Genomic DNA, 115,567 nt, shown 5'->3' with positions numbered 1-115,567 from the left:
CTTTCTGGTGTGAGCTTTCTGGCTTTCAGGTGTGATGTGATCCCCGGCCAGAAGCCTTGCCCCCGGGTGCTGGACCTCGCCAAATTTCCAACTGTGGGCGAGCCTGGTCGGGCCATGTTTACCACACCCCTCGTGGGTGTGGTAAACATGTCGGCTGGCCCCTGCCTTGCTTCTTTCTGGACCAACCGTGGGCCGGGTGGGTGGCTGCCTGGAGCGCGGAGGAGGTCTCCCTTGGGGGGTCCTACCTGGGGCTCGTACCTGGGGTTGGGGCGGGGGGATGCCCAGACCTCCTGGGTGGTGATGAGGTGCTCGTCTGGGGCTGTGGGCACCTTTCTCGGGTGGGGCCCGGTGTTGGGTCTTCCTGGCGCAGCAGGGGGGCTGCTCTCCTGGTTGGGCTGGGGCAGCACTCTCTTTCCCACTATGCCTCCCTGCTCTCTGGCTCTGGGGGCCCCACGGCGCCCCTGCTGGCCTGGCCTGGGTGGCGGATGTGATCGCCCCCGGGGGCAGTTGTCCTCTGCCTGCTGCCGTGTGGCGTTGGGGGGTTCTAGCTGCCGCAGCTGCTGCGGCGGGGGTCTTGGTGTGGGGATGGCTGGACACTCTCCCTCCTTCTTTTCACATTCCACCATCCATTTTAGAAGAACATTAACACTTAATTGAGCACAGGTGTTAGCTCACCCTTGCACTAATATTTTGCTTGATCGATTGAATGAAATAATTCACACTAGTTGGTTTGAAGGCATAAGTATGCATGTGTGAACATGAACACAAACTTTGTGTACATGTTGACATGTGGACATTTTTGCAGCTAGCAGGTGTGTTTATAAGATTTAAGTGTGTGTGTGGACAGGCCCCACCCTTTGAGAGTTGTATTACATCTGAACCTTACCGCAATGATAAACATCTGGTAGCTTGTTGTTTTATGCTGCTTCATGGTTTTATCCCCCCCCCCTCCTATGATCATCCTCCTACCCCCCCCCCCCCCCCCGCTCTCTAACATCCCTCTCTCTTCTTCCCTTCTTTCCTCTTCCGTCCGGTCCAACACAAAAGATTTTCAAATATGATTAAAATGAATAAAGTTTGGCCTCAATTATAAAAGGGGTTTATTCAGACATACCTCTGGTTTGTCTGACGATTAATAACCCCTGTTGTTAAAGTAAAATATGTCCAACACAAGAGGCCTTCAGCTCTCATCTGTCTGCCCAGCTGTTGGACAGGAATCTGAAGGGATCTGCTGTTTCTCTGAACGCCCATCTGACCAGAAAGAATGCTGAAATCGCCAAACATGCCAGGCTTCTCAGGAAGCGTAAGCAGATTGAAAAACACTTGGGTGAAAGGCTGCAGGATTTACGTCAAACCACTTGGTCCACCGGACCAAGTGGTTTGACGTGGTTATTAACACCATGAAGGAGAAGTGGTTCTGGTTATTAACACCATGAAGGAGAAGTGTTTGATCAGGACGTCCTAACCAACATGCAGTAATAAATCAAAGAGCCAAATATCTTCAAGAAATATGACGCCTGGATTCATAGCTTTCTCCAAAAGTCTGAAGTGACCCTGATTTTCAGCAAAGTTCTGACCTGCAGACAACTTGACCTCAACTTTCAGCGGCGCTGATATCAGCTGAAGAAGGATATGGACCTGAATCTAATGTCTGCAGACATAACATCGAAGAGAACTATAAACTCTGTTTAAACTTAGAAGAACAGCTGTTAATCAGCAGAAGAAGGAATACCAACCTTGGACATTCTACAGAATATGGACATGTTTTTTTACTTCACAGCATTACCTTATTATAAAAAATACATAAAAAATACAAAAAATTAATAAAACAAATGATTAATCAATTATTGAAAATGGTAACATTGATAGACTTTTGATATGACTTCACTTGCCCCAAAAATTGAAAAATTGATTCATGATTTTTTCTAATGTAACATAATTTTGCACATATTTATGGCCCGCAGCAGTCATAGACTGCAAGGACCATATTGTAACTGCTACGAGGGTCGAACACTCAAAAAGTCCAAAACGTCAAAAAAACGCGTCAAAACGCCAAAAAATGGGGTCAAAAGTCGCCCAAAGCACAAAACAACACGACAATTGTGTAACGCAACAAAAATACACACACACACGCACAACACCAACGCAAAAACGTAAAAATTGTAGTCGCAAAAATGACGACAAAAGCACAAAAAAGCCCAAAAAAGCCCTCAAAAGACGGGTTTAAAGCCAAAAAGACATGCCCAGCCTATAGTAAAAGACAGGCCGCATTGAAATACATAGGCCACCTGACTGCAAAAACTTCTATATTGTTTCTGCTTCGTTTCATTATTATGGCCCGCAGCAGTCATAGACTGCAAGGACCATATTGTAACTGCTACGAGGGTCGAACACTCAAAAAGTCCAAAACGTCAAAAAAACGCGTCAAAACGCCAAAAAATGGGGTCAAAAGTCGCCCAAAGCACACAACGACACGACAATTGTGTAACGCAACAAAAATACACACACACACGCACAACACCAACGCAAAAACGTAAAAATTGTAGTCGCAAAAATGACGACAAAAACACAAAAATGCCCAAAAAAGCCCTCAAAAGACGGGTTTAAAGCCAAAAAGACATGCCCAGCCTATAGTAAAAGACAGGCCGCATTGAAATACATGGGAAATCCTAACCGCAAAAACTTCTATATTGTTTCTGCTTCGTTTCATTATTATTATTATTATTATTCTTCTCGTTTCTAACGGCGTCTTTGAGCTCAAATTTGACCCCCGCCACATACCCGAAAACTCACCAAAATTGGCACACATCTGGGATAAATTGAAAATGAATTTTCGGCAAAGAAAACGTCAACCCCCCCACGACGATGACATCACGGCGAGCGTTCTCGTAAAAAAAATGAATGGGCCGAAAATCGCTTATGGGGCCAAAAAAATTTTTTTTGAAATACAGTTACGAAACCAAAACACGTGTGTTGGAGATATCCCAAAGAAGTTATGAAATCATTATGGGATGGCCACACGACCTACGGCTTGGCGGCCATTTTTTGGCGAACTCAGAGAAATGGCGATTTTTGTGTTTTTTCACAATATGGGAAAACGACACTTTTGTTCAAGCGATTTTCACGAAATTGCATACACATGCCAAAAACACGATTCTACAGCTGCCAACAAAGTTTCGTTGACCTTTGACCTTGGCAAGGGGCGGCCATCTTGGATTTTCAAAAAAAAGCACCTTTAGTAACGGATACAAACGAAAACTCGTCCTAGGGATTTTTATCGATCTTTTTGAAACTTCTCAGGCATCAATGGCAAGCTACTGTGGACAAAATGTTGGAATTAGAAGTTGTAGATTTTGAAACGCGTGCGCGTGGCGAATTCGCAACCGTCGCCATTTTAGCTAGCTCGCACATATTTTATCGGAATAGCCTGAAACTGAAATATGCGATACCCTGGCCCACACTGAACAAAACGATGTCACATACGACAAAATCGATGAAGGAATGTGGCCGTGGTAAACAAAAAACGATCGCAAAAAAAAGTGCTGACTCGGCAAAAAAACTTTTTTTCGGATTTTATTTTTAAGAATCGGCTAGAGAAACTCAGATACCTTTGTCGGGTATATCCAAAGAAAGTTTTGAAATCATTACGTGATGGCGACACGACCTACGGTTCGGCGGCCATTTTGTGCCAAAATCTGCCATTTTGAGTTTTTCGCGTTTTTACACAATATGGAAAAATGAACTTTTTTTCGAGCGATTTTCACGAAATTTGACGCACATGTCCCTAGCGTAAGCCTACAATCACCTCTGGAGTTTCGTCGACCTTTGACCTCGGGAAAAGGCGGCCATCTTGAATTTTTTATAAAAAACACCTTTACCACCAGATTCAAACGTAAACTTGTCGTTGGAATTTTCATCGATTGGGTCGAAACTTTTTGGGCATCAATGGTAAGCTACTGTGGAAAAAATGTTGGAATTAAAAGTTGTAGATTTTGAACGGCGTGCGCGTGGCGAGCTAGCAAAGTGGCGCACTGTTATAACTCCCATGCATTTCAATACAATACAGTGAAAATTGAATGCATGCATTAATGCCTGAAACAGAATACATTGAAAAACACTGGATATGGACATATAAGGAATGTGGGCGTGGTTAGCATAAAACCACTGTTGCTAAGGACAACAAAAAGTTTACTTTTACCGATTTGTCCGAAACTGACGTCAATCTGTTCGTCCTCCAGAGGGGACCAAAACATAAAATGGTTGCTATGGAGATAAAATCAACAGAAAAGCCGCCATTTTGGAAAAAGTGGGTTTTTTATCAACTTATGACATGTAGCTCTCGCCAATGGAGGAATGTGTTTTTCTGAGTCAGTTGATGATGCTAATCGCTATGCTAGCACTTTAAGCTATGTTAGCATAACTAGCATAGTTAGCATAATTAGCATTTCAGGTATTGTGTTTTTCTGAGTCAGTTGATGATGCTGATCGCTATGCTAGCAATTTTAGCGACATTAACATAGCTAGCATAGTTAGCATAATTAGCATTTTAGGTAATGTGTTTTTCTGAGTCAGTTGATGATGCTGATCACTATGCTAGCACTTTTAGCCACATTAGCATAGCTAGCATAGTTAGCATAATTAGCTTGTTAGGTAATGTGTTTTTCTGAGTCAGTTGATGATGCTGATCGCTATGCTAGCACTTTTAGCCACATTAGCATAGCTAGCATAGTTAGCATAATTAGCATTTTAGATAATGTGTTTTTCTGAGTCAGTTGATGATGCTGATCGCAATGCTAGCACTTTTAGCCACATTAGCATAGTTAGCATTGTTAGCATAATTAGCAAATCCAGCCTTGACTAGCTTTTAATTTGCGGGCTGTGAGGGCGGTGAGGTCAGCGGTGGTGCGTAGAGTTGGGCGTGGAGGCGGGTTGCGTCTGCGGGCCATACAACGCCGCTTGCGGCTTTAATTTTTTTTTTTTTTTTTTACGTTTCTTCTTTCTTACGGATCCGTTGAGCTCAAATTTGACCCCCGCCACATACCCGAAAACTCACCAAATTTGGCACACACCTAGGATAAATTGAAAATGAATTTTCGGCAAAGAGAACGTCACCCCCCCCATGACGATGACATCACGGCGAGCGTTCCCGTAAAAAAAATGAATGGGCCGAAAATCACTTATGGGGCCAAAAAAAAAAATTTCAAATTAAAGCAACGAAACCAAAACACGCGTGTTGGAGATATCCCAAAGAAGTTCTGAAATCATTATGGGATGGCCACACGACTTACGGCTTGGCAGCCATTTTGTGGCGAACTCAGAGAAATGGCGAATTTCGTGTTTTTTGACAATATGGGTAAACGAGACTTTTGTTTAAGCGATTTTTACGAAATTGCACACACATGCCAAGACCATGATTCTACAACTGCCAAAGAAGTTTTGTTGACCTTTGACCTTGGCAAGGGGCGGCCATCTTGAATTTTCAAAAAAAATCACCTATAGTAACGGATAAAAACGAAAACTCGTCCTAGGGATTTTTATCGATCTTTTTGAAATTTCTCGGGCATCAATGGCAAGCTACTGTGGACAAAATGTTGGAATTAGAAGTTGTAGAATTTGAAACGCGTGCGCGTGGCGAATTCGCAACCGTCGCCATTTTAGCTAGCTCGCACATATTTTATCGGAATAGGCTGAAACTGAAATATGCGATACCCTGGCCCACACTGAACAAAACGATGTCACATACGACTAAATCGATAAAGGAATGTGGCCGTGGTAAACAAAAAACGGTCGCAAAAAAAAGTGCTGACTCGGCAAAAAAAAAAAAATTCGGATTTTATTTTTAAGAATCGGCTAACGAAACCCAGATAACTTTGTCGGGTATATCCAAAGAAAGTTTTGAAATCATTACGTGATGGCGACACGACCTACGGTTTGGCGGCCATTTTGTGCCAAAATATGCCATTTTGAGTTTTTCGCGTTTTTACACAATATGGAAAAATGAACTTTTTTTCAAGCGATTTTCACGAAATTTGACGCGCATGTCCCTAGCATGAGTCTACAATCACCTCTGGAGTTTCGTTGACCTTTGACCTCGGGAAAAGGCGGCCATCTTGAATTTTCTATAAAAAACAGCTATACCACCAGATTCAAACGTAAACTTGTCGTTGGAATTTTCAGCGATCGTCTCAAAACTTTTTGGGCATCAATGGCAAGCTACTGTGGAAAAAATGTTGGAATTAGAAGTTGTAGATTTTAAACGGCGTGCGCGTGGCGAGCTAGCAAAGTGGCGCACTGTTATGACTCCTATGTTTTTCAATGGACTACTGTGAAATATGAATGCATGCAATAATGCCTGAAACTGCATACATTGAAAAACACTGGATATGGACATATAAGGAATGTGGGCGTGGTTAGCATAAAACCACTGTTGTTAGGGACGACAAAAAGTTTACTTTTACCGATTTGTCCAAAACTGACGTCAATCTGTTCGTCCTCCCAAGGGGACCAAAACATAAAATGGTTGCTATGGAGATAAAATCAACAGAAAAGCCGCCATTTTGAAAAAAGTGTTTTTTTTTTTACTAACTTATGACGTATAGCTCTCACCAATGGAGAAATGTGTTTTTCTGAGTCAGTTGATGATGCTGCTTGCTATGTTAGCACTTTTAGCCACATTAGCATAGCTAGCATTGTTAGCATAATTAGGATTTTAGGTAATGTGTTTTTCTGAATCAGTTGATGATGCTGATCGCTATGCTAGCCCTTTTAGCCACATTAGCATAGTTAGAATTGTTAGCATTATTTGCAAATCCAGCCTTGACTAGCTTTTAATTTGCGGGCTGTAAGGGGCGGTGAGGTCAGCGCTGGTGCGTAGAGTTGGGCGTGGAAGGCGGGTTGCGTCTGCGGGCCATACAACGCCGCTTGCGGCTTTAATTATTATTCTTCCCGTTTCTAACGGATCCGTAGATCGCAAATTTGACCCCCGCCACATACCCGAAAACTCACCAAAATTGGCACACACCTAGGATAAATTGAAAATGAATTTTCGGCAAAGAGAACATCACCCCCCCCACGATGATGACATCACGGCGAGCGTTCCCGTCAAAAAAATGAATGGGCCTAAAATCGCTTATGGGGCCAAAAAAAAATATTTTGAAATACAGTTACGAAACCGAAACACGTGTGTTGGAGATATCCCAAAGAAGTTATGAAATCATTATGGGATGGCCACACGACCTACGGCTTGGCGGCCATTTTGTGGCGAACACAGAGAAATGGCGATTTTCGTGTTTTTTGACAATATGGGAAAACGATACTTTTGTTTGAGCGATTTTCACGAAATTGCAAACACATGCCACTAGCACGATTCTACAACTACCAAAGAAGTTTCGTTGACCTTTGACCTTGGCAAGGGGCGGCCATCTTGAATTTTCATAAAAAAGCACCTTTAGTAACGGCTACAAATGAAAACTCGTCCTAGGGATTTTTTTCGATCTTTTTGAAACTTTTCGGCCATCAATGGCAAGATACTGTGGACAAAATGTTGGAATTAGAAGTTGTAGAATTTGAAACGCGTGCGCGTGGCGAATTCGCAACCGTCGCCGTTTTAGCTAGCTCGCACATATTTTATCGGAATAGCCTGAAACTGAAATATGCGATTCCCTGGCCCACACTGAAAAAAATGTTGTCACATACGACAAAATCGATAAAGGAATGTGGCCGTGGTAAACAAAAAACCGTCGCAAAAAAAAGTGCTGACTCGGCAAAAAAAAAAATTTCGGATTTTTTTTTTAAGAATCGGCTAACGAAACCCAGATAACTTTGTCGGGTATATCCAAACAAAGTTTGGAAATCATTACGTGATGGCCACACGACCTACGGTTTGGCGGCCATTTTGTGCCAAAATCTGCCATTTTGAGTTTTTCGCGTTTTTACACGATATGGAAAAATGAACTTTTTTTCGAGCGATTTTCACGAAATTTGACTGGCATGTCCCTAGCGTAAGTCTACAATCACCTTTGGAGTTTCGTCGACCTTTGACCTCGGGAAAAGGCGGCCATCTTGAATTTTATATAAAAAACACCTTAACCACCAGATTCAAACTTAAACTTGTCGTTGGAATTTTCTTCGATCGTCTCAAAACCTTTTGGGCATCAATGGCAAGCTACTGTGTAAAAAATGTTGGAATTAGAAGTTGTAGATTTTGAACGGCGTGCGCGTGGCAAGCTAGCAAAGTGGCGCACTGTTATAACTCCCATGCATTTCAATACAATACAGTGAAAATTGAATGCATGCATTAATGCCTGAAACTGAATACATTGAAAAACACTGGATATGGACATATAAGGAATGTGGGCGTGGTTAGCATAAAACCACTGTTGCTAAGGACGACAAAAAGTTTACTTTTACCGATTTGTCCGAAACTGACGTCAATCTGTTCGTCCTCCCGAGGGGACCAAAACATAAAATGGTTGCTATGGAGATAAAATCAACAGAAAAGCCGCCATTTTGGAAAAAGTGGGCTTTTTAGCAACTTATGACATATAACTCTCACCAATGGAGGAATGTGTTTTTCTGAGTCAGTTGATGATGCTGATCGCTATGCTAGCAATTTTAGCCACATTAGCATAGCTAGCATAGTTAGCATAATTAGCATTTTAGGAAATGTGTTTTTTTGAGTCAGTTGATGATGCTGATCGCTATGCTAGCACTTTTAGCTATGTTAGCATAGCTAGCATAGTTAGCATAATTAGCATTTTAGGTAATGTGTTTTTCTGAGTCAGTTGAAGATGCTGATTGCTATGCTAGCACTTTTAGCCACATAAGCATAGTTAGCATAGTTAGCATAATTAGCATTATGAGCAAAGCCAGCCTTGATTAGCTTTTAATTTGTGGGCGGTGAGGGCGGAGAGGGCCGCGGTAGTGCGTAGAGTTGGGCGTGGAAGGCGGGTTGCGTCTGCGGGCCATACAACGCCGCTTGCGGCTTTAATTTAACTTTTGATACTTGATCAAATTTTGCCATGAAAATTTCTGAAACAGTGTTATGTCTATTTTACTGATATAGTATTTTTTAATCATATAATCAATGACTTTTCTAAGTAACATAATCTGCATCCCACAGGATTCACCCCTGTGAAAGCCCCAAGTAATTCTTTGTACACACAGTGGAATCCACCAGTCAATGTTGACCACCTCACTAGTCAACAGCAAATAAAAGTAAAGAAAATGCTGAGAGACGAGTCAGATGCTTTTGCTAGGTCTAAAGATGAAATTGGGCAAATTAAAAATTTGGAAATGAAGATTAACTTAAGTGACAATGCTCCAGTGGCCAAAACATATAATGCTGTACCTCGACCGTTATACGATGAGGTAAAAAGTCACATACAGGACTTGTTAAATAAAGGGTTTATTCGCAAGTCTAGGTCACCATATGCATCTCCAATAGTTTGCGTGAGAAAAAAAGATGGGAGTTTGAGACTGTGCATTGACTACAGGGGATTGAATAAAAAAAACTGTTCCAGACAGGCACCCCATACTTAGAATCCAGGAGATTCTTGAGGGGCTAAGTGGAAATGAATGGTTTAGTGTGTTAGACCAAGGAAAAGCTTACTATCAAGGAAGCATGAGCGAAGACTCAAAAGCATTCACAGCCTTTACAACTCCATGGGGGTTGTATGAATGGAATAGAATTCCTTTTGGCCTCACAAATGGACCTGAAGCTTTTCAGCGAAGTATGGAGGAAAGTTTAGAGGGCCTGAGAGACAAAATCTGTATTCCATACTTAGATGATGTTTTGGTCTACAGTAAAACATTCTTGGAACACGTTGAAAATATCCGATCGGTCCTGCAACGCCAGAAAGCCTGGGGAATCAAACTCAGACCAGACAAGTGTGATCTGTTAAAAAATGAGGTGCGTTATGTTGGGAAATTGATTTCATCTGAGGGGTACAAGATGGATGACAAGGAAGTGTCAGCGATGAGGGAACTAAAAACAACACCCCCCACCAACATCAAAGAGCTGCGTAAACTTTTAGGATTTTGGGGGTATTATAGAAGCTATGTGCAAGACTTCTCACGACATGCAAAATGTTTATTTGATCTTTTGTCCACAAATGCAGCTCAAAATTCCAACCAGGTCCAACCAGGGAAGACAACCTCATCCACATCAGAAAATTGTTTGGACTGAAACGCATCAGAATGCCCTGAATCATTTGGTAGATGTCCTAACTAATCCCCCGGTGATGGCTTACCCAAGGTTTGAGGAATAATTTATCATGCACATAGATGCTTCAGAAGAGGGACTTGGAGCTGTTTTTTACCAGAGACAGGAGGGAAAACTCAGAGTCATTGCATATGGTTCACGAACATTGACACCAACAGAAAAGAAATACAGGCTGCATTCAGGGAAACTAGAATTTTTGGCACTCAAGTGGGCTGTTACTGACCGATTCAGAGACTATTTGTTTTATGCTCCTTCCGTAATAGTGGACAGTGATAATAACCCTGTCACGTATGTCTTGAGCACAGCGAAACTGAATGCAACGGGTCATCGCTGGGTGAATTAGCCGACTTCAACATAACACTGAAGCATCGCCCTGGAAAAAGCAACAGCGATGCAGATTTCCTGTCACTGAGTGCACTGAGCAGTGTCTCCCTGAAGTGCTAGCTGCAATATTCAATGCCACTGAAAAACAAGATTACTACAACTTAGACTGGATCTCTGCTATCACCTGTAGCCCACATGTCCAGGAACTAAATGCAGACAGTCATCCAGATATTACAGTTACTGAGCGAGACTTGTTGTAAGCACAACGATATGATGCAGCCATAGGCCAAGTACTGAAAAATGAAGAAATTAGGAAAAAAACCTAACCAGAGAGAAAGCAATACGACAACTAAGGTCAATCAGCTGCTTCGCGAATGGAAAAGACTGTACATTTCTCAAGAAGGGTTGTTGAAGCGCAAAACAGCAACATGCTCCCAAATTGTACTTCCAGAGCAGTACAAAGGACTGGTTTATAAATACCTTCACGCTGAAATGGGTCACCTGGGCGTAGACCGAGTTTTACACCTTGCCAGACAACTATTTTATTGGCCTAGAATGCAAATTTTGAATGTTTTTTGAAAACATTGAGTTTTTCATAACACAAGTTTGTAAATGTAACATTCAGAAGAAACCGGCAGCCCAATGTGTCACGTGACTGCAACTGCCCCATTTGAAATAATATCGATAGATTATCTACATCTGGAAAAAAGCAGGGGAGGGCATGAGTACATTTTAGTAATTTTGGACAATTTTACAAAATTTGCACAAGCCTACCTAACCTGAAACAAATCTGGCAAAACTGCAGCTGACAAGATCTTTAATGATTTTGCTTTAAAATTTGGATTTCCTGCAAAAATACATCATGATCAAGGCAAAGAATTTGAAAACCAGCTCTTCAAAAAACTTCAAAAGTACACAGGCGTCAAAAACTCAAAAACAACTCCTTACCACCCTCAGGGGAACCCAGCAGAAAGATTTAACCGAACCTTATATTATAAAAAGGTGAACTGGAATGACTATGTAAATAAAGTCGTACATGCCTACAACTGTACTATCAGCGAAGCAACAGGGTACACATCTTTTTCCTTGCTTTTTAGAAGAGACCCACGATTACAAATTGATTTAACCTTTGGGTTTAAAGGTGAAGAAGGACATGTCTCACCACAAGAATATGCTCAGAAATGGCAACAACAAATGCAAGAAGCATATGATATTGCATCCAAAATGATTCAAAGAACTACAACCAGAGGCAAAACATATTACGACCAAAAGAGACAAAGTGCAGTCCTTTCACCGGGTGACAGGGTTCTTGTGAGGAACATGTCGGAGCGCGGAGGACCAGGAAAATTACGTTCATACTGGGAAAAACAAATACATGTAGTTGTGTCCCGAAAAGGAGAAAACAGCCCAGTGTATGAAGTAAAACCCGAATGTGGCACAGGAAGAGGCAGAATTCTCCACAGAAACATTCTAATGCCCTGTAATACCTTACCTCCACAAGAACAAAGGCAAAACGTGAGAAAAGAAGCACAGTCAAAGAATAGAAAAATACATTCAACCATTGAAGAAAAAGAAGAGGAAACAAGCTCAGATGAGGATGAGCTTCAAGAACAGTGTGTTGCACATAGACTAAAAAAATATTTCACAAGGTCTGGGAAACAGGGTGAGCCCAATCCCAGCGCTCCAGCAATGTAGCAGCAGCCCAGGTTGGGTGCTGCAGAAACGGAACACAGATGCATGCTGGGGCCGATGCCACCTGCTGCACTCTCAGCCCCCGCCGCTGATACAAAGCACAGGGTCGAGACTCTGGCAGAGGAGCCTGTGGACAGTAACAGGGCTCAGATTGATGTTCCAGATGTAGCACAAGAGACTCTGTGGACTGATCCCGCTTGTGCTCAAGAAGGAGACTGGACTGATTTGCAGCCACGCAGATCTCAGCAGGAGCGACATCCCAGAGAAACTCTAACCTATGACACAGTGGGTCAGCCGACCAGTCGTGTGGCAGGTCTTCAGGGTCAGCAAGTCTATCCACTATATGTTGATGCAGCTATGCTGCCGTATGGACACTGCTGTGTGCCATGGTTACCACTGCTCACACTTTGACGCTGTGCTGTGTATCCTAGACATGTTCATAGCGGATAGCATACAGATGAACTGTAAAATGGACTGTTATCATTCTATTTATACTACTACATGGGAGTAATGGGGGGCATGTGTGCATTTGCATTAGAGTGAAAATATGGTTATTTATTTATGTTGTTTTTTTTGTATTGTGCCATGTTGTGGAAAACATTTAATTAGCAGGGGCTAATATTTCATTTAAGCTAGGCTCTGATAAATGGAGAACTCTGTGTTTTTCTTCGTTAATCAATGACTTTTTTTCTCTTAAATTTACAAAGTTTTAAGTCGTAAATGTATGACTTTTGTTGAACCTTTCCTGCGTGATGACTTCTCTTTTCTTTTCTCTCTTTCCGACCGTGGTCAGAAGTGCAGGGGAGATTTCCTCCGCCGAAGGCGATTCTCCCTCGGGGTTCCCTTTCCCGTTCGGACCCTCAGCCTCCAGAGCGGATTAAGAACGACTCCAAAACAGTTATTCTCGGGGGGGCGGGGCTTCTCTTTATTACGTTGCTCCGTCCTCTGAACACACAGTGTCAACGCACACACCTCCGTTCCGTGCTCACCCCCATCTCCACCTGCACGCGCTCCTCTCAGCACACACACACACACTGCACAACACTTTTATCTCCTAAATTTACGAGATAAAAGTCGCAATTAAAAAAACAAACAAACCTTTTTTTGTAAACTGGCCCTAAAACTCTGTCGTACTGCTCCGACATGGTGCTAATCCGTGCTAATTACAAGTTAGCTGGTGCGATTTGAATGATTGGAACAACACGCTCTGCTCCTCCCCTAAAGTGCGATGCAGACCTAATTTGCATACAGATATCTGCAACGTCATTTCACCTAGTCAAAACTCTAATTCAAGTTATCTGTAAATACATTTTGACTAAGCTGAATGAAAACTACAAATACCTCAAATTTCAGATATCTCTAATCAAATTTCATTTCAAGATATCTATAACTTGATTATAGATATTATTCCAGTTACAGATATCTACAACCTCATTTCGCCTATTGGAAACTTAATTTAAGATATCTGAAAAGGAACATGTAGATATCTTGAATTGACTTGAATTCAAGATATCTTGAACTGGAGTTTTGACTAGTCAGAATGAAATTGTAGATATCTGAAACTGGAAATACAGATATCTACAATTCAGTTACAGATATCCGTAATTCATGAAGTGGATATCTGCAACTGAATTGTAGATATCTGTAATTATAAACCCCATACAAATGAATGGTGAAAGTGATGTCATTTGTCCCAGGAGTAATATCTTTGAGGATATCTGAAATTACGATTATGGATAGGAAGAATGTAGTTGTGGATATCTGAAATGTTCTTTTTGACCAGGCAAAACTGAAATACAGATATCTGCAACACACATCCAGTTTAGCTTTTTTAATGTTAAAATGGCTTTCCATAGTTTGTGAGGTTCTGGATTAAACATCAGAGAATAAATGGAAGAAACGTCAGAGCTGGAGCATGTGACCGTGATCTAAACCAATAGAAACGATCTCTGAAAGCAAAAGTCACTAATATCTGGGTAAAACTGACAGACAGGGGTTAACAACGAAAGTGAAAATGGCAGAAGAGCACAGCACGGATACATTATTCAAATTTTTATTTTTTCGTTGTTTGAATTTTTGTTCTTGCAATCTCAAAGCTGCTAAAAGTCATTTAAAAAGTAAAAAAAAAAAAAATTATCAGTAGTGTTTTCAGGCCTGCTTGGTGTTTTTCTGTGGTCAGCAGCGCCCTCTGGTGGTTAAAAACTCAATGCTCTATATATTCAGCTTCTAAATTCACTCCTGCAAAAATAAAGCAGAATATTTTCCCTAAATTCTCAGAAACTCACAGTTTTGAAATCACTTTATCACATTTTTTTAATTTGTCCCGCCTTTTCTTTTACCAGAAGAGAAAAACATAAACTCAGTAAATTTGCTGTGTTTCAAAAAAGTGTTGTTTTTGAAATTAATCTTTGTTAAATATTTTAGTATATACAAACTTGCTAAGTTAAATTAAATACAGAAAACACCACTCAACCTAGAATCTATGGTTTCATCCCTAGTCTTGCAAATTACATTTTTTACAGCTTTGCTCCACATTGAAAATTAATTATTTTTTGTGGTCCCTGAATAAAAATAATCGTGAGAAACTGGAAGATTTTGTAATAAGGTAATGTCCTATGGAGTGATATTTCTGCCACCAGGTTGCACACAAAACTTTCTAAGTTGAACACAAAACTTTCTAAGTTTTTTGCTCAAAATTTTTTTTTTGCTTTCAAAAACTTTTTTTTGCTTTCAAAAACCTTTTTTGCGTTTGCAAAACACATTTTTTTCGCATGCGTTGTGTCAAATCTCGCTTTTGTCCTATCTTTGATTTTGCTGACTACTTTGAGCGCGTCTTAGCGTGATATGTACAGTGGCCCAGAAGGTACGAGGCTTCGTAAACGAAGATTATGTAGAGGGCTGTCCACATCTTCTACAAGCTCGCTCGTGGAATTTCTTAAGAGAGTCTTTGTATCTCTTTTTTGGTGCCCCTCTATCTCGCTGGCCAGATGCAAGTTAGCCATACAGAGTCATCTTTGGCAGTCGGTGGTCCTCCATCCTGTGTACATGTCCAACCCACCGCAGTTGCGACTTAAGAAGCATGGCCTCTATGGTTTGGATGTCTGCCCTCTTGAGGACTTCGACATTGGTGACAAAGTCGCTCCAATGGATGCCAAGAAATGTGCTCCTGTTGCTTCTGAAGCCACACTGGGATTCTGGAAGATGGTCTTTGGCAATGGTGGGCACAAGTCTGTTGAGTATGATTCTTGCGAGGATTTTCCCTGCGATGGAGAGTAGGGTAATCTGTAGTCTCTGTAGTTTGAGCAATCAGACTTTACTCCCTTGTTCTTTTAGAGGGGGATGACGACTGCATCACGGAGATCTTGCGGTAATTTTCCCTGCTCCCAACAGCAGATAAACGGTTCATGGAGTTTGGAGTGTAGCGCTGGGCCACCATGCTTCCATAACTCTGGTGGGATGCCGTCAACTCCTGCTGCCTTACCACTTTTCAGTTGCTTAATGGCTTTTAAGGTCTCTTCCATAGAAGGCGCCTCATCCAGTTCCTCCTTAAGTGGTTGCTGGGGAATACGAAGAATTGCTGACACGCCGACCACACGATCACCGCTGTAGAGAGCTCGAAAGTGTTCAGTCCAGCGGTCCAAGATGGAAGTCTTGTCTGCTAGAAGCTTCCGTTCGTCTGAGCTGCGCAAGGGACTCTGGATTTGGTGCGTGGGCAGTGTAGAACCCCCTGAAGTCGCCAGTGTCTGCACAGTGCTGAGTTCTTTCTGCAAGGATGGTCCACCACTCGTTCTTGATTTCTCTGAGTTTGCATTGGGTGTTGCTGCACGCATGTTTTATCCTGTAGATTCAGCCCCCTCCTCAGGAAAACAATCTGGCTGCTACACTCCTCCTCTGGACGCTCGGATTGGCTGACCGAAAGGTCTGCCCACTTCCTTCAGTCCATATTTGGAATCACAGCATCCAATTCCCGCTTCAGCCGTCCAGGGGTTTTCTTCACAGACGGACATCTGTCCGGCCACCAACTGTGTCCCCATGGGGTCTAGCACAGTCGCCCGGATGTCCCTTTTAAATTCATATGACGACGGAAACCACACACAGTAAACCTGAAAGAGAACTTTTAATGAAATAAAGATAAGAAAAAAAGCCTAAGAGAAATAAGGACCACAAAAATATAAATTCCTTCAAAAAGCACCACTTCAGATGAGCTTTCCACTGCCAGTACTGCTTAAACACAATGTGTAGCTCTTGCTACGGGATCTAATTTCGAAGAATAAAAAACCACAGTTCTGTTTATCTCCATATTTTTGTAACAAAACAGATGTCATAAGTCCATCTCTAAAGTCTACAGTTTAACTGAAAGGTTTGTTCTAGTCTGGAAGAGCTAACACTGTTTTTCTGGCTAACGCTTGTTTTAATTCACAAGATACTTTTACACCTTGTTCTGTCCATTGCATTTTATCATGAGCTGCCATAGGTTCTCCATACATTAATTCTTGCAGTATTAATTCTTGCAATAGGACTGCTATTTCAGCATAGTGTAAGGCCTGTAGGGTTGAAAGATGGGGTAAATAAAGTGAATAGGAATGTTAAGCAGCTAGGGAGATGATCTGGGGAGAGCACACGCACACCACCAAAGAGGACCCAAGTTCTTGGCCACAATGACAATTTATCTTGGCAATAAAAATATGAATCGCCACAGGGTTCCAGTTAAAAAGGCTTAAACGAGCATGGAATGCGTCTAAGAATTCAAGGGAAAGATAAAAAACAGTAAAACAAGATTTCCAGAAGCAGTTAAAACAGAATAAAAGACGGCTAAAAGTCCAAAGAACAGTTAAAACTGGTTTAGAAATGCAGCTCAAAGGACCAGGGACCACTGATCCCAAACCACGGGGCGTCCTCTCCACGCCAGACTTGGCTCTTGGGGTCGACTTCTCCCGACGCTGATCCGAGGATCCCTCCGGACATGCACACCTGGACCTGGGAGTTGGGGCTCCCCTCGCCTCTGGGATTGCGCGTTACGCAGACACTCCTCCGTGTCACTTCCAGCTGGCCCTCCGGACACGCTGGAATCCTGCGGAGACAGGTAGACGGCAGCACCAAGCAATCTACGATGCAGGCTGCCACCAGCCTTCCCGGCGACTTAGTTCTACCAGTCTGCAAAATCACGTCCGGCTACTTACAACACAGGCAGGGTCCCTGCCCTACCCCTGCGTGTTGATCGCGTTGCAGACTGGTGGTTCCAGCGCTCCAAGCTCTCCCGGTGCGTGTGCGGTCACGTTGGGTCCTCACTACGTCTGTCGCTCCTGTAGATCCAACTGCGCCCCGTGTGCGTGTGCCCTGCTGCCGGCATGCGACTTCCCTGCGTGCGTGCGCTCTCTCTGCCGGCGTGCGCCCCGCCGCCGGCGTGTGACGTCTCTGCCAAAGCGCGGACCTCCTGCGCTTTTCTCCTGAGGACTCTTATAGTTCTCTCATAATGAGGAGCAGGTGTTGAGGGTCGCGAGCTGTGTTTCAAGGGGCGTGTCCATAGCATGCAAAAACATGTACCACAAACATGCACAAAAGAAAGAACACACCAAAACATGCAATCCCCCACATGCTCACAATAGTGTAGCGACCTGGGGTTTAGCGCTGCCTTCAGCCCCAAAGCCTCATGGGAAGTGGGGAGCTTTGGGGTGAAACCTTGAGTCAGAGGGTTGTGTACTGAAGTGAGGTCCATGCTGCTTGAACTGTTTGTGACTGCTGGAGTAAATGGGCTTGACCGTGAAAAGGGTGCTTGACCTCTCTGCCTGTTTATTCTTGCTTTAGGCTGTCCGGGGTCGTGCTGTGTATGGGGCACGGATAGGTCTCCAAAGAAGCCATCAAAGTTAACAGTTGGCTTTAGCTACCCCATGAAAGTGATAGTCCGGCAGGCTCGTTACAAAAGTTCGGAATCCACATGCGACAATAATTACATAACCCTAAAAATAACATAATTTACTTCTTTGTTAATGGTTGGGGTGCCGTTAAAATTAACACTTTTTTGTCTTTGCTTACTTCCTTACACTTTAAAGTTTAAGTAAGGCCCAAATATTTTACCTGTGGGGTCCATAGCTGTAATTTGTCTTTGTTTCCAGTCTCTGCCAAATAAGTTAATATAGCTATGGTGCAGTGGCGGTTCTACACTAATTTACTCCCTGGGCGAGTAACCCCACCAGCGCCCCCCCCCCCCCCCCCCGCGCACACATACAAAATTTGACAACATCCTGTTGTGTTCCCTATCTTCTATTTAGCCATTTTACTCCAAAAATGCATGAATTTTCTAGACTCGTATTACAGGGGGGTCAAACTCAGTCACACAGGGGCCTAAGCTAAAAACACGCTTAAGGTTTTGAGCCGAAGAAGATAAAGATTTACTGAACTACACACTAAAGCTAAACTTTTAAACCTTTTACACTGAACTTTTTGAACATAAATATGAATAAAAACAGGAACACTAATCCAGAATAACTCAAGTTAAACCTTAAATAACTTGTAATATTTTGTTCTCCATTTAAATATATTCTGTCAACATTATACAAATATGAACATGCTGCAGGACAAAAAACAAAGAAAGCCTGGAAATATTAATAAGAAATTACATATCAAATAATTCCATTTTTTTTGCTCTTTCATCATTTTTTAGAGCATTTTTTTAGAGCCGGACTCCTGCTTCATTTTTAGCAATAATTTCTTAATGTGTGACGTCCTGTGTGTGTCTTTGTGAAACATATCAGAGGGATTAGATCTAAAAAATAAAACTTATTGTGATTAATATGTTTAGGTCTTATAAAACATTAAAGACTAAATCTTAGAACTCATCAGTGGGATTACTCCAAAAATATTTGGCATTTCCCTAAATTTGTGCAACACCAACAGTAGAAATCCTCCAAAAAACCTCAATCCATATAAAATGGTCTGCGCTCACCCCCCTCCCCCCCCTTCCCCTTCCCTCTCACACGCGGCTCCGTCTCTATAACGGGAGGCTCAGCTGCGGCTCAGAGTTGATTGTCAGATAGAAAAAGACTCCCCTCACACCTGTTAGTGTGATTCAGCCAGCCACCGGCGAGTTGCGCTCCCCTCTCGAGTTTTTTTTTACTTATGTTCCAAAGACTACCGCAAAGAGGTGTGGCCGCAAGCGTCTTGCAGCAGAGGGCGGTGGTCACGTGCGCATCGGGTCTGCTGTGTCGGAGCAAAGAATTGTGGGAAATAATCCCCATTGCCTGCTTTTGTCGAAATTGGGTTGAGCACGGATGTTTGTTCTGCCTAAATCCTTTTCATGTGCCTGTTTTACGTTGTTTCACTCTAAATTATTCTTTTTTTTTTTTTTTTGCACCATAAGTGTGAAGAGGAAACAGGAGGAAGACATTATTAAGAGTCTGATGTGTCAAAATAAAAGTATTAAGTGTCGGCTGCTGAAGTAATTTCAAATTAAAACTTCAAGCTACCTCTTTGAATGTTGTATGTAGCACATTACTCATCGGACACGGCCAATGCCGCCCCCTATGAAGTGCCGCCCTGGGCGACCGCCCACATCGCCCATATCAAAAACCGCCACTGCTATGGTGTCCATTTTACAAAACTTCTGTGAACATCATTTTCACCCATCTTGTTCTGTCAGCCAGATGCACATTAGGCTGTGTAATCACTACCTAGTGTAATGCAGTCCTTTAAAACTTAGTTTCGGGACTGGTAGAAATTCCAGTTTTGGATCAGTCTCATAGTGCAAGTCACTTTCTGTCCATATCCTTTCATTTCTTCCCATTTTTCTTGTGAACCTTTGGTACAAGGAATACAAGGAACTGCATCTGCCATTTGTTTCAAACTTGTCACTTCTTCTTTGTACATTAACTTTTTTTGCTTCTGGTGTAACTGTCAGTGCAGAAACTGGTTTCATCTTTCCAACAAAAATTATTTATTGTACATTTTCACGCCCTAGTTTACTTACTGCTTTGTCTTATCTCCTGTCAGGACCAGGAGACTTTTTATATCTTAACATGATATGCATTTTCTTTTGGAGACATCAAATCTGCATGTCGTGACACTCTGGTTTTTGCATTTTCCATTAGGTTTTTAGCAGTCTGTCCAAGATCAATGTTGGACAGATCTAAGGTCCAATAATAATGTGGTTCACCTCAGCCTTCTAGCACACAGATGTCCGTATCTGGACAACGTTCCTGCATCCCCCTTCTCTGGTGGGGTAAATTCCTAATTTCAACCTTATCATGACATTCACCCCAAAAGATTGAAAGGACAGTTTGGTGCTAGAACCACATCAATGCATGTTGTTTCTTTAGTATCAGAATTTTCAAAACCACCTGGTTTACTCATGTATTTAGTTTCAATTTGACTATCAAAATACTTTGAAAAGTGTCTCAGCTTTGTGAATCTGATCTGGTTTCTTCAGTCAGTAATGATCTGCTCTGTCTACGAGAAGATTCTCCAGTTCTCAGGTGCAGGTTGGAATTGTGATGGAATATAGATATATGTATATAGAATATACATACATATCAAAGAATAAAACAATGTCTAAGAGCCATTTTATGAGTTTGAAATGATGTAGGAAATGTTTTTAATTTTGTTCAATTCTATTCAGATAAAATTTCAGATTTGTATATTTGTTTTGGAAACGTGTTTTTAAAAACAGCTGTTTAGATCAAACCCCTTTTTTTTACTCTCAATACAAATGGACAGCGGAGCAACATTTTTTTAACCATGCGGCAAAACGTGTTCATGTTCATGTTGTTCATTCTTCAAAAAGAGGTTCAAATCAAGGAGAAGAATATCAGTGGATGGAACAGAAACAAAGATTACCCTTTACAAATGTCTTATAACAGAATAATCAACCTGACATGAAACAATGAAGTGAAATTAAAAAGATAATATTAAAATAGGAATCTACTAATTAGAACATTTAAAACTTTAAGAAGTCTAACTGTTTTTGCTAACTTCCAAATATAAATTTCACTTATTTTTCATAGAGGCCAAATATATTTTTAAATCTGTTTCTTTAAAGTATTTTTCCAAACTAATGATTAGGTTTCTTACAAATGTTTCATTTAAATGGAAAATTGAGTAAAAATAATAATGATTTCATGTTTTCCCATACATGCATCTGACATGTTTTTTTTAGATCATTCCAAAATATAAAGACAAGAGGATAATACACAAAAGATTTGTTAAATGCTCTCTCCATCTCCCTATATTGGTGCAGTAATCAACATTCAAACTCCAAGCAGCAATAAATGGCTATACATGTGAACGTCTGCACAACGAAAAAGCATAATGTGTATTCTCTGTATTTACCAATGTGCTTTACATCGATTAAACACCACACCCAACACTCAAAATACAAACGACCTGATATGCCGGTACTCAAAGTCCATAACATATACAAAACCCACAGTTCAAACCCAAGTTCTGCAGTCTTGTCAAAAAAAAAAAAGGAAAATGCTCTGGAAGAAAAGATAATGTCAGACAATCTCAATTGTTTGGTGCGAAGCCGTTCCGTCTCACTCGCTGGAATGGGATCCCCCCCATTCACGAGGCTGCTGCTAATCCTCGTATTGGTAAATCCGAGCTCTCTGGGGAAAAAAGCACTCCACCAAAAAAATGATCAGTGGGGAAATCCTAAAGTAGCAGAGAAAAGTAATCCACATATGCAGTTGCTTGCTCCTCCACGCTCCTGTCACCTTACAGTGGGTTCCGTTCATCCAGGGGGGTGACGATAAATACAACACATGACCACAAAGTCCATGAAAATAAAACCTGTTAAATACATACACAAGTTTGCAAGTTTCAGGTCGTGGTTGAAACTGATTTGTGGCGGCAACCATTACGAAGTCTACAAAAGAAAATCTTTTAAATCCATCAAAAACACACAAGTCAATACAAGAAAAAACACAAGACAAGAACAGAAACCCATAAAACTTAAGCTTAACTTTCATTTATATTCTTTAATAACCCGAGAGCTTTACAAGTCAAGCGATGTGTTGCATCTATATGTCTATAAGCTTCAAAATATACAAACATAATCAATAAAGACAGATAATATTTAGAACTGAAACAACATTTAAATGAGCAGAAACAAGTTGCCATCACAGAACACACAACTTTAGTTTCTACAGATAAAAAAAGGATATGAAAAAGCATAAGCATTTTAGTAAAACCAAGTCCAATGTATCTGTTTTATATGTTTTTATGCTTTTAAAGACCAAATGTGTCTGTTTGCAAGCTGGAATTTTCTCAAAGATTTAAAATAGCAAAGCATAACTGAGTCTCTTAGATATGGTAAATCTTATTAATTTGTATTAAGAAGATGTTTTTTTTTTTTTAATCATCATAAGAAAATTGCACTTCACAGGGAAAAAGGGCTTTTTCTTTGCTCCTTAATATTTTGCAGATTTATTTCCCAAACCTGTTAAGACAAAAAATGAAAGATTAGATTAAATCAATTTCTGTTTAGAAAGAACTTCACTGATAAAAGTTTTATGGAGGATGGGCTAGATCAGGGGTCGGCGGCCTGTTAAACAATTTAATCTGGAATAAATTATTGGATAAACCCTTATTGCTTTATTTATTCTTTACTTCAGATTTGTTGTAGGAATTGTTGTTTTTATTTATATTGCTTTTTTTCTTTTGTTAATGTTAAAAGATAAATTTTTAGGTATACTTACACAATTTTACATTAGTGTGTTTGTGTGGGGGGGTGTTAGGGGGGGCGCGAAACATTTTCTTTTTCCTGGGGGGGCCTTGCAAAAAATAATTGAAAAGCACTGGACTATACCATAATCACATAAACACACATGCACACTAACATTGCGTGTTAAGGAGAAATGAAGCAGATTTCTTTAACACAGAAAGAAACTCACTGTTCAGAGGAGAGTTCATCTCTCAGGCTGATGGATTTTCTGGTTGCAGCATCTGCTGCTGGATCTCCTTGTTGTCTACAGCTGTGAGATCAGAAACTGTTAGTCTGAATCCTCATCTGAACTGAAGCTCAAACAAACATGAAACTCTGATGGAAAAACTTCTAAACTAGTCACTATAAATACAGAGAAAACATCTGAAACTAGGAAGAAAACCTTTACTCACGAGATGGTGGAGGCTTGACCAAATTGAAAACTAAAAAGAGAAAACAAGTAAACATTTCAGGTTTCTTTTAGTAAATAATATTTTTACTCTTGTTAAACTGGATCTGAGCCAATGAAAACAACAATAACTTACAGTTCATCTTCTTGTAAAAAATGAATGCAGACACAGAGAGAACGACAGCGATAACAGCAACAAGGACACCAATGATGATCAACATCTGACTGGAAGAACCTGAAGAGAAAAAACACAAACATGAATTCAAAACATTCACCAGTCAAATGAAAAACTCTCTAGTGGAGGTAAGGTTTACATCCTATAAATGGATTAAATCCAGCAGCTTTAATCTCTTTAATCTGGTCAGATTATTGATTCAAACTTGAAGAGAACATTGTGAGCTGAAAACCCTCAAATCCATCACTTCAATCCTCTAGAAAACAGAGAGACACAGAGTTTAGTCTGAATTCCTCCACCTTGAATCAATCCTACCTTCATTGGTTCTGATCTTTGCTTTCTCCAGTTTAGTGATGACGTCTTCTTTGACTCCAGAGAGCTGAAACACACATTCATATCTCTGCATGTCTTCTCCTGATGGAGGTTGGAGATCAACGCTCATCTGGAAAGTTCCATCATTGTTGGGGAGGATCTGTCCTTTCTCCACTCCTTCATGGATCTCCTCTCCATCTCTCCTCCACAGCAGTTCAGCTCTGTCAGGATAGAAACCTGTAGCATGACAGCTGACTGCAGAGGAGGACGACTTCTGGAGGAGAGACACTGATGGAGGAACTGGAAGAAGGAGAAAGATGGACGGAAATGTTTCTGGAATGTGGACACCCCTGAGGTTTCTTCGTTTTTTCCGGAATCCGGTTTTTTTGGGAGTTTTTCCTTACCGCGAAGGGGGGTCTAAGGGCAGGGATGCCAGTGTAGCTTAGTCAGTTTGTTAGTTCATTTTAGTATTTTTCTATTGAAGTCTTTGTATTCGTGATCCTTTTGATTTCATGTTTTACTTCGAAGCCCATCGAGACAACTGTTGTTGTGATTTTGGGCTATACAAATAAAATTGAATTGAATTGAATTGAATTGAATTGGAATGTTTATATTTGATCAATATTTAACACGGTCACTTCTAAAAATGCTTCATGTTAATATTCTGTGTTCTGGACATTTTAATGACAAAAATGTACAATAATGTTAGTGTCATTATAAGATTACAAAGCAGAGAAAAGACAACCACGCCCACATTCCTGATTGGATGTTATATCATTTCTTTTAGCTTGAGTCAATGATTCATTTGTTTTATTTTCACGATATTCTGGTAAAAATGTGCGAGCATCAGGGAACCGCCACTTTTGTGAGCTCACCGCTCTAAAGCTGTTAGAAATCTACAACTTCTGAATCAAACATCAAGTAGATTCCAATGATGCTCAGGAATGTGACAATGGACTGAAATCACTTGGAACAGTTTCATGTGTAGTTGGGCTTAGAGGAAAAATTCAAGATTGCACCCTTTTCTAGAGGTCAAAGGTCAATAAAACTTCAGCTGTGATTGTAGACTTAAGCTGGGAACAGTTGTGTGAAATTTCGTGAAAATCACACTCAAACAAAAGTTTTTTTCTGTGTGGTATAAAAATGTGAACATTCCTACATTTCCCCCTTTGCCACAAAGTGGTCACCAGGTCGTAGGTCCTGTGGCCATCCCATAATAATTGCACAACTTTCTTTGGATCTCCCCGACACGTGTGTTCTGGTTTCGTTTGTGGATTTTTTAGGATTCCTTTACTATGTCAAATATTCAGCTGGTTCTTAGGGCTGTGACGATAACCGCATCACCGCGGTAATGATCCCATCACCGCACGTTTGTTGTTTTTTTTGTTAAGTTTTGCATATGGCGCGTGAATGGAGTTATAATAAACACATTAAACACATTCATCTTTCCTGATAATTGACTTTTTCTGCTAGTCCTGTGTTCAGACTTTCCTTCTTTCTTTCAGACTGTTTTCTCCTTCTCTCCCACCGCTCTCTCTCATAGGCGCGCGCTCTCAGTGCCTCCGCGCTGCACGTGCCACGCGGCTCCCTTTACACACAGGAGCGCGCTTTCAGAAGCACACAAACTCATTCTACAACAGAAGTTTTCGTCTCGCGAGGAAATATGACAAATTTACTGCGTTCTAATTGTTAATTTACATTGTAGTCATTTCCGTTTCAAGCTGCGCGCGTTCTTAAGGGCGCGCGACACGGCCGCCCGCCGGAGGATTTTGTGTGTGTAGGGAGGGGGGGGGTTATTAGGGTTCACCTTCACTCCAAACATGAACGCGCACTGTTAGATTTCCATGAATATCACTACATGTTTTGTTTGGGAACTATTTTTTGCAGCGTAACGTTACGTGTCTGTATAAACAAAGGCGGAGCTTCCTGCCCCATGTTCTTCATGGCTACCGGAAAAGTGACAAAGTGTCTGTTTATTACTGGGCAATATTTAATATTCTGAGAAGATGTGTGTACCAAAGAGCACAGGTGAAGGCTCGCGTGCAGCTAGAGAGCGGTCCGCTGCAGAGGTATCAACACGCACCCCCAACACACATATGCGCACCTTCCTCCTACATGCAGCGCTGACCCACACAGTCACAGTCAATCCACAACACCTATATGGGTTTTATATATAGTCAGTTCACTAGCTAGGTAGTAGTTAGTTGTTACTGTTATTTTATAATAAAGAATACTACGTTGTAATTGTATTTATTACTGATGCGCCGCCGGGGGATTTTCTTTTTTTTTTTTTTGGGGGGGGTGGGGGGGGGGGTGCGGTTAACCGCGACACCGCGCCCCCTGGTGGTTCATCACCGCGGTGATGAAAAATCCGACACCGTCACAGCTCTACTGGTTCTATGTATATGTAGATTTGATCATTCAGATGTAAATTGTCTAGAGATCAATCTATTCTCCAGTTTAAAAAACACTGAGAAGTTAATGAGAGTTTACCTTTTCTCATCAAAGAGCTGCTTCCATAATTGACGTATTTCTCCAGCCATTCAGGACAAATCTGGGTTAGGTAGTTCTTCCGTCCTACTGTGAAAGCTTTGTTATCGTCCCACTCGTCTTTGGTGATGACAGCCTGCTGTTTTGCAGCAATCCATGATTCTGACTTCAGGTCAAGAGCAATGAAGTCTTCTCCATCATAACCGTATTGATCATAACCTTTGACCTCTCCAGTCTCATCATCCCACTCACATCCGTACATGTTCTGAACCACATGAGCACCTGAGAGACAAGAACACAGAGAACCTCAGTCAATCTGAACACAGACAGAAAAATCTGATGATTTTTAATTAGAAACACAGAAACTCATGAAGAATGTTTGATCTAAAATAAATCAAATGTCTGTTTCAGACATGAAGACTCTGCAAGTCTCTGATCCAAACACTGATTGTTTTCTCCACAGCCTCCTCTGAAACAAAACACTTCATATTAGAGTCAAAGAGACATTAAAGAAATAAAAATTCTAACATTTCTTTTTTTCTGGTGTTTTAATCCTAAAACTACTTTAGAATTTTCTCATAGAGGTTCAGCTCCTAAAGTCCTGATCCAAACTAAACACTAACAGAAAAGTTTGTTCTAAAACTCTCCATCATCTGTTTCTAGACGGTCTCATGAATGCAGCGGAAATGAAGAAAATTCCACAAAAACATTTTTACCTGATTATTTCATCAGAGCTGACTCAGCAAAAAAACAAATGAAAGATTATGGCTGTAAGTGAGACAGAAATGTTAGAAATTGTTTCTATTTAAACTAAATGAGTGAGAGATTTCTATTAAAGCGATATTGAAAAGAATGAAACACATTATGACCCAAACATTTGAGTTTTTACAGGTTTTTATGTCTTTTTATAGAAAAATTATATCAAAAATGTTTTACATAAAAACATTACTAAACTTTTTTATAAAGACCCTAAAGATTTTGATTATGAAGATGATGATGAATGTTACTGATGAAGCCCAGAGAATAAAGAGTTTGAATCAAAGTGAAGCTTCTGTTTTCACAGCAGCTGACTGACTGAAATCTCCCATCATCCCCTGGAGCGTATAGAATCTGCTTTCTGCTCCATACGGCCCATCATGCATTGCGTCCTGAATCCAGCAGACAGACAGCAGAAGCTGTTCAGGACGTCTGTGAGCACAACTGAACTCCTCAAAATTTCAGAGGCTTATCTTCCTGATCTGCAGGATCAGTTATTAATAAAATGTCTTACAGCCTGATTTCCACGCGTGTTCAGTGTGAACACTAAACATGATCAGGACACTAAACATGATCAGGACACTAAACATGATCTGGACGTGTCCAAATGAAGCTCACTCTGAAATATTTACCAATAGGCTGTATATGGTGCTTCATGGCTGCCATTAATTGAACGAGCGCAAAAACAACAGAGCAAGTGTATTCAGAAACTGAGTGAGCGAACTTTACAACCACGTAAGCGTGATTCTAACCGAGCTTTTTACAACTGCACGGTTGCAATCTTAACTGAGTGGCGATCCTGCACGCACGCTGGGTTTGAGCGCAGTGTTCAGGGGTTGTGTTTGTCACTTGGGGGCAGTAACCCTTCTGGTTGATCTGATTGTCCAAATTTGCATGACAAATCCGGCCAGGCAGTGGGGCGGGACTTCATTTTTTTTAGAGCAGGGGTGGCCAACACGCGGCTCTTGGCCAATAAGCATGCAGCTCTCTGCCTCTTATCATATTTTCTATATACCGTACTTTCACAACCAAAAGGCGAACATAAAGGTCTTACATTTTCTCCAAAATGTACGGAGTGCCCTTTGGTGCGGCCCTAATGTGTTGTGTGACTTCGGTAATGAGGACCTAATAGATGACAGCATGAGAATGGTACGGAGGGAAGTGAGGACATGAAAGAAGACACCCCCCGCCACAATAGTAGAAAGGTGCAGATATGTGCATGATTCAGAACAACATTGTTTTGGAAACCCTGGAAATGCAAAGAGACACGATTATGAAGAGCAGTTTAAACTGCAAGCTATCAGCTACGTGGGTGTGAGCGTTTCGCACACAAGAGTGTGTGTGAGCGCATGTTCAGTTTGTGTAGCTCAGTTATGGAGAACGGCAATAACTCCAAACGGGAAAGTGAACCCCGAAGGAAGATCCGCCTTCCACGGTCAGAAAAGTCATTGCACTTCGGCTTCAACAGCTATCAGGTGATGGAGGTGACAGTGCACATGTCCACAGGATCAGCATGGCTAATGCTTAGCTTAAGCTCTCCTGTGTAGGGAATGCTGTTGTGTTGACATCGTTACACAAAGATAGTGTATGCCACAGAATAGATCTGTTAATGCTCTTACGACCGTAACAATCAGGTCTACAAGAAAATAAATGTGCAAGTTATTTTTTTCTTATTTTATTAAGCAGATCACCTACAGAGGTCAATTTTATTTATTGTTTTATAAAACCCGGTAAATGCATTTTGGCAAGTAATTATTTTCTGGCTTTTTGTACAGAAAAATACAGAAAGTAGATACATTAAAGCTTTATTAATCTCCCAATGGAGAAATTCAGGTGTCCGACAGCAAAACACACACAATAAATAACAATAATATAATAGTTCATAAAATAGCAGTTCATATCAGGCAGATTTGTTAAACAGCTGTACCGAACAGAAACGTAACGAACCGAGCTCTATGAAACTCTGTATCGAACCGAAATGAGATTTTAGCGTATCGTTACACCCCTAGTTTTAATCCACGTTACAGCCGCCGTTTTTTTATCTATTAAAGCTTCTAAAAAACATTAAAGTCCCACCCCGCTGCCTAGCCGGATTTGACATGCAAATTTCGTTAATGGCAGCCATGAAAGGCCATAGAAAAGTGAGGCGGCAGAGCAGCAAAGAGCTGCAGCAGATGAAACAGCAGGTCTGCTTCTCTGAGATCTTCATTGAGGATCTGATTCCTGAGAAAACTTCAGCTCCCGTCTCTAAACTGTCCTCTCTGTCTCATGATCAGCTCAAAAATGCACAACATCATCTAGAACATCGAGTTTGGAAAGAAAAACAAATACCAGAAGTTCAGCAAATTCAGGATATTTGAGTTTCTCCTTTAGGTTCCTCAGATGAAAATATTTCTCTGAGATCATCTTCAATAAAAAAGTCTTTTTGAAACTAATCTCTGATTTTCCTGTTCAGCTTTGAAGCCAAACTACTTTTCAGTTTCATATTTGTTCTCATGTTTCTGTGCAAACATGGAGTCAAATATTTTATGGTTTAAATGTTTCTAAATGTGCACATAAACACTAACACTGTTTCTACATTATAAAAGAATATGGGATCTTTTTCAGTTTAAAAACTGCCGTCCTCTGTTTAAATATAACAAGCCTGGCCGCTCTGCTCCTAGCATGTGTGTGTGTTAGCAGCCAGACAGACAGAAATAGCACTGACATCATTGCCATGCCTCCCCTCTGGAAATGCTGAGTGGGATTGAATTATGCGACACTATTCGCAGGGTGGATGTGAAAAGGAAAATGCAATCCCCTCTTTGCATTTTCATTTTAATTATGACACAGAATAAGCAGTTTTTAAGTAGAAAAGGAAAAAGGATTTTGAAGGATTAAATTTTTTATTTTGTTTTTGAGTAATTTGATGCAGTTACATTGGGAAAATGAAAAAGAATTTCTGGTTTTGACTTTTATTTTTAATTATACTATTTATTTTTAATTATACTACAGAAACCCTTCCATAATTTTCAGCAGAAAAGAAAAACAATCAAACAGCGATAATCCAGGTTGCATTTTTATACACTCTGTCAGAAAAGAAGCAAATCAGTATTATCGATAATGGATGTGAAATAAAGTTCTATTAATCAATAAATGTTGCAGTAAGTCATAAAAATGAAAGCTGTTTATTTCTGGTTTCAGATCCAGATTTTCCTCAGGCACTACTGATAAACTGTGGAATAAACAGAGCCCTACAGGGGCCAGTGGATAAAAAAAAAATCTGAAAAACCATGCGCATAGATTAATCAATTGTTGTTACTGTTGCGCAATCGTGCGTCTCGTAGCAGCCCGACTCGTAGCTTCTGTTTGCAGGCGGGGGGGCGGCTTTGTTACAGTGTGTATGCAAAGGAGGAGGCTTCGGACCGCAGTCTGTTCGCCTGTTCTGCGTAAGCGGGCTGCCGGACTCAGAGGAATCATGTCTCCCAGGAGATTTGTATCTCCAGACAGAGGGCGGGCTTTGGGATGGGCAGAGGCGGCTTTTGAATCAACAGTCCTAAGAGACCGTTCAAACAATCATGTGAATTTGTGTTACTAGTCGGGTCCAGACAAGATAAAGCCTGATGTTATTCCAGTGTAAGTTCTTCCACGGCTAAATGTTTTTAGCACGTACTAACCCCTTTTCTGGGTCAGTTCGGCCAAGTATGAAGCACTGGCCGCAAAGATTTAAAAAACTATAAGCGAACATGCACTTAGTAATAATCATAACAATAATAAAAGCATATTTAGAAGAACATCTCACTCTATGACAGACATTTGTTTACAACGGGACCTGCAATTTCTTCTTCTATGGTGTGACGTCATCATTAGTCAGAGGCCGTGTGGCCTGTGGATGAATTTAAACTGGAATAACCATCAACCACAATTTAAAAAATCTGTGCGCACAGTTCCCTGATCAGTGGGCATTGTTTAGTAAACCGTGCGCAGTTTATCAGATTTTTTCCTTCACAATCACTGGCCCCCAGGGGCTGTGTAGCAATACATGATAAACATGTTGTTATTTCCTTTAAGCAGGGCTCCAGACTGCGAGCAATTGGTCGCATTTTGCGACCAAAATTTGAGAGTGTGCGACTGAATTTTACATCCAGTCGCACATGCCCGACCAGTAAATTTGCCTCCCCCACCCTCCGTATTTTTTATACATTAAACATGGAAGGGCCCGTCAATGATCAATGAAATAATCAATGAGACGCGAGCGCACACGGACGCAGGCAGACACACACACTCGCGCACATACTCATGAAACGCGAGCACGTACACTCTCTCGTGATGCCTGTGTGTGAGGCGGCCACTGCGTGTGAGAAGAATAGGGAAAGCCACTGTGAGTGGCTAAAATGCGTGTAGGGGGCGGGGCCTAGAGATAATCGAGTGCGCGTAAACATCTGTGGGAAGGAAACGGAGACAAATATCACAACCTGATATGTGCGTCTGAACTATGGGTAAGCGAACTATTGATTCGTTCTTCCGACCTGCGGCTAGTGTACCAGTGCCAGAGTGTACAGCAGGGGTCTCAAACTCGCGGCCCGCAGGCTATTTGCGGCCCCCAAGATTATATTTTGCGGTCCCCGCCTAAATATGAAGGTTTGATGTTACTGCGGCCCGCCAGTTTGTATGAATGACACTTTTACATTGTCGTGCGCGGAGCTGACAAAGCAACCAATCACAGTGGGGTATATGACTCTTGGGGGCGTGACAATGACTGGGTTTGAAAGCAGGACACCTGACAGCCCCCTCCCCGGACCACATTAAGGAGTTCCTTACTTTCCTTTAGAACGTATCTATTCGCTCGTAATTTTCTAAATACATGCAGTCCGTGCTGAACTTTTCTCTGGGCCGCACAGAACCGGAGGAAGGTTTAGGTTTTGGTTACGGTTTTGGTTACAGACGGTTATGCACCGCCGTTACGGCAGCACACCGCTCCCGCGGGAGTCGGGGCAGCTGAGGAGAATAAATGTCCCACACGTACATGCGTGAGAACTAACGGGGCTTGAACTTTAAACACGCTCGAGCAAAAACAACATCAGTTTTAGACACACTGAAAATACGTGGGGAAAATGCAACGATAGACGTGTTTGAGATGAACCAGCACCTCGCCTGGATCGTTGGGGAGACCAGGCGGGGGGGCTGTGAGATGAAGGCGAATCTGCAGCAAGTCTGAAGGACAACAGGAAGTTGGAGTTGTCCTTAACATTCAATTTAGTTTTAATATTCCTCTCCCCCTTAGTATGATCTGTGTTATTATATATTTTATGATTATTTTAATGTTTTGTGATGTATGTAGCCTTTTTTAATGAATTGGTATTTTAAATTATTTTAATTAATCACTCCACTACAAAAACCATCAGGTAACATGTCCCATAATGCATTGTTTTGTAGTCTGCAGGGCAGCTTTCCGTCAGTTCAGTTTCCAGCTGTGTCCGGGTAGGTTTGCCCCTTGCTCCCGCCCCTTTCTCGCGATATTTTTGTGATGATTGACAGTTGATGTTGGAGCAAAAACAAAAATATATGTCACACACCAGGTGATCTGCGCAGCGTTGAGTTCACCTGGCTGATCTCAAACACGCTTATTGTGCATCTTGGCTGCACTTATTTGGTGTCACAAAGATAAATTTCCATCCGTTTTCTTTACTTATTTGTACTGTCATGACAGCGATGCTTTTGTCAGTTTACCTTCTTGTTGCATCTTCAAAAGTGCAGAATAAAATGTGACACTGAATTTGAAACAGCACATTGTAATTTCTGCATCTATTAAATAAATTATTTATTAGTAATACAGTGGAAATTAGTAGATTTGGTTAGCATGTTGATTTACGGTATGCGCCCCTAAATTTTCTGGTTGTGCCCCTAAAATTTTCAGTTAGGGGCCACTGTGCTCCTAGTGATAAGAGTTAGTCTGGAGCCCTGTTAAGTGAGGATTTCATTTATTAATTGAATCTCTGAACAGAATCGATTAAAACATAGAATCGGTAAATAAATAAATAAATAAAGCAGCTCACCTCCAGTTTGGTTGAAGCTCTGCTTTAATATTTCAATTCTGGCTTTGAAGGTATGCTGGTCACCCAGCCGGTTTTCAGTTTCTGTCTTCCAGTACTGTCCATCCATGGCCTCCTTCATCCAGTCCTGTTTAGGAACCACCATTCTGATGTCGCTGTCATAGTAATCAATCTGAGCATCATCAACCAAACCAACAGCCACGAACTCTGGGAGGGTCGGGACTTGAGAGGAAGCGGTGTAGAAATACTTCAGAGAATGAGTCACTGAAAAAAACAACATGAATTCAGTTTATAGAATTTAAAAATACATTTCTGTAAATGCAGAAACATCAACTAAAGGTTAGAGACAGAGGTTTTTTTATAAACTTTATTGCACACTATGCCATTTTACGAGGATGCACTTTCAGGTATGCAATAAAAACATAACTGCAAATATCAAATACACATATGCAGAAAAGAAACAACAACCAGAAAAACAAGAATAGAAATAAGACAGGGGGTTTAAACCTTTACGAGAAAATGTTGAATCTATCACATACAGACAATGTTCTGATTACTTTTTGCTTCTCTGAATTTCAAATACTATTGTTATACTGATTTAACTCAGAAAAGAATACAATGAAACATGGTTTCCAACCAGAGAATTTACATTTATGAATATGAAATTTGGCAAAAATGAGTAAGAGATTTAAAGTAAACCACAGTCATTTTGTATATTTTTTATATTAGACCCAACAAGACATCTTTCCAGATTAAAACAAAACAATAATCAAGAATTTTATCATTAATGAAATCACAAATTTTCTGCTAAAACACTTTAACTTTAGGACAATACCAGAAAGGATGGAGGACTGTTTCAGGGGAATTGCAGCAAAAACTAAAGAGTCAATCAATGTTTAATCTAAATCGGTTTTGAATAAACATTTTAGATGGGTATATTTTGTGGATAATCTTAAATGATACTTCTTTAACCTTATTTGTGATTAAGAATTTATTGGGTGTTTGCCAAACCTCCTTCCATGCAATATTTTCAACAAACATGTTCCAATAAGACATGCTATGAGGTAGTGAAACAATGTTCATTTGAAATAATTTTCTTATTGCTTTATTGTTTTTCTACGGAGCCCGTGTCCTGACATTAAGATATAAAAATATATCTTGTTCCCACAGATTAATATCTTGTTCCCACAGATTAATATCTTGTTCCCACAGGTTATTATGTCGTTCGCACGAAATACTATTCCGTTCCCACAAGATACTATTGCGTTCCCACAAGATACTATTGCGTTCCCTCAAAATACTATTCCGTTCCCTCGAAATGATTAACTCGTGCGAACGCAATAATTATGTCGTTCGAACGCAATAATAAATCCGTCCGAACGCAATAATTATTCACGTCATAAGTCATTCACGCGGATATGCTCTCTGTACGCCGGCAAAACTAAGCCGCTTTTCAGCGGTAACTTCCGTGTCTCTGTGACCCATATTCGTTCAAAAAAGGAACATAAAAAACAAAAATGCTCACTTTATTACCGTCTCAATGAATATAAGAAAAATATCAAAAGATTTATGATAACTAGGCTGCTTTGTCATACGATAGCTCCTGCTAGGCTACTACTAGCTCCGCCGCAGAGCTCTCTGATCATATATGCCGGCATTTGGGCAACTGGCTGGTCTGTTGTCAGACAGCTGATATTGTAGTTTAGGGTCGAATACGAATAATAATATTCAGGACTTATCTTTTATTAACTTTAGCAGTCAGTCGCTTTACATTCGAAGGCTAGTATTAGGCTACATGCTAACTGACTAGCCGATCATTTGCTGTTATTAATTTACGTCATAGATTTACAGCAGATACCTTCACATTTCTGTCTGTGTGTGTCTCATTATATTGCATTGAAGACACGGAGGATGTTTAGAGAACAGATTTATTTATTTCAAAAAGCACAAAAGCATCCATCGTATTGATTCACGTTCATTCACATGATGATCTGGTACGCCCTCAGTCATCTAGCTGCAAAAGCCGCTTCCTGCCGCTACTTCTGTGTCTCTGTGAGCATTCAATAGGGGTAAAAATAAAAGCAAGAATGGTCGATCTGTTATTTTCTCGATGAAAATCTGAAAAATATCATATTAAGCTGGCTGCTTCGCCTAAAGCACTTACCTTTAGCTTGTAGCATAACAACAATAGCACTACGTCACGTTTCCCAGCGTGCTTTGCTGCCAATTATTGGCCAATCACCGTGTCCCTGTGACCAAGGTCTAACAACAAGACCAATGATTGGCTGCAAAGCATTCTGGGAAATGTGACGAACTGCTATTGTTGTTATGCTACAAGCTAAAGGTAAGTGCATTAGGCGAAGCGGCCAGCTTAATATGATATTTTTCAGATTTTCATCGAGAAAATAACAGATCGACCATTCTTGCTTTTATTTTTACCCCTATTGAATGCTCACAGAGACACGGAAGTAGCGGCAGGAAGCAGCTTTTGCAGCAAGATGACAGAGGGCGTACCAGATGATGATGTCAATGAACGTGAATACGATGGATGCTTTGTGCTTTTTGAAATAAATAAATCTGTTCTCTAAACATCCTCCGTGTCTTCAATGCAATGTAATGAGACACACACACACAGAAATGTGAAGGTATCTGCTGTAAATCTATGACGTAAATTAATAACAGGATCAATGATTGGCTAGTCAGTTAGCATGTATCCTTATGGCCTTGTTAAGCGACTGACTGCTAAAGTTAATAAAAGACAAGTCCTGAATATTATTATTCCTGTTCGACCCTAAACTACAATATCAGCTGTCTGACAACCGACCAGCCAGTTGCCCAAATGCCGGCATACATCAAAGAGCTCTGCGGCGGCGCTAGTAGTAGCCTAGTAGGCGCTATCGTATGACAAAGCAGCGTAGTTATCATAAATCTATTGATATTTTTCTTATATTCATTGAGACGGTAATAAAGTGATCATTTTTGTTTTTCATGTTCCTTTTTTGAACGAATATGGGTCACAGAGACACGGAAGTTACCGCTGAAAGCGGCTTAGTTTTGCCGGCGTACAGAGAGCATATCCGCGTGTATGACTTATGACGTGAATAATTATTGCGTTCAAACGGATTAATTATTGCGTTCGAACGACATAATTATTGCGTTCGCACGAGTTAATCATTTCGAGGGAACGGAATAGTATTTTGAGGGAACGCAATAGTATCTTGTGGGAACGCAATAGTATCTTGTGGGAACGGAATAGTATTTCGTGCGAACGACATAATAACCTGTGGGAACAAGATATTAATCTGTGGGAACAAGATATATTTTTATATCTTAATGTCAGGACACAGGCTCAGTATTTTTCCTGGGAAAACCGGACAATCATATTTTCCCCACAGAAGTATTTATGGGGGAGAGCAGAAAAGGCTCCTCAACATGAACTCTGCGTTGGAATTTAAACAGCATGCATACCCCAAAGGGGAATAGCTCCAAACACTTTAGCATATTCTAAAGAGGGAACATGTATGTTAAATTTAAATAGAAATCCCTCATAAGTTAAAAGTAAGCCCTAGTTGTTAAATAATTGATACACAAAAATAATCTTATTTCGAAACCAATGTTCTATGAAGAGTGACTTGCGGTTGTATAAAATGTCCCTGTTATTCCAGATACAGTGGTATGAGAAAGTTTGGACACCTCTGATAATTTTCAAGATTTTTCTTCATAAATTATTGGTTGTCCGGATCATCAATTTCAGTTAAATATATCACATAGTAGATGAACACAGTGGTATTTGAGAAGTGAAATGAAGTTTATTGGATTTAAAGAAACTGTCCAATAATTACTTACAGTTTTTATCCATTGGTCTGGCTCATTTCTTGAAACAGAAATTAGATTCTCAAAATTCTAAGATCATTTGGCAAAACAGTCTTACAGTTTAGCACAACACAATAGCTAACTTGCAAAATCTAATATATATCTCAAAACTGTTCACTCATGCTTCAAAACTAAATTCCTTTCCCATGTAAAGAGTCAGTGCCACCAAAATGGCAAAGATCCTTCTCAATTGCTTTGGCTCATTTCCTGATCAGACTGGATGTTCTCAAGACTCTTGGTGCTTTTGCCAAAGTAATGTGGATGGTTCGGCACAACACCATGGTTCACCTGCAAAAGCCATTTCTCTCCCTAAGCAATTGACTCATGTGTCAAAACTAAATTTCCTTCTCATTTAAACAGTCAGTGCCCCCAAAATCCTTCGTCCCTTTGGCATTGTGTAACCACTGCAAGTCAAAATGATTAGATGTTTTGTCACTATAGCATAGGACCATTGAAATAACCCTCATGTCCACCTTTCAGTCTTAGCTCAGTCCTTCGTTGACAATGGTCACTGTACTGTTTTTGTATAGCTAACAGAATACAATTTCGTATAAAACTGGAAAAAAGAAAAAGGATTTTAGGGTAAGAGTAGCCTCTTAGGTTTACAGTAACAGCACGCATTGGACTCATACTGCCAAGGAAATTCTAACCATTATCATTCACACACATAAAGTAACTTTCATACATCAGAGTAAAAAGGAAATGTTTACAGCATAACATACTTTATAATTTAAACACAAACAAAAAACTATGACAATGATATGCAGCCTACAGTGCTGTAAATAATGCTTGAGTTTCACAACTAACAGTTCTTCACTGGTCGCTGTCCTCACCCTCCCTCTCTTGGTCACCGTCCTCTCCCTGCTGGTCATCCTCCCCCTGCTGTCTGTTTGGCCACAGATTTTCGTCCACATCACAGCATATTTTCTCCCTTGTGATGCAACGAGGGAAAAAAATGGCGTGCATGTTGCAACCATCCCCTACACCAGGGGTCGGGAACCTTTTTGGCCAAGAGAGCCATAAACGCCACATATTTTTAAATGTAATTTCGAAAGAGCCATACAATAATGTAGTGTCCTTTTCCCACACGGAGACTTAACCTCTTTTAAGGTTCTTTATTCTGGTTAATGCAGGCTGTAACAAATACCGTAAATTAATTCAGCAGCTCCTGAATCTCTCCTGCCGAGACGAGAGCGCTTCTCCCAACTTTATATTCCCCCCTCCCGCTCCAGCCCTCCCATTTCCCTTATTCGGCCCATAGCTGAACCCCATTGGTCCAAATTACCTAACAACAGGCTGAGCGACAGAACTAAGAGCCAATCAGATCTCTGCTTGATGCGTTCAAGGAACTCCAGAACTTTTAACGCGGCCCAACAGCCAAGTTAAACTCACTCCGCTACAAAATGTTTAAAACTAAATATACAAATGAACGTGTGCATTTGATATAATTTCAACACTTTTAAAGTACAATAAGTCTGTGGATTATTTTTAATAACATTGTTATGCTGTTGCTAATAAATGATGAGTATTTCTCGTGGTAGTTTTGTTGATGGTCTAGTCTGGTTGATACGTGGTGAGTTTCTGCTTCATGCAGGTGTTGAGACTTTAAACGTGATCTTAGGTCTGAATGTTCTGTAAATGTGAGACAGACTGATCACATGCAGACGCGGAGCCAAACACACACACTCACACGCTGCAGTGAGTGACGGGCAGCAGGTTTTATGTTTTTACAATCCCTGCGCGGTTCACCTTACTGACCGAGCCCACAACCCCTCACCCCCACCCTCTGCTTTCTTCCTCACACATCCCGTCCCCGCTACTGCGCGCTCTTTCTCAGAGACGGGGGCGCGCAGTTTTAGGCACGGCAATTCACAGGTTTCCGGGTGGTACAAACTCTGTGAATTAATAGATAATAGTAAAGTGATAATGCTGGCGCAGATCCTTCTCTCCAAGCACCGCTACTACTGTGCGCCTCTGCCATCGCATCGCGCCCGAGAAGGACTGGTCTAATGAAAAAGAAAAAATTAAAAATGTGTCTGCGAGCCACATGTGACCATCAAAAGAGCCATATATGGCTCGCGAGCCATAGGTTCCCGACCCCTGCCCTACACTGATCTCCTGTAATATCCTCACAAGCAGCATCCATTGCATGGAGCAGGGACCTCTGAACTTGAGCCCGGTGCTTATACACTCTCCACCTCCAAGTGGAGAAAAACTCAATAGGATTGAGAAAAGGAAAGTAAGGTGGTAGGAACACTATGACCATCCTTGGATGAGTAGTGAACCAGGCCCTGATAAGCAGGCCATGGTGGAAATTCACATTGTCCCATAAAATAACATGAGACCTATGAGACCTCTCTCAGTTTCAGGGATCAAATCAAAAGGAAGGCGGTCCAAGAAGATGAGGAGCTTCTGTGTATTGTATGGGTCAAGACTGGTGATGTGAGTGGCCACACCATTGTCAGATATGGCAGCACACATAGTTATATTGCCCCTTCGCTGGACTGAGACATCCTCCTTAGTTAGTCGAGTTCTAGTTTCACCTGACTGTCAATTGCTGAAATAAATGTATCAAATGTTCCAAGGGATTCATATATCATATTCATGGTATTATGTTCTTGGCTAATTTTGAAAATTGAACAGACTATTGTGCATTTGATGACTTACTCAATGAAATGATGCTGACTCATTTTGGAGCAAACAACCATTAGACTGAGAATCAACAATCAGTTTAGATCAACAAGATCTATTCACTTGGAATCTGTGCTAAATGAAGGCTACTTGTACTTAATCATTTGAAAGATGTACTGAGACATTGAGACATGTACTAAGACATTTGAAATATAATGAATCTAATGAGAAATGCCATTCTGTTGTGAACAATTGCAGAGTGGTGTGGAGGTTTGTCCATGTTGTTTTGAGAATGTAATTTCTGTTTCAAGAAATGAGTCAAACCAATGGAGAAAAACTGTAAAAAAAAATAGGCAGGTGTGTAAATGTGGGCACCCCAACAGAAACATGCCATCAATATTTAGTCAATTCTCCTTTTGCAGGAATGACAGCCCCCAATCGCTTCCAATAACGGCCTGGATTCTGCTTGAAGGTATTTTGGACCATTCTTCTTTGCAAAACATCTCCAGTTCAGTTAGATTTGATGGCTTCCGAGCATGGACAGCACGCTTTAAATCACACCACAGATTTTTGATAATATTCAGGTCTGGAGACTGAGATGGCCATTCCAGAACATTGTACTTGTTCCTCTGCATGGATGCCTTTGTAGAATTAGAGCGGTGTTCAGGATCATTGTCTAGAATTATCCTGCGCCGGCGCAACTTGGTAACTTTGTCACTGATTCTTGAACATCGTTTGTAAGAATTTGCTCATACTGACTGGAATCCAAGCGACCTTCAACTTTGACAAGATTTCCAGTACCTCCACTGGCCACACAGCCCCAAAGCATGATGGAACCACCACCAAATTTGACTGTGGGTAGTAAGTGTTTGTCTTGGAATGATGTGTTCTTTTTTTTGCCAAGCATACCGCCCCTTTTTATGTCCAAATAACTCCATTTTAGTTTCATCAGTCCACAGCACCTGGCTTGGGTCCCGTCGCCGGGGGCGCTCCTGGCCTGGGGATCTCTCCCCCCCTCTCCTGGTCTGGCTGGGGAGGATCTGGTTCCCCTTATGAACACACGGTTCACTTCAGCAGCATGTATGCATGCATCTCCACCCCCACGTGCACGTGCACACTGCCACACTGCTCCCTGTCTGCTTCATCCCTCCTCCTAACCCACAGTGTATTGATGGACAGATGTCTTCAGCTTATCTTCGTGTCAGAATTTCACCTTTGATGTAATATTTGTCTTTCCAGCAGATCTGGTATAATTGTTACAGCTTAAAATAATAACTTATTCAAATCAGTGCTTGGATCCCCCACTTTCTCCACCTGTCTTCCTTTTACTGTCTTAAATCTCTAGAGAGCCACTGATTCAATTTCCTTTGTTTTTTCTATTATTGGGTTAAAATTTAGGGAGCTTCTTGGATGTTGGTCTTTCGTTATTAAAATACTTAAATATTTCACTTCGGTTTTAATTGGAAGATTATACAATGTGGCAGCAGCACATTCTTTAATTGCCATTAATTTGCAGGGGTTGACATAGCCCAGAAATTTGCACTGGCCCACAGGGCCAGTAGTTTTTGAAAGTTACTGGCCCGACACCGCGCACAGCGTGACCCGCGGCTCCGCAGGTGCTTGCAACTTTAGGGGGGTCCGTGGGCATGCCCCCCGAAAAATTTTAACATGGTGCAATTTGGTGCATTCTGGTGACATCTAGCACTTATTTCTACACTTTTCAATGACTGAAAATAGACCATATCAAACTGAAATCTGCTCTAGTCTGTTTCAGATTTTTTGAAGAGACCACTGCAGTGTAGTAGGTAACACTAGTTAAGAAGTTTTCATGCTGCTTCTAATCACTACTATTTCACATTTGTCCGTTATCAATAGTTAAGAAGTTTTATTTACTTTTTTGCTCTGACTGCCTTGAGGTTCTGCTTTTTGTTACTGTTGCAAAGTTACATTTACTTTTTGTTACTTTAGTTACTTAATTAAATTAAATAATTGTAAATTGTAAAGAAAAACAAAATTAAGTAGTTTGACATACTGCATTTGAGTCTGAGATTCAGGTATTTGGAGTTGCCTTTGATTCTTTGAAATTCAGCTTAAAGCTTAGTGCATACAGTTTCATCTTCAATGCATTCATTAAATATCTTGCTGTCCATACTACTAATTCCACCCATTACTCCATCTAACATATTCCTATCTATTCCTGCCATGTCTTCCACATCTCTGACATGCTTCAGTCTCTCTTCAGTGATGGTGTCGGATTTAAGATCATCGCAGTGAAAAACCACCAGGGGGCGCGCTGATGTGTGTGTCAGTTTAAATATATCTGCGTAAAATGCAATAATAACCCACTGGCTTGTTCCTTCGTTTTTGCTGTTTAACATTGTTTTGTATTTAATTGTTACATTCAATAAAGTTTGAATAAAAAGAAGAGTGAGCGTGTGCCGCGTGGTGCTCGGCAGTGACAGCCGCGCGCGCAGGCGGGAGAGGAGGAGAAGAATGATAAAAGGTTTCCCATAGAAACCTCTGAAGTCTGAACACAGGACTAGCAGAAAAAGTAAATTATGAAGACGAGGTAAATCTACACGTTTTTGAAAAAACATATGTTATTGAAAAAGGTGAAAAATGTATTAACCGTTAGATATTTTAGTGGCCCGAGCGGACAAGTGAAAAATAAAGTCTTGTGGTCCGTACTGCTCGAAAAACAGGACCGGGCCAGCGGACAAATGGCTATGTCGAGCCCTGATTTGTATTTATTCACATTTAAACAAAGGCCGGATGCCTTTGAAAACTTCCCAATAATGGCAAACGCAACAGGAATTTTTTAGAAAAAGTGTAGTGTCATCTGCAAGTTGAGTAATAATTAGTTATTTGTCAGTGAGATTGATGCCTTCTACTACACTGGATTTAATGTGATCTGATAACAGTTGAGAAACTAAAAGGAAAATATACGGAGAAACAGGACAACCAAAGATCTTATAATCATTGTTGAATAGGGATATTGTATGCCAGTTATCTAAGAATGACGTGTCTTTTCCAGATTTTGGAATAAATGTTGTCAAGCTTTGAGTCAATGTTGTAGGAAGCAGTTCTTTATCAATACTTTCTTAAAGCATTTGATGTGAAAGGGGAGACAGATCCTCAACAAAAAATTTATAGAACTCTGAAGTCAGCCCATCTGTCCCTGGTGATTTATTAGATTTAAGTTGTTTAATGGCCTTTTGTACTTCCTCAAGTGTAATCATGCTTTCACATTGCTCCTTTTCACTTTCAGTGATGGTCTTGACTGTTAACGAATCTATAAAGGCATCTGTTGAAACTTGGCAAAATTAAAAACTATAAAGTCTCTGGTAAAAATCACAACAGTAGTTAGAAATGGCTTTATGGTCTTCTGAAATAGTTCCATCTATATCAATTCTGTGTATGCTACTACCTTTAGAATGGTGTCTCTCCAGATTAAAACAATAATGTGAATTTTGTTCAGCGTTTTCAAGCCATCTTGATCGTGGTTTCAAAAAAGCTGGCTTGGTTTTTTGAAGATATAAATTATCCAATTCAGTTTGAAGGTTTGAGAGTTGGAGTTTAACTACATCTGATAGTGTGTCAGGATTATTTTGACACAAGTGAGTAATTTTTGAAATGACATTTACCTCACATGCTCTTCTACTTTTAGCCTTATCACTACTTACTTTTCTAAGATATTTACCCATTTCAAATTTAAAAACCTCCCAGTATACACCAAATTTCTTGTCTATATTAACTTTAGACCAAAAATTGTGCTATTTGTCTTTTGACTTGTTTTTTAACAGTCATCCAGTAAAACAGAGCTATTCAGTTTCCAATAAGCTGAATGCGGGCCACAAAACTTGGTGGACAACTTTATCTTAATAATTATGACACTTTTTGAGACCAACCAAAAGTCAATTCTGGACTTATTTGTACCAGTTTTGTTACTCCATGTAAAGCATTTGACATCAGGATTTTTCCTTCTCCATCTATCATGGAGGTCAAATTTCTCTATAAAATTCTTTAGCTTGGTGTTGCTTCCATCTAGCCCACGAGGAGGCCACCTATCTACATTATTATGTGGGACATTATTGAAGTCACCCCCCAATAATATGATCCTTTTTGGGAAAATTTTCTAACCATTCTAACAGTAAATTTTCTATAGAGATAAGAAGTTGATCATTTTCTTTGACAGTGTTGTATCCATAAATGTTGGCTGAAATAACAATATTATTATCACATTGTAGTAGTTGGCAAATATAATGACCTGATGGATCACTTTTAGTAAGTAAAATGTCCCCACTACAGATATTTTTTAGAGTTGTTACCCCAGCTGATCGCTCTGTACCCTGTGAAAACCATAAAGAGTTACCCCACTGACACTTCCAGAATTTGGTATCATCAGATATCCAATGAGACTCTTGTAAATAACAGAGATCTGAGTGAAATTGCAAAAAGAAATAAAGCTTTGAGCTTAACATTATTGCGTAGTCCCCTGGCATAAAAAGAAACAGAAGATAGAGTAAACAGATTAACTAGAATAAACAACACACAGAAAACAAGTTATGTTTTATAAACACTATAAGAATATTTAAAAAATAGTGCAATATCAAGAACAGCACTATTGAATCCATTTTAGCAGCTTTAGTTCACAAAAATGTTAAACTCTTAAGGTTTTTATTTTCCTTTTCTCTCTCATGCCCCTTCTTCTTCCTCCCTTTGCGACCCCCATCCCCCATTCCGACCCCCCAACAAAAACAAAACAAGAGGGAATCAACTCAAATATAAAACTGAAAAGGGATTTGAGAAGGGGGAAAGTTCCTGATAATGCAGAGAACACACAGGACTCCTCACATGGTTGAGAAAAAAATACAAAAAAAAAAAGAGAATTTCTCTTTTTTTCCCCCTTCATCTTTCTCTTTTCATGGTGCACTTCTGACCCATTAATAAATCCACGGCCTCCCAGGAAGTAAGTCGCCTTTCCCTCCTCATGTGCTTTTTTGATTTTAGGCAACAGCTTCTGCCGACACTCCCTGTCCTCTTTTGTTAAGTCCTCGTTGAAGCCCAAGTCTTTAGCTTGGAGAAATCCGTTCTTCTTGGCCGTTCTCCAAACCTCCTCCTTCAGGCGCCGGGAGATGAATCTGATTAGAATACCTCGAGGCCTTGGGTCCTCCTGGCGTTTTCTTCCAATCCGATGAGCAACATCAACAGCATCATGAAACCTTCCAGCAAAACGTGATGGCAAATGCTGATCACCTCCTCACGCACGGTTTCCTCTTTCAGCCACAGGAAGGCCATAAAGCCCCAGATTCCATCGACGACCATAAGCTTCCAGATCTGCATCCTGCGCCAAGCATCTCGATGTAGATTCCTCATTTTTCTCCACACGTTTTTCCATAACATCAACTTTGTCATTTATGAGTTTGATTTCGGAACAGACGGTTTTAACCATTTTTTCAAAAGCATCACTTCTTGATTGATTGTTGTTGTTCGGCGAGCATATTAACTGCATCATCAGACTTCGTGGACCAGGGCATAGTAAGCCTTTTAGCAAGGGGAGGCTTACTTGGGGTCACTGGGAGTGAAGGAAATTCCTCCTCCGAAGTCACGGGTATGTCCATGCTGCTGCCAGAGCAGCCATGCTCCTTAGTTCGGTAAAGTTAGAAAGATATTCACAGATTTGGACTTCCGACCTCAATAACTCTTCTGATAAACATTAAAAAATGTGATAGCAAGTATCTCAATCCTTTTGTATTAACCCAGATAGTGAACTACAAATGCATTTCAATTATATTTTATTGCATTGATAGAAGATTCATAACTCCCCAGGAACTTCAAGACAAACATGGAATAAATAACTTCTTGGAATATCAGCAACTTAAATCAAGTATTACTAAAAAGTATAAATTTAAAGACGACAATTTAAAGCTACCAGATGTAGTTACCACTCTGATTAATTTTTCAATGAATAGAACTCTCTCCAAAATATACAAACTTTTATGTAATTTAGATAACAATATTGCCCTTCCAACAAAAAAATGGGATGCAGATTTGAGCATCAGCACAGTTGAAAGCTTCTGGTCAGAACTCTGTCTAAACACCTTTAAACTGACAAAAAGTCCAAATCTGCAGCTAATCCATCTCAAAACTCTTCACAGAATTTACTACACTGGACAGAGGATGTTCAAGATGGGTCTCAGTAACTCAGACATTTGCGAGTACTGTGATAATAATCTACCCGACAGCTACATGCACGCACTGTGGTTCTGCACTCCTGTCCAGGCTCTCTGGCAGCAGGTATGTGCCGATTTATCAGTCTGGCTTAAGGTTTCAATCACGGCCTCACCGTCACTTTGTGTGCTTGGTGACATGAGTGCCATCGATATAAAAGAAGGATTAGCATCTATCATTTTCATAACTCTTTGTATTGCCAAAAAAACGATTTTAATAAATTGGAAAAACAAGAAACATATAAACATAAGTCAACACAGAAATCTGCTGTTTGATCATATCAGCTTGGAAAAAATGTCAGCCCAAAGCTCAAGTAACTTTGAAAGAATTCAGTCTCTCTGGTCTCCTGTGGTTGACTTCATGACTTAGGGGGGTGGGGGGCTTGGTCGTCGCTGCTCCTTGCCCTTCTGCTGTGGTTTGGGGTGGGGGTCGGGGCCTCCGGTGCCTGGCGGGGGCGGTGGGGGCTCCGTTGGTCGGGGGGTCGGGTCCGGTGCCTGGGTGTGGCGGGCTGGGGCGCTGCGTGGTCCTCTGGGCTTGGGTGTGGTGGTGCGTGGTGGGGGGGTGGGGTGGTGGTCTGGCTTGGCTTGGGGGGGTGGTCCCTTTGCCTGTGCTGGGGGGGGTTGGCGGGGGGCCCTGCGGCGCCGGATGGGCTGCCCATCTGCACCTGGGGCTGGGATCGGCCCTTCCCTGGCTCTGGGACGGGACGGGACAACCCTCTCGGGGCCCCCGGTCGCTCTGGGTGTCACCCGCTTCGGCTGCGGGGTCTGGGGTGGGGTGGGGTGGGGGGTTTGTCGGCCCTGTCCTGTGGGGGGGCGTTCTGGGGGGGGAGGGGGGGGCATTATTGGTACGGGTCGGGGGGGCTAGCGGGTCGGGGTCTCCGCTGAGGCAATCAGTGGTTGCCTCGGCCGGTTGGCCTCCTCGGTCCCATCAAGGCCTGACCAGAGCTCCTCTAGGGCCGGCGTCTGGGGGTGGGGGCCTGGGCTTGCTCCGGGGGGGGGGGGGGGACGCTTTCTGGCTCCTCTCTCTCTGTGTGGGGTGGGTGGTGCCGGGCCTGGGGTGTCGGCGCCTCCGGGGGTGGGGCCCCTGGGCTGGGTGGCCCTGGCCCCTTTGCTGGGGGGGGGCTGGGGGACAGCTGTTTGACCACCTGGGGACAGTCTACCAGCTGTCCCCAACTTACCCCCTTCCTCATATAACCTCATATTAGGGTGAGGGGGTGGGGGGTCTTGCCTGCGATGCGCCTTGGGGGGGGGGCTACTTGGCAGTGGCCCCCCTCCTATGGTTGCCGTATGGAGTGGGCCCCCCCTCTTTCGCATTTATTTGCACCTTAGACATGTAGGGTCCTTGGTAGGGGGGGTGCTTGGACATCAGTGCAAGCAAGCAGCAGATGTCCTCCTGGCACCCTACCCGCCAAATTTAACCTTAGACATTTAGGGCCCCTTGGTGGGGAGGGTGAGGGGACATCACTGTGAGTAATCAGGAGATGTCCCCTCAGTGCCCTACTCGCCAATTTTAACTGCACCCCCCTTAGTACACACACCCCTCCCCCTTCAATATATGCATTCCAACATAAACACACACACATGCACACACACACCCTCTCAAACACACATACACGCACACACATTTTGCAAGGAAGGTGGGACCTGGGTCCATCTGTCCCCTACCCCTTCCCTGGTGGGGGGTGCAGGCATCTTGGCGATGGCGGCCGTGTCCCTTGGGTGCCGGCTCCCTGGGCCCGGCGGTGCTCTCTCCGCACGGTGGGGGGGTTCATACTACACCTGAGCCGGGGGTGTTCGTGTCCCTGGGGGGCGGGTCCTGGTCCTTGCCCCTGAGCGCTGGGCCCCGCCAAACTTCCAACATGGCCGAGCCTGGTCAGGCCATATTTATAACACCCCTTGTGGGCCACCCTTTTTTCCCCGGGGCTCCCCCCTCCTGGGCGGGGGCGGCAGGCCCCTGCCTTGCCCCTCCCTGGACCAACCGTGGGCCGGGTGGGTGGCTGCCTGGAGTGCGGAGCGGGTCTCCCTTGGGGGGTCCTGGCTCGTACCTGGGGTTGGGGCAGGGGGATGCCCGGAACTCCTGGGTGGTGGTGGGGTGCTCGTCTGGGGCTGTGGGCGTCCTTCTCCGGTGGGGCCCTGCGTTGGGCTCTTCCGGCGCGGCGGGGGGGCTGCTTTCCTGGCTGGGCTGGGGCGGCGCTCTCTTTCCCTCCGCGCCTCCCTGCTCTCTGGCTCTGGGGGCCTCGCGGCGGTCCTGCTGGCCCTGGCCTGGGTGGCGGTCTTGGTCGCCCGGGGGGCGGTTGTTCCCTGCCTGTTCCCGTGTGGCGTTGGGGGAATTCCGGCTGCCGCTGCTGCTGGGGCGGGGGTCTGGGTGTGGGGGTGGCTGGGCGCTCCTCCTCCTTCTTTTCACATTCCACTATCCATTTTAGAAGAACATAAACACCCACCTGAGCACAGGTGTTAGCTCACCTTTGCACTTATAGTTTGCATGATTGAATGAATGAAAGATTTCACACTAGTTGGTTTAAAGGCAAAGGTATGCGTTCGTGAACACTATCTGTTTTGTGTACATGTTGACATGTGAACTTTTTTTGCAGTTAGCAGGTGTGTTGATAATATTTGAGTGTGTGTGTGGACAGGCCCCGCCCTTTTTGAACTACATTTGAACTGTACCGTAATGATAAACAACCAGTAAACCTGTCTGCTCTATGTTGCTTCATGGTCTTACCCCCCCCTCTCACTATCCCCCCCCCCCCCCCCCCCGACATCCCTCCCTCTTCTTCCCTTCTTTCCTTTTCCGTCCGGTCCAACACCAAAGATTTTCAATCATGGTTGAAATGAATAAAGTTTGGCCTCAATTACAAAAGGGGTTTGTCCAGTCACACCTTTGGTTTGTCTGAAGATTAATAACCCCTCTTGTTAAAGTAAAATATGTCCAACACAAGAGGCCCTCAGCTCTTATCTGCCTACCTAGCTGTTGGACAGGACAAGTTTAAAAAAAAAAAAAAGTTATTGCATACATTTTTCACCTTTTAGTAGACGTAGGAATCATAATTAAAATGAACAACAGCTTTAAAAATACTGAAGCTACAGTCACCAAACTTCCTGTACTGACTAATCGTGACCTTATTGTCCGACTACAACAAAGATTTGGTCAGAAATCCACTTTGTTTGTTTTTTAGGAATTTTTCATATAGAAATGTGGATCATATTGTGTCAAAAATGTTTAATAGCTCTGAAAATACTGAAAGCTTCTGTTACCAAACTTTCTTTACAGACTTTTCATTACTTTTCAACCAACTTCCTTACTAGTAACACTGGAGTGTACTCAGAAGTAATCCTTTTGATGAAATTACAAGTAAAGTTTGTTCACAGACAAATTTTGAAATAAATAGTTTCTTCTCTAAATATAATTTTACCCAATCAAGTCATGATTACTCAGTACAAAGATTTTGGTGAATGTAGCTTCAGAACTTTCAGAGTTATTAAACATTTTTGACAAAATATGAACCATATTTCTATATGAAAAATTCCTAAAAATAAACAAAGTGGATATCTGACCAAATCTGTGTTGTAGTCGGACAGTAAGGTCATAATTAGTCGGTAAAGGAAGTATGGTGACTGTAGCTTCAGTATTTTTAAAGCTGTTGTTCATTTTATTTATGATTCATACATCTAATAAAATGTGAAAAATGTATGCAATCAAATATAATAAAGATGGACTTTCTCACAAAATATTTATTGTAGCATGAATATGCTGACAGGTCTTCATTACCAGTTCATATAAATGTAGATATTTTCGCTTTTTAAAAGATTATTGATTTTTATAGAAAAGTGTTGCACAGAGGTTGCACTTTGTTAACGGTCGCTTGGCAGCTGGCTCGCTGCATGTCTGCATTTACACCTCGAAGAGAACAATTGTGATCAAAAGGCAAAAAAAAAACCCGAACTTTTTTCTTTTGGCATGCATTTGTAGTTCCCTATCTGTGTTAATACAAATGCATTGAGATAACTGCTATCACATTTTTTAATGTTTATCAGAAGAGTTATTGAGGCCGGAAGTCCAAATCTGTGAATATATTTCTAACTTACCGAACTGTGCTCGTCGGTTAACATAAAAACAAGCTAGCGGAGCTTCTTTTTGCAGATTTTGGCGTTTTGAACGGTGGGAATTTGTAGAATGTATCCAAAAAATACAATCCAGAACGTTTCCCGATCGTGTTCAGGAAAAGGTAAATCTTGCTGCTTCAAAAAAGCTCAATAAATAAGTTAGGTGCTCGGTGCTCGATAAAGAAACCAGTCACCGCCATGATCTTGCCGGCCGATTTGGTTATAAACAGAGATTTACTAAATAAAAACAGACTTCAGTGACGTCGCTCTAGATTTAAACTCTTTCACTTTTATATAAATAACCTCATCGGTTTAATTATATTGAAGAAGAAGAAACAAAAATTCCTATGGAACAAAATGATTGATAAAAACACAAACAGTTCAAAATCAAATCAAAAGGTTAAAAACTGGTGACTGACCTGCAGCAGCGCTGTGGAAACTCAGTCCCAGAAAACACAGAAACATCTGGATCTTCATTCTGGATCTTCTGATGATCTCAGTCTGACACTTTCCTGTTTAGAATCTGTTCCTTGGGTTCTGGATCAAAAGATCAGAGAATAATTGAATGAAACGTCAGAGTCGGAGCACGTGACTATGATCTAAACCAGGGGTCTCAAACTCAATTTGCCTGGGGGCCAATGAACGCAGGGTCTAGCTGAGCGAGGGCCGCAACTTCAACGCACACACACACACACTCAACTAGTGAGTGTCTGAGAGCCAATAAATTTGTATGGAACATGTACTATACTGTTAACTATACTCTATTGTTAACTGTTTTCTGCACAAAATTTACTTATAAAACTCTAATTCAAATTAAATATGTTAATAAAAAATCAATAAGTAAATAAATCAGTAATACATTTCTGTTTATTTAATCTTCCATATCTGCTGTTTTCTCATTTAAACATCATTTTTAACACAGTTCAGTTAACACTGTTGAATTCTAACTATTAAACACTAAAGAAGACTTCAATTCTACAGTTCTGTAAATCCATCAATGGTTCTTCTATTGTCTTCTTCTTACTGCTGGACACTTGGCAACACTTCCTCCCAAACTGAGACCCTCAGTGTGGCTTAAAGATGATTTTCATTAAGTCTGGACTGTACTTGGACTCATTGAAATTGAAGGTGGAGATGTCAGAGAGGATGTGCTCCCAATTCTGAGTCTGTGTTGAATGTTTTTTTTTTTTAAGTTTACTCTTTAAACCACAAATCAGTAAAGGAGAAACAAAATTCAGTAAACATTTTTGGATTTTCTATCTTATGACTTTTTGCACATTTAAACCCCAGTCACAAGTTATTGTAGAGCAGCCGGTCAGCTACTCCTACATTTTTATAAAAAACGGATGGAGATTCATGTTGGAGACACCAAATATGTGCAGCCAAGATGCACAATAAGCATGTTTGAGATCACTCAGGTGGACGCAACGCAGCAACAGATCACCAGGTGTGTGACGTATGTTTTTGCTTTTGCTTCAACATCACCTGTCAATCATCACAAAAATATTAGGAGAAAGGGGCGGGAGAAGTAAGGCCCCAACCTGAGCGAACGCAGCTGGAAATGCAATACTGTACTGACTGCAAGCCTGCAAGGTTTTTGTAGTTGAGTGATCAATTAAAATCATTTAAAATAAATTTTAAATGAATTAATTTTAAAATAAAACGTTTATAACATTCTCGACTTTTGTTGGACAAGGTCAGCAGAAATACCCTTCAGACTATAAATGGAGATGAAAAATGGTGTCCTATGATAAAAACTACCGGTAGATGTTTATCAAATGTACTGATAACGTTGTTTGTCATTGTTATTTGTCTATGTCTATTCTAACAGAAAGAGAGGAAATAATGCTAACATTTTTGACTTACTGCTGCTTCACAGTATTTCAACCTCTTTAACTTGTGTCTAAAGACTTATTTTTCCCGGATCTCATACTGATAATTAGAACAGAAGAGAAGTTTAATGTAATTAATTTATCTATAATGAACTGACGTCAGTCAAACAAAGCCCTGTACAATAAAAGCTCAAAAACATTCGAATCAACAACTAAGAGGTTAAAACAATTAAAAATAAAATAAATAAACAAGTGTCATAAAAAGAAAAGCTAAAAGCAAAGAAAGAAACTTTTCGCACACATGATAATTTTCTAAATACTTGCCGCCAGTGCTAAAGCTTTTTCTTACCACACTTATTTTGTTTAAGGTTAGGGTTCATAATAACCCTTTAGAAATGTGTGACCAACCAAATTTAACATTAAAAGCACTTAAAATACATATGGGCAATGCAGCAATGTACATCTTATGTGTCGTCAATGTAAATTCCCTTCAGTTTCAAATAACATCAGCCAAAAGCGAAAGCAAAAAAACATTTTTTTTCCTGTATTTTAACTAAAAACAAACAATTGTTATTCCATTTCATCTTTAAGTGTTCTTATAAAGAGACAACAGATGGACCCATAATAAACAAAAAACACACACATATATGACTTATGACTGTAATTTTGAAAGAAATGTCTAAAGTAGTTGTTGGATCATCATGGTGTTCTGAAGGCTAACCCATCAGATAGGCGAGGACAACCACGAGCCCACAAGCACAAGACAAGTCCATCGCAGAGCCACACAACTTTAATTAGACAATTATATAAATAACCCAAATCTACCCATTCACTATAAACTCACCTGCCACTGCTCTGTGTATTCCACTAAAAATCAGAAAAAGAAGGGTAATCACTGTTGTGCGGTTACATTGTTCGTATTTCCTGCTTCTTCATGGAAAACCAGACTGTATTATGGAACTTCTCCTGACGAGACCTAGACCGGAACTCCTGTTTTTATTTTGGACCAATGAAAATTACACGATGACTTTACGTCACTTGTGTCTAGGCAAAAAGCCGTCAGAGAGGTTGATAACGTACTTGAAGTGCAAGAACACGATTCTTAGGTCATGTGGTCTTTGTTGTTTGCAGATGTAATTTGCCACATCCTTGGGTGTATATGCGACTTTATTTTAGAACAGTTAGAAGCAGCTTAGAAATAAATATGATTGTAATTTCTATTTTTAAACCTGATGTTTGCTGCACCACAATCTTTTATCCAAGAGAAGATATGGTCCACAAAATGAAGGGGAGAAAAGTTGTAAGATTAACAATATTTAATAAAGGATCAAAAACAAACAGGATGCCCCTACTCCAATACTTTTTGCTTTATGTTTTGTTTTGGGCAACAGTAACACAGGACACACAATGGATTGATTTTATGACTATTTTATTACTTAAGACAAACATAAAGTAATAATATATATTTTTACAAAGTACATTAAACTGCATTTGATGCTATAAAGTTCAAAAAGTGTATTCAAAAGCAAACCTTGATGGTAAAGTTAAACCACATCTAAGGTTCTGTCCCCTCTTATTTAAATTGTTTACTTTAAACTAATTATCTAAAACAGGGAAGTTTGAAACCACAAAACCTTTTCAGTAGAACAAAAGCTCCTCCTCTGGTCACAAACAGTCAGCTCCTGTCTGTTTCTGGTAAGTCAGCTGATCAGTCTTTGGTTTTGATGAAAGGGCATTCAGTCTGCACTCTAACCAGGAAATTGCATATAGGTGTGTTTGTTACCTTGGTGGCTTTTGCAAGGACGAAGAGGCTTCTTGTTGTACTTGTCTTACATCATATTTCCACAGACAGGCACTGAAAACAGCAAGAAAGAGGCAATAAATTCTCACCCATAGTAGTGTGATTGGCAGTTTTCTTTCAAATTTAACATAAAATATTTTGTTGTTCTTACTTTATCCGTTGTGTTATCTTAGATGACTCCACCCTTACAGTGTTCTCCCTACCATGACAAAGGTGGATAAAGGTGGAAAGATTTCATGTAATCCATGACCACCAGTGAAGATCACAAATCATTGAAGAAAGAAAAGGTTCAGAGCACTGTCTACTGGGTCTAGATGACCTAACTCCCAATGGTCCCAATTGGTATTATCTTATCTTAAAAAGGGTTTGCACAGGCTTTCATGCGGCAAGGAAGATTTGCCTGAAAAGTTTGACAACTTTTAAGTTAAAAAATATTACTTTTACACTAGACGTTTAAATTAAACATTAAAACAAGAGCGCTGTGAGTTAAATTTATTCGTAGATTTAAAAACATGTTTCCATTGTTTTTGCTCCTTTTGTCCTCAGGTGACCCCTGTCCTCACGGGCTGGATTCCAATAGGAAGAATTCACGGCCTCGCCTCAACCGTTGTTTACTTCTGAAGGATAACTATAAAAGTGAAAGCTCTAAAACACGTAATAAAAAGACTCTGATCATGAATGGAAAAGTCAATATATATATTTTTAATCCTTTTATATTACATTTTTAAACAAGCTAATTGAATAAACTACGGTAAATTGTTTTGGGATGCTTCCTAGATGTGAACCTGTTTTATTCCTTGATGTGTGGCGCTATGAGGTTCCATTTGTATGAGGTTCCATTTGTGCCAAAAATTTGTTTTTGTGTCCACTGTCTATGTCAGGGGTCGGCAACCTTTTTTACTCAAAGAGCCATTTGGGACCGCCCCTAATAAAAAAGAAAGCACTCGGAGCCACAACCCGTTTTGACATCATTATATATATTATGCATGTATATATTATTCAAAGGTGCTCATTACGTCGATCGCGATCTACCGGTCGACCTTCAATGACATGAGTGTAGATCGCGGGCCAGAAAAGATTAAAAAAAAAGTACTTCTTTAAAATCCACCAGCCAATCAAAATCCTCACTGAGAAGTAAGGGACTTGATTGACATGTAGATTGGCCAATCGGACATCGTCTGAAGCATACGTCGCTGCAAATGCACATTATGTTCTTTAAAGGATGATACCGCGGTCGCGTGTGGGAGGAGCTACTGGTTCTGGTCTGATCGCTGCATGGAGCGATGTGTTTGTCAATGCATGGTAGACACTGAGAATGTGGAGAGATCAGGTTTATTATTTTGAAGAGTTCTACTTGGTAATCATGTTTCCATGTTTGAGTTCATAAAATCATCCCAGGGAAAGTCTCTGCTTCAACTCCTGCAGTGAAAGCTGCGTCTCAATCTGATGCCCGTGTTTGCATCTCTCTGACAGAGTTTGATCCAAAGCCCCTCCTCCGCCTCTCCACCTGCTTTTCCTCTCTACCTGTTCACCTGTTCACATCCTCTGCAGCTGAGAGTTGTTTCCCCCGCGCTCCTCGGTGTATTTTACACAAGAGAGCGCAAAATACGGTATTCGGGGCGCTCCAGCACAGCACAAGGATGAAAGAGCCGGACGCAGGTTTTAGCGGGGATATAGCGGGTTAAGCAAATGAATGGAAGAAGGCGGCCCGCTGAAGAAATATTCAATATTGTACACATTTTATTATTAGTCTGAACTATCTTTTATTTAGAATTTTTTTTCATTTTATCAGTCCAGTACGGGGAAAAAACATAATCAAAACTTGTGTTGGGCGGTTTTTGGCTGGGTCTGGCGGTTTTCAGATGACTTTTGGGCTGGAAAACTGTGACTCTATCTGGCAACACTGGCGCGAACTCTCAGTCTGTCATCAGCGAGTTGGTCTCTGCCCCGCGGTACGTCAAGTTCCCGGCAGAAGATCGGAGTGTTTATAGACCTTTTTCACACTTCCGCATTTTTCGACCGGAAATACGTCAATGACATGTAAAACAACTTCCTGTTAGCGTAGCAGCAGATATGAAGAATGGCAGAGTCGAAGAGTTGCAGTCTCTGTTGCGTTCCAGGCTGTTCGTCTTCCAACCAAAAACAGCCTTACCTTTCATTTCATTATTTTCCTGTGGATCTAAACCTGAAACCCAAATGGATATAGGCGATCCGAAGAGATGAAGGGCATAGTTTTAATGTAAACACAGGTAGCACCCTCTGCTGCCGGCACTTACTAACTTCGCTCCGGGATTGTGGTGCGGCTGCGTCGTTCGTCGCCTGAAGAGTGGTGTTGCCCCGAGTATTTTCCCTTGGAACAACTTTACTGATCCTTTGAGAAGGGAGTCAGAATATGACAGAACCTCAAACGTCAGGCTATGCAGCTAAGCTGTGAAGATAGCGACATGGTGGCTAAGCTAAGACAGTAAAGATGGATCACGACTACGTGACACACCCACCTGCAGGTAAGGTTGTTCATAATGTGTTTGGTTAACGTTAGTCAACTATGTGTACCGTTATTGGATACATGCATTTCTACCTGAACAAATTAATATTTATAATAAAAGATGTTCATGCTCTCACCTATTTTAATTACATGTATTTAATCACTTTTGAGCATTTTGTCATTTTGTAATTTCCTTAACAAAAATAAATGAAATGTATTTGTAATTAAATACTTAACATACTTTTCAAAACATGATTACTGTGTTGTGTTGAAAGGTAGCATTAATATATTAAGACTGATTTTTAATTTCTTTATCTTCACAGGTGCTCTGGATGAGGCTTTGGATTACATCCATGACTTAGAAGCCAAGTTCCTTTGCTGGAGCCAGGAGACGATGTCATGGCGGACAAAAGTTCCTCGTTCAAGACCTCCTAACTGACATTGGATCTAAGATCAATATTCCACCTTTTAAGCTTTCAGCTCAATTCAGCAAGGAGGAAACAGAACAAACCGCAGCCATCACCCGCCTCAGAATTATGGTGGAAAGAGTGATCAGTAGGATAAAGTCCTTTCACATCAGGAACTCTCTGTGCCGCTCACACTGATGGGCAGTGTGAATCAGATCTGGCTTAACCGCCGTGTTTTGGCAAATTATCATGGACTTTTTTGTTTTGAAGAGTGAATTAATGTTTGGTATGTAAATAATGTATAATGTGCAAATAGTATGGAAAAATTTAGTGTTTCCACATATTCTTAAAATCTAATTAAATATAATTGTTATATTCGTAATATTTTTCTGTTGAAATGTGACTGACTACACAAAAAAATTAGATGAACAAATAAAACAATTTTGGTCAAAATTGTGCCTCGTTTAATTTTTTGGTATGCAAATAACATCAAACATTTACAATAAAAAATAACATTACAGATCAACAGTAAGACAGAAGGCTGAACTGATTGTTAAAGACAAGATAAGTGTAATTTAAGGTGTGCATTCATGCATTTGCCACAATATATATCCAAGTTCTCTTTCATTCCATCTCAGAAACCCATCCAACACAACCATGAGAGGTTGGGGCTGCACCTGGCATAATCTGCTTCCAGATGCCATCATATGGATCTGGCTGTGGTCCTACACAAGAGAAACACAACACACAAAAGTTAGACATAAGTGCATAACTACATTTCAATTTAATTCATTATATCTGCTGTAACCATAATTTGGTTAGTCATAAGATTAAAAAAAAAAAAACTTAACTTGCTCACAAAGCAACAAAAAGTTAATCACCTGTATGCCTTGTACAGTGTGGACCTCTGACCGTCCCTGCCAACTGTTTTGGGTTTTTGCACCATCAGCTCACTAACCGGTTCAGGATGGATTCCCTTATAAGTAAAAGGCAGAAAGCAATTAAAGTCTGTAGTAACTACTTGGGGTGTTTTTATAATAATTTAGAGTTGTTATGGATACACATACGTTCTTAAAAAATAATGACAATATGATCACAAACCCACCTGTGCCATCTTTGCAAGCCACTCGTGCAGGCCAGGGGGGTGGAGCAGCCTGCAGACCCAGCTGTGAATAATGTGCGGTCTGGAACAGGATGGCAACTATGTGATTGCAAAATCCTTTAGCAGCCACACAACTGCAGACGAAAGCTTTCAGGTTGGCACTTTCTGCGTCCAGTGATATCTAGACACAATAAATTATATAGGTTAAAATTAGGACATACTTATGTTGCTACATCAATGTTCAGAATGACATGAAACTATAACTGTCAATAGGGTGACCAGATTTGAGTTTGTAAAAAAGAGGAGTGAAGTGAGTTTGTGAGATATTTCATCGAGAGTAATTGGTGTTCAGAGCTGCATACATGAAGCAAATATAATTACATTTCATCTATGTTCAATGTTATTTTATTATATAAGTATCAAAAGAGAGGACATGTCCAGGAAAAGAGGACTTCTGCTCACCATACTTTCAGAAAAATAATACTAGTAAGTGAAGAAAGTGCCGCAACCGCAGCAAAATGAACACGCATACGGGCAACTTAACATTTCTTATTTACAGCTTCACCAAATTTTTGGGTGTTATGTTAATCTCATGCCTTTTCACTTAAACATACACACAACATATTCACTGCGATGCCTTATATTACAAATTAATAACACCAGGATTTACAGTTGACGTAAACACACAGAGTTACCGGTGATGCGGCTATGGCTAAAGCTAGCTGAAGCTTACCTTGGTAATGGTGGATAAACTCTTCGTGGACGAATTTATATCCCATGTCCAATTTGTTTCCTTTAGTGGACGATTGCATCTTCACACTCTTCATCACATCGGTGCTGGTGAACTTCGGAACACAACTCAGGCTCTTCGAAAACACTCTAGGCTCTGCCATTCCTCCGCCAGCGAAGCACAAACCGGAACTAGGTTTACACGTTGATGACGTACTTCCGGTTTTTGCGAAAAAGGTCTATTGAAGCCGCCCCGCGTGCCTCTCCCTGCTATCAGCTCTGCAGGTCTCGCCCGATAAATACGAGCTCATTACGAAGCTGTTTTTTACGTGGCTCGCGCTTCGTATGGAGCCATCAGCGCCTTTGAAATGCCATGAAAAATGAACAAACTAAAAAAATGTAATTATTATAAAATACTCATTATTTTCCAAAGTCACAGGGAGCCACAACAGATGGATGAAAGAGCCACACTTGGCTCCGAAACGATGGGTTGCCGACCCCTGGTCTATGTCTTTGGTCGTGGCGCCACCTAGCGGTCTGGTGCCTGATGACTCGTTGTTAGCATTATGTTTTAGTTTGTTTTTATTTTATTTGTTCATTTTTTCGAAGTACATAATTTAAATATTTGCTTTTAAATTATCAATTATACAAATTTTGCTCTTCGTTTTTTTCTTTTTATTCTTATTGATGTGAAAATCTCTATGCGCTAACGCTAGCATGTTGAAGGTGAAAGTGAAACTAAAAGAGCTAGCATATATTTTTGGGGAAAACCAGCTGCTCTAATGATCTGCAGCGAGTAAAAGAACAGATGAGACGTGAGTTAAAGTCGATGGGACACATAAAAACATGACGGACTTTTCTACCATTTATAAACTTTCCCTGGTGGCGCTTTGGTGCTTCATCCACGGTAAGAGAACAGCGTTCTTCCGTCAAAGAAAACGCACAAAACTGAAACGAGTTTCATATACGCAGCTGCTGTGATAAATATACTTACAAAAAGAGTTTGTTTACTAATGGAACATTAGAAAGAATCAAGCTTTACGTCAGCAAAGCAGCGAAGAACAACAATTATGCTGTTAAGTGTTTTGGGTCAAACTTTCGTTTAAAAATCAAATAGTTCTTTTGTGAGCCGATTGTTTGCCGAATTTATGAAAACTTCAAATTAATTTCTATAATATCTCTAATAATGTTGTTGTATGATGGTTGTGAGGGTGAATTACTTGAAAACGTATATTTATTTAAGGAGTTTAGTGGGAAAAAACCTTTAAGTTTAAATAATAAAGTTCCTGCTACGTGTCTCAGTAAAACTTAAAAAAAAAACACGAAAACTTTTAAAGGTACATTGAAGGCTCATGTAGTCACTAAAAACACTAGTACAAACTAAATACATAAACAAATTAGGCTAAAATGCTTTGGGTTAAAGGTTTTCCATCTGTTTCTGTTTGTCATAATTTATTTTCCACTAGATAATAAAAATATTTAAACTGCAGATAAATGAAGCATAAATTATTGCTAAACTGTTCAGATATCTTTATTTGACCACAGAAACTCACTTTTACTTTTGTTTTTAATTTCAGGTTATAGCAGTTTTAGTTTTGCATTATAAAGCCAGTTTTTATTTCATTTTTTGATTATTTTATTCTAACTTGTGGCTCTGTATTATCACTTAGTTACAACTCTTGGTAAAGCACTAAAAGTTCTCATTTACAAAGCATGAACACGTGTTGTAACCTATATTCCCGTGTTGTGCTGTTCCTGGTCTCCCGTCTGCAGCCTGCAGCAGCAGCAGCAGCAGCTGCCCGCTGTTGGAGTGCTGGTTTGTCCAGGAGAAAGTGGGTCGAGGTGGAGGTTTAGCTGGAGCCACGACTCAGGAAAAAACTCTGCTTCACATCAGGAAAGATGAGCGTGACGACGGCGCAGCGTCCAGCCGAGCTCCGTCTGACATCAACCCCGACAGGATCTACGTCATTACAGGTCAGTTCTGCTGGACTGTGAACAAATGACTGTCGTCTGTTTGTCATTATTATCGTCAAAAAAACCTTCCATGATGATCAGAAATCATATTCTATGATTGTTTCTCTCTTTTGTCCTCAGACCCCGCTGAAACTCTGTGCCACCGCTCTTTCAACCCGCCCCGCGGCTCCATCAAGAAGCCTCAGTGTGAAGTGAACCCCTTCCTGCCGCAGCCCTCCAGCCTGGCGTGGGTCCGCTCCCTCACGGAGAACGCCTTCAGCCCCGTGTACCTGCAGGCCGACTGGTTTTCAGCCTCCTTCCATGGCGTGGATGAACAGCGGGGGGTTGCCACCATCACACGCGCTCCATCAGGAACCAAGGAGCACAGCGGTATTTACTGTTTGTCTTTGAAACAGCCAAAGGTTTAGTGCGTCTGCCTCACAAACGTCTGTCTGTGTCCTCAGTGATCCTGAGCCTGACCAGTACAACCATGACGGCTCAGGCCAGGCTGGGGCAGCCGTTCACGCTGGACTGCAGCTTCTGGGCCGACCCGTTGTCTCCTCTGTCAGAGACGGGCTTCGCCGTCGAGTGGCGGTATCAGTTCAGAGGTGACGGCCGCCTCGTTCTGGCCTATGATGGTAAGACGGACCGTCTGGCTGACACTTTAGAGGAGGGGGCCACGCTGGACTTTGAGGCTCTGCACGAGAGAGGAAACGCGTCGCTGATCCTGCAGGAGACCAAAGTGCAGCATTCTGGGACGTATATCTGCTCAGTGTTCCTGCCGTACCTGCTGGCTCAGGTGGCCATGGAGCTGGAGGTCGTAGGTGAGAGGAAGGATCGAAAAGACATTCCTGATGGAAAAAAAAGATTCTGTTGATGGAGAACCATATGCGCTTTTTTGTTTCCATGTTTGTCTAGAACCTCCATCCCTCTCCATCCACCCGTCCCCCCTCCCCCTCGCCGTCCCGGGTCAGGTTTTGAACATCCAGTGTGAAGCCTCCGGCTTCGTCCCTCTCCCGGTAGACCTGAGCTGGGAGTTCAGAGGGGCAGATGGGAAGAGCCGGTCCCTGGGGTCGGGCAGCATGTCGGGTCACCGGCAGGCCTGGGACGGCACCTACAGCCAGAGCACCCGGCTGCAGCTGGACACGTCCAAGCTGGACCTGGGCAGAGGGGGGGAGATCAGCTGCGTCGCTGTTCACCGTGGCGGCACGCGGCGGGCCAGCGTGACCCTCAGTGTGATCGGTAACCTCACTTTTATCGTCACACGCTCTGAATTATTTGGATTCTAACATTTTTCAATAAAGAGCTGAACATATAACGTATGGAAATGTTGAATTATTTGAATGACGGGTTTGTGAGTTTACCTTCATAGCAAAAGTGTTGAAAAGTGTTTTTGGTTTTACCTGAAGGGTTCAGCTCGCCGTCCATCGAGGACTCCATGGCGATGGTGGGTGTGGCCTTGGTGCTCTACGGCCTCATTAAGTTTGCTTCATGGACTTTTACCAGCTCAGGTACCAAGACAACATCATTGTTCACTGAAATATTGAATATGTTTTAAATGTGCCGTCATATGGGAGTTTTTGGTGTAAATAGACATTCCTGACTTCTCCACTCGTTGTTTTCAGGATCTGATGAGGCTGCTAAACCCAACAAGGCAAGTTCACTCATTTATTTACGTAAATGTTAACAGTCTTTCACTCTTGTGAATAACATCTGTTATTTCTCTCACAACAGGATAAGTGATGACAAAGCAGACGTTTGTCACTAAATCATCAAGGTGTCTCATACTTCTGATGGGGTTTCATGTGCAGCTGTCCAGCTCTTTGGTGCCTTTGGTTGATTGGTTGCTGGTTTGGACCGTACCATTTTTACAGAAAATTATTTGACCACCCCTTTCTTTTAATGTTCTTATCTTGAAAGCATGACATCATAAAAACCGAAAGAACGCTTCAAGTTTCACTTTGGGGATTTCTAAACTGTGACTGGAGGCTGTGTTTTGTTTTGTTTTTTGAGAAATATGTTTCACTGAAGATGCAAAACAACTGTCCTAATTAATAAAGTAAAGCACGTTTGTAAATAGGAAGCCCAGAATATTTGTACATTGTATTACAATTAATGAATGTCTGTCTTTTTTTGTGTGTTTGTCAAAGTTCTGCTGAAATGTTGACAAAATTGTTGTAAAAATTCCAAAAATAAAAGGTTGTAAGAAGTCATTTTAATTGTGCTTTATCTGTCCATTTCTAAACGTTTATTATACTTGATGGCGTGGTTCTCCAAGTTAACTCTTCTTACATTTGGACATAATATGCATCATGATTAACCATGTTTTAACCAGCTCAGTGGCCTTGTGGTAGAGTGTCTGCCCTATGACTGGAACGTCGTAAATTCAAATCTAGGCCGAGTCATACCACAGACTCTAAAAATTGACACTCAGCATTAAGGGGGTGAATCCAATCCAGTTCCTGTGTACGGTTGTGTCTGCTGCTCACAGTCAAATGCAGAGAACAAATGTGTGACATGTAATGGTATTAACCAGGTTTAAAAATCACTTTATTATGCCCTACAAATGAGGAGTCTGAATGCAAGAAAATAATCTAGAATAGAGGAAATTTAAAGCTAAAACAACTGCAGCTTACGTAGGCAGCTAAATAATAGACATACTTTTATTACATCTTTTAGAAAAAACAGCTGCAACTTCCAGCTTTTTCTGCCACAATCATCACAAAAATGCATGTGAGATTGCGGAGGGACTGTACATCATGCAGACTATGAGTTGGATGCTGATGTGCCGCGGGATTTTTGTCAAGGATAAAGCGTGCTTTGGCTCTAAAAAGGTTGAAAAACACTGATCTAGAGCGCTCAGACACTCTGCAGTTCACTGTTTTTTCCACTAAATGTCTGTTTTGTTGGAGAGTGTACTCACAAATCGTAACGGAAGATCCGTAGAAGAAGACGTAGTGTTGTTGTCTTCCACTCTGGCCAATAGCAGACATTTTTACTGGATCTTTATTCTTTCCACCAATGAGAGGCCTTGGCATTGGTCTGAGTGTCGCGGGCACATTTTCGGTTTCTAGCAGTTCGTGGAGCTAAATTTACGAGATCTAAATTAGCCAAAAGACTTTGCTATCCTAAAAAACGCATCCATGAAGTATTAATAACTTTAATCTGTTAGTTAAATAACCAGGAAATCATGCCGTTTTTCCTATATTCCGTTTGGATTTACAAGAAAAGTTACAGTAGCTGCTCTGTTGCTAATCTTAGCTTAAAAACTGCTGTGCGTTCCTGAAGAGCAACATTTACGTTTCTATTGTTCCTGAATAAAAGGTGAGTGTTTTAATAATATGCACCCAGTCGTGTTTTCTCAGAATTATAAGCACCGTATCTGCCATGTTTTGTGATCAGTTTTTACAAAATTTCCTTTTGTTTTCACTTTAGATTAAGTTCTGTTGAATATTCGCCTTCATTTTTTTTCGTTGACCAGAAAACTACGAGAGAGACAGACTCAGGATGTAAAAGTAAACAGGAAAAAATTTTGGTAATTAAAGTTGATGTAAATCAGATAAGGCTACTAGACAGATTTTTTTTAATGTTGAATAATCAAAAGCAAAATAGACATCAGTGCTATTTGTCGTCGAGCCATTTCATTTTTGCATTCCGAGCATTTTCGTCTTAAAAATAAGTCTAATTTGTGTCGATCAGGCAACAGAAAAGTGCCATTTCTTTGTCTGCATCTCGGTATTTTCAGGTCAGCATTGCAGCCGTGTGGACGATTATTATTGCAGTGTTTTTATCTTTTTGGATCTTTAATAATCCTGTTTCACTGTGAGACGTTTTTGTCCACATTCTCACCAGATACCGTGTTGTGTATCTTTCTCTCTCAGCATCTCAGTACATCATGACCCATGCGTTGAGATTTTCATCTGTAAAATATATAACTAGCTTTGTGGCAATACAGTCCAATCCTTTAATGAATAAAATCTAGATTTTTATTATTCATTTGACATTTAGAACTATAAATTCAACAGCTTCCACGATTCAAACCTGCATTTAGGGCCTTCTAGACTGTTCTGTTCTTTATGGTTAAAACATCTCATATTCATTTATTCATACATTGTTAGAGGTGCTGGGAAAAAGGAGGGCTAGTTTTGTGCACACAACATCCCACTTATTTATTGTGGTTCAGTTAGTTTTCATTGATAGAAGCAGGCTTGTGATTGGACGTCTTGTGTTTTGGTCACTCGTGAAAAGGGCAAAAACAGTAGAGTCCACACCACGAAGAGAAACTGACAACGTTTACCAGAAACAACGTTTTTTTATTCCTGATGAATTTTATACCTTTTTACCAACATAATCATGTGTTCATATCTGTGGTTTTCATTGGACAGACAACTGTGCTTCCATTCAGGCTCTATGGGTTTGTTTATAAACATTTAAAATAAAATAAGCCAATTAGTAATAGATTTTTTTATATAAATTGATTTTTTTGGACCCCTGATAAATTATTAGTTGCTGGTTTTTGTAACAAGGACTAAACAGTAGGAAATAAGTTGTGAAAAATGTTTTTCACCACTGACCCCCCAATATTTACTAATATATGAATAGATTTTTGAAATCAATAATCCTTCCACGTCTTGCTTCTGTACCTTTTGTCACGACCAGCGTGTTTTTCCTGTTTGCAGATTCACAGCAGAATCCGTCAGGGTTTAGATGGCGGTGGCTCCTGCCTCAATGGGAGATGAGATCATAGTTCTGGATGAAGACAACGAGGACAGCCCCCAGCCCTCTTTTTCCGCTACTACTCCCTCCTCTGATCATGGCTCCAGAAACGCCTTACCGCCCAAAGGTCAGCACTTGGTGGCCGTGCACGCCGCCATGTCCCCAAGTCACCAAGTCTCAGGGAAGAAGGAAGCTCAGGGTCTTCTAGCTGAGAATCAGAAACTGTTCTCTGAGGTGAGCTGCTTCAGGTTTTTACTGAGCCCACCCTCTCTTCTGTGGTCTTCTTCAACTTCTAAAATAAAGAATATTTTAACACCCAGCAGGTTTTTGTTTGTGCTAATATTGCTGATATCTACTGTTTTTTTCCTTAATATTTTGTGATAAAATATGTTTTTATGTGCTTCGGAATAGATTGTTAGAAACATTTAAGATGTTAAATTGTTGAAAGCTTTTACAGTTCATCTGTTTGACTTTCTCTGTGAGTCACAATTGAATCTTTTTCTGTTTTGTAAAAGTCTTATAAAGGTGTAATATGAAAGGTGTAATGATCTGCATGATTCATCTTCAGTGTTTGATTCTCTCGTGTCTTTCCTGTAGTTTGTGGAGCATTGCTCCGCTCAGACCAAGGAGTGCCCGGAGGTCCTGGAATACCTGCAGCTGAAACACTCCAAGACGTGTCCAGAGTTTCTGTCCTCTGTGGAGTTCAGGAACACTCTGAAAGGATGTCTAACTCGCGCTCAGAACAACCGCTCCAAAACCTTTGTCTTCATCAATGAACTGTGCACGGTGCTCAAACAGCACAGGGATAAAAGGAGACTGACCCTCTCCAAGGCGGCGCCCTCTACCTCAACATCAGCTTCTGTTCAGTCTACCTCCGTTCCCCCTAACAGTGAGAAGAGGAGTGACGAAGAGCAACCTTCTACTTCTGGAGTGCAGGAAGACAACAAAGAGCAAGATCAAAAAGAGGAAAAAAGAGCTAAAAGGGCCTCAAGGAAACAGGTCGGTACAGACAATAAACCTAAAAAAAAAAAGACAGTCAGTGTTAATCCTGTACTTGTTTTATTCCTGAAATCAGACGATGCCAGACTAAATATCTGGAGCACATGTCTCCCTCTCAGATCGCGTACCTGGAGAATCTCCTAAAGGTTTACAACGATGAGATCTTCCGTCTGCAGCAAACTGAGCTTAGCCTGAATGACTTGGAAGCTGAAGACTCCATCTACATCCAGGAGCACAAGCTGAAGCGGAAGGTCTGATGCACATCTGATTGTGGAACAAAAGGTCAAACGGTGTTTGGTAACAGGCATTCATTTCTTTCCCAGTTGATGAAGATCTATGAAAAGCTGTGTGAACTGAAGGGCTGCAACACGTTAACGGGCCGAGCCATTGAGGAGAGGATCGAGTACAAAAGCACTCGATACCCTGAGATCAACAAGAGAGTGAGCTGACGGCTTTAAAGGTTTCCCTAAATATCTTGGAACATAACCTCCCAGTTCCTCGTTTATCTTTTCCTCCTTTGTTAGATCCAGCGCTTCATCAACAGTCCCGAGGTGCAGAAGAACCCTCCGGATTATCAAGACATCCTCCAGCAGGTTCTGCGGGCCAACGAGCGCCACAACCTGTGCTTGAGCAAGAGCCATCTGAACCAGATCGCTCAGGAGGCCTTCAGGGAGACGGGCGACCTCCTGCAGAGGCGCCGACTCAACGACATGTTCTACAACTTTGGCTCTCACCTCACAGACAACTACAAACCCAGTGAGACTCCCAGCTGAGAGAAAAGCTGCTCGCTGCTGTTTGGTTGGATCCTTCCTTAAAGAGTTTACATGAGGAACCATGCCGTCACGTTTCTTTTATTTAATGTGTTTATACTTTAATGCAGTTTGACACAGAAACCATAGAAACCTTTTGTTTTTCTATCAAGGGTGTGAATTCACTTTTAGAGAAATAATCTCTGAAGGAGCTTGGATTTTAAATTTGTTCTTAATTTTAATCTTTTACAACTGGTTTCTAAATCCATTAAAAGCTCATGACTAGATGTTTATTTTTAAACCAGCTCTGGCTAAAGTCCACTTTAGTAAATGTTTGGAGGGCTTTTCACAAAATGTTTCAAACTGACCTCTGAACAAACAGAATCAGCTGTTACACGCTCCTCCTCTCTACATCAAATTGCATAAGATTCAAAGAATTCAAGTCTCTGTGCTACTAAATCTCCAGAGTTTTAAAGCTGTTTTCCCGTCTTTTGTCTGAAGCTGCAGACCCCGCTCTGTCGGACTCGTCTCTGCAGCAGAAGCTGCGCTCCAACAGAGAGGTCGCCATGTCCCGCCTGGAGGAAGTCATCACCAAATACGCCGTCAAGCAGGAAGACGTGGAGGAGCAGGAGAGGCTGAGACGGCAGGGCAAAGATGTGGTGAGGGACGAAAATGTCACGTATCTGCACTTCTACTGAAGTCAACGAGCAGAAACTGCATCAACAAATGTTTGCAGTCAGGAATTGAAAGCGTTTAACCTTCTTTTTCTTTTTCAACGTTTGATGATGTGAAGCTTTTTTAGCCGCCTTCGGTAATCAGGATGGGAAGATGGACGCTTCACGCTCATCTGTTTTCCTCCCCGTTTTAATTCTTTTCTCATTTTCAGGCAAACAAAGAAGTTAAGACAAAAGGGACAAACGGAGTGGTGGAGGAGGAGGAAGAAGAAGAAGAGGACGATGAAGAGGATGAATCCTCAGACCCAGACATTAAGGACGAGATTGAAGCCAGCACTCAGCAGGATGGACCAGGTCAGAACAGAAATACGAGAATTCAGATCATCATAGCTTTAAGCTAGTGGGCGGGGCTTCCATAAAGCTGAAGATGGCTTTATAACAAAGACGTCTGAAATGTGATCTGTGTAAATGAGAAGAGGGGATTGATTTATCCTGTTTGCTTCCATCTGCAGATGATGAGGAAGAGGAGGATGGAAACGAGGCTGAAAACGAAGGTGACATCAAGGAGGAGCAGACCTACGACCAGTCGCCCGACATGTTTGCAGATGAAGAGGAGCCCATCACAAATGGAAGTCCTGCTTCGGATGAAACAAAGTCTCAAATCTCTCCGATCTCTGACCTCTCCTTACCTCAAAGCCCCGCCCACTCAGAGCCCGCGCAGGCTGGCGACGATCAAGCTTTAGTCAACGGGAACGCTGATCAACCCCAGGAGCCCACAGGCTCCTCCCACAGCACAGAGGAGCCCTCAGGCCGCTGCTGGGTTTCCGGTGAGAAACCCTCATCTGGGCAGCAAACCGTGGCTGTGGGAAAGCGGGACGCTCAGACGACCAACGGCACGGCGCCGCTTTCCAGTACCAGAGCAACACGGGCACAGAAGAGGAAGAGGGAGGAAACGACGCCGCAAAACCCCAAAAAGACAAACCTCATAATAAACCATGACAGGTGAGGATGCTCTGATGACAGATGGAGGAAATAGCGTTTAGGTGGACACGCCTTTGTCTCACATGAAACATTTGTTTAGTCTTTGACGGTCTTCTGACTCCTCCTCCTCCTCAGTGAGGCAGATATTCCTCTGGATATGGGCGTCTGCACTTCTCCACACCACGAAGAGTCTTTCAGAGCAGCAACTCCACCCAAAAGCCGGGGCAGGAGCTCTCCGTCTACACCCCCCCCCAAGAAGAATAAGGTGGAAAGAAAACAGCATCAACTTTTTGATAATGTTCCGCTCTACAAAACAAAGACTTTGTGTTTTCTGAGCCTTATAAAGTTTTTTTTTTCTCTAGTAAAGGGGACTTTTTGTGGTTTGATTGCTTTTCTGTGTTCACACTGACAAAAATGATCCAAACTTGTCCTGAAAAAGTTCTTGCCGAGCCGCAGCAGCAGTGCAGTAACCCTGGCAACCTCCTCTCTGTTTTCAGGTCAACGTGGCGACCCAGTGCGACCCCTTCGAGGTCATCGTCCTCTCCGACTCGGAGTGATGCCAGCTTTGAGAAAAACATTGTTTTTTTCCGGAACCTTTCCCTCTCTGCAGCTGAAGAAGATGACGGCGACTTCCTCCCTGCTGCTCTCTGGTGCTCTTCTGTCGTGGATGCACTAACATTTGGAGCTTTCAGACTGATCGTCAAGTCACTTTGCGTGGCCTTGTCAGTGACTACTATTCCCAGGGGGCCGGTCCAGATGGATCGCATCATCGACCACCCTCTCACACACAGATTAAAAAGCCGTAAACCAGTTGATTCAGTGGCTTCAGGTCAGAATGTGTGTGTGTGAGTCAGCACATGAATGATTTGTTAATGTGCAGCTGTCCTGCTCTATGATTGAGTTCCTTATGATATGGACTTCTCAAACACTTTGTTTTACTTGCTGTTGTTGAGTTTGAGTCGTGGTTTGTGCTGCTGCCCCGGTAGACAGCGAGGACAAACAACCCATGCTAAGGATCTTTAGTAACTTTTCAATGGATAAGACTCAAAAAAAGAAACAAAACTCCATTTAAAAAATAACACATTTGAATTTAACTGCAGTTGACAGACTAGGAAGCTAAAATCAATGATCAAGCTTCCAAAAAGGAAAAAAAGAAGAATTTTCTGACTTTTTTTTACATTTGGATGACGCGTTGACCATTGTGACACTGCCCTCTGCTGGCCACTCTGCACAGCCAGGTTTCTACATTCAAACTGAACCTAAAAGCTTTATTTTCTGTTTGTTTGTCTCTTTGGTATTCTAGGCTTCTAAAACATTCCTGCATTAAAATGGCAGCAGTTAAAGAAAATTCTGGTTGTTACAGTATTACCTTTAAAGAAACAGCAGAATAGAAAAAAAATGTTTTTTTGCCATGAATACAATGAAAACCCATCAGTTCATGCTGCAGGAAGAGTCATCATAAGGCAGAGTGGTCAGTTTGGTAATGCTGGAGCAAATGTAGCATCGTTAAGGCTAAAATCTCCTAAAATATTTGCTAAATTGCAGCTTTTCTGTCCGTAGAGGCTTTGGTGGATGATGGACTTCCTTTCCAATCCTTTCTTTTCATGGAGTTTTATATGACGGGTGAAATGATATTTTTTTGTTGGGGGGGGGGGGGGGGGGGGTAAAGCTCTTCTAGGAGTTGTTGTAATATTTTGAACAGGATTTATCTTTTTTTGCTCAAGTTTCATCTTTCACTGTGAATTGAACACTTTGGTATTGAAATAAAAGACATTTTTATAAACAATGCTCTGATGCTTTTCAGACTCAAATGTTTGGTTACTGAATGGGAATGTTGTGTCCTGCAAACACACTGCAGGGGCCCGTGTTCCACTTTGATTAAACTTCACTGTTAAATCCTGACACAAATGTCAAATCGATTTGAGAAGAATCTTCTTCTTCTAATGTTTGTGTTCACAGGTAAAGAAAGTTTGTTTTTAAGTCAGCTTGTACACCTAATAAACCAAAACGTCCCTTTATTTTTTAAACGCTATGTTTGAACACATTTTATTCATAAATTAAATAAAATCTCTTTGTTTCTTTTTCTGGAGACTTTTTGAAGATCTGCCTCACAACAGACAAAGTGACCTTTGGCTGCAGACTGAAATACATTTATAATTTCCCTAAAAACCCACGGCAGCCTCAGAACAGAAAGGATGAGTCATCAGAACCGTTGTGTTTGTGCATAACCAAGAAGTGAACTTAAGCTCTTCACCACAGGCGGATATAGGCATGGGCAAGGGGGGGTCAATGGCCCCTATCTGCTTCCTCAATGTGAAGGCCCACAAAAATCCACAAATGACTAAGAAATGAAAAAATGAAGAATTTAAAAATGGAGTTACATTGGACTCTAAGTTGTTTTCTGTCCATTTCTATAAATAAAGCCAGGCGGATGGCAGTCAAAGTGTTTCTCCTGAATACAATGCAGTTAGGAGTGTAGAGAGCGTTTGAATCAATCGGGTTGTGTTTGTTGTTTTGCATAAACTAAAATGAGTTCATGGAAAACGACAAGCAAATGTTTCCTGTTACTGATCTGTTCCTCACAACCGGCGAGAAAACCATCAAGTAACTCTTTGTACGTTTTCACTGATGTTTCAGAAATAAAAGTATAAATGTGTCACTGTTGGGGAACAAGAATTAAGGTAAATGAACAGATTATATACCGTATTTTCCGGACTATAAGTCGCACCGGAGTATAAGTCGCACCAGCCCAAAAATGCATTATAAAGTAGAAAAAAACACAGATAAGTCGCACTGGACTATAAGTCGCATTTTGACGGGAAATTTATTTGACAAAATCTGAGACCAAGAACTAATAACTTGCACAACCTCATACGACACAATCATAGCAGACTGTTTATCTCATAATTTCACAGTAATTCTTTCTCAAACTTATTTTTTTATTCCTTTCATGAAGCATCATTGGCCAACTAATACTCTGTTTTCATCCTGTATTTGTAGAAACAGTTGTCATTTTTATTGCATTTCTGAATCTATAAAATCATTGGAAAATAGAATATTGTGTTTTTAGCCTTCAAGATCTTACTGTAAAAAAAGTTTGTTGATTCTCTGAGTCACTTAACATACTCTTAACACTTAACATACCTCATACATCAAATTGACCCAGGAACATCATCTCTGTTCCTCACAAATGAACATAACAGGAGGGTTAACAATGTATTCATTTCAATTTATTTCTAATATAAGTCGCTGCGGAGTATAACTCGCACCCTTTGCCAAACTATGAAAAAAAGGGCGACTTATAGTCCGGAAAATACGGTATTTGGATATTTTATTCCATCTCTTTTTTGGTTTCAAATAAATGTTTTTTTAAACTTTTGCATAAATGTAACCCTTGTGCTATCTTAGGCACTTTAACATTGGGAGTTGGGTCATCTAGACCCACTAGACAGTGCTCTGAACCTTTTTTCTTCAATGATTTGTGATCTTCACTGGTGTCCATGGATTACATGAAATCTTTCCACCTTTATCCACCTTTGTCATGGTAGGGAGAACACGTCAAAGTAAGGGTGGGGTCAGCTAAGATAGCACAAGGGTTAATTAGTAGTAACATCTTTGAATTATGGATTTTTTCTTTGTTTCAATTTAACTTAATATAATTTAATGGCATATCGACCATCATGAAGGGGCCTACATTGTTTTAAACTTTTATTTAAACAATGAGCCAATGAACAATGATTTTTACAGTTTTCCACAGGTGTTAAAACTCCCCACATCCCATAACAGGAACTATGAGTGTTTAGTTATTATTTATAAGATCAAAACCACATCCAAAGATCAGAATTTGACTCTAAAATGTTTCTATAATTCAGATCTTTAACTTAAATTTTTTTTTTCTAAAGTGCAGGTGAATAACTTTGACATTAAAACAATCTTGTGCCCAAATTTCTGTGTTTGGACAGGATTTGGAAAGATACAAACATAAGCAGTGCAAATTATTATAGGATTATTAATTGATTATTATTATGAATATAATCTTGGTAATCTGATTTAAACTCTGTGTTTCTGTCAGTCATGATTCTCATCAAAAAAGGTGAAGTAAAGCATTTATTAAAATCCTTTTTCACAGATTCATCATCATATATTCAGTTAGCAGAAAGATTAGCATCAAACTGATCCTAAGAATGAACAAATCAGCTGCTGCTTCTGTGAAGTTCTTTTTATTTCTGTGCGACTGATTCACAAAATCTTTCCCTCTGGAATGATCACTGTCAGTCAAACATGTTTCTGCTAAATAAAAACTCATTTCCATCGAGCAGTGAGGTCATGTCGGTGTCTTTAAGGAAAACGGGACGTTTGTGCACAAAAGCTACGAGGCTTTCAAGTACCTGTGAGGAAAATGATCAGCAACACCTTAACATTTCTGATTACAAACGTGAGTCAACACTGAAACATTTTCAATGTCTGATGAGATCAGTATATTCATATATTTCTACATATTTACAGTGGTGGGGATTAAAACTCTGAACGATACATAGAACAAAGCAGCAGCTTCCTCACAGAAGCTCATTGGATGGTGGAATGTTTCAGACTTCCTGTCAGGAACACATTTCATTATTTAGACATTTGGATAATCGTAGTTTTAACCTCAGATTTTCTCTACTGCTGATGTTTTTACAGAAATAAAATGTTTTTTTTAATCTAATTTTTGGTTTTGTTGTTGGAAACATACAGAAACAGAAAAAGTAAAGATGCTAAACATCACAAAGTTAAATGTGTAGTTTATGGAGGGACGGCAGGTCCGTGTTCATGAGGTCATTTTCATTGCAGTGAATAATTTAACTCCACAGGTTTGAGTCCACAAAGGCCTCACATTAAACTGTCTTGTAACAAAGTGCAGATTTTTTTTTGTTTTTAGAGTTTTTTTGGGTCTGTATCTCTTTCTCTGTTTGGATTCATGTGAAGGAAATCCACAGAACTGCTCAGAAACAGGAGTCCTCTGAACCAAACCCACTTCTAAGTCACGCTGCTTTCATCTGCGCTGACTTCACACATGTCTTCATCACCTCGACTCAACCCGAGTCCGAACATCCCTGGTCCCTCATCCTGACCTGGACTCTGGGAGGGAACCCCCAGCAGCCCCCCCGCGGCAGCCATGTTGCTGCGAGAGCTTCCTGCGCCGTGCTGCTGAGCTGAACCAGAAGCTCCGCCCCTCGCCCCTCCTCCCAGCATCCCTCCCTGGCTTCTCTCTCCCGCAGACAGGAGAAGGTGAGGGGAGGAAATGAGGTCTGCTCCATCCTCACCGCCCCCTCGCCTGCCCCCGTCACTGCCGGCCCCGCCCTCCGCGCTCTCCCCGGGCCCGCCGCGCCTCTCGCAGTGTGAGCGGTGTCTCATGAAGCTGTCGCGCCACATGAACTTCTTCCCGCAGCCGAGGCAGTCGTACGGCTTGAGGCCGGTGTGCGTCTTCATGTGCTCCGTCAGGTGATGCTTCATCTTGAACTTCTTGGCGCAGACGGGGCAGTGGAAGGGCCGCAGGTCCAGGTGCATGTTGATGTGGCGGTCCCGCATGCTCTTGTGGGTGAACGACTTCCCGCAGTGGCACATGAACACTTTAGCGGAGCCTCCACCACACCCACCTCCAGCCCCCACCCCTCCACTGTCAGACCCATCCACGCCCAAACCACCCTGCAGGTGGACCACGCCGTGCTCCAGATTGGGACTTTTAAAAGAGCCTCCTCCCATCACACCCCCCGCTACTCCCAGGGGGGAGGTTGCAGAGTCCAGGGGGAGTCCAGACGCCTGGCTGTACAGGAGGATCTGGTTCCCCTGCATGTCCAGGGGGAAGAGCTGAGCGCGAGCAGAGGAAGCATTCTGGACCTGACCCAGCAGGGCCGACACGGCTCGGTTAGAGTTCTGGTTCTGACCCGCAGCGCTGTCCTGAAGGTGCTGAGCTAAAGTCTGCTCCATCAAACTGCCCTCAAACTTGAAGAAGTCCTCTGAAGACTGGCAGAAGTCCACCTATGCAAAGTTGAAATGAATTTGTCAAAACATATTTAATTATGAATATGCATTTTTCAGGTTAGTGGAAAAAATAAAATTCTATACTTTTAAGTAAAACAAGCTTTAAGCTGAACTTTTTTTTGCACAATTTGACACTCTGTCTCCCTCTAGTGGACACACCGAAGGTAGCTTTTTAAACTAAAACGTTTTTTTCTATAAACAAACCAATTTCATGTGGTTATTGAGTCATTATAATGTCATCAGTGCACCCCCCACACCCACACTCAGTGGTCGCCACATCACCTGAGAGTCCATGTCTCCCTCAGGTCGACCCCCCAGCTCAGCAGAAAGGCTCCTAACGTTGGAGATGTTGAAGTTGCCTCTCTCTCTCTCCCGGACCAGCTCCATCTCTCTCTCCTCCTCTTCCTCCTCGTCTTCGCCGCCCTCCTCCTCTGACACCACGATCAGGTCGTCGTCCTCTGCGCGTTCGGTTTTCACCACCACCCACTGTTTGCGGGGCATGATGCTGGGCTGACTGTAGGTGGGGCGTTTCTGCAGAGGCATCGCCGCGTCCTCGCCATCCTTTCAGTAGAAATTAACATTACATAAGAGACAGTCACAGCTATTTAATTAATCTAAGAAAAAATGAGTAAAAGCAAACTCATCTATTTAGGGTTTTTACAAATAAATAGTTTTAATGAAAAACTGTTTTCAAGAAAGTGACTGTAATTTCAGATGAAGGGTTTGGAAAATGTATCCATAGCTGCTTTCTCTCCTCACCTGATAAGAAGACACCCCGAAGCTGTCGCTGACCCCCACCTCCTGCTCCGACACCGAGCTCATCTTCTTCCTCCTGCCACTGCCTCCTCCTCTGCCTCTCTTCCGCTGATGGTAAACCTCCTCCTCTTCCTCTTCCATATCCTCCTCCTCTTCCTCAATGAGGAGGGCTTCCTCCCCGCCTGATGGGGTGCAGTAGCTGGGGGTGTTGCTGGCTCTGCCTCCATCCACTGCAGACCCCGCTGCAGCGGCTCCGCCTCCCCCAAAGCTGCTTCCGTCTCGGGGGCTGAAGTAGTTGGTGCTGCTGGGGGACTGGCTCTCAGACACCAGCAGCTGGCTGGGGGGGTTAGCGGCCCGCTGGGGCTCACTGGACTCCAGAACCCGTCCCGGACTGACCCCACTTGTTCCGCCTGCAGCTCTGCTGGCGTTGCTGCTGCTACATCCTTGGTTGGCAGACGGTTCGCCTCCACCTGCTCCTTCCTGCACGGCCCCGCCTCCGGTGCCGGCCCCCGCGGCGGCTCGGCCCTCCTTCAGGAGCTCCGTGCATTTGTCCACGATGTGCCACATCTGCAGGACGCTGCCAACGGTGAGGTAGTTGACGATGTCGTCCCGCAGCATCCGCAGCTGACCGGTGTAGGCGCAGCTCAGCACGCTCTCGAATGCGAGCGGGTCCATCACCGCCGGGATGGAGACTGCAGACATGTTCTTCAGGAGAACCTGGAGGAAGGCGGAGACACCGATCAGTCTAAGGATCTATTCTGAGTCACCATGAAGATCCTGACTGCAATAGTTCAGATGTTTGTCAAAAACACCTGAGGAAGTTAGAGTTGGTCCAGACGATCAACATCCTCTTTAGAAAACAGAAAATAAAAGATTCTGTTTATCTGCAGCTCTTTATTGTTCTTTTCTGACAGACCAGCATGGCCATCTATGTTCTTCTAAATGTTATTGATATCTGTGATTGACAAAATGTTCCAAAAATGAAGCTCAAATGTGGAACACTTTCCCTTTTATTAGTGTGATCAAGAATGTTTGAGTTTAAAATGAGCTGAACTATTGATGGAGTCAGACGCCTCCACAGCTGAGAAAATCCTTGACGATCAAATGTCGGATTTCAGTCAGAAAACACTCACCTGGTCGTGGAAATAGGGGGAGGACGCAGCCAGGACGCAGCGATGGGCCTTGAATACCTGTCCCTGGACGTGGATGGAGAGGTCGCAGAGGCTGCCGTCCTCCCTCTGCCGGTTCAGGCTGTCCAGCACGGAGGTCTGGGCGCCGGGGAAGCTCACCTGCACCACCGAGGCGTCCGAGCTGCTGCTTCCCACCTCCATCAGCGGCCGCTGCGTGTGTGGGAGAGGAGCTGGCATGAACCTCGGCGGTAAGTCTTTAAGTCTCACTCTGGTCATCTACTGTAACAGCGTTCCCAGTGCTATTTGAATTATGATTATGTATTTTCAGGCAAAATCTCAAGGACTTAGTTCCTGCAGAACAGCATTTGTTCATTGGAAAATTCATCTCTGAGTTGTGGGCAAGCCCACCCAGACTTCCCATCATCCATCTGTTAGCGTGTTCTCCCGCTACCTTACACGGATGTACACGGATCGTCATCTACAAGTGGATGCATCAGAAATTATTTTCTATATCCTTTTTCAAACGGAATTTCTTTTTCGGCTCCTGATTCACGACTTGAATAAAGAAATACCCAGAAAGGCAATTTTGAGCTTAATGCTTTTTTACATGTGTCCTCCATCTTTAGAAAAATGCAACAAGATCATGTTAAAAGTACTAAAAAAAAACACAATTTAGTGTAAGGAGAACTATAATGACAAAATGTGGTATGTTTTTTTTCCTGCATGCCCCCCAAACACACACACACATCTGCAAAACGTGGAGAAATGAAACCAGTAGAATTCAATCTTAATGCATATGGATGTATGGATACGGGGAATGCAGTGGTATGGATGGAGTCATACTAACAGCTGATAGACACAAAGCCACAAAATGAAAGCTTTACACATTTTTTTAAATTTCAACCAAAACAGCAGAAACAATGTGTTATGTGGAATGGTCTTTAGTTCTTCAACACTAGTTTTCTTGTATTTTTCCTGCAATTTCTGAAAGTTCCTTCTTTATCTGCAGGTTCTGCTCCTTTAAATCTTCCATTAATCTGAAATAGGTTTAAACAAAGAAAAAATAAATCCTATTTACTACTGCAGCCTGTTCATAATGTCTCTACAATTTGAATGTTAGTTGAATTTGCATGAGCCTAAACCATAAACAGTTCCCCCCTAATGCATGTCAGTTTAAACGAGCTTCTCTTTGTCCAACATTATAAAGCTTTTAACGGAAAATATATTACTTAATTTTTTTTCTGTCCCTTTTTCAGAGATACGCGCTGAACCCCGTTCAGAACCTCAAACATGTGAAGCCAGCACCACCAGACTGACTCTACAGACCGGACTACAGCGACACTTAGCAGCAGCGGGTAGAAACAAACCAGCAGCGAGGACGCTTCAGGCTCCAAAAACAACCTAACTTCTGCTGCAGACGCTCGCGCTGCTGTTGACTGTTCGGCCTGACGGCACCGCGGTCTGACAGCAGCTGCCTCCACAAACCGTCAGAATCCAGATGTGCCGTTAGCACAGCGGCTAGCGCGGAAGGCAGCGCGCCAACAGCCGCCTCCGCCAGCGACGGTCAGCTCACCGTTCCAGCTGACGCTTCAGACGTGAAAGGTCCGGTTTGCGGGCGACAAAAGGGCCGAGTGTCCCGCCGCTGCACGCAGGGCTCCGAGTTGGAGGAGCATGTTCACTCTGTGGCTCGGTTCCTTCACATCCCCGCTACGGCGGACGGAGACGCGGCGCCTTTAACGGGGTTCCAGACACACGAGCCCACGAGCCAGACGGTTTAGCCGACAGAAAAGATCTGACCGGAGGTGTTCATCCGCAGCTCTGCCTGCGTTTACTATGACTTACGTGTCTGTTTATTACACATGCGCAACAGACTGTCATTTCAAAATAACATGAATAATTAAAAAACATTTAAAATATAAAAAACATATTTACCTGTTGCTATATATATATTTTTTGAATGATAAAAATCCTGCAAGCTTAGCGTTTCAAAAATGTTACAAAGGCAAGTTCCCTAAAAATTTCAAAATAAAACACCCATATTTTGTCTTTATTAATACGTTTGTTATTGACATATTCTTTACACATGGCCATAACGTTGAACTAATACTTAACTTCATGGTTGGATATAAAACCAAAAGCTAGGGCACTACCCCCCCCCCCCCCCCTCCAAAATTAACAAAGGAAAAAAAAACACAAAAACGCCTGTAAAAAAACAACCCCCAAAGAAAATACAAAATTAAAAACAAAAAATAAAAGACCAAAAAAACAAAAGGATGGATGGACACCCTACCGTGAACAAATATCCTACTTAACTTGTAATACTGAAAATAAATAAAAAAAAAAAAGATTTTTTTTTGGTGTGGCTATTTGCTTTTAAGTTGAAAAATGTGTTTATGTAATGCAGAGTTACATATGCATGAAAAGTGTTTAAAAAATAAAATACGTTTTATGAAGCAAACATGCACTAAATGTCTTATTTTCTAGAGAATACACAATTTACAGACAGTAAAAGAAGGAAACAAATATTTTCCCACCAAAAACCAGGTGCTAATAAAGACAGAAATCAAACTTTATTTGTAGTTACAAAGCAAATGTTCGGAATCAAAATATTGAAAATATTGGGGGGAAAGCTGTTATAGGGTTTTATTATAAAAAAAACCTAGTTGCAGAATCACCTTTAAAAAATACAGATAATTAAAATAAAAAGGTAACATACAATGAAATATGTACAAGTAAAGCCTCTTGGTTTGCAAAGAAGTGATAAAAATCACAGCTAGTTCATTCTATAACATGCTAATGACCGCCCTGAGAACAAACATGTCTAAATCTTCCTTTTGATACCCCAGGTTTTACCAATCTGCAAAATCTATTGTGAATAAAACTGTAAAAGATGACTAAAATGTCAAAAGTACATTAAAAAACAGATAATCAAGAAGTTTTCACAAACTATCAAACTATTTCTTGTTGGAACTTGCCGTCCCGATGACACAGTCATTCACCTGAAAAACACAGATACAAAACAATTAATGAATTGACTTTATAGTACAATTCCACAATAGATGCAACATAATGTAGTTTCAAATATTACAAGTATTTCTACTAAGTACAGTATTGAAAAATGTTTCTTTAGTATATGTATTTTATGTTTTCTATAAGCCAATGTAGAAATACTCTGATTGTTGTAGTGTTTCTCCTTTAAATTCACTCTGAATGAGTCACCTGACTCTGGATAGCAGTCACCATGCTTTTTATTTCTCTTTTGTACTTTTTACAACTCCTTAATGACGTCATCACAAATAGCCCGTCTGTTGCTATACACTACAAATGTAGAGTATGCAGGGCATCCTCAACAAGTAATGCAAATACATTCATCATTTATCTCTTAAAGATTTTATTTTGTTAAAGGAATTTGAATAAATACAAATGTTATTCCAACAACAACATAAAACCAAATTATTTCCTGAAATAAAAAATATTTTTTTTCTGGCTGTATTAAAATAACATTAAATGGTAAGTAATACGATTAAGTAGCTTAAAATTAAGGTTTAAGCTACTTAAAAGAAAACCATATGAAATCTTCTGAAACTAGATGATGGATAATTTGAAAAGATTTTTACTGAGTTAAGAAAAGTACATATTCGGAGAGAAACATTGACAAGATCAACAGTAACTATATTTCTTTTTTGCTTTCTCTCTCAGCACTGAGATCGCATTAAACGTTTTTGCATCAAACAACTCGATGCATCACTGACCTTGCTTGCAAATCTTAGCGAGTTGAGGGTTTCCCCAAAGCTGTCTGACTCCGGGGAAATGTTCACAAACATCAGGCTGCAAAGACCAAAGCAACAGAGGAGAAACAAATTCAGGAAGATTGAAGAAATCCAACCACAAGAAAAAGTCTGAAGGTCCAACTGTTGGCTCCAGGTTGTGAATTTAATTTCAAACTGTGACTACATTTAAAGGATTTCAAAATAAAATAAAAGAGCAAATCATGTTGTCAAAGGTTAAGGACTCACGTTTTGCTGTTTCCTCCCAAGCATCCCTGCAGAAGATATGTGAGTTTGGAGTTCCTGTACGGAATGTGGCTCTCCTGGAACACACCATTAGTAAAGGTCAGGAACTGAACACCCTGTGAAACTTTAAACCTCTGCACGCACGGTGCTTCACTCTGAGCTGCTGCACTGAGAACTTTGTAGATTCTGTCTGGACACCTTGTTGGCCAGCGAAGTGATGACGATGCCCAGGTTGGACAGGGAGCTGTTGATGGCCGTCATCTCTTTGAAGCGATCACCCTGAGACTGACTCTTCATCATCCGTTCACTGCCAGCCAAGTCCACCAGACACAGAGTAGCTGAACACAAGAAATTCCAGCAGAACTGTGAGAAACAACGCTCGACTTTGTGTTTTACGGCTAATATTGACTGGAATTATGTTTCGCTGATGAACCAGTGATTGTACTCACACTTGCATGTGACATCTCTGCCAGCATTCACTCCTTCAATGTGCAGCTGGAAGACTGAGTGGGAGCGAGATGAGCGGTCGTTCTGGGACGTCTGCGCCGTGGAGCGGTTCCGTTTGGCCACAGCGATCAGACCCTGAACCTGGGAGGAGGAGACAGTAAGATGGTTATACACTTTATTTTATACACAATATCCTGAGTAGAAGATTACAGATGCCATCTAAACAGATATGAAGTGTAACTCAATGTAAGAAGCGTTCAAAAATGTAGAAGATATACTGCTAAAAGGGTGAGTCTGTAGTTTTAAAAAGTGTGTTTCTGGCTGCCGTACCTGATCCTCTGTGTAAACCTTCTCGTAGGTCAGGTTGGTGACTGTCACCTCATTGCTCGCCATCTTCCGGATCTCGTGCTCGGGCCTCTTGCTGGCCTTGCCGGTGTACAGGAGATCTCGCAGAGTCTCATTGTAGATTTCCACAAAGCTTGCTGTGAAAGTGAACTTCAAAACACAGAAAGTTCAACTTTGTAATTTTTCTTTCAAAAAATAAGTTTTGTGAAAGAAAAATAAAGTTTATAGCAAATGTACAGTGATCTGCTGAGACTAACCTCCCAGCCTTGCGCGGCAAGCTTCTGTCCTGCTTTGAAGACTTGCTGGACGGCTCTGGGAATGACCCCTCTGGTGTCATCGTACTCTTCTCCCTCCATTGTGTACGTCTTTCCGCTGCCTGTCTGCCCGTAGGCAAAAACACAGACGTTGTATCCATCCAGAGCAGACTGCACCAGCAGTGAAATCTCTTCAAAAATCTGAGAAAGAATAATAGACGGGATGTATTTTCCAATGTCAGACAACAAGAAAATAATGAAAACAATCATGTAATCAACATAAATACATATGTTTTACCTCCTGCTGAGAAGCTTGGGGACCAAAGACTCTGTCAAAACTGAAGTTGTAATTCTTCTGGGTGTCGGCAACTTTGCCAGTGTGAGACTGAGGCAGAAAGAAGGAAGATTCCAGTGTTTGATCGGTTCTATTATCACAAAAAACGGCTACTGGTATAAATGCAATTCCCAAAACACATGCTAGCTCCTGCATCACCCAATGACACGCACCTCTTCCGTTTTAGCCAGTACAATAGACTTATCATCACTGGCTGGAAGCTGGATATGCTTACTCAGGCCTCCGCTCACTAGAGGGCGCACTCTGCAAAACACCCTTATGTTCCCCTGCATGAAGAAGTCAAAGGAGAGTTTTCAGTTCATTGAGCAAACAGCTGGAGTGAGTGTGGAGGCAGATTGGAGGAGGCCATCACTGGACTGCGCTGACTCGCCTTCAGCTCCTGGATAGTGTTATGGAGACGTCTGCGCTCCATCTCTCCAGTGTGAAGCTCCTCCTTCTGCTCCGCCACCATTTCTTTGAGGGAGTGCACCTCCTCCTCCCTGTCTCTGAGGGTGCTCTGCAGACGTGTCATTGTGGACTCCTGCACTGACAGCTTCATCTGGAACAATGAGAGACAAAAAAACAAAAAAAACACATACATTTATTTTTTATAATTTTTTAGAGACTTGAGGATTAAATAAATGTTCACATTTTCCCAAAAAATAAATAAAAGTGTATTCTAGGTAGTGGATTACAAAACAAACTACTTCCAGGTATGTTTCAGTACCTTCAGGGCCTGCAGCTCTGTCTCCTGGCTGTCTCGAAGAGTCTCCATGACCTTATATTTCTCCTCTAAGTTGGAAAGCTCCTTTTGGAGGAAGCTTTTGTCACTCGACACTTTCTCCAGCTCCTGACGGACGTGTGACAAAGCTTGTAGCTCAATCTCATATTTGCTGAAAACAAAGCAACAGAACGGTGCATTTAATATAACAAATTTGGTTGTTGTTAAAGCATCAAATCCGATCTTTCTCATTTCTCTCACCTGATCTGGCTCCTCTGTTGTTCTACCTCTTTCTCCATTTGTGACACTCTGCTTTGACTGTGAGACAGAGAACCTTTCAGAGCTTCCATCTCCTCATTAACAGATCTGGCTTTCGTCTGGAAGTTGCGGATCTTGTCCTCCATATCGTTGACTTTTCCCTTTAAATCCCATGGTTTTCGACGAGAGGCCCCAACCCCAACTAAAGACAAAAATGTCACCCAGTTTTTAAAATACATAAAAAAAAAATAATCAATGTTTAACTGAATACTCGAAAATATTTCCCTTTAGAACTTTTAACCCACAGACAACTATTTGCCCCAAAAAAATCTTGAGATGTAGTTTTAGCGTGTCTCACAGAAAGCATTTAGGACGCAGTTTTCTGAAAGGAACTAAAGACCAGACGGCTGCTCACCTGTTTTTGGGACAGCTGCTTGTTTGGGGTTAACTCCTCGTGGAGCAGCAGAAGCTGTAGACCGTTTTAAGACACCTGACGAGACATCAAGAAGACGTCATGCAGTGATACATGTTCATGAAAGCTGCTTCGTACAACTGCTTACCTCTGGAAGGACCAACAGCAACCGTGGCAGCTCCTGCAGTCCTGATGGATTCAGCTGTTGGAAAAGATGGAAGATCATGAACTGCAGAACAAAACAACATAACTCATACATTTATGGTAATTAAACACATTGGTATGGAAGCTTTACAATACAATTGCACATTGTGTTTGCACAGCAGGTTCATTGAATTTTGAGGACAGAAACATTACTTGCAATTCTAATGTAAGCCAACTTACAGTGAGGCGCTCTGCTGGCAGCAACAGGAGCTTGCCTATGTCCAATAACTGTAGCCGCTGCCTGAGGTTTATGCATGTCCTGCTCCCTCCGCATCTTTTTCTGCGAATACAAAAACAACCATAATACTTTGCAAAAGACCAGACTGTTTATTAGGATAAAGGTCAGATTTCCTTACAAGCTCATGCCAAAACTGTTTGAAAGTTGGATTTCTCAATGGAAATGTAATAAATACAAAACTTTTCTGACCCAATAAGTACATAAATAAATAAAAAGTAAAAACAGAAAAAAGGTGATCATTTTGCATTAAACGTATCCAAACCTGAGCAGGAGCCATAACCTGGGCGTTTTCTGAGTTGCTGTTTGTGAGAACCCTCTTGCTGGTCATGACAGGGAGGCGGGACATGTTCTACAACAGACAGCATAACCACAGTACCATCAGAATTGAATTAACAGAGGTGAGAGCTGGTTTTGGTATACAGATCTTCAACACATGTCTTCTTCTGCATTAACTAACCAGGCAGTTAGTGCAGAAGTAGCTGTATTTCTGGTTAATGTTATTATTCACAAAAACAACAAATATTTGAACATGGTATATGGTTTCAAATAATAACTATGCTGAAGTGGTATTATTGATTGTCAATAAAAAACAACAACAGCACCAACATGCAGCTAATAAACTCATGATCTGCCATTTCAGACACTAAACGTCAGTTCAAGTCTGTGAAAAACCATGACCCGGTAACTAGCTAAACAAGTAGAAGTAGTTTCGATCACATGAGTCACTCAATGCACAAAATAAACATCCAGCAATACACACTCTAGAAACTCGAGTTAATGCAACCTCTATAGATTCTTTTGTACACCACAATACAAAAATATATTGAAATAAAACATGAGGCCACTCCAGCCAACAAAACAGCTAACGTACACTACCACGTCGAGAATAACTTAAAACTCGCTTAAAAAAAGAGTGGGGGTATTTATGCTAAAATGTTATACTGTTAAGATTGGATTAATAACACTATTACATTTAAAGTAATATAGATTAACTATACCTTAAAATGAGTCAGTACGTTTGCGGGGAAAACTTCCAATTCAACATCCGGAGCCGTTTGAATTTGAAATGGAACTGTTTTGCTGGGCGCTTCAGACAGCGCAACCTGATTGGCTGAGGCAGTACAAACCCCGCCTCTTTTCTTCTTCTTCTGTTGTTTATTGGTGTCTGGCACAAGGCTTTCCTGGAGCATTACGCCGCCATTCTTTTGGAGGGTAGATCAGGACAAATATATTCTCTACTCTTGGACCACAAAATTTTTCTTAACTTTATACAAAAAAACAGAGAATATAATAGTGAAACAAAAAAGTGTTCTTTTTAATCAGAAAGTTTTTGAACTTTATTTTCATAAGGGAAGAAACAGTCTGTTCAGATGAATAAAAGGTTTAACTGTGCATACAATATGCAAGAGTGTAGCATAGAAGGACAATAACAACTGTTTTTATCAGGAGCATGTTACTTTTCAGAAAAAAACACAATGAAATACAAGGTGGAGTACACACTAAGAGCATGTGTCTGTCATACAGACCCTTCCATCATTTGGATTAGGTAGATAGTGGAGCTCAGTCCCATTGTTTATTTCATAATTATCATAGATCATGTGTGGAGCACAGGCATGTTTTTAGATTGGGGCTGGTTCATTTCAGACATAGCACCATTAAAGTAATTGCAAGTGACTACAAATAAAATCCAGAAAGTTAACTGTATGGCTGCAATTTGTTTTAGAGGGTTTGACATGTATTTCCATTAATAAATGAAATGTAATTAAGAAATGGGAGCAGCTCCACTCTTTTTTTTTGGGACGTGCGCCTGCTTTGCAGGCTTGGACAAAGCCAATGATTTGGTTCTTCTTAACTGGAGTTCTTTAGTTTTCATGTATATTATGCACAAAAGTCATTCTTCCCTTTTGCAGATGAAAAAGTCTATCTATTCTATGTACAGCATACTGCAATACCATAATGCCTCAGACTGGATATTATATGGATAAAATTAGCATTACATTTATAATGAAAGTAGTAATAGCCTGTATGAAAAGGTCTTTTAAAAAAAGATCAATAACAGTACCTATCAGCCATCTTTATCACACAATCATATACTCCATTCAGCCATCCTGACAACACAAAGCTGGACTGTCTTCACTGGGAGAACAATGAAATGTAACACCATTACTCGTCTCAGTTCTCATCACATTCATGCACTGACTTTTTCTTCTCTCTATCATTACACGTTCCTCTGTTGGTAGAAAAATACAAACATATGATATAGATATAAAAAAGACAAACAATGTCAAACATAAAGTAGAAGTTCCATCAAGTGCTTTCTTTAGGACCACTTCCTGTCCTTTTTCTCTCGTGTTTCCGCCTCGCTCTGCTGCAGATTCTGTGTTCAGTACATTCGGAGACGATCCTCAGAAAATCATGGTTCCTTTGCTCTTCTCGGAGAACGGGAGCGTTTGGAGGATGCTGGTCTGTGACGCCAGTCCTTTGTTGTTGCAGAGTTTCGCCCCGTTTTCCAAGCAGCAGTTTTCCTGTTCCAGTTCTTTTCTCAGGTTTGTCCATCTTGGCACTCGAATGCCACTGACACATTTTGATGTTCTTCTCCTTAATTTTTGGAATATTGTAGTCCACTGTGGTAGTTGTTGCTGTGACGGTTTCAGTTGTATTTAATCAAAGCCTTCTTGTCCTCCCATTTTCCCTTTGTTGGGTGTAAAATAAAATTTGGAGAAAGTTAAAAAATACATTTCCTTAGACTTCAGAATCCTGTGAAGAACTGAGAACAGAAAAAAGTAATTTTTCTTTCCCGATATTTCAAAGTTTAGTCACCGAGGATCAGATCCATCGGCTTAGGACCACTGAGTTAAGGTTCTTACAAAGCAAAGAAATCAATGACTCCTTTTTGAAAGTTTTCAAATATTTCAGTCCAGGTTTGGCTTTAAAATGTGCAGACAAACCTCTTAAACCAGCAATCTACAGGGGTATTAGGGGAGGGAAAGCTCACTGTGAAATGTCTGATCTGATAAGAACATCTCTGTTGTTTTTAGTCTCAAAGTGTCAGAATCAAATCCAACTTTTGATTGTAAAGCAGAACTTTGCGTTTTTCAGAGTGGATTCCGGGAAACCGTTTCATTCAGTGGAGGATTGCTAAGCAGATGACTTGCATATGTCTGACAAGGAGGGAAAAGTTTTTACCATATTTTGAATAAATTTGTTCATATGGAGCTTTTTACAGTGAGCAGAGCGGGAGGCTGCAGTCTACGAGTTCATGTGCTCCACCTGAATGGCTGACGTGGAGACGGTGAGGCAGAGGTCTTTGTGGGTAACTGGGAGGTCAGCCACAGTGACAGGCTTGTATTGGATTTCATTGGCTGCCACTGTCTTGTACTGGTGGAGGTCGAACGGGCATTGAACCACAGCTTCTGAGGGCTGCTGGGTAGACTGATAGCTGCCTGGGGGTCCAGGATTCGGGTTCTGGTTGGTGTTGTTGGGGTTGGATTGACTTTGAAGCTGGCTTGCACCTCTGCCACCTCCACCAGAAACACCTCCTCTCCCTCGACCACGGCCTCGACCCCTGCCGCCTCCACCCGTGCTGAGGCCTTGGGCCTGCTGAGCTGCCACCGTTGCTGCCACGGTCAACGGGTCAGGGTTGTGTTTCCTCATGTGTTTCATTAGGTAGGTTTCCTGGAGACAAAAAAATGGACAAATATTTGCGTAAAGCAGTGGTTCCCAACCCTTTTCAGGCCACAAACCGGTTTAATGTCAGACAATACTTTCATGGTCCGGCCTGTACGAGGCTGAAGTGGGTGTCCAACTCTTCTCAGCTTCCAGTTTCCCTTAACCAGTGTAAAGTTGATCTTCATCCTCTGTCAAATATCTGCAGCTGCTTTAAAATGTATTTGTACACCAGATTTCATGTAGGAACCATTAACAAGCGATAAAGATTTTCTCTTAACCCATAACTGACAAAGTGGAATCTAAAAAAATCGGACACCAATTCCGCCTCATTCAAGTTTTGAGGTGCAACGGAAAAAAGGAAAAAGAAAAAAGGATAATATTTTCTGAATAAAAAGATAAACGTGAATCCACCGTTTGAGAAACTTTATTAGCAGCATCCTCGCAGTGTTGGACAGCCGGTTGCTGAATATCATTTTTCATAATGGTGTGCTAGTTGGATTTCATGTTTTCTCTCCCTCAACAGCTCTGTTTTTGATCTTCTGTGATAACGTAACCACAGGAAAACATCTCACGTGTTCTCCAGCTTGAGTTTCTCTTTCATTTGAACCTGTGGATGGGTTTTGGGAGAACTGACAGTTTAGGCTTTAAAAGAACAAATAAGAGCGCTTACGGATGTGTAGGATCTGTTACAGAGGCCGCAGGAGAAGAGTTTGGCATGTTTGACGGTGTGCGTGGACAGATGAACCTCCAGGCTGGCGGCGTCTGTGTAACCACGATTGCAGTTGTGGCATTTGTACGGTTTGTCTTTGTTGTGCTGCCGGCGGTGAGACTGCGGGGAGAGACGACACAAATCAGTCTGTGGCTAAAAGGCAACTAACCGCTCACATGAGACAGACAATCTTTTAAACTCTTTGTGTTAATGCATCAACATTAGAAGACCAAACCGGTCTGCACGCTCACCTGTAGGTTGGACAACTGGGTGAAAGCTTTTTCACAGCCGGGATGGCTGCACTTGTACGGCCGATCCCCTGTGTGAATTCTGAAAAATCCATAACTCAGTTAGACTCAATATTTAGACTCTAAATTACATAAATATGACAAATAACTTTATTTAACCTGCGTTGAAGCCCAAAGTCAAGGTAACGATGGTTGCTTTTTAGCTCAGTTCAACAAAGCATTAATTACATTTAGTAAAGTCAGATTCTTTTTAGGATTATGGGAGAATTTACAGTCAGAAATCATAAAAAATACAGACAATATCCATCAAGTGTAAGCTTCTAAAAGGAGAATACAAATACAGACCTTTATTATAATAAATGTGTGGCAGGTACAGCACAGCCAGTGAAGGAAAGTCTCCAATTAGGTTTGTTTATACTGTTAAAATGTTTATTTATGCAGTTTATTTATACCAGGATAAATAATTACTATTGTAATGATTCAATAAAATTAAAATATTTCAGCGTTTTTATTATCAGATTAAGTTGTGATGGTTTCCATAAGATCTAAATGTGTTGACAGTGTTTTCCTAAAAGTCTTTGGAAGTTCCAGTTTAGATGACAAAGAGTTGTTGGTGCAATCCTCCAAACTGGACAATGTTACAGCACTGTGTCATCCTAATTTAACATGTTATAAACACTTACATTTATGCAACATTCATGATAAAATCCTTTTTGTGGAGATGGGCTCCTATAAGAGCCCACCTCAGAAGACAGCGGATGGTTAAAAGCCCGCCCGGCCCGTCCCGGCCCAGTACCGTGTGTGCTGCTGTAGGTGACTGAGCTGCCTGAATGTTTTCTGGCAGAAGGAGCAGCTGTAGGGCTTGGCCCCGGTGTGGATGCGGATGTGCTGGGACAGGTAGCTGGAGTTGGCAAACGACTTGGAGCAGTGAGGACACTTGTGGGGCTTTGCCTCCGTGTGGTTTCTAACACGGGAAGCCGGGAGTGGGAGGGGTCGAAGGGGTGGAGGGAGAGAAAGAGAGAGAAACAGCGAGAGATTTTTAAGCTACAGGCATTACCAAACGTCACTGTGAACTGATCTTCAAATCATGCGTTAAAGTTTGAAAGATCTGCGATCAATGACGTTGATGGCGGATCGTTGGGTTGGACAGTGTGCTCTTTATGCTGTCTGAGTTGTGAAAACACAGAACTAACATACAGCACAGTCACACGCTGCTCTCTCTCTCTCTCTCTTTCTCTCCAGCTCTCTCTCGACCCTGCTGTGTGTGTGTGTGTGAATGTGTGTGTTTACATGCACAGTTCAGATGAGCTTCAGTTAAAACGGCTTCAATTAGCTGCTTAAACGGTGGTATTAAATGGTGCAGATACATGAAAACAACTTTATTTACTAAAAAAATGACCCAGTCTGCTATGACATCTGGTTAAGAGTCCACTGCTGCCATTTAACAGGGAGAATGTCAATTCCAAGGATTCGTTTTGTAAATAAAATGAAGGTAAGTTGTCTGGTTGTTCCCAGCAGTTGCTTCTATCACAGAAGCAGCAGAAAACCATGGATCATGTACATGGAGGTTGGATTATTTTAATGAGGACGTCCAACAACACTTCTAGTAGTCTAATAGTCTAAACTAATCAGACGGTGAACGCTTACCGGTAGTTTTGTTTGGTTTCAGTTTTACATTTAATTTAAAGTCTGGTTTCAGTCAGTTGATCAGATGATTGTGTCTTTCATTGTTAAAGACCCACTCCAATGAATGTTTCTGTCACATTTTTCTCATGGTGAAGGACACATTTAAAGAAAATTAGGCTTAAAATAGAATTTCTGAGTATTTCTTTATTCAAATGGTTGTGAATCAGGACCAGATGAAAAAATGCTGTTGGAAAAGGCTTGTAGATGTAACATGGAAGCTACTACGGCAACCCACAAGCTCCCTGCTGCGCTTCATTTCCATGCATCCACTTGCAGACAAATAGATCCGTGTACGTCTTCGCTTTCCTCGTCTGAGCTGGAATCGGGCACAGAACTGTACGGATGGATTGTTCTGATATTGCTCTGCATTTTTGTTGCATCAGTTATTCTAGGTTGGAGTTATGGGGGCCTGTAAGCTAACGAGAGAGCAGGCGAAAAGATGAATGATGGGAAGGGGGCGCGCTTACTCCACGGCAACAGCCACAACTCAGAGACAAGTTTCTAGTGAACCGCTGCCGCTCTGCAGGAACTCTGTCAAAAAAAAACACTCTGTTTTTTTTATTTTAGCTAAAAACGGCATAATCATAATTAAAAGACCACTGGGAACACATTTAAAATGGATTTTAAAAAAGATCAGAGTGGGACTTTAATGATCACGTGGAACAACATTTCAAGTCTTGCATGAGCCAATCAGACTGTGAAAGCTTTGTTTTGTTTGGTTTCAAATTTTACTTTTGTTTTTAAAGTCTGGATTCAGTCAGACCATCACTTTTTTAAATCTTTTTTTTGTTAGGCAAACAGCAGCCTGATTCTCTGAGTCAGTCTTAGTAAGAGACCTTACACTCATTCAGTGATTATAATTGAAAATGTTACAAAGATAACCAGATATGCTAGTATACATATTATTTAAAATTAGTAGATTTATGAAAGAAAATCTCTTTCTTTGCTTGCGAAAATTAGAAATCATTTAAATATGTTCTCAATCTTTTGCAAAAAGCTTCATGTTTTCCTAGTTGAGGTTAAGATGCAACACTTTGAGGGTAACAAAGAGAATATTAAAAACAAGAATACTGTGGTATACTAAATGAATAAACTATAATTAGGCTTGCACAATATACCGCAAATTTATCGTTATCGCGAAATCAAGCTGTGCAATATGCATACCGCAAAAGACGGCAAAAATCGCAATAAATGATTACCTTAAATGTGCTTAAACAAACTCATGGCAGCTTGAAATATTGAACAAATGAAATAAATCCCTTTATGCATTTAACCAATCAGAAGGACCCGTTTACGTTTTTGATCAATCAGATGAGCCCTTTTATGTTTGATGTTTGCCTCCTACGTCGACAAGGGTCATTTGGAGTATAATTTTTAAACTGTTGCATTGAAATGGAAATGATGTTTTTGTTTTTTTTTGCTATTTGTTTAAATACCGCAATTTATATTGTTATCGCAATATTAATTACCAATATCGCATATCGCGAGTTTTCCTCATATCGTGCAGCCCTAACTATAATAATTATTTAGCTCTAGTGGACCATAGCTTAATACAGCTAATATACAACAACACGTCTATTCTATCACTTAAACCTAAGAGATTTACAGAATATTATTGTATCTAAATTAAACCAAAAATATAACTTCCTTACAGAGGGATGTAAACTTTTTCCTAAAACTCGTAGTGTTTAATAGGTTAGGATTTACTCATACTATCAACGCCTTAAATAATAAATAACACTGCAGCTTCCAGACATCATTACTTTGACCTGGATGAGGACATGAACCTACAAAGGGAAGCAGTAGCTTCAACTGCACAAGAAATGGATAATATTTTAATTTTGCTCAAAAGGTGTTGCAGTAAATTATTAAAAAATGACAATAAACTGCAAATTTCTGCTTTTGTTTTGATAAAAGCATGTCAATGATTGCTTTTGGAATTAAAATATAAAAATAAAATAAAAAACAAACCGGTTTTAAGTCAAATGAAACTTTGTTAATCTATAAACTGTGATTTGGTGCAGCTTCAAAGCTGTAAAAAGCTTTGATTTAGAAGCTCCACGATACATGAATGCAGACGCTCATGCACATGCACGAGCAGGCAGACACAAACACACAGAGGAGGTCAGAAAGCCGCCGGCTGGGTACCGTGTGTGCTGCTGCAGGTGACTGAGCTGCCTGAATGTTTTCTGGCAGTAGGTGCAGGTGTAGGGCTTGGCCCCGCTGTGGATGCGGATGTGCTGGGACAGGTAGCTGGAGTTGGCAAACGACTTGGAGCAGTGAGGACACTTGTGGGGCTTTGCCTCCGTATGGGACTTGGCGTGGATCTGCATATCCGACTTGCTGAAAAAAGTCACCGCACACATCCGGCACCTTGCAGGTTAGGAGGCAATTAAAAAAAAAAGCCTTAGTCAGTAAGAATAGAAAGACAACACTAAAAGTTTTTTTTAATTCCAATTTAATATCTTCCAGTCACCTGTAGGACTTGGGGCCGTCTTTGCTGGTATGATCATCCTCATCGTTAGACAGATCATATGGGTCAGCAGTGTGATGCTGCAACACAATAAAAACAATTTTTGAGGATGAAATACTGATTGCTAGCAATCAAAATGGAGCCCTTAAAAACTAGACATAGCCTCACCTGTCCTCCAGCAGCAAGGTGAGCCAATATTAATGCATCACTTCCTGGAGGGAGGACCCCGCCCACTCTCCCCATCCCCTGTTTGCTCTTTCTGCCTCGCTTTGATGGCGTCGGCATGACAACTGCAGGAGGAACAGCAACATCGTCTTTCTTATCTAAAAAAAGAACGAGTTCTAAATGAAAATACGATCAGACATAACTAACACGAAAGTAAATTAATCTACAAAAGTAGGCGACGTGGGAGGTTTTGCAGCATCAGACAGCTCATTAAAAGCTGTGGAGTTGTTGGACCCACACCTCCTCTTTAAAATCACCAACCACACTTTCCCAAAATCCCTTTATCCGTAGCCACTCCCACGTGTAAGGAGCGGCGTATGTGCATATGTGAAATGTAAACACAGCTAGTGGCAGCAGTAAAGTCGTGGTGACCTGCAGCGGTGGATTACCTGTATTTGATGGGTGCAATGCAGACACTATCATGGTGGTGGCAGAGGGGGGTCCAGTTACAAACGACTGAGTTGAGGCTGTTGGGACAAGCGTGCCTTGAGGGGTGGTGATCACTAACCCAGCTAAGAAGAGAAGCAAGTGTTATCTGACAAACTAGTCTCTCACCACAGGGGTCGACTATAACCTTCTTTGTAACAATGTAGGCAACCAAAACTACAAATAATAGCAAAAATACGGCGGAGTCTTAAAATATACTTTTTTAGACAGCAAGTACAAAATACTGACAAATAATGGAATCTCTTCCTCAACCATGTTATTTAAATGACACAAACAAAGAAAAAGCTTTGTTTTGATGATGATGTCATTTGTTGAAGTCTCACTCACCTGCAGTCATGATCCCAGTGGAGGGAACAGGCACAACAGTGACGTTCTGGGAGGTGTGAGACTGGTGTAAATGCCCCCCGACTGCACTCAATGAGGCGCCACTGCTGTTTCCGCCAACTCCTGCACCACTACCACCCCCTTCTTGTTTTGGGACCACCCGCACCCCAGATCCTGGGTCCACTGAGCTTGGGATGGCAAGCACAGCTGTAGGAAAGTGGGGGGATGATGTGGAAGATGCAGAAGAATGAGGGAAAGGAGGTCCATTGGCTTTCTCTGGACCCAGCTGCTCCTTTGCCTTGTTTAGGAACATGGCGTTCTCGATCTAGACGGCAGTGAGAAAGCGAGGTAAAGAAGGAAGAATGAAAAAGGACAGGAAACGAGTGATGGTGAAGGTAAAAGGTTTAATAAAGGGGGTAGGACAAGAATGATAAGGATTTTAAAAAGTTGAGGAAAGAAAAAAGACAAAGAGTGATGGTTGTAAAGATTTTTTAGAAGTAAGGTTAAAAAAACAGAAAAAAGGAAAGGGGTGGAATGGGGGCAGGTGAAGCAAAAATCAGGACAGGACATCACAAGAGAGATAAGAACATGCAGACAGAATGGAAGACGGTAGGAATGGTTAAAGGTGGGTAAAGTGCATGAAAAAATAAGGGAACAGGGGTTAAGGGAAGAACATGTGTCACAGTTGGTCAAAACGTGTAGAAAGGCAGGAATAAAATGTGGCAAAGAGTTATAAAAAGAGTGAAAGATGGATTGGATAAGGAAGAGACAAAAGAGAAGAAATAATAAGAGAGAAGAAAAAACAAATGCACGGTGAGATGCAAAAAGAAAGTTTGAAAAAAAGGAACAAAGAAGAAATAAGATGAGAGTGGAGAAGGACAGGAGTAATCTTGTGATTGCATTACTGCACCGAGAAATAATACTCAAAAACACACGTAAAAGCCTTAAAGTGAGAATGTAATCATATTTGGCTGTGGCATAAAAAAAAAATGTAAATCTTTTTTCTGATGCAATGCAATCTTCCAAGGCTTGCAGTTTTGTCAGAACACATACCACTATACCTTATGCATTTAAAGACAATTCCAATAATAAGGTTGTCTCTACCTGTCCTTGTACAGTGGGGACGGGAGACCAAAAGTATGATGAGTTGAAATGGGAATCGTCCATTATTTCTGTAATTAAAAAGCAACACACTTAGAAAACACCTGTCCTCCCCATCTCCATCGATATTTCCAAATTTTTCTGTCACATGAGAAGAGACCATGCACAGCTGCTTTTTGATCAGCTAACGTCTTTATTCCGTGCATTCTCTCTTTCACGGCTGACATAAGGAGTGTTAGCTTAGACAAGGACAGAGAAGCTAGACAGACTATGCTTCATGATTTCTCTGAAAAATCCATCCCATGCAAAAATAATCATAATAAAGTTCCAGCTTTTGTGATTTTTTTTCAATAACTGAGCATACCAGGTGAGGAGGATGGTAAATGACTTTGCAAAGATGCTCAATCAGGGGGAATGCACTGCATCAAAAATCTGCATGAGGACGAAAATGGAGGAAAACACAATTGATCACATTTTTTTCCCCTTTTTCTGATTTAGTCCACATCTTTAATAATTGCTGACACTTGTGTGCTGCTTTAGTGAACGGGATATTCCATCAGCACCAGAGCCGTTTAAAACAAATCTTAACATTTTTTTTTAAGAACACCATCATACAAGCTCTAAAAACTGGGTTGCCAAGTCTCAGACTTGCTCAAACAAATATTTCTGTTCTCTTATAATCACAGACAGATACAGGCCTGTTTATATTTGTGAGACAGTGGAAAAAATGTTTTGGTCCCATTTTTATTTTTTGCATGCATACTCGCTTCATTGCCCACATGTATTTTTTTTTTTTTTGCAGTTTTAACATTTTTGTTTTCTGAATCCATTCAGTGCAGGAGGATACCATGCAATCTTATTGCGCACACAGTTGTGCAATAGCATAACATGATATATAGGGCGTGCATGTAGTCCATTTTAGTCCATTTACTGGTGCTTAGCATGGAGAAAAAGAGTCTGTTAGAGATTTTAGAAGAGTGCATGAAAAATAAATAGCATTTTCTCATGCAAACCTTTAGCAATATCAGCCTTATTTCGACGAAGCTGAAGCAACCATTAGTGAAAGAGACAAATTAGCTAATAGCCAACATGCTGTAGCCATTTTGCAACTCAACGTAAAACAGAAGAGGCATTATATTGGTGAATTTCAATGTCAATGTTTCAGTGAACTGAGAGCCATTTTTGACGAGAGGGAAGAAGCTGCAACACTGTGGCACAGCTAGCTAGGAGCTAGCGCTAGCAGTGATTTGAGTTGACTTAAAACATTAAATTAAATGGTTAAAAACCATCTTGCAAAGTCTAGGCACAGATGGTACGCTGCAACCAAATAGCTGCCGCGGGCTAAATTGGTTATCTGGGGATGGCACAAACATGGCTAACGTTAGCTGCTTAACGCTAAGAAAAGGGGGCAAGCTAACTTGCCTCCATTAATTTTCTCCTTTTGTTCGTTGGCTTTCTCTAGCTAGAATGAGGCCTCTATATTCATATGCTCCGCCGGTTGGCCGACGAGCAAACAAAACTAGCCTTGCTCCCTACGCCTCCATTCCTCACTGTCTGTTCATCTCGCAGCGAAAAAATAAAAAAAAGACGGACAGAAAAAAAAAAAAGTCGAGGGAAAAAAAAAACAAGGCAGAAAAAAAACGTCGACGCCGCTGTCTCTGTTGGAGACGCAGCTTCAAGAAGACTTCCGGTGACTGGGACAACGGTGCTCTCAGACACACTGAAAATTACTGTTAATTAACAACAGACTTATAACTCCTGCAAGAATTACCGGTGAACTGGACTCCCTTTCAACCCCCCCGGAGCTTCCTTGGGTCGGGACAGTTAGGAAACTTTGTCCAAATCCGCCCCTCAAAGCTCTCAGTTATGCCTTTTTTCTTCGATTTTTTTCCCTTTCCCCCCCTCCAGCTCTTAACGCGTCAGGGCGGACCACGTTAAGCAGGCGCGCTTCCGGTTTTTTCTTTCAAAATAAAGCAGCACGTGAGTCGTTTATTATTAATTTGCCTAATGTTAGTTAATTTTTGTAGCTGTAAAACCGTATAAATAATGTGGTAAATTGGTAAATAAACTCACTTTACAGTATGGGTAGAAAACTGAAAAATGTTAACTTGTACAGCACTCGCAGATGTTCAAACCTTTGTAAATCAAAATAATAAGTAATGTAAAAAAATAACGTAATAGAAACGTTCCGTTGGTATCAATTTCTCAGTTTTTAATTAGTAGTACTGTCACATGGATACTTTTCTTTTCTAATCTGTAATTTCATCGGTATACCATACAAATATTAAAATTGTTTGACTTACTCCTCCAAATAGTTAAATTTTATCAAAATGACCAAACAATCCACGTGTGCAGTGTTTCCGGTGTTTTTGTTCAGCTGAATCCAAAACATCACTGTGCAATATTAGTATTTTAAAGCATTAATTGTTTTTTATAATAATGTGTACAGATGACAACTTTAGAAAATTGATGTTTAAATGAATATTTAAACATATAAAATTGAATTAAAATCGTAATTTTACCTATAAATTATTTGACTACAAATTTTACCTATAAATTATTTGACTACAAAAGGGGAAATTTAAATATTTAAGTAAAAAAACAACATTTTAAAATACAAACCTTTTATTAAGCATATTTGCCGGCCATAGTAAGTTGGTGAAGGTTCTCATTTATCCAAATGACTTGGTTGTAGTTGATCTTTAAAACTGATGTCGGTTTTAAGTTTAGACACCATGACTCAACTTCAAGATAGACATAATAGGTAAAACATAAATAAAAAAGGAAAACCAAACAGTTTTTTTTTTGAAAATTTAGCAGTAAAACCATACAAAAACAATGCAATAATACATGCATAACTCAAATATGTGAACAAAATTAATGCATATGAGAGGCTCATGTTTTCAATAAAGTATTACTTCTTGAAAAACATTTGGGACATGGGTCTTGGTTTAGGATTTAATACATATATTGTGTGTACATGAAAGTAGTTGCAATCTTTTTGAAAGACAATGCCTCCGCGTTTCACCGACAATGGATAAACACGACTAAACGGCCCCTAGTGTTTAAACAAAAGAATAGCTGACACCAGTGTTTACAATAACAAAAAGTCTCTAACTTTCAGACTTTTACACATTTCTGCTGATACACAGAGGATTCTCTTGGATTAGTAGTGCTGTTAGTGTTACTCCTGATACAGTCAATCCTAAGATAAATATCAAATGTATAGTGCATCATACACGTCATAAATAGTATCACTTTAGTACCACTGCACTAAAAACATAACAGAAGCACAATGATATCTATTTTCTTTCTAGAAGCAGCAAACAAGATATTTCTTACTTTGACAAAACCACAGCACCACAGTCTGGTCCTGCTCGGAAATAAAATCCCGTTGCTATTTCAAGTGTGACAGGTGCTGATGCGTGTGTAACAGCAAAGCTTATCTTTAAATAAACCCTTTATTCCTGCATTTCAGTCCCTCTAGCTGTACTGTTACCAGCACTGCTAATTGTCCAACAGGTAGACAAAAATGGTGAAGGAAACAAGAAAAAGTTACAAGAATTCAAGCATAAACTTTGAACTTTCATGTGGTTAAAAGAAAAAAAAATATGAAGGAAAGATATTGTCATTTCAATAGTGAGGTTCTTTTGTTTTAAAGCACATTTTCATGCATTTATACATTTTCTAAAAACTATTTCACGTAATAGAATAAAAAGTGGAGTTCTGATGTGTAACACAAGACAGGATCATTTACAGCGACAGAGCCAAATTAAACACCACAACCAGCAGATGAATCAGTGTCGGCTGCATTGAGGAACTTTAGCTTGAACACATTTTGTGAATTATTTAAGGTAATGCAGAGAAAACTGAGAACATTTTAATGGCTGGTATAGCAAGGATGGTGAGAGGGATTCCTGATAATGACCATCCATTTTTAGATTTAAACTTCCCTGAAGCAAAACTATCTTCAAGCATTTAGTTTTTTCTTTTCTTTGTGGCGACTAAGTTTGTTTCAGTTCTCTCAAAACAACTACACAAGTCCATCTTCATCCTTCATCTTTGGTTTCACACGTTAGATCTGCCTCAGAGCTGCTACAGTACCAGGGAAAAATAACACAAGACTTCTCAGTATAGTGATGCCTTTCTGAAGGACGGAAAAGTCATCAATGAGGAAAATCTGTCTGGAAAATGCAAATAGCTCAAATTAAAATGAAAAAACCAAGTGTCACGAACACTAAAGCTGTTTCAGTTGATGAACATGCATTATATACTTTAACATATTAAAGAGCGGCATAGTTTTGGGGCACAAGTTCTCGGTGCAACTGTTCAGCTAAAGATCCTGGAGCAAAAAGTGTAACAGATAAAAAGAGCATCTGGAAATGCAGACGGCGTAAAGAGCTGAATCCTACCGTACATTTTATCCTCTCTTCCATTTCTGCACAAAGCAAAAACTATTTTTCTAGACATGTCAGTAGGATTACTAAAAGACAGTTTTGTATTCATGTTTAGATTACATGTTCATGCTAAGATGCACTTAAGGTTTGGCAGCAAGGCAGCGGACAGGCAGTCATGGAAACATTAAATGTAAACAGACAGTAGTGAGGAAAAAAAACCTCAGTTTGCTGCAAGTACACAGTAAAAAAGGAGGGAAAACGCTCGACTTTGGTGGATTTCAATCTGACTTAGATGAGTAACGTAGACAGGAGTTAAAATATTGTCATTTAAATACTTTGTGTTGAACGTTTACATAAACGGTGAAGGTGTTTCTGACCAGGGAAACAAAAGGGAAAAGACTGCAGCATCAACACTGACATTGCCAGACTTTTAGAAAGAAAAGCTCATGAACCCATGAGAGGAGAGCGTGACTCTTACAACGACAAGACAGAAAACACCTGAGGTATACAGCTGCACAGAAGAAGAAAGACAGGGGAGAATGTGGAGCGGCTAAGACGATGGAAATATAGATCTGTCTGCGCACTTCAGTTCCTGGTTTCAGTTGATTCTCTTCAGCCGGTACGAGAAGTCACCTGCAGAGAAGAAGAGAAAGACATTTTATGGTGATTACTCCGTATAAATTAAACTCTGCTGCTCAGTATTGGTCCATTTGCGTTACCAGAGAGATGTTGACTCCCGTCAGCTTCTCCACGGCTTCGGGAAGGCGGGTCATGATGTCCAGCACCTCTCCTGACAGTTTTGCGGCGCCGATTTCCCCGGCTCCGCTGGACACCATGGTGATCTTGTGGGCTTGACTCAGAGGCTTGCTGATCTCCTCTGCCATCTGGTGTCCAGCAGAAATGACAACATTTTAAAACTAAAACACACTGACCTGATTTCCCCCCCCCGGAAAAGTAAAAAAAAGGAAGAAAAAGCAGAACTATCAGGTGATTTACTACAAAAACAACAAAAATTTAATAGTTATATTCATTCTATCCACTTTTATTACTTTCAGCCATTTTTATGTTAATTTTCTTAACAAAATGACCATTTCTCTCCATAACTGTCACACGGGTGACAGTTTCAACATTGTGAAGGGACATCTCTCACCAGAGGCAGCTTCTCCATCAGCATGTCCACCATGGCTCCATCCTTATATTGCTGGAAGGCCTCCGCCTTCTTCGCCATCTGCTCCGCCTCCGCGCGGCCCATTGCCTCAATGGCGTACGCCTCAGCTTCGCCTTTAATCTGAAGGTGAAAAACGCACTTCATGAGGCTTTTTGTTACACAAATGTTATTTAGTTCAAGTGTCACAGGAAAGAGTGTCATACGAAATGTAACGACAGGATTCCTTTTTCACACTACAGCCTTAAAATTTGCCCCAAAGTGCTGAATGTGACACCAAGTTTGAAAGTCCACTACATTTCTGCGCTGATTGGAGATCTGACTGGAAAAGTGACAACCAATGTGAGATCACATTATATGGCACTCTAGAGTTTATAAATGCAAATATGTGACACTGTGTGATAGAAAGAAGAACGACCTCATGGAGCCGCATCCGTCATTCCGGACACAATGTACTAAAATGTCTCTCCAGAGTTCAGGCTAAGACGATGTCTCTACAGCAGACAATCTCTCTGTTGAAAGAACAGCTACAGCAACTGTGGAAAAAGCCAGAACCGAATCCTCTTCAAATGTTCTAAAAGTTTCTTTACAACAAATTAGAAAGTAACTAAATATTTTTAAATGAGGATCATAGGACATAGCAAATTGGAAAGCAAGAAGTGTTTTATTGTTACTTCAGAATAAATCACCAGATTTCTACACAGTTAATGGTTAATGGTGTATCCTAATCCAGCATTTTCCTACCTTCCTTGAAGGTTCAAAGGGCTTTACAGCCACAGCCCCATTCATTCATGCACACACACATTCACACACTTCACTGCCAAACACTGATGCCAACCTATAACCACTAGCAGGAATGTGGGGGTTCAGTGTCTTGTCCAAGGATACTTTCACACATGGGTGGGAACCGAACCTTTGATCTTCCAGTCAGAGGTTGACCGCTCTACCTCAGCACCACAGCCATGAACTAATCCATGTAGTTTGTGGGTTAATCATGTCTTGGCTGTGACTCACCCTTATAGACTCGGCCTCAGCTTCTGCCTCCATAATCATCTTCAGACTGGAGAAACAGATCAAAGTGCAGACAGTCACCACATTATTAGACAACATCACTTGCTTCAAAAGTTCATAATGCAACCATGACACAAATCTTATCCGTAGAAACCAAAACATGTGGATACTTTGTTTGTTTTTTGGCCGCAGAGTGTGTAGGAGGCGATCAAGAAGCTAAAACTCACCGCTGAGCTTCAGCCAGCTTCTCCTGGCGGTAGCGCTCAGCCTCTGCAGGTTTCTTCACTTTGGCCTCCAGCTCCTTCTCCTTGCGGGTGATCTCCTGATCCTGCAGAAAGATCTGCTGGCTCCGCTCAACAACCTGGACCTGCATTCTCTCCTCCTCGATGCGCTGCTTTGTCTTTGCAACCTGCAAACAAAGATCGTTAAATATTTGTAGCTCTACCCATTTGGATTACTAAAAAATAAAAACATTAAATGATACAATATCAAAGACTATAGTAGTGATTTACCTGCAGCTGATAGGCCATCTCTGACTCCGCCTTCTTAGTGTTCACTTCAATATCATACGCTGCCTTTTTCAGCTCATAGTCTCTTTGGGCTTTCGCCATTTCAATGTCATTCTTGTACTGAGCTGATATTTTCTCCTGCATGGCGTGAGCCTCCTGTGGAGAGACGGAGGAGGAGGAGCAGAGAGGAGGAGAGTGAGGATCCACAGGAGAGAATCACAAAAACTGACTGAAGTCAGCAGGAAGCAAGCTGCCTGACAGATAGATGATGGGTGTCTATGTGCACAGTTCACACAAAGCTTGATGACTTCCGAGGAGCAAAGTGAATGTTTTCACAGTGTCTCACCCGGATCACAGCATCCCTCTTGTTCAGAGCTTCTCCAATGCGAGCGTCTTTCTGCACCTGTGCTGTTCGAGCCTTACCCAGCGAGTGCAGATAATCCTACACACCAAAGCAGAAGACAAGACCATAAGAAGAACCTTTTACCTTGTTCATTTTCGTTTGTGTCACACCAAAGACACACCTGGTCGTCATGGACGTCCTTGAGGGTGTAGCTGACCACGCTGATCCCCATGTTAACCAGGTCAGAAGAAGCCACTTTGAAAACCTGCTCTGAAAACTTTTTTCGATCTTTGTAGATTTCCTGATAGAAAAAACAAACAAAACCAAATTTCTTACTCTTCCAAGTCACAGGAATGAATCCACATTTTTTATTGAAAATGACCCCTCATTTGTGGTTTACTGTTGTCACCTATAGATCCCTATAGTGCTCCCAGATTTCATAAAAATGTTTTTTTTTGTATTTAAATTTGGTACAAAACATATCTCCATTTAGAAGATTTAAAAGTCAGGAAGAAGAAAAAGACTGAAATGAATTATAAATATTGATTCTTATGTCCATATTACATTCATTCATTCGTCTTCTAAACCCGTTTTGACCCTTTCGGGGTCCCGGGGTGCATGTTCCAAATATTACATATACAGCATTATAGGTCTTTGAAAGGTTCTGACTTTTTCTGTCTTGTTTAATAAGAATTGTTTTAAAAAATGCATAATTAAATCAATTTTCATTTAGTAATTGCATTGTGGATTCATAAAATCCTTAATCGATTTTTTGAGTTCTGCAATTTTATTTATCTGTTTTGTGCAAAAACATTTTTTCTGTTTTCTTTTGGTGCAGAAATGAAAAAGCTCATTAATGAAAGTTTGTTGTTTTCTCAGTTTAGATCCTGACTAGTGAGAAAACAGATTTTTAAATCAAACAAAACTGGATTTGGAATAGATTTTTATCAAACCAAATAATGAGTTTGAGTCCAAATCTACCGTAATTATTTTCGTATTTTGCAGGAATGATGGCGTGCTGATGGACCAGGGCTGAGAAACATCGGTTTGAAGAATAAAAAATGACAGAGCAGCTGCCTTGAAAAATGAAATAAACAAAAGTACAAACGACAATGTTTTGGAGGACTGCGTTGTCAAACTGAAAGCTGGATAGCTGATGGGGATTTTTTTATTTATTATTTTCTCCAAAAGATTCTAAAGACAAATAAGTTTAAATCTAAAAGTTTAACTATTCCTCCTTTGCTCATGTATCTAAAATCTTTTGGAGGGTGGTTCCAAATCCCTGATCCTTACCTCCACAGTCAGGTGGGCGATGATGGCCCGCTGGTGTCCCTCAAGAGTTTCCAATGCGATCTGAGCGATTTCATGCTCTGACTTTCCCATAAACATCTGGCAGGCTGCAGCCAACATCTGTTTATTCTGACCCTGGATCTTCATCTGTTCAGAATAATCACATGTCGGTTTGAAAAGCAGATGGTTATTCATGCCAATGACAACTGCATTCATAGGAAAGAATGAAGACAACAGTGACTGAGGGGAGAAGATTTCGGGCCCTCTCATGTTGTGACCTGCTGTTCTGCAGTGACTCATGCTGACCTGAGCGATCCCTGTGACAGAGATGGGCACGCCGTGACGAGTGTAGACCTTATCGCTCTTCACGTTCAGAGTCAGAGTGTTCAGAGAAATCCTGCAAGGGAAAGAGAGGATGCTGTTGAGCTCATGATTATTGATGGAGCATCAATAACTCTAATGGTGTGCAGACGTACCATTAGGCACATTTGTTTGTTTGCCTTAAAATATTTCTAAAATAATTTCCACACCCATTATTATTTAATTCTGTCATAAAAATTTACAAAAAAAATCATTGAAATGGGTTAGGACTACTGATGTATAAAGTGTCTCATCCTCCCCCATCCCTCTGCAGCAATGGAATATTCCATCAACAGCAACAGCAGGTTAGTGAGCAGAGACTCTTCGAAGAGATTAAGAAATAAAAAAGGTTAATTGAGCAGCTGAAAAAAGGAAAAGAAAACAATGAATTTGTTGCCCCACTTTCAAAAGTGGAGGAAGACAAAACAGTAGAAAAACCGAATTAAAGAAAATAAAGAGTCAAGAATTAGAAAAGGGACAGAAAGGAAAAGGTAAGGGAGAGAGGCAGTAAAATAGTAACTAAGTTTTTTATTGACGTCATTCCATAGTGTTGTGCTGCTTTATTTTTCCATCGTTCAAATATTTGTGTTTCATTTTCCTTCTTTAGTAAAAATATTGTATATAAAATACATTTATTTAACATTTAAATCGATTATAGGTTTTATAGACACAAATGTTTTGATTTGGATTCTTGACCCTTGATGCTGTCTAAAAGTGGATGTTTGACCCTATAGGCAAAGATTAATACACAGAGGGCCCCATGTTACTGTTTGCCCGGGGCCTCAAAATGTCTGCCGCTGGTACCATCAGAGAAACTAGAGCAACAGCTGGAGTATAGCCACAAGAAAGACTAAAGTAAGACGAAGAAGAGGTTGGGGTGTTTTTTTTTGTTTTTAGTTTCATTTGCTTGTTCAATGTGACAATATATTACTTTACAAAAAAAGCCTTTAATAATTTTGAGTTCCTACCTCTGTATCTGCTGAATGCACGGGAAGACAAAAACTCGGCCTCCAGCGATCATCAGCGGAGGAGAGCGACAGAAGCCTGGGAGGAAACAGAGACCAAGAAACCTGAAGTTAACAAGGTTGAGTGTCTGTAAACAAAATCTATTTCAAACTGTCTACATCTGCTCCCACTACAGAACTGTAGCTTTTAAAATAAAAAACAACAAAATCTTTTGAGGAAAAAAATGAATCCATCTGACATCAAGATGATTTTAAAACAGAAGATACTTGAATGAATAAAACACAGGGATGAATCCTTTAATCTTATGTGAATATTTGCTGCTTGTTTTGTTCTTGTTTGGTTCCTCCAGACAGTATTGGTGTTACCTGACACCACCATGGCTTCATTGGGACCGCAGGTGTAAAACATGTTTGCTGATCCTCCTTCACGCTGTTCAAAGAAAAAAAAATAAAAATATGTTTACATGGTGTCCTTCATATTGAAAGCTCCTCCTGGCTGCTTTCTGGTCATTTCAGTGAGGAGGCCCTCCGCCGTGGATGTTTGACAGCAGCACAGGAAGAGGGAGGGGGGATGGAGACCAGAGCAAACTAGAGGAGCTGGAATCTAATTTACGCAAACGCTGCGCAGTCTAACCTCCACGGAGTGCTGAGAAAATAACCGAAAACCCACGCAAACCAGCTTCAGTTCACGGAGCAAAAACCATCAAACAGTAGCTCCTTTACTGCAGGCTCACAAAATAAGCTAAGTTAGTTTATCCTTTGATTCGATCCGAAACACTTGATTATTGCGATCTATATGAAATGCAAGGAAAAAGCGGGATTTTGAACGCATGCGCACCGACTACGAAGATAAATGGGGGGAAACGATAAATGGATGAAACAGTACCTTTTTGATTAAATTGATGAATTCGTTTCCCCCGATAATTTACGTTAAACCCAAAATGATGCGGTGGTCGGGAATAGGACTGCGCCTCAGCGTCTGCTATCAACCTAACGGCGAACGGCTGCCATCTAGCGGCGTGGTGGGGATATGTCATTGTCTGTTAAAAATGACTGTTCTCACCTTTGGACTCCTTTAGTTGATATTTGTGCTATTACAGTACTGTATTATTATTTTAGATTAAATAAATAAATATCAAATTAATGTAATGCAGAAAATGGATTGGGCTGCATTTATGTTGGACCAGAGTTTGCTCCAAATGAAGACATTCTCTTTGCAGGACTTCAGAGAACAGTTTGTAAAATGCATTCATGCTTTAACACATAAATACATGATAGAATATATAATCATTACTTTCTCACCCTCCGTGGGTGGTTTCTCAGCTAAGCTTGGGTCCTCTACCAGAGGCCTGGGAGCTTGAGGGTCCTGCGCAGGATCTTTGCTGTTCCTAGCACTGCACTTTTCTGGACACCAGTCACTTTCACCTTCCGAGCCTTCTCCTTTTCTTCCTAGAGTCCCCTGATTTTTCTTGGATGTTCATCCCGAACAGTGGCTCTCAGGCTCATTAGTCTTTGGCCTCCTTCCTTGCGGCCAGTGTAAAGTCTAATGGATGGATCCCTATATTCATATCTTTATTGCGTGTTTTGAAGTATCCACTCACTCCTCATTCTTTGCATGTAAATAGGATTACTTGAGTAGGCGCATTAAAATAGGACCCTTTCATATGTTCTCATATCTAGTACATTTTTGTCTTGTTACAGTAGCCTGTCAGGGTTTCATTACTTAGTTGCAGGTTACAGTTATTTAAAATGCCATATCAATAACATTATTCTACAGTAATAAACACCATGCAGACTATAACACAATGTTTTTTTAGCATGCACATTAACTATTTCAAGGTCACACTGCTGCAATTTTGTCTAAAAAGTCCAAATACGGTGTGATTCTTCCATCAATACCAAGAATTGAATTGTTTTCTTTCTTTTTCTCTTTCCCTTTTTTGTTTTTACTCATTTTACTTTTTAGACATATAAATTTTTGTTAAAACACTAAATGCAATTTTTTAAATTTTGGATTTACTTTGTATGATAGGTCACAATTCTGATCAACATAAGAGGCCTAAACAACAACACTAAACAAAAGCATCTGTTTATATTCATTTGCAGTTATTTATTTAGAATTCTAAAAACTGATTTAAACACAAATCTGTCCTTTTCTCTTCTATTCTCTTCAATTCTCTTCTATTCCATTTTAATTCTATTCTATTCTATTCTATTCTATTCTATTCTATTCTATTCTATTCTATTCTATTCTATTCTATTCTATTCTATTCTATTCCATTCTATTCAAGCTCCAACAGGGCACATTCACAGATCCCTCCCTATCCTTTTCCGGCCCTTGCCGTCAAATCACGGAAACCCCTCGCGCGAGAAAGAACCAATGAGAATTGAGGCCCTGAGACAGCAGCCAATCAGCTGCTTAAACGCAAAATATGCCCCGCCCTAGACATTTCTGTGCGCCTGTTGGCCTGTCTGTGACTACAGCGCTTGTTCAGTCAGATCAGCTGCTCTGTGTTTCCTCTGTTAAAGTTAATCTCCTAACTAACATCCATCATGAGGGAAATCGTGCACATCCAGGCCGGCCAGTGCGGGAACCAAATAGGTGCTAAGGTAAATTATTCTAGATCCAACTGTTACAATTTCAAGAAAGATTTTTTTAACCCTTTATTGAAACAAAGAAACTTGTTAACATTAGGTCATCCTTTTTATTTATTGTAATTTTTGTTTAGGAAATGAAAATAATTACAAAAAACATGCAGACTTGATGATCAGTTTGTTTTGAAAACGGAAGTTTTGTTGTTTTTAATCCAGATTTAAATTTGCTTTAGGTCCAAACCAAAAGAATGTGCGTATTCAACTTTTTAAAAAGTAATTTTACTCCTCAAGATTTGCAAAGCTTGACCAAACTGAGAATGAAACAATGAATCTGTTCAAATAGCTTGTCATGTGTTGGATTATAAATATTAATGAGGGAATTTATTAAATTTCCGATCTTCAATTCACAATATTTAAATAGTATTTTATGTTTCCTTCATACCATGAGACTTAAGGCTATTGAGCATAAAACAGTCAGACATTTGGTGAAACTGTGACTCTCAGCCATGATGAATGAATGGGTCAGACTCAGAGGGCCAGCTGCTGGCCTGTCTGCTGGCTGCGTCTTTGTCTCTGAGAAAATGAAGGAGGCCTGGCGAGAAAAGGTTAAATTTGCTGAGGCAGAGGAGAGGAACGCAGCCGGAGGAGGTTGAAGAAGGGGGGAGATAACAGTGGCTCAGTGTGTATCTGAAAGCCCAGATGAGGTCATTTAAATGGGCCCTCTTCCTCTGCGTGTGTCACATGCTCACGCCCTGAAGCAGGGCTCAGCCTCAAACCCTGCCACACAATAAATCACTTTTTTCCTGTTTGCCAGCTGTTTTGCAGCTCTATTTATCATCTCCATAGCATAACAACTGTAAAAGAAGTGACAAATGTTGGATGAATGTAGCTGATTGTATAATATAAACGTTAACTCTCACCCTAAGTTTCCCTTGATGCTACAACATATGGAGAGATTCTGCTGCTTAACGGCCTTGATCAATGAAGACGAGTGTATTTTCAGAGGATTTAGTGAGCCTGAGGTCAGGAACATTTCACATTGGATTAACTGCCTGAATCCACCCGTTTACACAATCAAGCCAAAATCTTCTCAGCCCGTTTATGTTGGAAAATATCCCACAGGAGGGACTGAGAGGGAGGACGAATTGATGTAACTCATTGTTGTTGTAAGAAAGGAGAAACCCAAAACGGAGTCAATTTCCTCTCGCTTTTCTTTTGAAATCATCTTTTTTTGAAGGATGGGGTGAAGGGTCAAGATGATTTAATCCACCAGCTTGTTGCCATAAGGATGACAAGATTTGAATGAAGGTGCCCCAGAATATGAGCTGCTGAGCCTGGGGGTCGCACCAGATTCCTGGCACAAGGGCGATATTTTAAATGGTCAAAGCTTTGAGTCAGTCTAAATGTGGGTGGGGTGGGTTACTGGAGACTGTTCTGGGGCATGAGGCTTAGTTGTGATTAAGATTAAATGACTAAAACATTTGGCTCTCATTCTATCTTCTTTCTGGTAACCTGCTGTGCCTGCCCCCCCCCCCCCCCCCCCCCCCCCCGCTGTCATGCACACTCAGAGTCCATTGTACAGATTAAGGTCAGCCGACTGAGCTGGTCTGACAGTCTTTGCTCTCGTCTGAACTGTGTTTGGCGTTGGAGTCTCAGTCTGTGATGTTGGAGGTGACTGGAGTCTTTAAAGACTTCATGAGGCTTTGCCTGCAAACTCCTAACCTGCATTCTTGAAGCTGCAAGACTAGACTGTGGGGTCGACTGGGAAAGTCCAGGTCATTAGTAGAAGTGTATTTCATCCTTTTTTATTTTCTATGCTTCCAAGTCTAAAAATTCAGATTTTGGTGAATCTTTACTTCACATACATTAAACAAAACACGCATTAATGTTTACTAAACCTATAAAAACCTGTGCTTATCTGTTTTTGTGGGTACTAATCCAAACAATGGCCCCTGAATTTAAAAAAAGGGTTTCATGTCTACATAAAATCTCCCAATTTCAGTATTTGTCTTGTATAAACACTGAACTTTTTTAAAGATGGCAGTAGGTAAACTTAGATATGTGATCAGCCCTCCGGCTGTTGCTGCAATCTTGTGATTCCTGAGGATTTTAGTCTCCAGCCTTTAACAAAAAACGGTGTCAAACATAAATAAACATTAAAATAATAGACTTTTCTGTGTATAATAACACTTTTTTAAATCACTGAGGAAGTAGTTCTGACAAAACTGTGACTTACAGTAAATAAAAAAGCTCCATTGTAGCCTTTTTAACATTTTTTAACTTTCTTTTAAGTGCTGTTCCTATTGAGGTGTTTGCTAGTCTACAGTAGATCTAGTCAGTTAGATCCATCATCCTCCCTCTAAAGTGACAGATCCCTCAAATGATCCCATGTTGAGAAATAACGTGACGACAGTTCACCTCCTGCGTCTACATCTCAGCTTTTGCTGTGCGTGAGTTTCATTATGAAACGTATGTGGTGCTGTAATAGTGGTGATAGTTGGAAGAAAGTTGACAGACTGCAGCTGCTGCTAAGAAGGCTCCTCTTCAAAGAAAGACTTCTTTTACTCGTTTCAAACAAGCAGGTCTCTCAAAAAGGCTGCTGCTCTCCTCAGGTGGTCTTGTGACTCCGTGTTCTCAAGTTAGCGTGTCCTCCTTTGAGGCACAGAAGACTGCATTTTCCCCCAAACTCACTTGCAGTTATAACCCAAGACACAAAGAATTCCCCTTCACCAAAAGATGTTCTGCTGTTAAAAATAAATCAAGTTTTTCTTCTGTGACCTGGGTTTTTCTTTTTTCTTTGAAGTTCTGGGAGGTGATCAGCGATGAGCACGGCATTGACCCGACAGGAACGTACCATGGCGACAGTGACCTGCAGCTGGACAGGATCAGCGTGTACTACAATGAAGCCTCGGGTATGTAGTTTGTGGAGTTTGATGCAGCTGCAGTTCACAGGTTTAAGCCACTAACTGCAGTTAAAGGTGATGGTAATTTCTTTTTAAATATTTGAAACAATAAAATATATTTTCTAAAGGTATTTGTCCAGCTTTATGATTGGTGTGAGAAACATTTTTCTGAGTTTTATTTTTTATGTTTTTACTTGATCTAAACAAAAGATGGGCACATGGTTATGTATCAAGTTTGATTCTTATCAATTGAATTAAATCTTGTGGCAGCTCAGTTTTCTCAAATAAAACAAAATAAATCTGGTTTTATGTTTTACTGAGAGCTCTGAAATTTCTAAAACATTTAGTTGACTTTTTTTTTAAAATCAAAACTTAAATCTGAAAACAAAAACCCCAGATCAGCTGCAAACTCAAAATACACCTTAAAGCACCCCCTTTTCTGTGATCCACGAGTCCATCTAGTGGTCAAAAGATGTATTGCACACCAACTCCATTAGAACAACAGAACTCTGTGACGTTAGCTCTTCACCAGCTAGAATATCAGCATTTAGCATAAAGTAAGTCAAAATTAATTTATTAAATAAAAAATACCAAAATGATTTTTATTTAAACAGATTATTTCCTTTTTCGCCAAAAAGTCTATATGACTTGTTTTATTTTGTTTTTCTTTTAAGCACTTGTGCATTTTTCCCTTTTTCTCTTTGAAGATTTTTTGGTTACAGTTTTTGTTAACCTGATTGGTGTTTGTGTGTTTGCAGGGGGGAAGTATGTGCCCAGAGCCATCCTCGTGGACCTAGAACCGGGCACCATGGACTCCGTTCGCTCTGGACCTTTTGGGCAAATCTTCAGACCTGACAACTTTGTCTTCGGTAAAAGAAATTTGTCTCTGAAATTTACGCTCCAGCTTTGTGCTGCTTTCATCACCTCCTTTTCTTTTGACAAATAGTGCTCTTCAACCACACGTGATAAAGGCTTTCATTAAATGACATCATGAAGCAGTGCGTTGTCTTAACTCACTGACAAAACTTTAGTTTATTTTCTCTAGTGAGTTAAAAAATGTAACTATTTGTGTAAACGTTGGGTCATAATCTCGTTTTTCTTTATTTTTTAGGTCAGAGTGGAGCTGGAAACAACTGGGCCAAAGGTCACTACACTGAGGGGGCGGAGCTTGTGGATTCCGTCTTGGACGTTGTGAGGAAGGAGGCGGAGAGCTGCGAGTGTCTGCAGGGTTTCCAGCTCACGCACTCCCTGGGTGGAGGCACCGGCTCCGGCATGGGAACCCTGCTCATCAGTAAAATCAGAGAGGAGTACCCCGACCGCATTATGAACACCTTCAGCGTGGTGCCTTCCCCCAAGGTAAGCCGAAACCTGGTCACATGACGGTGACATAGTTACATGTGACATTGCTCCATAGCAGTTTTTTCTTTTCCTTGTTTTTCAGGTGTCAGACACAGTGGTTGAGCCGTACAATGCCACCCTGTCGGTCCACCAGTTGGTAGAAAACACAGATGAGACCTACTGCATTGACAATGAAGCTCTCTACGACATCTGCTTCCGCACTCTCAAACTCACCACGCCCACCTACGGAGACCTCAACCACCTGGTCTCAGCCACCATGAGCGGCGTCACCACCTGCCTGCGTTTCCCCGGACAGCTGAACGCCGATCTGAGGAAGCTGGCCGTCAACATGGTCCCCTTCCCTCGTCTGCACTTCTTCATGCCTGGCTTTGCCCCTCTGACAAGCCGGGGCAGCCAGCAGTACCGCGCCCTGACGGTCCCCGAGCTCACCCAGCAGGTGTTTGATGCCAAGAACATGATGGCGGCCTGCGACCCTCGTCACGGCCGCTATCTGACCGTGGCTGCCGTGTTCCGCGGCCGCATGTCCATGAAGGAGGTGGATGAGCAGATGCTGAATGTCCAGAACAAGAACAGCAGCTACTTTGTGGAGTGGATCCCAAATAATGTGAAGACGGCGGTCTGCGACATCCCGCCGCGGGGCCTCAAGATGGCCGTCACCTTCATCGGCAACAGCACCGCCATCCAGGAGCTGTTCAAGCGCATCTCTGAGCAGTTCACCGCCATGTTCCGCCGCAAAGCCTTCCTGCACTGGTACACGGGCGAGGGCATGGACGAGATGGAGTTCACCGAGGCCGAGAGCAACATGAACGACCTGGTGTCAGAGTACCAGCAGTACCAGGACGCCACGGCCGAGGAGGAGGGCGAGTTCGAAGAGGAGGTGGAGGAGGATGCCTAAACCAGACAAGAGCCAAGAAAACCAGAAAATCTAAAAACAACCAAAAAAAAGTAAAACATTTTTAAAGATGTAGTGGGTTAAAGGAGGGCAGCGTCTGAATCTGATAAAGGAGGGAGATGAAGGCAGGACGACAAAGAGAATGAAAACATGACCAAATTAATGTGCCATGATTTATACTTTTAACATCATGTAGGCCCCTCATGTAGGCACTTTAACATTGGGAGTTGGGTCATCTAGACCCACTAGACAGTGCTCTGAACCTTTTTTCTTCAATGATTTGTGATCTTCACTGGTGTCCATGGATTACATGAAATCTTTCCACCTTTATCCACCTTTGTCATGGTAGGGAGAACACGTCAATGTGAGGGTGGGGTCATCTAAGATAGCACAATGGTTACGTACAAAACTATTAACTCTTGCTGAAAAAAATGCTCAATTGTCTCTGTTTAACACTTTCCTTAAGTTTACAGTAACCTTTAACTATAAAATGTAGTAAACATCGATGGTGTCAGGAGTTTCTGTGAGTAAATAATCACATTAAAAAATGCACTACTTCTCACACAAACAAAATCGACAGAATGCCGTTTGGTAAACAGATTGCGTCTACCAAACACTCAAAGTTCTGTTGGATTTTCACCATTTTCTTCCTGTCAACATGATTCAGGAAAACAAATGCATAAAACAATGATTTTTACATTCGAGCTATATTATGTTCCTGTGTGCCATATAAGGTGACATGTTTCATGGATCAGTGGGGTTTTTGCCTTTTCTTTGGATTTCATTTGATTTAAAGTAAAATTTAAAAAACACATTCAAAGTTCTTTTAAATATTGAAAACTTATGTTTGCTAAGATTTAGATTTTTAATCTTTTCCTACACCTCAGAAAATTAAACTTCTTTCAATTAACTGTGAATTCAAAATGCAGATTCCTTAATATTGTCAATAAATTCAACAGAAATATGCTTCAACAACTTGATTATTAATGCTTTTTTCCCCCTTTTGCTCGTGCTGTTGTGAGGTTATGGTTAGAAAGATGGAAACAGGGTCATGTTTGCACAAAAGCTAGTAAATAGAAATCCTTTCACTCAAAGGACAAATCAAAAAAAATCTTTCTTAGTTGTTTCATTTAAAACCCCACTTTTATTCTACCTCTTTTTTGGTCAAATTAGTAGTTAGAATAACCAGAACTAACGGCTTATTTAGTCAAAGCAAATATCAGTTTAACTTCAAGAGATTCAGAGTTAAAGTCCACATCTGCAGCTGTGGGGTTTTTGCTCAGACGCCAGCAAACGTGGTGAGGAAATCCCTGCTTTCAGTTGGTCAAACCATTGTGAAAACTTTATTCTCTATGACTGACTTTCAAAACAGAAAAACAGACTTTGCATGGGAACATCAGTGCTTTTGTTAGATTGGTGTTTGTGTTTACTGCTACATTTGCTAGAGCTCCGTTTGTCTTTGAAGCAAATATGCGAGTAAATTCAATAACTATTAAAACCTGAGATAACATTAATACTAACATATAAATGTAAAAACAGTTTAACATTAAAAGAGGCATCTTTTTGAATTTCAATCTCTTGATTTTTAGAAACATCCACTAATAAAGCACTTGAGTCTTTTATAAATCTTGTAATTCATTTCCATTATAACAGCAAACATTTTGGCGCAAATGTTTTTTTAAAAAAAAGGGGTCCTTGAACCAAAAATGCAAACACCATTTTATAGTTGTTTTGTTTTATGAAATGTTTATGTTTAACTGCATTATATCAACCTGTGAAATATTTGCTCTGAGCCAATTCAGTGTTATAATCTAAGATTCTTTCAGGTCCTTTGTTTCCATTCGCTTTTGTCATTAAAGGAATTCCATTCCTGTGTAAGCATTTTATTTGTGCATGAAACATGAAAGAAATAAAAGAGAATTTGTAGAAAAGACAAAATTGGTGTTTGTCATGTTTAATGTAAACAAGTTTTGATGAAAAAAATTGTTAAAAATGAAATTAAAGACCAACAGTAATTACAGTATACATACTTTTTTGTTTATCATCAGTCAAAAGGAAGTCGTTAGATTCAATTTAATCTATATAATGCCAATGTTGGCATTTTATTCCATCTTATGAATCAGTTTAATTATAAATCATCCAAACAACCATAACGCCAAATAATAATGCAGCCTAACTTAAATCTAATACTCTAAAGGAACAGACTTGGAGAAGACATTTAAAAGTCAGTTTCTAATTTCTTAATGGATTTTAGAAAAACTTATGTAAATGTAGTGATAAAAGCAAATTCCTTGATTTTGATTGGTTAAATCACACTGATTGGAAGCAAAAGACATGTCCATGTAATTGTTCTGCTTTTCTCTGTGTTTATGCTATATGTGTGTTTGATTTCTCACCGCAGCACATTGATACATCGATCAATGCAATTGCTCCAGCTTTTGTGGGTTGTTCTATTTTTTGAAAACAACATAAACCATCTTCCATACCTGCCTCATCATCAGGTCATGGGGCTGGGGGTGCTGTCCATGGGGTTGTAACTGGAGGGAGCCCAGAAAAAAGTTAGAGAACAGTAACAGGTCAATGTTACAGAGTCACACAGAAAATCAACCACACACACTGTTGTGTTCACCTATTAGCCAATGAAGTGATTACTGAAATAACAATGATTATGATTAAAGTAATAATAGGAGTCAATTCATTAGGTTTGACTCATACTGGTCACTACATAACACAGAAAACATGTTTTAAGACATGGGGGTGATGGGGGGCAACTCCTGCACAAAAATCTAGGGATTTTATTCATTCAATTTGTAAATTATTCGTTTTTATATTTCAAATGAATTTCAAAAGATTCAATAATTACCTAATGATTTGGTCAAATAAAATTAGTAGAACTTGGAAATGATTTCACAACATGAAACTGTGTAAATTGCACAAGCTTTTAGTTAAAGTACTAAACCCAGAGATTTTCCATTGAAACACAAACAAGTCTATTTAAGGATGAGATGGGAAAACAATGATGAAGGCAAAAGATCAGAGCAGATGGGTTTATTTATTCAATAACGTTTCCCAGTGTGACTTTTGTTTTCGGTGACCTTCTGCAGTAAATATGAGCTTCTCCAGCCTCCAACACAAAGCTTCAACAATTTTACTTTGAGATGATTTATTGGTTATCATAAAATTCTTAGATTGCACAATAAATAAATAAACGATTCGCTTTGTAAAAGACCTGCAGCATGACTCAAAACAATAAAAAAAACAGCATCGACTTGCAGCTGCAGAATAGATCAGGACCTTGGACAGCGACAACATACATAGCGAGGCAATTTAGTGCCATGGACGAATCGGAAAGCTATGAATAATAAAATAAAGAGCTCGGACAGCAGTTC

At 40.9% G+C, this 115,567-nt stretch overlaps 8 protein-coding genes and 1 long non-coding RNA gene across 39 annotated transcripts; 3 read left to right on the top strand and 6 right to left on the bottom strand.

Annotated features, from left to right (window-relative positions):
- Positions 1–21,428: 21,428 nt before the first annotated feature.
- On the bottom strand, positions 21,429–52,769 carry orla-uba (major histocompatibility complex class I-related gene protein-like). 2 transcript variants are annotated; one of them, XM_011480968.4, is made up of 9 exons: positions 52,623–52,769; positions 50,366–50,483; positions 33,112–33,372; positions 26,324–26,602; positions 23,834–24,130; positions 23,480–23,578; positions 23,348–23,377; positions 23,125–23,205; positions 21,429–22,670 (listed from the first exon to the last, which is right to left on the bottom strand). In XM_011480968.4, the coding sequence occupies exons 2-8, from the start codon at positions 50,421–50,423 to the stop codon at positions 23,147–23,149; spliced, it is 1,083 nt and encodes a 360-aa protein (XP_011479270.1). In that variant the 5' UTR covers positions 50,424–50,483; positions 52,623–52,769; the 3' UTR covers positions 21,429–22,670; positions 23,125–23,146. The 2 variants fall into 2 exon arrangements, with proteins under 2 accessions (XP_011479270.1, NP_001265807.2); NM_001278878.2 differs by lacking the exon at positions 21,429–22,670 and having other exon boundaries at positions 23,123–23,205; positions 52,623–52,739.
- A 4,143-nt stretch (positions 52,770–56,912) lies between these two features.
- On the bottom strand, positions 56,913–58,545 carry LOC144995279 (uncharacterized). Its single transcript, XR_013658867.1, has 4 exons — positions 58,307–58,545; positions 57,577–57,754; positions 57,353–57,447; positions 56,913–57,196 (listed from the first exon to the last, which is right to left on the bottom strand). It is a non-coding gene; the product is annotated as an uncharacterized LOC144995279 (long non-coding RNA).
- Positions 58,546–59,106: 561 nt separating this feature from the next.
- tapbp.1 (TAP binding protein (tapasin), tandem duplicate 1) lies at positions 59,107–62,472 on the top strand. The gene is given in 8 exon segments (NM_001201519.1): positions 59,107–59,209; positions 60,076–60,276; positions 60,397–60,645; positions 60,720–61,079; positions 61,174–61,497; positions 61,665–61,766; positions 61,881–61,909; positions 61,990–62,472. Coding segments are annotated over 8 exon segments (1,335 nt in total). The 5' UTR covers positions 59,107–59,148; the 3' UTR covers positions 61,999–62,472.
- Positions 62,473–63,132: 660 nt separating this feature from the next.
- On the top strand, positions 63,133–70,160 carry daxx (death-domain associated protein). Its single transcript, XM_004074064.5, has 11 exons — positions 63,133–63,579; positions 64,935–65,205; positions 65,569–65,970; positions 66,090–66,221; positions 66,294–66,410; positions 66,495–66,726; positions 67,221–67,378; positions 67,606–67,747; positions 67,906–68,395; positions 68,510–68,639; positions 68,872–70,160. The coding sequence occupies exons 2-11, from the start codon at positions 64,963–64,965 to the stop codon at positions 68,929–68,931; spliced, it is 2,106 nt and encodes a 701-aa protein (XP_004074112.1). The 5' UTR covers positions 63,133–63,579; positions 64,935–64,962; the 3' UTR covers positions 68,932–70,160.
- A 2,308-nt stretch (positions 70,161–72,468) lies between these two features.
- On the bottom strand, positions 72,469–78,085 carry zbtb22b (zinc finger and BTB domain containing 22b). Of its 2 annotated transcripts, none has more exons than XM_023959935.2 (5): positions 77,855–78,085; positions 76,285–76,491; positions 75,155–75,868; positions 74,678–74,956; positions 72,469–74,392 (listed from the first exon to the last, which is right to left on the bottom strand). In XM_023959935.2, exons 2-5 carry the CDS (start codon positions 76,480–76,482, stop codon positions 73,391–73,393), a joined length of 2,193 nt encoding a protein of 730 aa, XP_023815703.1. In that variant the 5' UTR covers positions 76,483–76,491; positions 77,855–78,085; the 3' UTR covers positions 72,469–73,390. The 2 variants fall into 2 exon arrangements, with proteins under 2 accessions (XP_023815703.1, XP_023815704.1); XM_023959936.2 differs by lacking the exon at positions 77,855–78,085 and adding an exon at positions 77,649–77,786.
- A 741-nt stretch (positions 78,086–78,826) lies between these two features.
- Positions 78,827–84,659, bottom strand: kifc1 (kinesin family member C1). Its single transcript, XM_004074065.5, has 17 exons — positions 84,506–84,659; positions 83,770–83,856; positions 83,450–83,549; positions 83,214–83,267; positions 83,069–83,143; positions 82,657–82,855; positions 82,402–82,567; positions 82,066–82,233; positions 81,848–81,961; positions 81,639–81,725; positions 81,344–81,541; positions 81,072–81,236; positions 80,744–80,882; positions 80,493–80,632; positions 80,298–80,371; positions 80,034–80,109; positions 78,827–79,280 (listed from the first exon to the last, which is right to left on the bottom strand). The coding sequence occupies exons 2-17, from the start codon at positions 83,851–83,853 to the stop codon at positions 79,236–79,238; spliced, it is 1,884 nt and encodes a 627-aa protein (XP_004074113.3). The 5' UTR covers positions 83,854–83,856; positions 84,506–84,659; the 3' UTR covers positions 78,827–79,235.
- Positions 84,660–84,816: 157 nt separating this feature from the next.
- Positions 84,817–96,349, bottom strand: znf384a (zinc finger protein 384 a). Of its 29 annotated transcripts, none has more exons than XM_011480996.4 (12): positions 96,161–96,331; positions 94,754–94,821; positions 94,393–94,460; positions 93,292–93,613; positions 92,907–93,029; positions 92,461–92,615; positions 92,296–92,372; positions 91,968–92,192; positions 88,930–89,097; positions 88,137–88,215; positions 87,847–88,005; positions 84,817–87,182 (listed from the first exon to the last, which is right to left on the bottom strand). In XM_011480996.4, the coding sequence occupies exons 3-12, from the start codon at positions 94,453–94,455 to the stop codon at positions 86,757–86,759; spliced, it is 1,797 nt and encodes a 598-aa protein (XP_011479298.1). In that variant the 5' UTR covers positions 94,456–94,460; positions 94,754–94,821; positions 96,161–96,331; the 3' UTR covers positions 84,817–86,756. The 29 variants fall into 29 exon arrangements, with proteins under 29 accessions (XP_011479298.1, XP_011479301.1, XP_078810976.1 ...); XM_011480999.4 differs by having other exon boundaries at positions 92,461–92,582; XM_078954850.1 differs by lacking the exon at positions 96,161–96,331 and adding an exon at positions 95,812–96,071.
- Positions 96,350–97,333: 984 nt separating this feature from the next.
- Positions 97,334–105,452, bottom strand: flot1a (flotillin 1a). Its single transcript, XM_004074270.5, has 13 exons — positions 105,316–105,452; positions 104,796–104,859; positions 104,433–104,508; positions 103,411–103,501; positions 103,108–103,251; positions 101,996–102,115; positions 101,818–101,913; positions 101,475–101,627; positions 101,190–101,371; positions 100,966–101,011; positions 99,937–100,074; positions 99,506–99,670; positions 97,334–99,419 (listed from the first exon to the last, which is right to left on the bottom strand). The coding sequence occupies exons 2-13, from the start codon at positions 104,836–104,838 to the stop codon at positions 99,399–99,401; spliced, it is 1,275 nt and encodes a 424-aa protein (XP_004074318.2). The 5' UTR covers positions 104,839–104,859; positions 105,316–105,452; the 3' UTR covers positions 97,334–99,398.
- A 1,426-nt stretch (positions 105,453–106,878) lies between these two features.
- Positions 106,879–114,116, top strand: LOC101168223 (tubulin beta chain). Its single transcript, XM_004074067.5, has 5 exons — positions 106,879–107,039; positions 109,828–109,936; positions 110,686–110,796; positions 111,039–111,283; positions 111,369–114,116. Exons 1-5 carry the CDS (start codon positions 106,983–106,985, stop codon positions 112,179–112,181), a joined length of 1,335 nt encoding a protein of 444 aa, XP_004074115.1. The 5' UTR covers positions 106,879–106,982; the 3' UTR covers positions 112,182–114,116.
- Positions 114,117–115,567: the final 1,451 nt, after the last annotated feature.

Source organism: Oryzias latipes, chromosome 11, assembly GCF_053564925.1.
Source record: "Oryzias latipes strain Hd-rR chromosome 11, Olatipes_Hd-rR_3.1".
Taxonomy (NCBI): domain Eukaryota; kingdom Metazoa; phylum Chordata; class Actinopteri; order Beloniformes; family Adrianichthyidae; genus Oryzias; species Oryzias latipes.
The sequence above is the reverse complement of the archived record's forward strand: the minus strand, read 5'-3'. Positions and strand labels throughout refer to the sequence as shown.

Bases quoted from the DNA above. Each gene is read 5' to 3' on its own strand.
- orla-uba (XM_011480968.4), bottom strand. From the start codon at position 50,423: ATGAAGATCCAGATGTTTCTGTGTTTTCTGGGACTGAGTTTCCACAGC. The intron at 26,603-33,111 runs GTGAGCTGCTTT...CTTGTCTCTCAG, and splicing joins GAGCTTCAACCAAACTGGAG to GTGCTCATGTGGTTCAGAAC. The intron at 23,206-23,347 runs GTGAGTAAAGGT...CTGATCTCACAG, and splicing joins GGTCAAGCCTCCACCATCTC to CTGTAGACAACAAGGAGATC.
- daxx (XM_004074064.5), top strand. From the start codon at position 64,963: ATGGCGGTGGCTCCTGCCTCAATGGGAGATGAGATCATAGTTCTGGAT. The intron at 66,727-67,220 runs GTGAGACTCCCA...TTTTGTCTGAAG, and splicing joins CACAGACAACTACAAACCCA to CTGCAGACCCCGCTCTGTCG. The intron at 68,640-68,871 runs GTGGAAAGAAAA...CTCTGTTTTCAG, and splicing joins CCCCCCCCAAGAAGAATAAG to GTCAACGTGGCGACCCAGTG.
- zbtb22b (XM_023959935.2), bottom strand. From the start codon at position 76,482: ATGGAGGTGGGAAGCAGCAGCTCGGACGCCTCGGTGGTGCAGGTGAGC. The intron at 75,869-76,284 runs GTGAGTGTTTTC...GCCTTCCTCCAG, and splicing joins CCCCCTATTTCCACGACCAG to GTTCTCCTGAAGAACATGTC. The intron at 74,393-74,677 runs GTGATGTGGCGA...AACTTTGCATAG, and splicing joins AGGGAGACATGGACTCTCAG to GTGGACTTCTGCCAGTCTTC.
- kifc1 (XM_004074065.5), bottom strand. From the start codon at position 83,853: ATGTCCCGCCTCCCTGTCATGACCAGCAAGAGGGTTCTCACAAACAGC. The intron at 81,726-81,847 runs GTGCGTGTCATT...TTTCTGCCTCAG, and splicing joins TACTGGCTAAAACGGAAGAG to TCTCACACTGGCAAAGTTGC. The intron at 81,542-81,638 runs GTAAAACATATG...ATTCTTTCTCAG, and splicing joins CCCAAGCTTCTCAGCAGGAG to ATTTTTGAAGAGATTTCACT.
- znf384a (XM_004074066.5), bottom strand. From the start codon at position 94,455: ATGGACGATTCCCATTTCAACTCATCATACTTTTGGTCTCCCGTCCCC. The intron at 92,616-92,906 runs GTAATCCACCGC...TTCTTTTTTTAG, and splicing joins ATTGCACCCATCAAATACAG to ATAAGAAAGACGATGTTGCT. The intron at 88,006-88,136 runs GTGAGCGTGCAG...CTCTCCCCGCAG, and splicing joins CCCAGTTGTCCAACCTACAG to TCTCACCGCCGGCAGCACAA.
- flot1a (XM_004074270.5), bottom strand. From the start codon at position 104,838: ATGTTTTACACCTGCGGTCCCAATGAAGCCATGGTGGTGTCAG. The intron at 103,252-103,410 runs GTCAGCATGAGT...TATTCTGAACAG, and splicing joins CTGTCACAGGGATCGCTCAG to ATGAAGATCCAGGGTCAGAA. The intron at 101,914-101,995 runs GTGTGTCTTTGG...TTTGGTGTGTAG, and splicing joins AGGACGTCCATGACGACCAG to GATTATCTGCACTCGCTGGG.
- LOC101168223 (XM_004074067.5), top strand. From the start codon at position 106,983: ATGAGGGAAATCGTGCACATCCAGGCCGGCCAGTGCGGGAACCAAATA. The intron at 107,040-109,827 runs GTAAATTATTCT...TTTTCTTTGAAG, and splicing joins GGAACCAAATAGGTGCTAAG to TTCTGGGAGGTGATCAGCGA. The intron at 110,797-111,038 runs GTAAAAGAAATT...TTTATTTTTTAG, and splicing joins ACCTGACAACTTTGTCTTCG to GTCAGAGTGGAGCTGGAAAC.